Source organism: Pan troglodytes, chromosome 9, assembly GCF_028858775.2.
Source record: "Pan troglodytes isolate AG18354 chromosome 9, NHGRI_mPanTro3-v2.0_pri, whole genome shotgun sequence".
Taxonomy (NCBI): Eukaryota; Metazoa; Chordata; class Mammalia; order Primates; family Hominidae; genus Pan; species Pan troglodytes.
The window spans coordinates 116,344,304-116,485,000 of NC_072407.2; the positions used below are offsets into that span (position 1 = coordinate 116,344,304).

Sequence of the window (140,697 nt, forward strand, 5' to 3'; positions counted from 1 at the left end):
CAATGTATCTGAAGATGGAGCCCAGGAAGAAAGCAATAGCCATGACTGAAAGGTTATGCATCAACAACACTAATAAGGTATTAGTATAAAGAAAAGCATTAATCTAGGAGGTGCCTGGAGACCCTTGGGGGTGGTACTTTTGTTTTCTGGTGGTACTGATGATGGGATGGACTAGGGCTGAGATTGGACACAGCTTTGGGTACGGTTTTATAACCTCATTTAATTTCCTGGGCTCTATTAGCCAAGATTCCTCCTGGAAAAAGAGTAAGTCATGTCAGTGCCCAGGATACACACTGAATTGTGACAAACTAGGGATGGATGGATGCTCCAGGAGAGCCAATTTGCAGAGAGGGCAGGGCACAGAAAATTCATCCGAAGGTGAGAGAACATGTGGAATGAGCATCAGGGCCTAGGGTCAATGCATGGGCAGGTGTAGGCAGCCCTTGGTCCTGGGACTTACCAGGCCTGGTCATCCTAGCAGCACCCACACTCTGGGAAGTGTGTGGAACTCAGTGAGCCATCTCACTGGACTGGCAACCCCTCAGGGCCCAAGCAACCCTGCTGTGGGAGTCCCCTAAGGGCGTGAAACAGTAGAGGAAGTGTTTCTGTGTTCAACCCTTGACAGGTCAGGGAGCTTGGGGCACAGAGGACTATGAGCAATGAGGATTGAGTATCTTTTCCTTGGAAGGAGCAGAGGCCCACAGAGGGAGTGCATGTTAGAGTAGCAGAGGCCTGAGAAGGCGGCCCTGAAACATGAACATGTGTCAGACAGCCCCTTCTCCCATACTCTCAGAAGGGCTTCGGGGCTGGGGTTTTAGAAGGAACTGGAATTACTTTTATGAGTCATCAAAGCCCAGAATTAATAAGATTTTGATTTGAATCTCAAGGAACCCCAAGCTTGAGTCCACAGGCTGCTGATGCTTGGAAATGTCTGAGTCACATCACGTAAAATCACTGGTTTCAGGATGATTTCCTGTAGGAGTCCTGGTAGGAGGGAGGTGGCTGGGATAGTCATTGTCATGCATGCCAATGCAGGAGAGGACAGAGCATAATTGCTTCAATCTGGGTCTCTTTTGCCTACTGAATTCCTACTCTCCGTAGACTGATTATAGTGGAGAAACAGTCAAGAGCCTAAGGAATTCTAAAATAATAGAAGCCGGTGGGAACTGGAATAGTCATAGAAAAACATTTGTGGCAGAGGTAGATGACCTGAGAAGGCTGGTAAAAAGAGTGAGAGAAGGGCTTTTACCAATATCTCTGCTTGATTCTGTATATCTGTATGCAGTCACTCTCCAAAGCCTAGGACCCCAGCAGGCAGTGCAGCCACCAGCTTGGAGTCTTTGTCCTTGGGAGGAGGGAAGGAAGGCAGAAGGAGTGACAATGCTGTCACTCTCCAGCACCCACAACTTTTGACCTCCTGGGTGGGTGTTAATAACACCCCAGCCTTTCCAGGGCAGCTCTAATTTCAAATGATTTGTCCCAACGTCTTGGAAGAATGGTAGCAATAAGAAAAGAACCGAGGAGCCATAACCAATGCCGTTGCTCCAGTGCTGTCTCTTTGCTAGCTGCACTGTGGGTCCTTGATTGAGTCACTTCTCCTCTCTAACCCTGTTTCCTAGTCTGTAGAAAGAAAGACTAATACTGACCTTATGTAAGCGTGACATGCACTGCTGGCTTTCCTTTTTCCCTCCTTCCATAGTAACAGAAATGCAGCCAGGCACAGGGCTGACCAGCTGGGCCACCTTTCCCCATCTTCTGTGAAGAAGATGAGACTAAGTTCTCTCCAGAAGAATATGATGGAAATGGTGCCTTCCTTTTCCAGCCTGGCCTCTTAATACCAGACCAGGAGATATCATAAGCTTTCCTTTTTCCACTGGCTATGACCCAGGTGAGGCACCTACACAAAATTGGACAAAGAAAGAAGATGGTGAAGACTCTGTTCCCTGAATAATTGTAGGGAAGAGAGCTGCTTGCTAAGCTAGTTTATGAAATAAAAAATTTTGCTTGAGCAATTGCATATTTCAAGTCCCTGAAGTTCAGCCTTATCCTAATTGGGTATATCTCACAGAACTGTTGGAAGCCAAGGAGAAAAAAGGAGGAGGCAACCTCTTACAAACTGTAAAGTATTTTACAAATATATTATAGCTGCTATATAATTGAATGAACCACTAATGGAAGCAACAATTGTGAAAAACTAAAATTACCACACTGTCTGGCTGAATTATCCAGCCTAATCTTACTACTCTGAGCAAATTAGGCAAGGATGGTAGACACATTAGACACATTAGGTGTTTGATATCAAGCCTCTGTTCCTATTAAAACCCCTCCTTTCTGGGGAGTCTCACAAGGTAAGGACCATGGAGCCTAAGGGGCCACATCCCCCGCCCCTGCCTTGGCATGCAACCAGCCTAATATGAGGCTAGCAGCAGTTCATGTCCATTACGCTGCAGAGTGGCAGAGGCAACCTGGACCGTGCCTGGGGCTTCCCCTGTGCTCCAGAACAGGAACCTTGACTGATGCCCCAGGCAGTTGTCAGCTCTCCACATCTAAGCTTACTCACAGACACAACCTAAGCAATTAAACAATATCTGTCTTGAAAATCTCCCAATTCCCTTCATTACAGCCTTTCACGAATCCTCTCAACATCCCTCAGAAAGTGGAAAGCAGGTGTAGCTTTCCTAACTTGACAGCAAGCAGATGTTTGGGAAAAGAATTAGGCAGCTCATGAGGGCACACAGGAACAGAGCTGAGCCGAGCGTGGTACAGCTGCCCTGGGCACCTGCATCTGACCAAGGCTGCTAAGCCCAATCTCTACCTAAAAATAGTGTCTTCCCTGCCTGCCAGGAGGCCAAAAATACTAGGCATTACACTGCTGGAGATAACAGAATCATTCCTTTACCTTTCCTAGGAATTATCTTTCTTAAGATGCAAAAAGCTTTGGAGAAGGGGTCTCACACAACCCTTAGGTAAGAATGAGGGGTTGAATGAGACCCCTCATTCTTACCTAAGTTAATGAGTCACAATGGAGGCATGGAGCCCCCGGGAGGAGGGGCACACAAAACACCCATTTATAAATGACAGAGCTGGGATAAGAACCCATTTCTCTCCCACAGTAAAGCCTAGACATGCCCTTTCCATGTTACCACACTTGGTCCCCAGAGCTGAAGAGGACACAAGTCAAGAGCATTAATTGGGTCCTCTTTCTGAAACTCCCTCCATTTATTGCAGTGGAACCTCCTGAGGAACAGATTTTTGCTTGAGGTGCTTTTCTGTTAAGTCAACTTTTGCTGTCTCCTCATCAGGATGTTCTGTCACTGAGCAGTGCAAATTATGAAATCTTCCTTAACAGCTCCGGCAACATGAGGCAGCTGAGGGACCAAAGGAGGCTGGACCCCTGGATGCAGTAAAACAGAAGCACGTTCTCATCTGAGCGCTCTGCTATTGCTATGCCCTCCAAAAAGAGGTATACACAACTTTATCTTTGATTCATGCTCAGGCCACCAACTCACATGCTTAGACAAAACAAGACACAGTCTCCGAGCGCTTTAGACCAGTTTTGAAAACAGAAATCTTTTCCTTTTCCCTCAACTTCCTATTTGACACACTTATGTCAGCTTCTGATCTTTCTTTAAATTCTCTCCACTACCGAGGGCCTTGATTCTCTTAAAGATCAGTCTCTCCTCCCAGCTTACGAAGACTTGATCTTTCTTTGAGATAAGTGTCATTTACTTCTTTAGAGGGGAAAGGAAGATCTAAAAACTTGTTTCTAACTTATACCTTCCCTTTGTTCTATGTCAAGACTGAAATATCTTTATCAAAAGACCACACTAATTACACAGGCTGCTGCTTGCACTGTAGGCAGATGTCTTGAAGGAGTTTTTCTGCAGAGGTAGAACTTGAAATGAGCTCTTGAAACGAGCAGGCAGACCTGGATCTGGAGCTGAGCTTGGCTACTCACTAGCTGTGACAATATGGGTTAGTAACTTAGTGACTCAGTTTCCTGCTCTGAAAAATGGAGATAAAGACCCCTTTCTCACAGGCTTCTTGTAATAATTAAAGTATATCATACATGTTAAATACCTGGAGCTCCATAACTAGTTTCCCTCATTTTCCAACATCCTGTAGATAAAGAATTTGGGGTTGGGTGTGGTGGCTCACGCCTGTAATCCCAACACTTTGGGAGGCTGAGGCGGATGGATCACCTGAGGTCCGGGGTTCAAGACCAGCCTGGCTAACATGGTGAAACCCTGTCTCTACTAAAAATACAAAAATTAGCCAGGCATAGTTGCATGCACCTGTAATCCCAGCTAGTCGGGAGGCTGAAGCAGGAGAATCACTTGAACTTAGGAGGCAGAAGTTGTAGTGAGCTGAGATGGCACCAGTACACTCCAGCCTGAGTGACAGAGCAAGACTCTGTCAAAAAAAAAAAAAGACTTTGGAGGGTGAGGTAGCATTGAGACAACACTGTGGTTTAGCTGCTTGAGATATGGTCCAGGACCGCTTCCATTGTCAAATATAAAGAAGCATTACAGAAGAGATTGCACACTCCCTGTCAGCTCTTGGCTCTCACACAGTGAGATGCTGTAGTCTTAGTGGGATCTCATCAAATAAAACAACAACACAGTGACAGCCTAGTTTAAATTCACTACAACTGATACTCTAACAAGTTACTCCCACAGTTATTCTAAAATCTTAAACTATAAAATGTCAAGCTGGAGAAGAAAATAGAATGTAACTATTTACTTGTTCTTTTTTGAATTTTTTTTAAAAACTTCTGAATAACTACATTTAAACTCTCTTAAATCAAAGCACACTTGAATTTTTATTTGGGGTCTTAAAGATAAACTATGTGTTTCCAAACAGTCCAACATTTGGCACGTTGAGTCACTTAATTTTGTTTGACTAAGGAAGGTATCCATATTAACAGATGGGATGAGGTATAAACAGAATTATGCGTGAAAGCCAGTGTGTGTCTTAGTCTTTATACCTTCAAAATATATAATACGATCATTGAAAGAGTAAGTTTGATTAAGTGATCTGTAGAGCAAAAATGGAAATCTTCATATGTACCGTATGCATAAGGTAATTCCTTTTGTTTTTTATTGCAAAATGGCCTTTGAATTTGATTCTTAGGGAAGGGCCTCTGTTTGGAGCAGGAGCTCTTATATGAACCCCCAGACTCCTTGAAATCATTTGCCAAATTTTGCATGCATACGACTATGTACATTTTCTTTTTTATAGAGAGCTTATGTCTTTCAGTAGATTCTCTTTTTAGAAAAACTTCTATTTTTAGGTTTGGGGGTACATGAGCAGGTTTGTTACATAAGTAAACTTGTGTCACAGGGGTTTATTGTACTGAGTATTTTATTATACAGGTACTAAGCCTAGTACCCAATAGTTATTTTTTCTGCTCCTTTCCCTCTTCCCACCCTCTACCCTCAACTAGGCCCCAGTGTCTATTGTCCCCTTCTTTGTGTTCATGAGTTGTTATCATTTAGCTCCCAGTTATTACCGAGAACATGCCATATTTGGTTTTCTGTTTCTGTGTTAGTTTGCTAAGGATAATAACCTTCAGCTCCATCCATATTCCCACAAAGACATGATCTTATTCTTTTTTATGGCTGCATAGTATTCCATAGTATATATATACCACATTTTCTTGATCCAATTTGTCATTGATGGGCATTTAGCTTGATTCCATGTCTTTGCTAATGTGAATAGTGCTGCAATGAACAGACACATGCATGTGTCTTCATGGTAGAATGGTTTATATTCCTTTGGGTATATACCCAGTAATGGAATTGCTGGGTTAAATGGTATTCCTGTTTCTAGCCCTTGGAGGAATCACCATACTTCTTTCCACAACAGTTGAACTAATTTACACTCCCACCAACAGTGTATAAGTGTTCCCTTTTATTTGCAACCTCACCAACATCTGTTATTTTTTGACTTTTTAATGATAGCCATTCTGCATGGTGTGAGATGGTATCTCATTGTGGTTTTGATTTGCTTTCCTGTAATGATTGGCGACATTGAGCTTTTTTTCATATGCTTGTCAGCTGCAGGTATGTCTTCTTTTGAAAAGTGTCTGTTCATGTTCTTTGCCCACTTTTTAATGGGGCTGTTTGTTTTTCTCTTGTAAATTTGTTTAAGTTCCTTATAGATTCTGGATATTAGATCTTTTTTAGATGCATATTTTGCAAGTATTTCCTCCCATTCTGTAGGTTGTCTGTTTACTCTGTTGATAGTTTCTTTTGCTGCGCAGAAGCTCTTAAGTTTAATTAGATTGCGCTTGTCAATTTTTCAGCAGATTCTCAAAGGGGTTCTTTACTCCAGAAAAGTTTAAAAGCCTGCAGTTTGAAGGAGATTGCATAATGCCAAGAGATTACCCAATCTTAACGTTTCTTATTATCATGTCTAGGCCAAGCCATCAAGTCCACCCTCTCCCTCTTGCTACCTTCTCCTTTCTTCCCTGCTGCAAGCCCAAGGAGATGGCAACTGAGACTCTGACTGTGCTTCTGCTCTATTTTTATCACAGAAGACATAGTTCACTAAACCTCTCCACCCCATCAGGCTAATTACCTCCTCCCAGAAAGACTTCTCCTCCTGATGCCATCAGAGCAAAACAATATGTGTCAACTAGAAGTGACCTGTTCTTCAATAGGCATTGAGCACTGGTTCACTTCTAGGAACTTTTCTACAATTAAATACTTTGCCTAAATTAATATTCACTACAACTCCATGAGTTGCCTTTTTTTTTTTTTGAGATGGAGTCTTGCTCTGTTGCCCAGGCTGGAGTGCAATGATACAACCTCAGCTCACTGCAACCTCCACCTCCCAGGTTCAAGCAATTCTCCTGCCTCAGCCTCCTGAGTAGCTGGGATTACAGGCACGCACCACCATGCCTGGCTAATTTTTTGTATTTTTAGTAGAGACCAGGTTTCACCATGTTGGTCAGGCTGGTCTTGAACTCCTGACCTCATGATCCACCTGCCTCGGCCTCCCAAAGTGCTACGATTACAGGTGTGAGCCACGGTGCCTGGCCGAGTTGGCTTTTTTTATTATTATTTTAAAGAGGAAGTAACTGAGTCTAAAAATGATTAAGTAAATTGTCCAAGTTCACATGTCTGGTATATCCAAAAGGAAACCATTGAAGGATATTTAAGTTGGAGAGTGGTATAGTCAGTTTGCATTCTTAAAAGATTACTGGTGCCTGTGTGGAAAATTAGTTGAAGGAGTATAAGAGTAGGATGAGAGAGAACACTTTACAGGCTATTGCAGGACTATAGACAAGAGATGATGGTGGCTTGGAGCAGAGAGGTAACAGTAGATGGAGTCAGAGTATAGATATGGTAGACTGGATTTGATATTGACTAAATGTCGTAAAGAGAAGGAGTGTAGTGTCAAAATGACTCTCAGGTATCTAGTATGAGCCATTGGCTTGACAGTGGTGGTAACCTGCCTCCAAGATGGCCCAAATGATCCTTATCTCCTGGTCTTTACACTCTTATGACTCACCTTCCACATTAAATTGTGGCTAGCCTGTGTGACTAAAAGAATACTGAGAAAGCGACAGTGTCTGCCTTCTGAGGCTGGGTTATGAAAGATATTGCAGCTTTCTCCTTGCTCTCTCTTGGATTGCCTCTTCTGGAGAGGAAGTCAGCCACCATGTTGTGAGGACAGCCAAGCAGCCCTCTGGAGCCCTATAAAAAGGTCTACATGGGGAAGAACTGAGGTCTCCTACCAACAGACTGCACCAGCTTACCAGATATATGAGTGAGCCATCTTGGAAGGGGATCCTTCATACCCATTTGAGCCATCAGATGGCTGCAGCCCTGGCCAACATCTTACTGCAACCTTGTGAGAGACTTTTAGCCAGACCACCTAGGTAAACTACTCCCAAATTTCTGACCCACAGAAACTGTAAGGTAATAAATGTTCGTTACTTTTTAAACCACCGATTTTTGTAATTTGTTTCACAGCACCAGATAACTAATTCATTAGTACCAGGTTAGGGTTTTTGAATAAGGAGTGATAAGTTTGGCTTGGGCATGTTGAGTTTGAGATGCCATCTAAATGGAGACAGTAAGTAAACAGTTATGCATACAAATTATTATACACAATCTGAAGCTCAGGGAGATCTGGATTAGAGATTTGATCTGGGAGTCCTCAGCATATGGATGACATTTGAAATAAGAATAAATATGAAGAAACAGAAGAAAAGAGAGCATGGAAGGCTTCTGGGAGGAGGTAATAGCTGATCTAAATTTTTATGTATGATTAGGGGTTAGCCTGGAAAAGGAGCTGAAGATATAAACAGGAGAATTCCTAGGAAGTTAGGATATAAATAAACTACTTGTTTTGATTTGATTTGAGGCTATGTGCATTTCTAAGAATCCCCTAGCTAAATGATAAAGTTCTCAGTCCATCATGTACCTCCTCCAAAGGCTATCCCTGATATTGTGTTAAAAGGATAAATGAAATTACTACATAAAAATAAGCATAAATATTTGTGCTTAATAAAGAATATATATGCAGCAAAAAATTTATTTTTGCAGATAGAAAAATTAGAATTAGCAACAACAAAGTAATTGGTAACAATGTTCTATACCTCCTCAAGCCCTCTTTCATAAGCCAAGTGGTTGGAGAAATAGGTATTTTCACTCAGCTGCCTCTTTCATTTCTCTTTATGTGTCCTGGTTGCTACATAGAACCTATATTATAAATAAAACTGTAATATTTATATATTGAATGATGTATTAAAAAGTGGCATCGAGAATACCTGGAAAGATTTCAGAGATGAGTTAGATTCTAAGAGTCAAATAAGAACTACAGAGCTAGCAATCAGGAAAAAACGATAGATATTTAAAATTACTCTGCCATTTGATTAGCCCAAATGGCAAGGGTCTATGTTCACAATTCCTGTGTTCAATGTTCAATAGAAAAAAAGGAATGTGTTTTCTTCTCTGTCACAGTCATGTGAGAAAGGATTAACTCAGCTACCTGACTTCTGAAATTTAATGGATGTATTTATGGAGGGATATTAGAGGTGACTGATCTTGATTCAAAAATGTTAAATTTCCTAAATCTGGACTATGTTTTCAAAAATTCAAGATGCATTTAGCAAAGCAAGGAAAAATAAATTCAGGCTGCTAGCTTGGCAGCTGGTCTGGATACAGTATTTTGCTCTGTTTACTCTGTCAGGAAGCCAGTTCCATTTGATTAAATTCTGAAATTAGAATGCATGCACTCTGGAAGATACTAAGCAGCTTCATGCTTTTACCCGTATGGAAAACGTGATTAAGGAAATGAACTCAATGGCTGTAGCATCAGAAGAGATCAATGCAACAGCTGTATTCAACTGGGCTCAATGGGCTAGACCTTTACTTTATTAAAATGGATGGCTTTAGCATAGAAACTGTGTCCACATCACAAAACTGCCATATTGCTCTGAACTCAGGCCTAGAAAGGAGCCAAGTGGAACTGCCATCAAATATTATGGCAGCAGTGGAAATGCAGATCTGCTCTCACACCACAAAGCTAAAATTTAGCCAAAATGAGAGATAATTAAAGAATTTATATGCAGTATTTCCACACCAACATATTAGATTGTTTCCAAAACTGCTGGAATGTCATCATTTGGCAAGTTTGCCAGAATTCCCCCACAAAAATCTTGAAATTTCCTGTGGCGTGGCAACATCTTTTGCTTTGCCTGAAATGAAGTAGCCTATAAATATTAATTTATATGTAAAATATTGTCAGAGGCCAGCTACACCCAGATAACCCAGCAACAAAGACCTCACTGTGTCCATTTACCCAGTTAACAGCAAGAAAGTTGGGATTTTATTGGAAAATACTTACATTGTTGACCTATGATTGCCAAGTCTTCACTTTGGCCATATAGGCTTGTTAATAAGTTGAAAAATGAAATGGAATTGAGGTATTATTGCATCTGTGAAGTGAAGAGGATGTAAAGGAAGTATGACCTAAGAGATGTTGAACTGGAGGATGGTCGAGAAAGGACTTTCTAGAAACAGAAGTGCATTAATATAGACACTGTGCTCGAGGAGCTGATCCTCAAGCTTCAGATGTTAAGGAGCTCTTTGTAAGGGCCTCCAAATATGATGAGGTTCTTTGGAACTGTCTCATACTAACCAAACTGACAAGAAGTTGGTACATAAAGCAGAATGCCAATAACCATGTGCTATGGTTTGAATGTCCCCTCCAAAACTGAAGTTGAAATTTAATTGCAAATGTGATAATATTAGGAAGTAGGACCTTTAAGAAGTGATTAGGTCATAAGGGCTCTGTAGGAGTTTGGCACGTTTTTCTTTGTCTCAGCTCTTCCTTGCTCTTCTGCCATGGGATAACACATTGCACAGCATGAAGGCCTTCACCAGATGTTGGCACCATGCTCTTGGATTTCCCAGCCTCCATAACTGTTAACCAAATAAATGTATATTCTTTACAAATTACTCAGTCTGTGGCATTCTGTTATAGCAGCAGAAAATGGACTAAGACACCTTGGGGCTTGGAATGCTCAGATGAACTGAGTACACTCTCTCCCTGAAGACATGCTAGATCGATGTTTGCTTTTACAGCTTGGAGCAAGGGCAAAACAACAACAACAACAACAACAACAACCGATGGGTTTCACTTGGCAGTTTTATCTGGCCAGGCATCCATCTCTACCAATGAGATGTTAGTGTTCTCACATTGGGGCACACACTTCCCTACAGGAGAAACCCTGGCAAATACTTGCTTATAAGATTGTCTCTTTATAAATGCCATGTAGACTGCTCTTTTTGCAATAAAATATTTTTGTTTATTTTCCAATTTTATTGAAATATATAATTTATATACAGAGCCAGGTGTGGTGGCTCACACCTGTAACCCCAGCTACTCAGGAGGTTGAGGTGGAAGGATCACCTGAGCCCAGGAGTTTGAGGTTACAGTGAGCTATGATCACACCACTGCACTCCAGCCTGGGCAATAGAGCGAGACCACATCTCTAAGTAAATAAGTAAATAATTTATATACAATAAATGCATCCATTCAATGTACGGCTTGATAAGTTTTGACTGTTATATATACCCATGTAATAATCATTACAATCAAACATAGAATATTTTCATCACCTTCCAAACAATTTCTCTGTGTCCTCTCTTCCCAATCAATTATCATCCTCAAGCAAGCCCCAATAAGCTTTTACCAATATACATTAGATTTGTCTTTTCTAGAGTTTCGTCTACATAGAATCATATGTATATAGTCTTTTGTGTCTGGCTGCTTTCACTCAGCATGCTCTTGAGATTTATTGATGTTTTGTGTATATCAGTAAATAATTCCTTTTTATTGCTGAGTAGTACTTCATGGCATAAATATACTACAACTGTTTACCCACAATAGCCTTAGATAGTACTTTCAGAGTAAGTTTATAAGGTGCACTCCTATTAGAGCCAATTATGAAATGGAACTTAATATAAGATGTAGTTAATTTTTGTTTTTTTTATAGCCAGGGTCTCACTCTCTTGCCCAGGCTAGAGTGCAGGGGTGGGATCATAGCTCACTGTAACCTTGAACTCCTAGGCTCAAGCAAACCTCCTGCCTCAGCCTCCTGAGTAGCTGGGACTACAGGTACACACCACCACATACTAATTTTTTATTTTTTGTAGATACAGGATCTCACTAGGTTGCCTAGGCTGGTCTCAAAGTCCTGGCCTCAAGCGATCCTCCTGCTTCAGCCTCCCAAACCCCTGAGATTATAAGCGTGAGCCTGTGCCTGGCTAGGGTCTATTTTTAGTAGCCACATATAAAGAGGATTTAGTGACATCATCTTAAGACCTCATATATGATTTTGCACATGTATATTTTGCACAATGACCAGAATGATGACCTCCCAAATCACATTATATACAGGCTCACACACATAACTTAGTTTTACAAATATATTTTTAAATGATTTAAAACAAGCATTGAAAAAAGGGCTTCCCAGAATTAAACAACGAAGAAACAAAAACATGATCTGCACATTTTAAATAAGGTTTTATATCTAGGTATTTTATAGATGTAAATAAACACACGTTAAACTAAAGAATGCCACCTTCTCCAGTTAATAAAGAGACTATTTGTGCTCAACAAATTCATTGAGTCCAGGGACCATAATCTAACCCACTATTGTATCAATATGAACCATCTTTGTTTTTTTTTTTTTTTCTTCGAGACGGAGTTTTGCTCTTGTTGCCCAGGCTGGAGTGCAATGGCACGATCTCAGCTCACTGCAACCTCTGCTTCCTGGGTTCAAGTGATTCTCCTGCCTCAGCCTCCTAATAGCTGGGATTATAGGTGCCCGCCACCACACCTGGCTAATTTTTTGTATTTTTAGTAGAGACGGGGTTTCACCATGGTGGCCAGGCTGGTCTTGAATTCCTGACTTCAGGTGATCCACCTGCCTCGGCCTCCCAAAGTGCTGGGATTACAGGCGTGAGCCACCATGCCCCGCCCAGAAAATACTTCTAAAACTTTAAATTATCTGTAAAATATTTAAATAAAGCTATTACTATTTCTCTTTATTTCTTTTTTTTTTAATTAAAAAAAAATTTTTTTTGTAGAGATGGAAGTCTTCCTATGTTAACCAGCTGGTCTCCAACTGCTGGACTCAAGCAATTCTCCTGCCTTGGCCTCCTAAAGCACTGGGATCACCAGTGTGTGCCACAGCACCCAGCCTCTCTTTCTTTTCTTTTCTTTTTTTGAGACAGAGTCTCACTCTGTTGCCCAGGCTGGAGTGCAGTGGCATGATCTTGGTTCATTGCAACCTCCATCTCCTGGGTTCCAGTAATTCTTCTGCCTCAGCTTCCCAAGTAGCTGGGGTTACAGGCATAAGCCACCATGCTTGGCTAATGTTTGTATTTTTAGTAGAGACAGGGTTTCACAATGTTGGCCAGGCTGGTCTCAAACTTCTGACCTCAGGTGATCCACCCACCTTGGCCTCCCAAAGTGCTGGGATTACAGGCATGAGCCACCACACCTGGCCTACAATCTTTGTTTTGATAGAGTTTAACAATCTTTGTTTGACAGTGTTTAAGAAAAATGATTCAGCAGAGCTAATGCATTTGTTCTTTGGCCTAGGCTGTAGCCCCTATACATAATTTATTATTATTTTGAAATGACCTACTGGGAGGACAATGCAAGAATTGATTGATTTATGTTAAGTAGTTAATAATAGTCTAAACTTAATATGATTAAGAGATACAGAGGCCAGGCATGGTGGCTCACGTCTGTAATCCCAGAACTTTGGGAGGCTGAGGTGGATGAACACCTGAGGTCAGGAGTTGGAGACCAGCCTGGCCCACATGGTGAAACCCTGTCTCTACTAAAAATACAAAAATAAACTGGGTGTGGTGGCTCATGCCTGTAATCCCAGCTACTCAGGAAGCTGAGGCAGGAGAATTACTTGAACCCAGGAGGTGGAGGCTGCAATGAACCAAGATTGTGCCACTTGCACTCCAGCCTGGGCAACAGAGCGAGACTCTGTCTCAAAAAAAAAAAAAAAAAAAAAAAAGAGAAAAGAAATAAAGAGAGGCTGGGCACTGTAGCTCATGCCTGTAATCCCAGCGCTTTGGGAGGCCGAGGCAGGAGAATTGCTTGAGGCCAGGAGTTGGAGACCAGCTGGGTAACATAGGAAGACCCCATCTCTACAAAAAAAAATTTTTAATTAAAAAAAATAAAGAGAAACTGTAATAGCTTTATTTAAATATTTTACAGATAATTTAAAGTTTTAAGAGTATTTTCTGGGTGGGGTGCTGTGGCTCACGCCTGTAATCCCAGCACTTTGGGAGGCCGAGGTGGGTGGGCTACCTGAGGTCAGGAGACCAGCCTGGTCCAACATGGTGGAACCCCGTCTCTACTAAAAATACAAAAAAAATTAGCCAGGTGTGGTGGCAGGCGTCTGTAATCCCAGCTACTACAGAGGCTGAGGCAGGAGAATCGCTTGAACCTGGGAGGCAGAGGTTGCAGGGAGCCAAGATCATGCCATTGCACTCCAGCCTGGGCTACAAGTGTGAGACTCTGTCTCAAAAAAATAAAATAAATAAAAGAAATAAAAAATTCTGACTGGGCATGGTAGCTCATACCTGTAATACCAGCGCTTTGCGAGGCTGAGGTCAGAGGATCACTTGTAGTCAGGAGTTCAAGACCAGCCTGGGCAACATAGAAAGACCCCATCTCTACAAAAAGCAAAAATAAAATAAATATGTTTCCTGATTAAAATTTGCAATTATGCATTCGGAAAAATATAATGAGCAAAGTACAAATCACAAAAAAATGCCATCACTTAGAAATAACATTTTGGCAATTCTAGTTTTTTAATGCATATTTCATTCATATAGGTAAGATCATATAATACATACAATTTCATATCCAATTTTATCTTAATATAAATGTAATTATATCACAAATCAGTTCATATTACTAAAATTTCAAAAATATTTGAATGGCTACATGTTGAACACCATCTTAAATCAGGGGTTGCAGACTCAAATAGCTTCAGGGTCCAGGTAGTAACTAAAATACACAAAATGGATGAGTATAAGATGGCAGGGAGTGGTGGTAACCAAAAATGCATGTCCCAGCGAAAGGGATTCAAATTTATTTTATTTCTAAACATGTGCTGACAAAATTCAGTGGGGACAATAAGCAAGTCACAAAAGAATATGTGCAATATAATATATTATGTTGTTTTAAAACATGTAAAACAATTAGATATTACACTTAGGGATACATCAGGGATAGACACATAGTTAAAGCTGTTTTTTTAAAAAAAAATAAAGCATGGGAATGCAAAACACCAAATTCAGCACAACGATTATGTTTGGCAGGAAAAAGTGATGTGGGCAGATTATCAAGCTGAGTTAAACCAAGGGTGTTTAACATGTGGAGCAATATTTTACTTAAATGGTAAGTATACAGGTATTGGTTGCATTTTACTTACACTGTTTTGTACATATTAAATATTGTGGCCAGGCACAGTGGCTCATGCCTGTAATCCCAACACTTTGGGAGGCTGAGACTGGCAGATCACTCGAGCCCAGGAATTCAAGACTAGCCTGGGAAACATGGCGAAACCCCATCTCTACAAAAAAATTAGCTAAGGGCTGGGTGCTGTGGCTTATGCCTGTAATCACAACACTTTGGGAGGCCGAGGCGAGTGGATCACTGGAGGTTAGGACTTCGAGACCAGTCTGGCCAACATGGTGAAATCCCGTCTCTACTAAAAATACGGAAATTAGCCAGGCTTGGTGATGGGCATCTGTAATCCCAGCTACTGAGGAGGCTGAGGCAGGAGAATCACTGAAACCCGGGAGATGGAGGTTGCAGGGAGCTGAGATCATGCCACTACACTCCAGCCTAGGTGATAGAATGAGACAAAAAAAAATAAAAAAAAAAAGAAGAAGAAGAAAAAAGAAAAAACATTAGCTGGGTATGGTGGTGTGCGCCTGTAATCCCAGCTACTGGGGAGGCTGAGGTGGCAGAATTGCCTGAGCCCAAAAAGCCAAGGTTACAGTGAGCCATGATCACTGCACTGCACCCCAGAGCCTGAGCAATAGAGTAAGATCCTGTCTCAAAAAAAAAAAAAAAAAAAAAAAAAAAAAAATTGTACAATGCATCTTTTTCAGGAAAAAAAAAAAAAATCCTGTTAGCCACAGAAAACCCCGTGCCAGATCTGCCCACTGGCCACTCTAGCATGATAAGTGGTATTGCATAGTCAACAAGTGAATACTCCCTCCACCACTACATAGTTCTGTGCCTTTAGGCAGTTACTAAAATTCTCTGCAAACTAAGGCCTGAAGGCTAAATCTAGCCCTCTGCTAGTTTTGTACAGTCCTCCAGCTAAGAATGGTTAGTACATTTAGAAATGGTTGGAAAGTAAAGTGGTACCTTTAACCTGTTACTGAACTGTGAACGGGTTCAGCAATTAGCTATTGCTGCAGACTTATGTTTCTCAAACCTAAAATTATAAGGCAAAACAGCTCTTACATGCCACACTTATAGGGTGGTAAAGTCATTTCAACAACAACTTAACATTGTTTGAACACCAGCATCTCAAGCTGCTTTATGCCTTCCTATCTGTTAAAAGTTAAAACAAGAAGCAAGATCTCCATACCCACACATACTTGCAGTAGATAAATTTTACAAGCTCAAGGTAGAGTTCTAACAGTGTCTTTTAGACCTGGACATAAGTGCAAAGAATATGTTCACAATTCAAAGTCCATTTAACTCTGCAATTGAGGAGCTTCTACTTCAATCGGAAGCAATTAATTTGCAATGTAATGACAGGCTAAAAGGCAAATATCAAGAGAAAAATGTAATAGAATTTTATAAATGCCGTCCCAATGATGAATATGTTCAATTAAAATCATATGCCTGTGGATTCATATCAGTATTTGTCAGTACCTATCTGTATGAAAAGACATTTTGAAGATGAAATACCTAAAATCTCATTAAAAATCAGCATTTATAGATGAGCATTCGCTATTGATTTTGATGATAAAGAACACTTAATTTTGTACTTCAGTTAAGTGAAATGGTATCCCTCCAAAAAAGAATTCCATCTTTTCCTTGAAAGCATTAGCACTACAAAAAATTGTATTCAATTAATATACTTTGAATTTCATTTGAACAAATTTTGTGAAAGTTTGTTTTCTCTATTGTTGCGTAAGTATTTACATAAGAGCTTCGATTTTTACCTGTTGGACCACAAAGTCTAAAATATTTACTACCTAGGTCTTCAGAAAATGTTTGCCAATCCCTGTCATAGCATGATTGTGAGGATTAAATAAAAGAATCCTTGTGAAAGTGGTTAGCAGCAAACTAGAATATAACTTTTTTTCTTTTTGAGACAGAGTCTCGCTCTGTCGCCCAGGTTGGAGTGCAGTGGTGCGATCTAGGCTCCCTGCAAGCTCCGCCTCCCGGGTTCACGCCATTCTCCTGCCTCAGCCTCCGGAGTAGCTGGGACTACAGGCGCCCATCACCACCCCGGCTAATTTTTTTTGTATTTTTGGTAGAGACGGGGTTTCTTTTCTTTTCTTTTCTTTTCTTTTTTGAGACGGAGTCGCACTCTGTTGCCCAGGCTGGAGTGCAGTGGCACGATCTTGGCTCACTGCAACTTCTGCCTCCCAGGTTCAAGAGATTCTCCTGCCTCAGACTCCCAAGTAGCTGGGATTACAGGCACCTGCCACCACGCCTGGCTAATTTTTGTATTTTTAGTAGAGATGGGGTTTCACCATGTTGACCAGGCTGGTCTCAAACTCTTGACCTCAGGTGATCCACCCACGTTGGCCTCCCAAAGTGCTGGGATTACAGGCGTGAGCCACTGCGCCCAGCGAGACGGGATTTCACCGTGTTAGTCAGGATGGTCTCCATCTCCTGACCTTGTGATCCGGCCTCCTTGGCCTCCCAAAGTGCTGGTATTACAAGTGTGAGCCACCACGCCCAGCCAGGTATTGACTTTTTTTAATCCATCATCTATTTTGGGCATAGGTTTCCAGGGGTTTTTAAAATTATAAACAGAAAAATGTTATATGCATTAAATATTTATGTTCATAAATATTTGTCCACATCTTGGATTAGGATCTAACTTTAGGTTGTATTCCTAGCGGCAGGTTGATTTCAAACTGAAGTAATCCTTTAAGAAAAATTTATCTTACCTTGTTACTCTTATTTGCCCAGGCAACTAGATAATTGCAGACAAAAGAGACTACAATTTATGCCCTTGCCTTCCTGACATGTTGTATTTTTGGATTTTGATTCCAAGGAGACATAGCCTATCCGTGAAGGTTATCCATTCATTCAACACGCATTCATTAAATATCTACTCTTTGGGCACAGGATAAATTTAGACATGTTGCCTACCCTCAGGGAGCTTCTACAGAGGAGAGATAAGACATAGATTACACCTCTATCCCTGGAATTAGCTGTGAAGTCTCACCCAAATACTTGAACACAGAGTGAGGAGGTGCCCTCTGCCTTCCCAGCTCTGTCAGTCAATATAGTTCATTTTTTGCTTAACTTGGTTAAAATAAGTGTGTTCTTTGAATGTAAGGAGCCATTTACTAATCTAGATGGATAAAAGTTTAACCAACAGAAAATGAGGACAAGCAATTTAGTTAAGGGCATTGCCACAGATGCAGAGAAGAACAGCAACGACCTGGGGGAATTAAGGAGGAAAGGCTGGCAATGCAGCTTGGTCACATTATGGAAAGTCTGAAATGTTTTTGGAGTGTGCAATGTATGAGAGTTGCACTACTTCAGTGACTCTCAGGTCTTTGGGAGGTTGAAGGCAATATTTTCTTCCTCTGATTTAGAAGTGCATTTTGAAGTAGGGCAGCCTTCAGATATTCTAGTGAAATAAGGAGCCAAGTAAACTGTTACTTTAAAAAGAAAATACATCATTAGCATTGTTAAGAAACACTTGCACTCACCTGTATTCATCAGTGGATGTTCCTAATGTCTGTCATGAGTAATAATGCCAATTTTGATCCTCAGTGCCTAGGGAATCTGCAGCTGCATGCTTGCCTCCCTTCTCCCACCCACTTGCCAAAGACATTGATAGGTATGGGTCATCACGTGCAGTCTAGATAGGGTTGAACCTTATCAAACCAGGAGTGAGAAAACCAGCCCATCTGCCTAATTAGTAACATTGTTTGTTTAGAAAGAGTCTCCCTCTGTTGGCCAGGCTGGAGTGCAGTGGTGTGATCGTAGCTCACTACATTCCTCCAACTCCTGGGCTCAAGGGATTCTCCCACCTTAGCCTACAGCCTGGGACTACAGGCCCGACCAATCGTGCCCCACTCCTAAAATTCTGGAAGCTTACCAAAGTCTGACACACTATATAAAAATCCATTTCTAGTACCTGAAAAATTGGATCCATTAGGGAGCCAGTGGAGCTTTTTAAGTAAGGCATTTCTAATTACGTTTCTGTAGAAGAGAGGCTCCCCAGGAAGGCAGTAGTATGCAAAGATTTTAAATTTATGGACAAATAAATTTGTGAAACACAAGTTGAAACATCATCAAACAGGTGTCTTTTTCTGAACCTTTAACATGCCCTTACACATTATGACTCCCTAAGAAGGCGATAAAGCATGTGCTTGTCAAATTTATTGGCCTCATGCCTTTTTTTCAAAGGTGTATCTTGTATTTCTAGTGAAAGTTCTGTAGAATATACTTTGGGAAACACTAAAGTATTAGTTATGTGATCAGAGATGTGCTTTAGGAATATTAATTTGGAGGCTACACACATTTAGGATGAAGTAGAGAGACAGAGGCAAAGAAAACAGGCTACATGTCCAGGTAAATATAGTCCAGGTGATGAGTGATTACAAAAAGATAACATAAATATATTTTGAATTTCAATTGGGCAGGACTTTGCAACTGAATGGAAATAGGCAATGAGGAAAGGACACAGGTGGTACTGAGTCAAAGGTATTCAAACATACATTTTGTTGGCTAGAAAAATTGGTACACTCTTCATAGAAATTAAGAAAACAAAAGCTGCACCTTAGTGGGATCTGGATAAACTTACCAAGGGAATGAAAGACATACAATTAATTCTGCTGGAAAGAAAGTTGAACCTTACTCTTTCCTCCTATTGGACTTTTCACCCTCCTTTCTTCTTCTTTTCTACCTTCCAAGTCAGCCCTCTTAAAGTTACCTTTATCACCAGATTGGCTACTGAGGGAAGCAATCTCATTGGTCTTTTTTTCCAATCTCCCAAATGGATATTAAAACAACACAAAACAAAAATAACACAACTCTTCTTTTTCAGAGTTCTTAAAACTGCTTTTTAGGAGTTTTAGTGCTGATGAATAGAGGAAGTAAATATCTTATTAGGGCCCCATTTCAACACATGCTAGCCAGTTGCTTAGTATGATGTAAGAAGTAGAGGCAGTAAAAACAAACTGAAAGTTACAATGGCTTTTTAAAAACTTACAGAAGTATAATTGTTTGGGACAATTCTTAGAAATCATCTATTTTAGAATGACAACATGCTATGTTTAATCATTGATACTATATAAAAATTCATTTTGTGCACTAATATATGGATGTTTAATAATATGGTCTGCTCTTGGGAAACTTAGTTGTCCCTGCTTTAGATAATTTAATTAAAAAGGGGTTTATGTTGGTTTGTGCTTCTACAATACAGTCTTTGTGACTCGAGGGTCACATTGTAACTTGAATGCTACTGCAGATGTTAAGAACAAGAATTTAGATATCCATTGACTCAGATTTAAAATAATGGAGCATTTATGTGAACAAGGTTCTCTCTTGCCAAACAAAACACAAACCACACCATTTTCTTGTTTACTGCACATACACTATTATTCAACCAAAGCCCTATTCTTGATGACCCCATTCCAGAACAAACAGAAATGAAGTCACTCCCACTTGGTCCTCCCTTGCTCTTGAGCACTTTTGTGCACTTTTGTGTACTTTTGTTCCTTCATTTGACAAATCTCATCCTCTTTTCCCTCATAAGCTAAAAAATATGCTTCCAACGCATATTTAGTGCTGAATCATTTTGTAGGTGATAATTACATGAGCCAACTGGTCTGCCTGTCACCTTGGCATAATTGATGGCACCCTCTTCCACTCCCAAGTGCCCTCATTTGCTGATATGGTCACCCGATATGTCATACCTAATTTTTCTCTCCTCATCCCCCCAACTCCCCATTTCAACTTTAACCGAGTTTATTTTTTAAAGCATAGGATTATATACTAAATGGGAAAAAATGAAGAAGTCATCTAGTCATATTTCGCACTATGAGAATTCCTTTGACAAAATCCTTCACAAGATTCAGCCTCTCTGAACTTTCTGGCAGCTAATTCATTACCTTTTGAGGTGGTATTTTCCACTACTAGGCATCTCTAAGTTTTAAGAAAGTCTTCTTTATCTTCAGCTTTAATTTTATTCTTCTTCCCCAGTCTAACACTCTGTTTATAGTTTGGAATTCCTTTCTCAACCACGGGTTTTTGTAATGCCCAGATTAAGCCATCCATTGTATATTACAAACTAACTTCTTTTTAGTTATCTGAAAAAAATATTAGTTATATATTATCCTTGGGAAAATTGAGAAAATAGTTACTCAAGTCATTTTTTTTGCATTCAGATGAGGAACCTCATTTGAAAGGCTGCAGGGCTCTATCATTTACTAGCTATATGACCTTGGAAAGTTTATTTTATCTCCTTCACGCTGTTTTTCAGTAACAAAATGAAAGTAGAGTACCCCTCTTATGGGCTGCTGTGAGAATCAAATAACATATAAAGTTCCTTAGCAACATATACTTTTATCATGTTTACCACTTTATTCTAAGTGCTTACCGCAGGCAGTAGCAGGTACAGAGTAAGTTCTCAATAAATATCTCTATAAACAATAAAAGTCCTAGCACACTGACTTGCACATAGCACTCAATAAAAGGTAGCTATTACTATTCTTTCAATCATTCTTCCTATGATCTGGTTTCTAGAATTCTCACTATATTAATCACCCTCTTATGGAAGCTATCTTGTTCACTCAACATTCTTCTTAACATGTAGTTCTAACAATTCAATACTATGTGGTGTATGGAGATTTTGCTTTATTTGAAGATAATTATTTTAAGGAAGTCTAAACAGACAAGCGTCTGCTGGGAAAAAGCTAGTCTACCTGCTTATATAAAGAGCTGGCACTTACAAAACCCATTAACTTTCTCACAATACCACCCTTTAAACATTGGGAAATGTATGGTTAAGAGAACAAAAATATCAGCAAATAAGGAGTGATCAGCCAGGTAAGAGAAGAACCAGGATAGTGCAGTATTATGAAGAAAAAAAAAAAAAAGCCACTGCAACCAGTACTTATGTTTATTACTGTACCTAATAAACAGCCCAGTGTGGTGATTCCTGTTCACTTAGTAGCCTCCCCATCTAGAATATACTCCGTGATCTTTCTTGATGGCCAGACTGTGTAAAATTCATACACAGTGTTTACTACAGGGATCCCCAAATATTGTTAGTTGAATGAATAAACACACATTTCAAGGAGGGCACTACAGTGAGTAGATGAACAGTTTTCTGATAGGAGATTGTACAACTAATGTTTTCACCAGTGTTATTTTAGGACAGCAGATTCAGATTAAGGCGCTGGGACTGAATGCAAATAGTAAAATTACAAATATAAAGTAAAAATTTGGAACCTTTGCCAAAGAAAGGAATAATAAGTTGATTTAATAATTTGAAAGAACTGTAAGGTTTAGGTTTTGTTCTTATTTTTAGTGCGACTGAGATTGGAGTCTGTTTGTAGACATATCTGAAAAAAGTGAAGGGGGAGATGGAAGATGGTAAATGTCAAGGAAAAGATGGAAGGATAAATCAGTGTAATAAAAAGGAGCACTTCTTTTTCGCCAACAGAAGTAAAGGTAAAGGTTAAGTGTCTGAGTTAACGAATGGATTGTTGACCTCTGGGGAGGGTGGTCCCATCAGCTCAGCTTTGTGACGACCTAAGAATATCCTTTCCACACCTTTCCTGATCCAATCATTCTGGCTGCATAAAACCACCTAAATCAATCAACTGTTACACTTCCCTTAGTGCTAGGACATATTCATATAACTCCCACGTATTAAATGAAAATACATCCATCTAAAAATAAAACAACAAGATTGCTGCTACACCAAGAAAGGATTTTAAAAAGGCCTGTTCACAAGCTAAGTGAGGGCCAGAGGAAAGGTGTTCGTTTAAACTGAAATTCGAGCTGCGATAACACCTCCTAATGCAATCAAACGCTGTTGCAGCACACTTCTTAGGAGATCGGGTTCAACGGCAGGGATTGGGTAAGGTGAGAATCTGGCTTGGCGGCTCCGGCCCCGGCCATCTGGTTCCCTCCCATTTATAAAGCGTGTTGGGCTCCGGCCGCCACCATTCACTCGACGGCTCTCGGCCCGAACGCTTGGTCGCACCGCCTGCCGAGGTCCTAGATGAATCGCTTCAGGCCTGGAAACGAGGAAGCCGTCTCCGGAGACCATCGCCAACGCTGACGCCCGCGGTCTGAGGTCGCCGTGGGAAGAGCGGTAGGCCACCCTGCTCCTCTGATCACCGGAGGACAGGGACACATTGTTCAGGGCCATATTCAAACACTGCCCGCAGTACTTGTGTTACGTCCCTTGGTCAAGGCAGGCCCTTCGCGGCTCCCCAGATCAGTCCAGCCTGTGTCGGACCCGATGACTAACCACACCGGAACCCATAACTGAGCCTGCGGAAGAGCCAGAAGCCGCCTTGCCTTTAACGAGGGCTATCCTGGCAAGCATGCGCAGACCGTCCGCGCACGTCGTCGCCCGCTGAGAGCAAGCGCAACGGACGTTTACGTTGGTGACGCCAGGGAGCGTGAGGACGTGGGGCTTCCGTGAATGCGCAGTGGGTGCGTCGGCCACGACCTTTTGGCCAGGTTAGGGAGGGGGCGACGCTGAGATGGGGGCGGCGGCGGCGGAAGCGGATCGCACTCTCTTTGTGGGCAACCTTGAAACGAAAGTGACCGAGGAGCTCCTTTTCGAGCTTTTCCACCAGGTAAGCGGCTGGGTTCGGCCCTTTGCCTTTCGTTTTCCGTCTCGCCTAGGGCCTGGCCAGCGGCCACCCCGTTTTCTTTTCGTGGCCGTCAGGGGACCCGACGGGTGGCTGTTTGGGGGTGAAAGGCGGGTCTGGGTTGCGAAACGCTCGCTGGGTGTCGCTTTCCTGGAAGATCTTGGTTCGTTTAGGCCGAAAGTGACGACTGAAGGTGGTGGAGGGATCCTCGATCAGGTTTCCCGTGGTAGAGATCCAGGGGTCCTTAGGAACGTAGTGTGTGTGTAGGGTCTTCGTTGAGCAGTGCTTTTTCTTATCCTTCCTGTTCTCATCTTCCCCTTAGGATAATTTGTCTTTGGTTTATCTGACTGGGAACTTAATATTTTAATTTATTTGTGTCTGTTTTCCCCTAAAGTTGCTTATCAAATTACAACATTATTAAAATATGTAAAATAAAATGGTTAAGTACTCCGTAGAAAAACAGCATTTTAGTGTTGCTGTATTAAAAAGTGTGAAAAATTCTGAGTATCCTATTCCCCCCATCCCTATCCCCTAATAACTGGTATTGTTTGATTAATCAATACAAAAGTCAGTTTTTAGTTAAAGAAAATCATTCTCTTGTTCTTGATAAATGTTCATTTTCATGGAGTGGCAAAATAATGGCGATTGGTCACTATGTTAAGCCATACAGTGCTGTGAATTGCAAAAGTGATTGTGTTTCCAGTTCCTTATGGGCCCCCTTCCCCAAATAAATCTAATGTTCAGTCATAACTAGGATGTTTACTGTAGCCAAAATGGAAATCCGTGCGTCATTTTTAAAAGAAGTTTCTGATTACGTTTCTGTTGTTTTTAAACTTTGTCATATCTTATTTGTAAAATTTGAGTATTTTCCCTTAGTTGCTTTATTTAAATTCTAAACACCTTTTTGTTTGTAGGCTGGGCCAGTAATAAAGGTGAAAATTCCAAAAGATAAGGATGGTAAACCAAAGCAGTTTGCGTTTGTGAATTTCAAACATGAAGTGTCTGTTCCTTATGCAATGAATCTACTTAATGGAATCAAACTTTATGGAAGGCCTATCAAAATACAATTTAGATCAGGTAACTGCCCAGTGAGGTTCGGGGGGCATTGTTTCCTGCTGTTTTTAAATTTATTATTCAGTTTTAAAGAACCTCTTATTTGTAGATGAAACTTCTTTCTTACGCATTGTGAATAGCAAACTTTATATAGCAAACTTTATATATCCCTGAAAACGGGTGACATTGACACATGGATTTTGAAATTAGAATTTTAAAACTGAGCTTAAAGTTTCATTTTGGGTTAGTGAAAAAACATAAACTGTATCACTAAGAGAGCTGGGCTTGGGTACTCTGAAAAGAGCTAGGTTTATTTTCTGAAAATACTTCTCCTGGCTGCTTTGTAATTACTTTTATATATTTTGGTTCTTGATCATGTGAGGATGAAACTGTCCATGTATCCAGTGTTACAATTTAGGGTGGAGATCAGAAAATTATGGTCAGATTGGATATTTATGGAGTGCTTTGTTTTGCTTATCTGATATTATACACTTATAATTTTCACCCCGATGAAGCCGTAAAGCGGTCTACAGCAGCTTGAGATTTTTTTTTTTTTTTTTTTTTTTTTTTTGAGACGGAGTCTTGCCCTGTTGCCTAGGCTGGAGTGCAGTGGTGCAATTTCAGCTCACTGCAACCTCTGCCTCCCAGGTTCAAGTGATTCTCCTGCCTTAGCCTCCTGAGTAGCTGGGATTACAGGTGCACGCCACCACGCCTGGCTAATTCTTTGTATTTTTAGTAGAGGTGGGGTTTCACCATGTTGGTCAGGCTGGTCTCAAACTCCTGGCCTCGAGAGATGTGCCCACGTCAGCCTCCCAAAGTGCTGGGATTACAGGCGTCAGCCACCGCGCCCGGCCAGTAGTTTGAGATTTTTCTCTTTTAGATTGTGTTTACCTTTTTGGAGTGATTTCAAGTGGGGAAGACAAAATTTCAAATTAGATTTTCTATCAAGAATAATTTTTCAAATTGTTTCATTTTAGGAAGTAGTCATGCCCCGCAAGATGTCAGTTTGTCATATCCCCAACATCATGTTGGAAATTCAAGCCCTACCTCCACATCTCCTAGCAGGTAATATTTCTCACTTATTGTTAAGATCATTTATCAGGAATTCTTATAGGGAATAGCCTCAAAACACATGAGTAAATAGTCTCCTTCATTATTCTCTTATCTCTTCATTCTGCCGTTATTACTTGCCTTTTGGGGTTGTTGTTATGTATCTATTCTAAGGGGTATAGAATGTGTCTATTCTATAGACAAACACATTGTATATAGTCCCCTTAGAATAGATACGTATATAACTATTTGTTCATTTGTAGCGACATAACCATACCCACATATGTGTACAGTACATGTATACACTTGAAACAAAATTTCTCAAAACATTATTTACCCTCACTACTTGGATTACTTACTATTTCATTTAAAACATTTTAAAATTTATTTTACAGTCATTAATTGGTTGTTACTTACAGTTGAAAAATACCAGTTAGTCAACAGTCTATTGGACTAAGAATTCCTAGAATTGGATTCTAGGTCTGCATCTATCAATTGTGTAATCTTGAGCTAGTCTCCTCTCTTTAGTCCCGTCTTCCCATGTGTAAGGAAAATAAGTTGAATTAAATGATTTGTAAAATCTCTTCAGGTACTGAGTATTAGAAAATATCATATTTACTTAAATGATTTTATTTGCTTTGGGGAGGTTCATATTTTACCAGGGACAATTTTTCCCAGTATATCCATAAAGCTATTTAACAGTCATTTAAGAAAGATTTAATAAATACCTGCCATATGTCAGGTTCTTCACCATATCTTTTACATATATGATTTCATTTATTCCTCACAGCAGTTTTATGAGGGTAGGGATTATTTTTATCTCTACCTCTTATATGAAGGGAAATGAAAAATAGAGGTTAACTTGCTCAGGTTCAGTGGGCTGGGATTCAAACCCAGGCAGTGTAGTGTGATTGAGCCCAGCCACTATGATGTATTATCTAGAGGAGCTTAAAGTCTAAATGAAGACACATATTATATATATTTTTGTGAATACCTGTTCAATTACTGTAATAAGTTCTCTAAAGAAAGAGTACAAAGGGCTTTGAGAAAATTTTAAGAGAAAGAGATGATATAGATGAATGTGGAACTGAAAGAAGCCAGTGTACCTAGATCATAATGAATGAAAATGGAGAGCAGTAGGGGATTTTGGTAGATAGGCTGGAAAGGGTCTTTTAAACTATAATCAGGATTTTGAGATTTTACCCTAAAATGGAGTAGGAAGGCAGTGAAATGTTTTAGGTAGGGTACTGATAGGAACAAGTTTATATTTTAAGAGTTGTTTGGTTGCAGTGGGAGAATGGATTGGAGGGGGCAAGAGTGAAAATAGAGCAGTGAGGAAGCTTTTGGTAGCAAGGCATTGATGTTGGAAGCTGTTGATGGATGAGCTTGATAGTTTAGATTAAGGTGGTGCCATGAGCTGGAGAGAAGTGGATGGATATGAAGAGATACTAGAAGGTGGAATAGTGAGCCAGCAATAGTGCAAAAAGTGTACCCTCCCGGTGTTCTTTCTTGCCAGCTGAAATTAATTAACAGTGTTTAAACATTTCTTGGTAAAGTTGGCATTTAAAGCACTTCCAGCCCCTTTAATGGAGTCTTCAAAGGCATCCTAGGTAGAGGAAAATAAAAAGTTTTCCCTCTTAGAATTTCTTGGGGAGAAAAAACCAGGTGCAGTGACCCATTCGTATAGTCCCAGCTACTTGGAAGGCTGTGGTGGGAGGACCACTTGAGGCCTTGAGTTTGGGACTAGCCTAGGCAACATAACAAGGCACTCTCTCTATTTAAAGAATTTCTTTGGAAAAAAAAAAAGTACAAGTAAATACTTTGGTTTTAATCAAAGGCTAGAGAGTTTATAATTTTTATACTATAAACTAAATTGTACTGCCCCCCTCAGCATACAGATAATATAACCTGATTTGAAAAAACCCAAAATTAAAAGATCCAAAGTGTAAGACCAGCCAATTGGTTATTTGATTCTAAAGACATTTAAAAATAATTTAAAACATTTTTAAAGTGAGCTTTTCTGTAGAGCAAGTTATCCCTTTAATAAATAGGGAATAAGGTATAAATCCTCAAAAGTAATATCCTATGTATGTTACAGAACTCTTAATTCCTTACCTCCCAAAACCTCTTTCTCTTTTCTGTCTCGGGAAATATCTACCTAATTGCTCAAGCCAAGTCTAGATTTGATCCTTTGTTTCTTCCCTCATTCCACATATCTAGTCGATCAAATTCTTTTCATTTTAGTTTTCAATCTAGGTCTTTGCATTAGCTCAGGGACTGACAAATTATTTCTAGAAAGGACCATATAGTTAATATTTTAGACTTTGCAGAAGATACTGTTTCTGTCTCTGCCATTGTAGCACTAAAGTAGCCATAGATAATACAAAAACAATGGTGTGGCTATGTTCCAGTAACACTTTGTTTAGGGAAAACTGAATTTGGCAGTTTGGCCCACTGGCTATACTTGCTCACCCCTGCACTAGTCCTTCAGCTGGGAAGTTTTTGCCTCTAGGTAACCTTGGTGTTCAGTTCTAACTACAAATGTCACCTTTTTAGAAAGGCAGTCGCTCACCAGCTAAAAGATAGGGGAGCCTCCTATCTGTTTCACTTCCACTTGATCTTTAATCATACGTTTTATCACTTAAAATCATGAGAAAATATCCTGTTGTCTGTATTCTTATTCTGGCTGCATGAGAGCAGATACCTTTCCTGTCTTGTTCATTCCGACCTTTGAGAAATGTGTTCTGCTCATGGTTGTTAGTTAGTAAATATTTATTGAATGAATGGTTATATGTTAGTTTTCTTTTTAGCAGGTACGAAAGGACTATGGATAACATGACTTCATCAGCACAGATAATTCAGAGATCTTTCTCTTCTCCAGAAAATTTTCAGAGACAAGCAGTGGTAGGTTGACTATTTTTCAACTTGAATTGCCAAAAAAAATTCATCCTTAGTTAAAATGTTCGCATTGTATCAAATAACTGGTTTTTAATTAACTTTGTTAAGTTGGAGGTTTTATTCCTTTAGTCCTCAAGGCGTAAGTGAACTTTTTAGATAACTTTTTCTCAAATTTTTGTTAGACTAGCATGATTTGTAGATTGAGCACTCATTTTAGTTTTCACTGGGCTGAAATATATACTTAAAAGACTGAAGATAAATAGAAGTAAAACTGCTTTTACATTTGTTTTTCTTTTCAACCATCATTTACTCATTGTCTGATGCTCCTGTCCCCTATCCTGAGTGACTTATCATAAACTTGGGTCTTCTAGACCAGTTCCATTTTAAACTTAACCTTTTTTTTTTTGGTGGTGGTAACATCATCATGAGACTAGGCTTAAAATCTTAGCTATCTTTTACTGTTTCATCTTTGTCATCATTTGTTCAAGTAGGAAGCTGTTGGTAACTATTTGGTGCCTAAATCATGATCTTGACTTGTAGTCCCCAGGCTTTTGTATGTCATAGGTCTGCAAAATGAAATATAGAAGTCAAAATAAATTTGAGAGACCAGTATAAAGGATGTTAACTTTTATGTACATATTGCCTATTTTTCTAATTGTACCGTAGACTATTAAAATAAAAATGATCATATACTAATATTTATCCACAGGCAGAATTTGGGAACCACCGGTCTAGTCAATTATGCCCCCATTTTCCCCTCACTAGTTCATCTTGCACACCATTTCAGAATTAATATTACAATTCTGTTTTGCTTATCTTCCTTGCACATTGACTTTCCATTGTTTGTAAGATGAAGTCAGATTCCTGTAGCCCAATTATTAGGGATTCTTATTGTCTGATTCCAGTAAACCCTGTAGCCTTACCTTTAATTGTTTACTGCTTATTAAGATCTGAAGGCCGGGTGCGGTGGCTCACGCCTGTAACCCCAGCACTTTGGGAGGCTGAGGTGGGTGGATCACGAGGTCAGGAGTTCGAGACCAGCCTGGCCAAGATGGTGAAACCCCGTCTCTACTAAAAATACAAAAATTAGCCGGGCATGGTGGCACATGCCTGTAGTCCCAGCTACTTGGGAGGCTGAGGCAGGAGAATCGCTTGAACCCGGGAGGTGGAGCTTGCAGTGAGCCGAGATCTGTAACCTGTCTCACAGAATTACTTGGTATTCTATGAACCTGTTCTGTGTTTCCCTGTTATTTTTGTTTGTGCAATTTCCTTTTCTTGGCATATCTCCCCCTTAAAATATGAAAATATTCCATCCATTGTTTTAATACCCAGATCATATGCCACCTTCATGAAACCTTTCCTAATGATACTGATCTCCTGATTCTTTGTTTTTTACACAGTGATTTTGCATTATAGTCATTTTGTGTGACTTATCTGAGTTGCATTCTTGAGGACAAAGAGTAGTATTTATGTATATATATGTATCTTGTAGGTATACATTGGAATGATTGAAGCTATTGTACTACTTTAGTTGTGGATCCATCTAGGCAAGAGTGACTTTATTTTCTTTCATTATCTGTTAACTGACCAAATACATATTAGCTTTGATATCTAGAAGTATTAACATTTCCACTTTTCCTATTCCTCAGATGAACAGTGCTTTGAGACAAATGTCATATGGTGGAAAATTTGGTTCTTCACCTCTGGATCAATCAGGATTTTCACCATCAGTTCAATCACACAGTCATAGTTTCAATCAGTCTTCAAGCTCCCAGTGGCGCCAAGGTACACCATCATCACAGCGTAAAGTCAGAATGAATTCTTATCCCTACCTAGCAGATAGACATTATAGCCGGGAACAGCGTTACACTGATCATGGGTCTGACCATCATTACAGAGGAAAGAGAGATGATTTCTTCTATGAAGACAGGAATCATGATGGCTGGAGCCATGACTATGATAACAGAAGAGACAGTAGTAGAGATGGAAAATGGCGCTCATCTCGACACTAACACGTGTTAAAAGGACATTGTTTTTATAGGGTCATTTTAGGCCCTTTGACTAAGTTGATACGGAAATATTTTGTTGAAAAACTCTACAGAGCAGCTTTACAAGTTGTCACATTTCTTCATACATTTTTTTAAAGCTACAGTTTAATACAAAATGAATTGCGGTTTTATTACATTAATAACCTTTCACCTCAGGGTTTTATGAAGAGGAAAGGGTTTTATGCAAAAGAAAGTGCTACAATTCCTAATCATTTTAGACACTTTAGGAGGGGGTGAAGTTGTATGACAGAGCAGACATTTTAATTATTTGTTATCTTTTTGTATTGCAAGAAATTTCTTGCTAGTGAATCAAGAAAACATCCAGGTTGACAGTCTAAAATGGCTACTGGTATTTTAGTTAATTCAAAAATGAAACTTCAGTGATTCACTTTACTAACATTCTATTTGAGAAGGCTTATTGGTAAAGTTTGGGGATAAAGGCATTGCTTAACTTCTTATATAATGTAGGTATAAATTCTGTGACATGCTCTTGAGCTTTATCCTAGTTGAACATACATGTGTAGATTTACACATACTGTTTCATTCTAAAATTTAGAAATTGTTCATTAAATCCCATTTGAGGTATAAGTCACTCAGGAAGTTAAAATATCTCTACACGTATATTTTTACGTTAAAAATACAGTGTTAGCATAAATCCCCTTTTCAGGAAGAACAAAAATGTCAGTGCATAGTTAGATAAAATGGTAAAATGTTTTACTGAAAGCATACTTTTTTGGAAAAAAGATTCATGAAGCCTTTAAGTGCTGCTTCTGTCAGTCAAACGTTAAAAACTTTAACATTTTCAAAGTGCCCAGACTGTGTACAAAGACACATGTAATGGAGATTGTACAGGTTGTTTTTTTGTTTGAACCTTTGAAAGAATTTAATCTTAACGTTTTCTAATTTTAAAATTTTAAAATCTTGTTTAACAAAAACTTGTATTAAGATACTGTTTTCATTTCATTACAGAATTGTTTATAAAAGTTCATTTGTTGAAAAATAAGGATCCTTTTTAATACCACAGCATTTGTACTGTTCCTTTTTAATATACTGAAAATATAAAAGGAAGGGTGTGTGTTATTTTTTTTTTTAATGTCACTGACTTCAGAGACATTGTACACAAAGAATTACTAACATACTTTTATTCACTGATTGCCTGCTGTTTAGAATATCAGTTCTTTAATTTTGAGCATCCTGAAATACATCTTTTGTACATATAGAGCATGATGTTTCACAATCAGATTTTCAGTGACCCCTCGATTATAGTTTGGAGTACTTTAGTTACCCTCAGTGGTCTCTAGGAGTTAAAGTACACTTAGATTTCCTGTTTATAAATGAATTCAGTTTTTCTGTATCTAAGTAAATGGAGCTATTCAACTACTCACTATAGAATTAAGATAAACAATTTGTTTGCTTAAGCATTTTCACAGAATTTGTTTCCAATGAGATTATTATTTTTGGGTATCTTATCCATATGAAAACTTAGTAGGTTTGTAGATGTTAACGAAGATTAATACTGCATGTTTGTTTTTGTTTTTTTTTTGAGACAGAGTCTTGCTACGACACCCAGGCTAGAGTGCAATGGCGGGATCTCAGGTCACTGCAACCTCCATATCCCGGGTTCAGGTGATTCTCCTGCCTTAGCCTCCCGAGTAGCTGGGATTACAGGCACCCACCACCACGCCTGGCTAGTTTTTGTATTTTTAGTAGAGATGGGGTTTCACCACATTGGCCAGGCTGGTCTCAAACTCCTGACCTCAAGTGATCCACCTACCTTGGCCTACCGAGGTGCTGGAATTACAGGTGTGAGCCACCGCGCCTGGCCTAATACTGCTTTATTACAATGTTATCTGTGGGTCGGATCCTTTCATATTGGTTAACAGATGACCCTGACTCAGAATAATCTTTTTCAATGGCTTTTTGAGGGAAGCTTGTGAAGTTCTGGTGAATCTTCTTTTTCACTTCACTTTCAGTGAGCTGAAAGTAACCAAACTAAATACATGTATTGTGTAAAGGGACAGGACGAGACAGCCTTAAAAAATTGAATATAGTTGGTGAGACAACTCAGAAGTACAGGTTGAGCATCCCTTATTCAAAATGCTTGAGAAGTGTTTTGGGTTCTGGAATATTTGCATTAATGCTTGCCGGTTGAGCATCCCAGGTCCGGAAATCCAGAGTGCTCCAATGAGCCTTTCCCCTGAGTGTCACATCTGTATTGGCACTCAAAAAGTTTCATATTTTGGAGCATTTCAGATTTCAGATTTGGGATGCTTCATCTATATTGACAGCTGCAAGAACAGAAAGGAAGAAGAGATTATTTTTGTGGGAGAACAGTTTCTCCCATAGTGTTTCCTGTGGAATGCTAGTGTCTCATAAGGTGTTCTAAAAAAAAGAAAAAAAAATCAAATGTTTGGAAGCCATTTTGTGTTACTGTGTGACTTTCTTTTACTCAAAAACAGCACCATAAAATTTCTGACAAGTACTATAGGTAAAGAAATCCCTTTATACTTAACCTAGTATTTTCTACCTTTCCCCATCTAAAATAAAATTTTTATACCACTTTCTAATTATGTTGTGTGTGCCCACTTTCCCCATACCTACTGCTACCATCTTAGAGTAGGCAATTTTCTCAAGAGGATTATTCCAAGAACACCCTAATGTTTTCCTGCTTCCAGTCTTCTTTCCTCAAATTTATTCCACACTCTTAAGAATTGAAGATGTAAATCTGTCACTCGCCTGAATAAAGCTTCAGTGGCCTCTGACTTAAGTACAAAATTCTCAACTTAATATGACCCCTATTTGGCATGTGCTACTTCAGTCTCCTCTGATGACTTCCCCACTTTAGTTCTCATAGTAACTGTCCTTCACTGCTCAATCTATGCATTACTTCCTTTAGAAAGCCTTTCCAGAGCTCTGAAATCCAGATTCAGTGCCAAGTTATGTATTCCCCAAATATCTTTTTCTTCTATCATAGCCTTTAGACTGTATTATAATTTTCTTTTTACTTGTCTGTCTCTGTAGACAGCTCCATGAAGACAGACCTTATCTTATTCATCACTGCATTCCCAGGATCCAGTGCCTGGCATATATTTAACAGTGAAACTTTTTGATGAAAGGAAGAACGTCTGTTAATTGAATAAGGAAAAGGAGGATTCAACACATAAAACTTTGAATAGGCTCTCTAAACCTAAAACATTGCATCCTGAGAATTACATGTCACAGTACATGTATTCTAGAATTCTATTTGTTCATTTTGTCAAACTTCAAAAAGTTTTGGATCTGTATTCATGAATAATGTGTGACTTCGTTTTTATTTTATTTTAATTTATTTATGGCAGAGCCTCACTCTGTCACCCAGGCTGGAGTGGAGTGGCACAATCTCAGCTCACTGCTACCTCCGCCTCCTGGGTTCCAGTGATTCTCTCACCTCAGCCTCCCAAGTTGCTGGAATTACAGGCACCCACCACCACGCCTGGCTAATTTTTGTATTTGTAATAGAGACGGGTTTTCCCCATGTTGGCCATGCTGGTCTTGAACTCCCAACCTCAGGTGATCTGCCCGACTCGGCCTCCCAAAGTGCTGGGATTACAGGCATGAGTCACTGTGCCAGCCTGATTTTGTTTTTTAATTGTATTATCTTAGTTTGGTTTAGGAGTATGGTTCTGCTAGCCTTATAAAATAAATTGGCAAGCTTATCATTTTCTATGCCCCCCCCAAATTTGAATAATAAAGGAATTAGCTGTTTCTGCAAGATGTGTTGAACTCATTTATACAACTATCTGGGTTTGCTTTAGAAATAGCTCTTTGATTGCTTTATCAATTTCCTTTAGAGTTATCTTTTCAGGTTTGCTACTTTCTCAGGAAACAATTTGGATAATTTATACTTTTCAAGAAAATCAACCATTCCCTTTTTCTGAATATATTGCTATAGAGTTGTACATAGTATTTCTTATAATTTTTGTAAAACTCCCAATATTGTCAATAGTGCAGTTTTAGTTTCTGACGATATATTTTACCTTCCCTCTCATCCTCAGATGAGATTGGCTGTGCTGTTTTGGCATACATCTTACATTTATATATGTTATAAGCCCCACACTACCTTGTTTTTGTTAGGCAGATTCTTAAATAATAGAAAATTATATATAATAATTAAGAAAAAATAGGAAAAAAAATCTTACTATTTACCCCCATAGTTACCATTTCTGGAGCTCCTCATTCCTTTGTGTTAGATCCATTTATCTATCTGGTATTATTATTCTGCTTGAAAGACTTCCTGTGGTATTTCCCATAGGGCAGCTTTGCAGGTGATGAAATCTCTTAGCTTTTGTGTATCTAAAAAAGTCTCTTTCAGCGTTTTGAAATATATTTTGAAGAATATTTTGAAATATATATTTAAATAAATTCTAGGTATAGAATTCTAAATTGATGAGGTTCTTTTCTTTCAATTCATAAAAATAGTTGGTCCGTTGTTCTCTTGATTATTTCCCATAAGGAAATCTTATACATAATGTGTCATTTTTCTCTAGCTGGTTTTGAGCAATTGATTACTATGTGCCTTGACATAGTTTTCTTCATGTTTCTTGTGCTTGGGATGCATTGAGCTGCATGAATCTGGAGTTTTCACCTGATTTGAAAACAAATTTAGACATTTGAATTTTTTAATACCAATTTTCCTCTCCTTTGGAAACTCCAATGCATTTATATGAGGCTGCGTGATTTTGTTATATAGCTCTCTGGTAAGTATAAAATGTTATTTTATTTATCTTTTGAAATTTCATTTATTTATAGACAACGTCTCACTCTGTCACCCAGGCTGAGTGCAGTGGTGCGATCACAGCTCACTGCAGCTTCAACTTCCTGGGCTCAAGTGATCCTCCCACCTCAGCCTCCCCAGTAGCTGGGACTACAGGCACATACCACCACGCCTGGCTAATTTTTTATTTTTAGTAGTGTAGAGATGGGGTCTTGCTATGTCACCCAGGCTGGTTTTGAACTCCTGGACTTGCATAAGCAATGTGATCCACCTCAGCCTCCCAGTGTTGGGATTAGAAGCGTAAGCCACCACAACTGGCCTATTTATCTTTTTCTTAGAGACAGGATCTCCCTCTGTTGCTAGGCTGAAGTGCAGTGGCACAATCATAGCTCACTGCGGCCTCAAACACCTGGGCTTAAGTGATCCTGCTGCCTCAGCCTCCCCGGTCGCTAGGACTACAGGAACGCACCATCATTCCTGGCTAATTTTTTCTAAAAAAAATTTGTTGCCTGGCTGGTCACTAACTCCTGGCCTGAAGTGATTCTCTTGCCTCAGCCTCCCAGAGAGCTGGGATTGTGGGCATGAGCCATCTTGCCCAGCCTAGTACAAAGTTTCTAAAATTACTTTTTCTCTTTTTGTTCATTGTGAATAGTTTCTAATGCTATGACTTCATCTTTACTAATCTTTTCTTTTGCAATGTCCAATTAGCGATTTTCAATATAATCTTCATTTTAGACATTGTAGTATTCCTCATAACTTTTTTGGGAGGATCTTTTTAATGTCTTTTTTCTTTTTTTAAATTTCAAGTTATTTACCTGATCATGGATCTTTTTTTATATCTTTGTTGTCTCTACCTACATTTTGAACATTTAAAATATACTTTATAGTAATTTTTAATGTCCTTATCTGCTAATTCTAGTATCTTTGTTGGTTCTGGGTTGGTGTCCCACCCTCCTCATTAGTAGATGTGTTTTTGTGCTCTTTATATGCTTTATAATTTTAATTGTATGCTGGGCATTCTGAATTTTACCAATAAAGTAAAATTATTATAGTATTTGTATTTCTATAAATAATCGTGAGTTTTGTTCTGGGACACAGTTAAGTTACTTATAAACAATTGTATCCCTTCAGGACTTGCTTTTAAGGTTTGTTAGGTGGCATTTGACAAGTATTTAGTCTTGAGTTAATTCACCCCATTAGTGAGGCAAGACTCTTGAATACTGTTAATAGGTAGATGCCTCATGAGTTATGAAATGTCCCATTCTGGCTAGTGGGAACAGACACTGATTGTGGTCATATGTGAGTGCTGAGAAGTATTCCCTCTAGTTCTTTTGGGACATCCTTTCTCCATCTTTAGGTAGTTTCTTCAAACCTGTATACTGATCAGCTGTCTCATGAATACGGGAGAAAACCTGCAGGTGTCCGGGAGTTCTCTCCCTGTGCAACTTATCGCTTTTCAGTGCTGTGTACCGGCCATTCCAGCTGCCTTTGTTTTGCTGGACTCTCAGCCATGTCTTCTGAACTCAGTGAATTTGCCAGGCTCTGCCTGCCCTGTCCCCCAACCCCACACAATGCAGCCTAAACGTTCCCTCAAGGTAGCACACAAGATAATCATGCGACTCACTTCATTTGTTTTCTGTTCCTCTGGGATCACTGTCCTTTGTTCCTGATGTCCGTGGTCTTGTTTTACGTATTTTGCCTTTGTATTGGGTGGTTCAGGCAGGAGGGTAAATCTAATCCCTGTTACTCCATCTTGGCCAGAAGTTGAAGTTAACCTATGGATTTTGATTTGTAATGCACTCACTCTTCTTCATTTTTAATAGTCTGTATTTTTAGTTTTGATTTTTCTCTTTTAACTTTAGATATTCAGAGGAGTCTTTATTTCTAAATGACCTTTTTTCTCCATTCTTCTGTTGTGATTTCTAATTTCATAGCTTTGTAGACAGAGGTTGTAACCTATGTAATAAAAACCCATAAAGAGACAAACCAGATTGCTAACAGGTTGATAACAGGATTTTTCTAGGTTGCCTGGCAATGAGTTAGCTAGGCTGAACCGCTGCTCAAGCACACCTCTCCAGAAGATGCCAAGAGAGTCTAGGCCCACATCCAACCTCCCTGGCTGAGTCTGTCATGCACTGTGTGACTCCGGCATGGCATCACATTAGTTGCATGGTATTTGCTTCATGATTTCTTTTCCCAACTTCTATAATGGTTTCATGGATGTTTGAAAAAGATTTGTTTTCTCTGTGTCAAAATTTTATCTTTACAAAATGCTCTCTTACCTGATAAGATTTGTAAACGCAAAAGTCAGACTGAGGGGTCATTTAAAAAATAAAACATTTCTATGCATTTTATTTTAATGTAATACACAAAAATATACATTCAGTTGTCAGTCTTTTGATGCAGGGCCAGGACCTTTTTTTAGTCTTTTAAAAAAAATCTTGAGTACACTGATTGGAGTTCAGTCTGCTTTCTTGTATAAATCACTACCAGACTGCATTGCCTATGATTTCTAATTTGGGTTTCTTTATGGTGCAAGACAAATGTAGAGAAACTGGTGGAGTATTCAAGTTTTCCAAGATTCTCTCTCAAATCATTTTATAGTTGTCTTATGCATACTTATCTGACAACAAATTTCAAAACGATCCATCTTTATTGAATCTTTACAAAGTATTCAACTAGTTTTCTAGAAAGAACTACTATTTTTTACCTTCATATTTTATTAGTTTGCATAATATTTAAAAATAAATTATTAATAAGATCTGACATTAGAAGGTCTGGAATAACTTGACTGGTGAGAGAAAAAGTGAGTGAATATACGAAAGTGGCTTACTCCTCTAGCCTTCGCATGTCAAGGGCATTGGCATTTGTTATAGAAAGAATACAGAACATCAGTTAATCCAATGAATCAGGTATGTGGCATTAAAAGAGCTTCTAATATGATACATAAGGCTTGTTAATTATATTTTTCAAATTCTTGATATTTTTTCTCTTCTTAGTCTCTTAATTCTGAGAGAGATGATTTTACTTTCTCATTTTTCTCTGAGTATGTCTGTCAGTTTTTGCCTTGTGTAACTCCAAGCTATGCTAGTTGCAAAAAGAATGATAACATTTCTTCATCATGTACTGTAAACTTTATCAACGTAAATACCCTTGGCCCATTTTCATTCTTTTAACTTTTATTTCTATTTTGTTTTATATTTTAATTAATATTTGTCTAATATGTCTTTGTCTATTGGTTAATTTTTAGTACTTCTCTGCCATTTGAATTCAGGAGAGTCTCTTATGTTCTGAAGTATTCCTGCTATGCTTTCTTGTATGTGTATGTTTGTGATATTGATCACCTTTCTTTGTTCTTTTTCTTTCATCTACTGCAGCATTTCATAACTCTGAGTGCAAGCTGTAACCACCTTTCAAAAAGAAAATAGTGCCTAAACTTTACCCCAAAATCTCAGAGGAAGAGAGTGATACCAGTATTTTTTTTAAAGACTAATATTCTGTTAGGGCTGAGAACTCTAGTATCATACTATTTTTATTCCCATGGTGCTTCCCCTTAAATTCTCAGCAATCACAAACTTGTCATTTCCTATCAATGGACAGACTGAAACAGTTGTATCAGTCAAGGTCAAAATCAGAGAAGCAGAACACAGAGTGATCTAGAATAAGAGTCTGATTCTAGGGAGTCAAACATTATGCCACTGGGATTGCTGGTGGAGTAATCTGCTGGCCTGCATGTGGTGCTGGGCCTGAAGTCACCGTGGGTCAGCCAGACCAGCAGTTGGGAAGGAAAGGTGAACAAGAACAAAAGCAGGAACCAAGCAAAAACTTCTAGAAAAAGATGGAGCTTACATCTGTCTTTCATTACTCCACCTTATGTGACTTGGATGGCCTGAGGCCTGCAGGAGTAGCTGGCACCTCTAGCTATAGGGCTGCACATATCTTTGGCCCAGAACACAGAGAAGTTTGAGGAGATGTGTCAGCAGCTGGAGGAGCTGCGGGTTGGGTGCTGCCACATGCCAAGAAGGTGAGCCAACAAGGTGAGCCAGGGGATCAGCAACAATGTGCATGAGGTTCCACAGTGCCTGGCATCCTGCATCAGTCTTCCAGAGGGTAAAAATTATGGCTGCTACTTCCCTGTGACTTCCAAATCTCAAGCAAATTTCTCTTGTGGTCAGCTGCATTGCAATTCTGACACTAACTGCTTGGAGTTAGGCCAAATTTCACAGGCTAAGGGGTCAGTCCTCTATGAGACTGCTCTCAATTCAGACATCAGCCGCATGCTCAGGGATTCCCAGGCCACCCACACTTCTAGCCAATTGGCTACAAATTCAACAGTTTCCACTACTTTCTTAGGTTTAATAACTTGCTAGAAAGACTCACAGAACTTTGGAAAAAGCTATACTTAAGATTACAGATTTATTAAAGCAAAAGAAAACACATCAAAACCAGCCAAAAGGGGAGATGCATAGAGTGAGACCCAGGTGGGTCCTGAAGGTGAAACTTCTGTGTTCACTCTCTGTCACTGTGTATTATCAGCCTGGAACCTTATCCAAGCTTTAATAGCCAGAGTTTTTACTGGAGTTTCATTACATACGCATCATTGAATCCTTGGCCATGTGATTGAACTCAGTCTCTGGTCCCCTCCAATCCCAATCAATATCAGACTGATACCACATGGCATAAAGCCCCAACCCTATAATCATGTGGTTGACTTTTCTAGCATGGCCTGGCCTCATCCTGAAATATCTAGGGACCCTGTAGAGGTCATCTTTGTAGCATAAATGATCAGGGCTCACCAGGAATAATAAAGACACTCCTGTCACTTGGGAAATTCCAAGAATATAGAGGTTCTCTCCCAGGAACCAGGAACAAAGGCCAGTCAAATCCTGGCGTTTGTTGGCACTGGTGTACAACACCAACTCTAAATGGAAACTAGACAGAGAAAGGAATTCTGGGAACCATAGTTCCACCTCAGCTAAGTAGACATAGTACAAAGCCACTACAACAGTATTTATTATATCTGTCTCCCCTGCACTCCACCAAGAAAATACCTTCAGCAAACTCTATTAGTCCATTCTCATGCTGCTATGAAGAGATACCTGAGACCTATGACTGGGTGATTTATAAAGGAAAGAGGTTTAATTGATTCACAGTTTAGCATAGCTGGGGAGGCCTCAGGAAACTTACAATCATGGTAGAAGGGGAAACCAATACATTCTTCTTCACAAGGCAGCAGGAGAGAGAAGAATGAGAGCTGAGCAAAGGGAGAAGCTTATAAAACCATCAGATCATGTGAGAACTCACTATCACAAGAACACCAGCATGGGGATAACCACCCCCATGATTCAGTTACCTCCCACCAGGTCCCTCCCACGACACATGGGAATTATGGGAACTACAATTCAAGGTGAGATTTGGGGGGAGACACAGCTAAGCCATATCACATACCTTCACATTCCTTGCTGCTTCTCTTCTGCCTCTCACATAAAGACCACTTCTACTGCAGTGCTTTAACACAATCACTTAGATTTTAGTTTCACATTGTCATTAATATTTTAAAACATTATCCCATCTCATCTAAAAAAGTTGAACTCATAGAAGTAGAGAGTAGAATGGTGGTTATCAGAGGCTGGTGGGGTAGACAGGGAAAGGGGAGGCATTGATCAAAGGGTACAAAGTTTTAGTTAGACTGGAGGAATACATTCTGGTGTACTATCGCATAGCATGGTGATCACAGTTAATAATAATGTATTATGTATTTCGAAATAGCTAAAAGAGGAATTTTAAATGTTCCAAAGATCAAATTCTAAACTATTATGTTTATTTTAATTATGTGTGGCAGCATTGAACATAGACAAAACTGCTTTTGTGGCTTGATTTATGAAATTCTTATGTTTTATGCTTAAAATAAGAAATTGTTTAGTTTTTATTATTCTGGTAATTTTCTGTCTATCAATGATAATAGCAAAGATGCTAAGGGCATAACTACTTCTGCAACAATTACAGTTATATGTAGTTTATATTCTCAGTAAATGAAAAGCCAAATTGAACAGAATCATTGTTATATTTATCTTAATATTGACTTTTGAAATACAAAGCTCTATTGATATACCATTTTAAAATTATTTGTGTTGCTTTTACAATTTATTTATTAGAATAGATAATACATTTGTGTGGTTCAAAAATCAAAACAATATTAAAAGGTGTATATTGTGAAGTATTCCACTCAATCCTGTTCCTGTCAGCTCATTCCCTACCAGTTCCCAGTAAGGAATCATTTTCTTACTTTGTGTCTTTCTACTGTTTCTTTATCAAATATATTTTCATGTTCTCTATTTTTTTTCACATGGTGCTTTTTGCACTTAATATAACCCAGAGGTCTTGAGTTGTGATTATTTGAATGCAATTTTTATGGATCTGATAAGAACATTTTTCAGGAAATTTGCAGATTACCATTTTATGTGTCTTATTGCTTTCCTTTATTTTGGCATCAGGGTACAATATACTTTCTTTTCTAAAAAAAAATAATAATGTTTCCTTAAATAAACATTAATATTTCTTTGCCTAAGAAATAAGAGAGTGACCCAGTTCCTAGCAGTGAAGGTAAAAATTCATTTGTTCTAATTATCTATTGCTTTTTAACAAGCCACCCTAAATCTCACTGGCTAAAAAAACAATCATTTGGCCAGATTCAACAGGGATGGCTCTTCTCTGCTCCACTTAGCATCACTGAGGTGACTTAATGGGGGCTGAAAGATCCACTTTCAAGGTGGCTTACTCACATGGCTATCAACTTGGGGCTGGCTATTGTCTGGGTGCTCAGAAAGGGCTGTGAGCTGGGTGCTTTGGTTCCTCTCCATGTGGGCCTCCCTGGGCTTCCTCACAGCATGGTGTCTGGGTTCCGAGAGTGGGCATCCCTAGACAGCCAGGTGGAAATACAGGGTATTTTATGATCTAGCCTGAGAAGTCCCTTCTCATGTACTTTATTGGTCAAAGCAGTCACAATCGTCTATTTTCAAGGTGAGCGGGCACAAAGCCTACTATTCAGAGGAATTTCAAAGTCAGATTGTAAGAGAAGAGTGTGAGACAGTAGCTATTGTTTTGATCATCTTTTAAAAATTCAATCTGCTGGCGGGGCGCAGTGGCCCACGCCTGTAATCCCAGCACTTTGGGAGGCCGAGGCGGGTGGTCCACCTGAGCTCAGGAGTTCAAGACCAGCCTGACCAACATGGAGAAACCCCATCTCTACTAAAAATACAAAATTAGCCGGGCATGGTGGTGCATGCCTATAGTTCCAGCTACTCGGGAGGCTGAGGCAGGAGAATTGCTTGAACCCGGGAGGCAGAGGTTGTGGTGAGCCAAGATCATGCCATTGCACTCCAGCCTGGGCAACAAGAGTGAAACTCCGTCTCAAAAAAAAAAAAAAAAAAAAAAAAAAAATTCAATCTGCCACACCATTGTTCCAGGACCTGGATTCTGCAAAAAAGAAAATCACCAAAACTAGTTGCTATTGTTTTCTTCGAGCAATTTTATTTTTAATTTTTCCCATTTAGATGCTTAATCCATTTAGACTTTATTTTGGTATAAATCGTGAAGTCAGGAGCCATTTAAGATTTTTTTCCAAATAACTACCCAATTGCTAATAAAATTTATTATTAATCCATCTCTTCCCCAGGCTACTTTTGGGGAATGTTTGTCCACTCCAAAACTCATGTTAAAATGTAATTGTCAACATAATGGGATTGGGAGGTGGGGTCTTAAGAGGTGATTGGGTCATCAGGGCTCCACTCTCATGGGTGTGTTTAATGCCTTAATAAAAGAGCTTTTAAAAGTGGGCTCTCTCTCTTGGCTCTTTTACCTTCTGCAATGTGAGAATACAGCCTTTTTCTCTTCTGGAGGATGAAGCAAGTAAGGTGCCATCTTGGAAGAAGAAAATGGCGTCACCAGAAACTGAACCCGTAGGCACCTTAATCTCAGACTTCCCAGCCTCCAGAATTGGGAGTCAATATATTTTTGTTTGTTATAAATTACCCAATCTCAAGTATTCTATTATAAATAGGAGCACAAATGGACTAAGACATCCCACTTATATGAAGTGGTGTCATTACCATATTCTAAATTCCCCCATTGTATTAGGTCTATTTCTGGACTTTATGTGTAAATATTTGACTGTTTATTGCCTAGAACCTAATTATTGGAGGACTTACCCCACACCCATGCCATATGCCATCACTCTTCTTTTTCAGAATTTTGCTAATTATTACATGTTTATTTTTCTTTTTCTTTTTTTTTTTTTTTGAGACTGAGTCTTGCTCTATCACCCAGGCTGGAGTGCAGTGGCATGATCTCAGCCCATTGCAACCTCCGCCTCCCGGATTCAAGCAATTCTCCAGCCTCAGCCTCCTGAGTAGCTGGGATTACAGGCATGTGCCACCATGCCCAGCTAATTTTTTTGTATTTTTAGTAGAGGCAGGGTTTCACCATGTTGACCAGGCTAGTCTCGAACTCCTGACCTCAAGTGATCTGCTTGCCTCGGCCTCCCAAACTGCTGGGATTATAGGCGTGATCCACTGTGCCTGGCCCTATTTTTCTATATAAACTTTATAATCAGTTTGTCTAGTTTTTAAAGTCTATTGGTATTTTAATCAAAGTGATAACTATTTTAAAATTTCTTTTATTATTAATGAGATTGGATATTTTTGCTTCTACGTACCAATTATATTCCTTCATGAATTCTGTGTTCCTATCCTTTGTCCATTTCCTTTTTAGAATTTTACGTTCCTCTTATTGATCCTCAAAAGCTCTTCGTATTTAAGAATACCAGAACATTGTTTGAAATGTTTCTTGTAAATATTTTCCCTGGTTAATTTTGTTTCCAATGCTTTTTGAAGTCTTAAAATAAATAGTAAATGTCCATGTTGTGTGTGCATGGAGGTAGAGGGGTGAAAGTTAACCTTGTTTTCTTGTGTGGTTTCATTTGCTCTTTTATTTATTCTTAATTTTTGTGGGTACATAGTAAGAGTATATATTTATGGGTGTATGTATTTATATACATGAGATATTTGGATACAGGTGTGCAATGCATTATAATTACATCAGGGTAAGTATGCATCACATCAAAGATTTATCCTTTGTGTTACGAACAATTCAGTTATACTCTTTTTAGTTATTTTAAAATGTATAATTAAATTATTTTTGACTACAGTCACCCTATTTTGCTAGCAAATACTAAATCTTACTTATTCTTTCTTTTCTGGGAGCCTTTTTGTTGTCATTTTCAGCTCTCTACAAAAGGAGGAAGAGAGAGTTTTTATTACAGCTTTGATCTCATTACTTGGTATTGGTCTGTTCAGCTTTTGGATTTCTTTATGGTTCAATCTTGGCAGATTGTATGTGTCTAGGAATTTAACCATTTCATCTAGATTTTCCAATTTATTGGCTTCTGCTTTCTTATAGTAGCCACTAATGATCCTTTGAGTTTCTGTGGTATCAGTTGCAATGTCCTTTTTCATCTCTGATTTTATCTGTTTGAGTCTTCTCTCCTTTTTTATTAGTTGGTCTTGCTAATGGTTTGTCAATTTGTTTATGGATTGAAAAAACAACCTTTTGTTTCATTGATCTTTTGTTTTTTTTTAATTTCCATTTCATTTATTTCTGCTCTGATTTTTATTATATTCTTCTCTTACTTTGAGGTTTGGTTTGCTCTTGCTTTTCTAGCTCTGTAAAATGCATTGTTAGGCTGTTTATTTGAGTGTTTTTTTTCCTTTTTGATTTAGGCCTGTGTAGCTATAGACTTCCCTGTTGATATTGCTTTCACTGTATTGCATAGGTCTTTGGTTTGTTGTGTTTCTATTATCATTTGTTTCAATAAATTTTTCAATTTCCTTTTTAATGCCTTCTTTGACCCACTGGCTGTTCAAGAGCATATTATTTAATTTCTATGTGTTTGTATAGTTTCCAAAATTCCTCTTTTATTAATTTCTAGTTTTATTCCATTGTGGTCAGAGAAGATGCTTTATATAATTTCATTTTTTTTGAAAGTTCTAAGACTTGTTTTGTGGCCTAACATATGGTCTATGCTTGAGAATGATCCATGTACTAAGGTGAATAATGTGTATTCTGCAGCTGTTAGATGAAATGTTCTGTAAATCTCTATTAGATCCATTTGGACTACAGTGGACATTTAATCCGATGTTTCTTTATTTTCTGTCTAGATGATCTGTGCAATGCTGAAAGTAGGGTGTTGAAGTCTCCAGCTATTATTGTATTGGAGTCTATCTCTTTCTTTTGCCCTAATAATATTTGCTTTATATATCTGGGTGCTCAGTGTTAGGTGTATATATATTTACAATTGTTATATCTTCTTGCTGAATTAACCTCTTTATTATTATATAGTGACCTTCTTTGTTGCTTCTCATTTTTGTCTTGAAATCTATTTTGTCTAAGTATAGCCACTCCTGCTCTTTTTTGGTTTCCATTAGCATTAAATATCATTTTTTCCCCTTTATTTTCAATCTGTGTGTCTTTGTAGGTGAAGTGTGTGTCTTGTAGGCAACAGATCATTGGGTCTTATTTTTTATCCATTCAGCAACTCTGTCTTTTGATTGGTGAGTTTAGTCCCTTTACATTCAATGTTATTATTAATAAGTAAGGACTTACTCCTGCCATTTTGTTATTTGTTTCCTGGCTCTTCTGTGGTCTTCTCTTTATTCTTTTTTTCCTTCCTGCCTGCCTTTTATGAAGGTGTTTTTTTTCTGATGGTATGCTTTCATTTCTTGCTTTTTATTTTTGTGTATCTGTTGTATGTTTTTAAATTTGAGGTTATCATGAGGCTTGCAAATACCATCTTATAACTTATTTTTTATTCTGATAACTTAACACTTTGCATAGACAAACAAGCAGAAAGAAAACTAATAAAAGCTCTACACCATAACTTTGTCCTCGCACTTTTTAACTTTTGGTCATTTTTATTTATATCTTATTGTACTGTCTATGTCTTGGCAAGTTGTTGTAGTTATTACTTTTGATAGGTTCATCTTACAGTCTTTTCACTTAAGAGTAGTTTACACGCCATAGTTACAGTGTTATAATGTTCTGTGCTTTTCTGTGTACTTCCTATTACCAGTGAGTTTTACACCTTCAGATGATTTCTTATCGCTCGTTAACCTCCCTTTCTTTCAGATTGAAGAACTCCATTTAGCATTTCTTCTAGGAAAGGTCTAGTGTTGATGAAATCCATCAGCTTTTGCCTACCTAGAAAAGTATTTATTTCTCCTTCATATTTGAAAGATATTTTTGCTGGATATGCTATTCTAGGGTAAACAACTTTTTTCCATCAGCACTTTAAATATGTCATATCACTCTCTCCTGGACTGTAAGGTTTCCACTGAAAAGTCTGCTGCCAGAAATATTGGAGCTCCATTGTATGTTGTTTCTTTTCTCTTGCTGTGTTTAAAATCCTTTCTTTATCCTTGACCTTTTGGAGTTTGATAATTAAATGTCTTGAGGTAGACTTCTTAGATTAAATCTGCTTGGTGTTCTCTAACCTTTTTGTGCTTGGATATTAATTTCTTTCTCTAGGTTTGGGAACTTCTCTTTTATTATTCCTTTGAATAAATTTTCTATCCCTATCTCTATCTCTATCCTCTCTTTAAGGCCAATAACTCTTATATTTGCCCTTTGAGGCTATTTTTTAGAACCTGTAGGCATTCCTCATTTTTAAGAAATTCTTTTTTTTTGTCTCCTCTATGTATTTTTAAATAGCCTGTTTCAAGCTCAATAATTTTTCTTCTGTTTGATCAATTCTGCTGTTAAGATACTCTGATATATTCTTCAGTATGTCAGTTGCATTTTTCAACTCCAGAATTTCTGTTTGAGTCTTTTGAATTATTTTTAAAATTTATCTGATAGAATTCTTGATTCCTTCTCAGTGTTATCTTGATTTTTTTTTTTTTTTTTTTTTGCATTTCCTCAGCTATTTTGAATTCTCTGTCTGAAAAGTCACATATTTCCGTTTTCCCAGGATTGGTCCCTCATGCTTTATTTAGTTCATTTGGTAAGATCAAGTTTCCTGGATTTTTTTGATGCTTGTGGATGTTTGTCTGTGTCTGTGCATTGAAGAGTTAAGTTCTTATTGCAGTCTTCACAGTCTGGGCTTGTTTGTTCCCATCTCTCTTGGGAAGGCTTTCCAAGTATTTAAAAGGACTTGGGTATTGTGATCTAAGCTATTTCTGCGTTAAGGGTCACCCCAAGCCCAGTAACACTGTAAGTTCTTTCAGACTCATAGAGGTACAACCTTCATGGTCTTAGATAAGATTCAAAACAATTCTCTAGATTACCAGGCAGAGACTCTTGTTCTCTCCCCTTACTTTCTCCCAAACAGGGTCTCTCTCTCTGTGCTGAGCCACCTGGAGCTGGGAATGGGGTGACAGAAGCACCCTTAAGACCACCACCATTGGGACTATGCTTGGTCACACCTGAAGTCAGCACAGCACTGGATCTTGCCCAAGGCCCTCTGTAGCCACTATCAGGCTAATGCCCATGTTTTCTCAAGGCTCTAGGGCTTTACAATCAGCAGATGGCAAAGCCAGCCAGGCTTGTGTCCTTCACTTCAGGGCAGTGAGTTTCCCCAGACTCCAGGCAGGTCCAGAGATGCCATCCAGGCGCTAGGGACTGTTCAAACACCTTAGAAACCTATGTGGTGTTCTGTTGTTCTGTGGCTGGCACTCAAACTATGAGACAGTCCTTCCTACTCTTGCCTCCACTTTCCACAGGCACAGGAGCTTCACCCCACTGCCACCACCACTACAGACCCATGAGGAGTACTGCCAGGCTACCGCCAATATTCACATAAGGCCCAAGGTCTCTTCAGTCAGCTTGTGGTGAATGCTGCAAGTCGTGGGATTCACCCTTCAGGGCAGTGGGCTCCTGTCTGGCCCAGGGTAGGTCCAGAAATGCTGTCCAAGAGCTAAGGCCTAGAATCTGGAACCCCAAGAGCCTGCTTGGTGTTCTATCCCCCTGTGGTTGAGCTGGTATCTGAGGTACAAGACAATGTCTTCTTTACTTTTCCCTCTTCTTTTCTCAAGCAGGAGAAGTCTCTCACCATAGCCGCCACAGCTGGAAATATGCTGGGTTTCACCTGAAGCTAGCATGTCTCAGAGTGTCACCCAAGGCCCGTGGTGTAATGTCCATGTGTCACTGCTGGTTATTTAGGGCCCAAGGGCTCGTTAGTCAATAGGTGATATGTCCTGCCTGAACTGCGTGCTTCCTTTCAATGTAGTAGATTCCCTCTGGGCCTAGAGTGTGTTTAGAAATGTCTTCTGGGAGCTAGGGCCTGGAATGGGGGCCTGAAGACTCTGACTGGTGCCCTACCATACTGTGACTAAGCTGGTATCCAAGATTCAAGGCAAAGTCCTCTTTACTATTCCTCCCTCTTTCCCTTCTCTTCTCAAGAATAAGGAAGGGGTCTCTTTTGGACCTGCGATCTGTGCTGCCTGGGGCTGGGGGAGGGGTGGTGAAAGCACTCCCTTACCTGCCCTGGCTAGTGTCTCAGTAGGTTGCATGCCTCTGAAGGCCACTGGCTCTGAGCCCAGCTCAGCACTAGGACTTGCCTAAGACTTGCAATCCTTGTGGCCTGAACTGCCTTTCTTGTTTAGTAGGGGCCCAGAGCATGTTAGCCTACGTGGCATGGCTTACCAGAACTCAAGTTCTGACCACTGAAATGGGCTGCCGGGATGGGCGATTCCTGGCTAAGGCTTGTCTAAATACTCCCTCCGTGGGCTTGTGTCAGCTAAGCTCAGCCCAGTTTTGCTTTCTGCTGTGACTGGGCATCACTGAGTTAAGTGAAAAGTCTCACAATCTCTGTGCTCTCGCTCTCCCAAGCCATGGATTCTCTCTCTGCACCACATGGTTGTTGGGGATGTGGGAGGCATGCTGTTGGAAATTCAAAACTATCTTTCCTATCATCTTTAGTGCCTCTTGCAGCAATATGAAGTTAAAACCAGGTACTTTGAGTGCTCACCTGATTTTTGGTTCCTATGAAGGTACTCTTTTTCTGTAGATAGTTGTTACATTTGGTTCTCCTACAGGGGGTGAGGATGATGGATAGAGCCTTCTTTTTGGCCATTTTGCTCCACCCCTCTCCTTCTGCTCTTTTGAGATTTATACATTCCTTTCCTACCCCCCCCAAAAAATTCAATCATATGTTTGCACAATTTTTCATAACTTTTTTATATTTAACTGTTTGATCCATCTAAAATTTATTTTAGTAATTTGTATGAATTCTAGTTGAACCAATTCTTCCCCTAGTCAATTTCTCCAACACTATTAAACAAATGCTTTCATTTATCTAATTTTTCAGAGCTCAAAATTGGATTAAAACACTACTTTTCAAGTTTGAAGAAAATTCAATTATGATTTTGACTGTGATTGTGTAAAGCCTCAAAGTAATACAGGAAGAACTGGCAATATAGCTTGAGTGTGAATTTAATGTCCTCTAGTTTATATTTTAAGAAGATGATCCCAAATTTGATGATCTGCAAGTTTTAAATTAAAATTTAGAATTCATTTTCATTATGAAATAATTCTATTACAATTTTTCATTGGGTTAAAATATATGTAACCTAAAATTGGCCATTTTAACCATTTTAGGGTGTACAATTTAGGAACATTTAGTGCATTTACAAAGTTGTGCAACTATCACCCTAAAACTTTTTCATCACCCCAAACTGTGTACACGCTAAGTATGGTAACCTCCAGTCTACTTTCTGTGTCCATAAATTTGCCTATTCCAGTTATTTCATATAAGTGAAATAATGCAATACAGTCATGAACCACATAATAACATTTCAGGCAATGACTGACTGCATATATCATGACAGTCCCATAAGATTATAATACCATATTTTATTGTACCATTTCTGTTTAGATATATTTAAATACACAAATACAATTCTGTTACAATTGCCTGCAGTATTCAGTACAGTCACGTGCTGTACAGGTTTGTAGCCTAGGAGCAATAGGCTATAACATATAGCCCAGGCATGTAGTAGGTTATACCATCTAGGTTTGTTTAAGTATACTCTATGATGTTTGAACAATAATGAAATCGCCTAAGGACACATTTGTCAGAGTGTATCCCCATTGTCAAGTGACAATGATTCTATTTGTCTTTCTATGTCTTGCTTATTTCACTTAGCATAATGTTTTCAAGGGCCATCCATATTGTAACATGTATCAGAGCTTCATTTCATTTTATGACTAAATAACATTCTGCTGCATGTGTGTACCACATTTTGTTTATCCATTCATCTGTTGCTGGACACTTTGGGTTGTTTCCACCTTTTGACTATAGTGAATGGAAATAATTCTATTTTAATCAACCACTTGGTTATCTATCACCAAACTTTCACATTTTCTTTCCTAAAGAAATAAATAGGTGATTAGTTTTTGAGCAGCTTTTAAAAACAACTAACCTAAAAAAAATTAAGCAGGTTAGGAGTGGTCCAGTGCCAAGAGTTCTTGAATATATGTATTGTTCTGTTTCCTGTCTCACTGAACTAACTTTTTCAGAAACATAATTCCAAAAAAAAAAAAAGGAGGGGGAAGCATAGCAGTTTTTGAATTGCCAAATGTCCTGTTCTCTGTTGCTATGCCATTGGAGAATGTTAAGAACCTAAAAAGAAAAAGGAATATCTATTAAAAAATTCTCAGATATCTGCCAAAATGTATTTTCTGAGGGAGAAGCAAATATAATAAAATAGTTTTCATTTATTATTTAATTATAATTATAAATAATTTCATTCATTTATCATAAGATGTGGCTGACGCATGAGCTGATGTAATCTTCACAGTAACTTCAAAAAGTAGGGGATAGTTTTTTTTTTTTAATCATAAATGGAGGAAAAAGCAATTAGATAGGTTTTATTCCTAGTCCAAGGTCACGCAGTGATCAGTAGAGTCAGAATTTGAACGTCGATCTTTCTGACTCCTAAACCCACGGTGAAACACTGAGGTACCACATATTCTCTCTCTCCAACCCCCATGAAATGTTTGGCTTTGGAAACAATTGTTTATATGTGGCAAAAAACATAACATTAATTTGTTTATGTCTGTCATTTTTTATTCCCTATTTTTTCCCCTTGGAATAAAATTATTAATAGACCACTTTGAAGTCAGTGTCAAATTAGAAGACAGGAAATGGGAGATGTCCTCCTGCTTAGAATGTTTAGGATTAGTAATCAAAGTGTTTTCTAAAGTGAAGCACATATTTCTTATTGCTTTAAAAAATGTATTTTTTATGGACACATAATAAACATATTTTGGGTGTAGACGCAATAAATTAATACATTCATATAATTCGTCTTATTGATTTTTATAGGAAGCAAAATAGAGACAATACCTGGAATGAAATAGTATTGAGGAGTTTGTAGAGCCTGCATTTATGGGAATGCCTAAGTTTAGCATTATCACCTTTATAATTTTTGTAAAACAAAATGCAGTTAGATGAAACAAAAAAATATTATTAAAAACTTCAGTTGTGGCACAAAATGGGGACTGAAATTTAGAGGTACATGGTAAGCTCTGAAGAGCATTTGATTTCCTGAACATGCTTCTGCTATATTAATTTACTCTCAGTCTATTCTTTATCAATTACAATTTAAAAAAATAGAAGGCCCATTTAAGCTAATTATGTAGTTTCCCCAACAACTGCGTTTCCATATGAAGACTTTTGTTGTTGTAAAATCTTTTCCTGTTCAATATTAAATACTGAGTGTTGTTATGCTTATTTAAAATGTAATGCAAGTATTTGAAGATGGTACTTAATTTACCAGGTAGAAATAAAATTACTGTTGTCAGCACTTACATTTGAAAAACATTTTGTCAGTGAAACATAATCAGTGAATATAAATCAATAAAAAATAATCAGTGAAAAACAGTTCATTCAAAGGAGAAGATTCCTTTATAAAAATGATAATTCTAAGGCTTGTCCAATAGCTGTGCATCTGTGCCTATGGTTTTGTTCTTTCAGAATCTTTTGCATATATCCCTTTCTAAGTTTTATTCCTCTCTCCGCCTCTTTCATTTCTTAAGCTTTTTCTTTTGGCTGCAATATACTCTTTACTCTTAGCGAAGTTTGTTCCTTTACTACTTTTCTTTCATTCTCTCTAAGATGTCAAAAGAGAACATTTATTTCCTGTGTTTTATCAACTTGCAATTCTCTTGTTTCTCAAGCTGCAGTAGAATTTTGCTTCTAGTGAGAAATACAATGACGTCTTTTGAGACCTCATCCTGAGTCTAATACCAATGCCTTCACATCTTCAGTCAAACTTTCTCTTCCTTTAATTTTGTAAGGCTGCATTTTCTTGAATCTCTCCCTCCCATTCTTACCAACAGCTATTTGTTTCCTTTTCTGAGTTCTTTTCCTTACTCACCATTTAAATATAGGCACTCTCCACAGTGAGTTCTGTATGAGTTAGAAATTGGGTTAGGTGGTAAACATAGTGGCTTAATCTACTAGGGATTTTCTTTTACGTGACTTAAGTTTCCAGTTAGAATGAAAGCTCCCCTGAGCCACCATCAAGAGACTTAGGTGGTTCTTTTCTGCTTCACTGTCTTCCGCTGTCCTCACCACTAGTTTCATTCTCAAAATCACATCATGTTTCAATATAGACACTGGGGCATCATTGCCAAGCCAAAATTCCAGATATCAGGAAGGGTAAAGGAGCACTTACTTTCTCTTTTTCTTAGAGATGGGGTTTTGCTATGTTGCCCAAGCTGGTCTCGAACACCTGAGCTCAAGTGATCCTCTCACCTAGGCCTCCCAAAGTACTGGGATTACAGGCAAAAGAACCCGGCCACGGGAGCATTTTCTCAACTAAATCAACTCCTTTTAAGAAACCTTTTGGAAATCCCATAATTTCATAGGCCAGAACTTAGTCACATGACCATACCCAGCCACAAGGATGTCAAAGTGCCCAGCTAAACACCAAAAATATGTTATTAATGAAGAAAGAGGTGTATTTGATATGTAATTATCAAGTCTCTGTCACAATTTGTTTTCTCAAATGTTGGCTACATGATGAGAAGTGAACGGTGTTTATAATTGTTCAGTGGAGTGGGCTTATTAAATAATAATAAGTGATTTATTTATACTACTTATTAAGAACCTACCATGTGCCAGGCATCATGTTGCTATCACAAATATTATTGCAAACTTTTACAATCATTCTTCAAATGAAGTAGTGCTTTAACTATTTTTAAAAGGAATAAAATGAATCCCAAAAAGATTAGAGTGTTTGTTTCTGGCTGCTTTTTCCTTTAGCTGAGTTTTCTCCCAGGGCACTCCTTTTCCAAGAAACAGACTTTAGGCAGGCTTTTTCACCAGTTTGTTCTATATGTGCCAACATGTACACCTTAAATTGAAGATCTACTTTATATGCTAATTAGTTTGCAAGTGTCAACCTGTTTGAGGAAATACAGATATAAAGTAGCTGAGATAGGGCTTGAATTCAGCTTTGTTTGTCTCCAAAGCCTATTGTCTTTTTTTATTATACATGGCCTGCACTGAATCTTTATTCACACCTATCTCCTTTTGTCCAATAATCATTTAGATTACTCTAGTTTGATGTCATAATTTCTCATGGAATTAAAACTGGACTCTTCAAAATGATAGAGTTGTCTGAATTTGGCTGCAATGCGAACTACTAATCGATTCAAGCTTGTTATCAAGACACCTAGAGATCACCAGGTAAGTTGGTAGTATGGGAGGTGGTTAAATCTCAATAGCATGTGGGTGCAAGTGTGTGATACCACATTGACAGAAATAACTCTCTGATGTCCCCCACCTGAATAACACAGGATAACTGCTCTCTCCAAAGCCTCCTGCCCAAGCATTTCTAGGATTCCTAAAAAGTTCCCCTGTCGGGACACTGTCTTTGCTTTGGTTGGCAAGTATACTAGAATTCTCACAATGCCACTGTTTCAGTGTGGTTCCTGGTGAAGTGAGCAAGGATGTAGTTGGATTTTTCCTTTAGTGAGGAGTGGTTAGAAAAATAAAGATGGCGCTAGATTGCCCATGTCTAATTTGTGTCCCAAATCTTGATGTTTACTTCACCTTTTTACAGGGGAACAAGAGAAGCCAGGTGCAAGGGGCCAGGAATGTTATGCTAGAGGCACTTCCTCCACATGGAAGGAAATATCAAAAGTGAAGAGGAAACATTCCTCTCTGTTCCCCATTCCTGCTACTGCCTTGCGTCAGTTTTATCTGTTTTAAAAATTGTGCTACCAGAGAACTCAGTGTTGTGTGATACATTATTATATGTGCTTTTTATTGAAAAAGCCCTTTTAGAAAACCTGCAGCTCTCTGTCTGTCATTGGCCTTAGACATGAGTCCAGTAAGGACTAGGCTAGGAGACAAATCAACATGACAGTTGCTGTGCTGTCAGAATGATTCTCTCCTTCCCTCCAACTTAGCTATCATGCTGTACAATGCTCTTTGCTTCTGGCTGATTTTTCCTTTAGCTGAGTTTTCTCCCAGGGCACTCCTTATTTTTCCAAGAAATAGACTTTAGGCTGGCTTGCTTCACAAACAATTTGTTCTATATGTGCCGACATGCACAAATTAAATTGAGGATCTGCTTTATGTGCTAATTAGTTTGCAAGAAATAAAATTCTGAAGGTTAAGATGGGTCTATAGCTTCACTTTTTAGACAACTTGCAATTGCTTTACCTCCCATAGCTTCAGGTATCTTCTCTATGTAGTCGCCTTCTAAGCGCAAGTCTCTATCCCTGCCCTCTTTCCAGCTGCCTGCTAGATATCCCCTTGCAGATCTCCCTCTGGAAACACAATTTCAGTCTTTCCAAAACTGAACTCATCAACTCTTACCTGTTCTTCCTGTTCTTGTCTTTCACTTAAAGGCACAATCATCCTAGTTGCTTAGGTCCAAGGTATTCTATCGGTCTGGGATATTGTTACCCACAGCAATTGTTGTCATAGTTCTCTTCTTTCAAGAGCTAACCCAGTTTCATCCTCCTGTATCTCTTCAGTCAAAATGAATCCCCTTTTCCTTTATTCCTATAGCACTCTATAATTCTTTAAAGCATTGGCACCATCTCCTTTATATTGTCTTGTATCTCCTATTTGCTTAAAGAAACAAAGCAAATGAGCACCTATTACGTAATGTATACAGTGTTCTATACGTTTTTATTTAATCATCATATAACCCATTTTACAGATGGGAAAATTAAAGGCGTTTCCTTATCTGTAAAAGAAACAACTCCAAGTTCATAAATACTTAAATACCTATGGTGTCCAGTATAATAAATATCAGTTTAACAGATGTATTTTTTTTATTGTTGTAGTCTAGCATAGTGTTGGATACACACTAAGTACTCAGTAATTCTTTGTTGAACTGAATTGAGAAGAACTTCAATTCAAATTTCATAAAAACTTTTAGAGTATCCATTTTGTACAAGGTGGATTTTTGAAGATTACAAGTTTGGCCACTATTTTTATCCTGCGTTTTTACAGCGACAGAGGGTAAAGCCAAAAGATCTGTCATCCTTTATTCCTTCCCAGACCACTGGAGGGATGTAAACAGCAGTTATCAGTTATCAGCAAAAAACCCTTATATCAACATTTATCAAGATAAAGTTTCACAAAACAGGAAGAGAAGAGATATCATTATTAACCAGTGAGTATTCATTGGGTACCTACTGCATATTTTTAAATGCTTTTAAACCATAGGACAGTTTATAGGCATGAGATAGTTTCAGTACTTTGGTGACCACTAACCAGTACTGTCAACATTACTACATGGCTCTATGCTAGTACTATAAAAGTATAAAATAAATATATTCTGTAAATTAAACTCTAGTTTAATAGAATGGTGATAAAGTATATCAGATAAAGTTCCCAAAGAACGTAATTGTAACAATGTTAGGTTTATGAACTTCCTGTAACAGTTAACATGAGGAACCAGGAGCCTCTCCTAAGAGATAGTAGGGAAGGACTTTTTTCCTTTTCTTCCCCTCCAGAGACAGAATCTCACTCTGTCACTCAGGAGTGCAGTGGGGTGATCGTGACTTATTGCAGCCTTTAACTCCTGGGCTCAAATGATCATCCTGCCTCAGCCTCTTGCGTCCCTGGGACTAAAGGTGTGTGTCGCCATGCCAGGTGTATTAGGCTATTCTTGCATTGCTATAAAGAAATACCTGAAACTGGGTAATTTATAAAGAGGTTTAATTGGCTCATGATTCTAAACGATGTACAGGAAGCATGATGCTGCTATCTGCTTGGCTTCTTGGGAAGCCTCAGGAAAGTTACAATCACAGCGAAAGGTGAAGGAGGAGCAGGCACATCACATGGCCAGAGCAGGAGCAAGGGAGTGGGTAGTGCCACACACTTTTAAACAACCAGATCTTGCAAGAACTCACTCACTGTCACAAGAACAGCATCAAGGGGATGGTGATAAGCCATTCACGAGAAACCCACTCCCATGTTCAAATCACCTCCCACCAGGCCCCACCTCCAACATTGGGAATTACAATTCAACATGAGATTGGGTGGGGACACGTATCCAAACTATATCATTCCACCCCTTAGAGTGGTGGTTGGAGCCCAAGCAGCTGGATGTAAGGAGCAATGTCTCGAGGCTGCTTTTATTTTCTACCACACAGCCAGGCTGCAGGTTTTCCTGACTTTTATGCTGTTTCCCTTTTAAATATAAGTCCCAACTTATTTCTTTGCTCCTGCATCTGAGCATAGGTTGTTAGAAGTAGCCATGTCACCTCTTGAACACTTTGCTGCTTAGAAATTTCTTCCAGCAGATACTCTAGGTTATCATTCTCGCATTCAAACTTCCACATATCCCTAGGGTATGGACACAATCCTGCTAAGCTCTTTGCTGAGGCATAAGATGCATGACCTTTGCTTCAGTTCTCAATAAGTTCCTCATTTCCATCTGAGATCTCCTAAGCCTGGCCTTCACTGTCCATATCACTATCGGCATTTTGGTCATAACAATTTAACCAGTCTCTAGGAAGTTCCAAACTTTCCCTCATCTTCCTGCCTTTTCTGAGCCCTCCATACTCTTCCAACCTCTGCCTGTTATCCAGTTCCAAAGGTGCTTCCACATTTTTAGGTTCCTTTATAGCAATGGTCCACTCTCGGTAGCAATTTTTTATATCAAGCCATTTGTGCACCGCTATAAAGAAATACCTGAGACTGGGTAATTTATAAAGAAAGGAGGTTTCATTGGCTCATGGTTCTGCAGGCTGTACAGGAAACATGATGGCATCTGCTTCTGGGGAGGCCTCAGGAAGCTTACAGTTATGGCAGAAGGCAAAGGGGGTAATGGCATGTCACATGGCCAGGGAAGGAGCAAGAAAGAGATAGCAAAGTGCCACACTTTTAAACAGTCAGATCTTGCGAGAAGTCACTCACTGTCATGAGGACAGCACCAAGGGGATGGTGCTAAACTCTTAATGAGAAAATCCACACCCACGATCCAATCACCTCCTACCAGGTACCACCTCCAATACTGGGGATTACAATTCAACATGAGATTTGGGCAGGGACACAGATCCAAACTATATCACCCGGATAATTCTTTTTTTTTTTTATTTTTAAGTTAATTTATTTATTTTAGAGATGAGATCTTGCTTTGTTGCTCAGGTTGGTCTCAAACTCCTGGTCTCAAGTGATCTTCCCACCTCAGCCTCCCAAAATTCTGGGATTACAGGTGTGAGCCACCATGACTGGCTGAGAAGGACTTTTAAAGATACGATTTGGGATAACTCTAAAGAGGGACCAGGGAAGTGGGTGGTCACTTGTGGATTGATTATCACAGTGATCTTTGTTCAGAAGTTGGGAAGAACAAAACTGGGCTGGGAAAGTCACTGGTAAGAAGGGAGCAATAAAAAATAAAATTAGGGCTGGGAGCAGTGACTGATGCCTGTAATCCCAGAACTTTGGGAGGCTGAGATGGGTGGATTGCTTGAGCCCAGGAATTCGAGACAGCCAGAGCGACGTGGTAAAACCTCATCTCTACAAAAAATACAAAAATTAGCCCAGTGTGGTGGTCTGTGCCTATAGTCTCAGCTACTTGGGAGGCTGAGGTGGGAGCATCACTTGAGCCCAGGAGATGGAGGTTGCAGTGAGCTGTGATCACGCCACTGAACTCCAGCCTGCGTGACAGAGTGAGACCCTGTCTCAAAAATAAAATAAAATATAAAAATAAAAATAAAAATAAAAAAACCATGTAAATATTCACAATAGCCACACGGTGGAAGCAGCAAGAGTGTCCATTAATGGATTAATGTATACAAAATGTGATACATACATACAATGAAATATTATTCAGCTTGAAAAAGGAAGAACATTCTGACACATGCTACAACATGGATGAACTTTGAGGAGATGACAGTTTAAGTGAAATAAGCCAGATATGAAAAGACAAATACTGCATAAGTCTACTTGTAAGAAGTACATAGAGTAGTCAAATTCTTAGAGACAAAAAGTAGAATCGTGGTTGCCAGGGGCTGGGAGTAGTGGTTGGGTGGAGACGGGGAGTTAATGTTTAATGGGATGGAGTTTCAGTTGGGAAGATGAAAAAGTTCTGGAGATAAATGGTGGTGATGGTTGCACAACAATGTGAATGTACTGAATGCCACCATGCTTTATACCAGTGGTCCCCAACCTTTTTGGCACCAGGGACCGGTTTTATGAAAGATAATTACTCCATGGATGGGGGTGGGGGAGTAATGGTTTCAGGATGAAACTGTTCCACCTTAGATCATCAAGCATTAGTTAGATTCTCATAAGGAGCACACAAGCTAGATGCCTCGCATGCACAGTTCACAACACAGGGTTTGTGCTCCTATGAGAATCGAAGGCCACTGCTGATCTTACTGGAGGCGGGGCTCAGGTGCTAATACTTGCTCCCCCGCCCCTCACCTCTGGCAGAGCAGCCCCATTCTTAACATGACACAGACTGGTACCAGTCTGCACCGATCTGCAGCCAAGGAGTTGGGGACCCCTACTTTATGTGGAAAATGGCTAAAATTGTAAATTATTTTATCACAATTTAAAAAATAAAAATTAAAAAATATGTAAAAAAGAAGTAGTTCTCTCTCAAAAGAGGGGTTTGTGTGTCCATAGCCATGTCATGTTAGAAACATTATTCCAGTAGTAAAGTCGAAAAAAACGGTGTTCTTTAAAATTTTAAATACATAATACTTTAAGAAGGTAATAAAAAGCCCAATTGATAAAGTTTTCTGTACTTCAGCTGGCTCTACTTTTTTTTTTTTTTTGAGACAGTCTTGCTCTGTTGCGCAGGCTGGAGTGCAGTGGCGCGATCCAGCTCACTGCAACCTCCGCCTCCTGGGTTCAAGCGATTCTCCTGCCTCAGCCTCCCGAGTAGCTGGGACTACAGGCGTGCGCCACCATGCCCAGCTTGTTTTTGTATTTTTAGTAGAGACGGGGTTTCAGTATGTTGGCCAGGCTGATCTCGAACTCCTGACCTCGTGATGTGCCCGCCTCAGCCTCCCAAAGTTCTGGGATTATAGGTGTGAGTCACCGTGCCTGGCCTCAACTGACTCTACTTTCTATGAATTGAGTTTAAAGCTAAGAAAAAACTAAAGAAGAAATGCAGACCATTTTTCATAAAGTAGGCCACAAATGAGTAAAAAGGTATAGCAAAACAATGCGACATCAGGCAATGCAGGTAAAATATATACGCATTGTGCACAGTAAGTCTTTATGTGTATAATCTGTGCATACCTTTTGATGGCCCTTCAAAGAGTTTCTCTAGGCCCTTGCAGTACACAAAATCAGTAGAAGGTGAAATCCAGTACCCTACACTTTCCTTAAAGCTTCTATTAGGCAACAAAGTTTCTCTCTCATAAAACCAGGTAGGATGGACCACAAGCTCTGTAATGAGTAGCAATATGGCTTTCAGAAAAATACATAGAGGTTATAATTCAAAGCCGAGATTGATATTTGTGACAAAGCGGCACTCTGCCACAAATTTGTTACTGAATAGCCAAGATTTAAGAGACTCACAAAATTTGACACTCCAGGGCCTAAAGGTCCTGATGCTGGCCACCTGGACTCCTAGAAATGATAGACATTATAGCAGTCATTGCAGGAGATTAAAGACACCTGGATCAAAGCCCAAGAAGATGGTAGAGCAGGCAGAACTGTTTTAGTTCATTTTAAGTTAGTTTGCTGCATAGATTTGTTATAGGAGGACAAAATTTAACTTTGAGAACTTTTAAGAACAGAGTAACAAGTTGTCATCATGCAGACACCTAATAGGTGAACTGAAATGCAGGCCGCATTTCATAAGAAATAAGGGATAATCCTTGGCCAAATTGTCAGAGGCATTTGAAGAGTAACCCTATCTTGAATAGGGGCTGGGTAAAATAACACCGAGACCTACTGGGCTGCATTCCTAGGAGGTTAGGTATTCTAAGTGCCGGGAAGGGATAGGAGGTCAGCATAAGATACGGGTCACAATAGACTTTGCTGACAAAACAGGGTGCTGTAAAGAAGCTGGCCAAATCCCACTAAAACCAAGATGACAAAGTGACCTCTAGTCGTTCTCACTACTCATTATACAGTGATTACAATACATTAGCATGCTAAACGACACTCCCACCAGCGCCATGACAGTTCACAGATGCCATGGCAACCTTAGGAAGTTACCCTATATGATCTAAAAGCGGAGAACCCTCAGTTCCCGGTATTGTCCACCCCTTGTTTAGCATATAATCAAGAAATAAGTGTAAGTATACTCGGTCGCCCATGCCCCTGCTCTGCCTATGGAGTAGGCATTCTTTTATTTCTTTACTTTTAATAAACTTGCTTTCACTTTATGGACTCGCCCTGAATTCTTTCTTGCAGGAGGTCCAAGAACCCACTCTTTGGGTCTGGATCTGGACCCCTTTCCCATAAGAAAACGAAGGAAGGTAACTAACTTTGACTGAACACCTGATACGTGCTAAATGATTTCTCAGACAAGATCTTATTTAAATATTTCTAAATGATTTGATGATAATGTTAATGGCCTTCTGGCCCCCAAAAGCACACTGCCTCTTGGTCCCAAATAAATGAGGAAAATATCCAGTTTGTGGAATAGAGGGGCAGGTAAGTAAAAAAAGAAAAAGAAATGCAAAGAAGGAAAGATATACATGAAAAAAATGTCATACAGAGATAATCAGCTCTTTTCCAACCAACCAAAGTAAGAGTTCTTTTTTAACTGCGCGGTTACAACTAACCAAAACTCAGGAAATAACTCCTGGAAGCAAACAAACTTAGCAGTGAAAAACAAGCGCGTCCAGTAACACCAGAAAAACACGTGGCGGGGGCGGGGCATCTGGTCGCAACCGCAGGTGAGACTCTAAGTCCCATCATTCCCTTCGGCAGCCAAGACAGGCTGTTGAGGGCGAGCCGGCGCACCGCACGCTGGGACGTGTGGTTTCAGCTCGTGCGCCTCCCCGTGGGTTTGCGACGTTTAGCGACTATTGCGCCTGCGCCAGCGCCGGCTGCGAGACTGGGGCCGTGGCTGCTGGTCCCGGGTGATGCTAGGCGGCTCCCTGGGCTCCAGGCTGTTGCGGGGTGTAGGTGGGAGTCGCGGACGGTTCGGGGCCCGAGGTGTCCGCGAAGGTGGCGCAGCCATGGCGGCAGGGGAGAGCATGGCTCAGCGGATGGTCTGGGTGGACCTGGAGGTGAGTGAGGTCGGCGGGGGGCTTGGGGAGGCGAGTGAGGTTTCGCTCGTGGAACCGAGGAGCCGAGCCCGTCCTGGGAGAGCGTTGCGGGTCTGGGTCTCAGGTGTGGCAGGTGAGCGCGGCCGGCCACGGGCGGTGCAGAGCAAGTCCGGAGGCAGGAGTCCTGCGGGTGTTGGGCGCCGTGCTGCGCTGTAGGGCTTCTTTCCACAAGGGAGGAGTCCTCCGTGTGGCTTCCTCTCCTCCCTGCCCCTCCGCCCAGATGTGGACTTTTCCTAACGCTCTGGCGTCTCTGGGCTTGGGTCACTGGAGTGGGGGCGGGGGCAGCGGCTCTGTTCCCAGCTTCCCCCAACTAAATCCTTAAAGGACCCTAGGTTGTTAGGGCCAGACGGGACTCCGGAGATGACTCAGCCTTACCCCTCATTCCATAAGTGAGAACATTGAGGCCCACAGAAAGGATTCAACTCATTCAAGGTCGTGCTGTTAGTGAGAGTCTGAGTTGAGACCAGAACCCAGTTCCTATCCCTTCAGGCTTTCCATGCCCGAAACAAGGGCTCCTCCCACCGTTGAGCCTCAGTTTATATGAAGTGAGGATAATAACAGTAGTTTTTCCATTAGGTTGTGAAGATCCAGTGGTGTAATTAATGTGAAAACTTTGTAAACTCTGCAGAGACGTGGCGGTGGTAGTTATCCAACTCTTCCAAAATTGAGTGATGTCAGCACTCAGTTTTACTTACTTTGCATCTGTCCCGGAGTAGAATCTCAGTGCTTGACAAATAGCAGGCCCTTGGTAAATGTTTGTTGAAAAAACGAGGACTCGTGTTTAGTACCTTCAGTAGTTGCCCGAGGAGCATTCTTCTCTTCTGTTTCGGCTATGGATTACAAGCTGACTATGTTTGAGGGAATTCCTGTTAAATAAACTTGGGTAAAAGAGGCCAGAATGATGGCTTTGTGTGTGTTATATATTTATTTTTAATTGCAGATGACAGGATTGGACATTGAGAAGGACCAGATTATTGAGATGGCCTGTCTGATAACTGACTCTGATCTCAACATTTTGGCTGAAGTACGTGATGCCATGTAATACAGTCATACTTTTTAAAGGGCACTGGAAGTATAACCATCATTTTTTCCAGCTTCTTTATTTAAAAAATAAGAAAGTTGAGGTCTATATGAGTTAAGGTAATGTGCTAGGTCATGGTAGGGGTGGTACTAGAACCAAAGTAATCCATCTCACAGCCTAGTGAAAATTAAAAATTAAACATTATTTTTTAATTAACCATGCCAGAAATTTACAGAAACATAAATTCTGTCGTTTACTGAGCGCTTACTGTATGCCAGGTACAGTTTCTGTGTGCTTTATATGTCTTTGTTCTTAGTTCTCACAGCAACTATAAGTTAGTTATTGTTATAATGCTCATTTGATGGATGAGGACACTTGAGCATAGAGATGTTGGGTAATTTGTCTGAGGTCCCAGTGGCTATTTATTGGGGGAGCCAAGAGTTTAACTCAGGCTGTCTCAGTAAGGTGCTCCTAACAAGTAGGACAGCCAGCTGTCCTCCCATCAGATTTGGTGACTCGTGCCAATGTTTGCATCTTTATATCATAACCTTGACTTTAGCTTGACTCCATATTTACAATTCTGCCTTTTCAACTAGCACATGTGATTCTTCTAGATCAGTATTAAGATTTTAGAATTTCTGTTAATGCACACCCGTAAAGTGTTCTGTTGTTGACAGATTGGGCATGATTAAGGTTTTTGCATGCTACTTCCAACTGAAACATTTAGCAAAACAAATAAAACACACCTGCTGCATTTCAGCCACTCATGAAACATTTAATAAGGATGTGACACCATCTGGTAGGGGGTGAAATCCCTGACCCTGAATAATTCTGTTTTATACTGTCAGCAGTATTCAGAGCCAGAAACTCCAGAATAGGAACAAAGTAGGGATGTTTGTGGAAAAGAGAGTCTTGTTAAAATAAGTTCCTAGAGGGTAGCATTGATATGTTACTGGCACTGGATACATTTCGTAAATCTGCAGTGAACACTTTTGTTTGTTTTGCTGTGTAGGTAAAAGAGGTGAGGACGTATTTCTAGATTAATGACTGCGTTTGTGGAGTACCAGGCTTATCCTCCGCACATATCAACTGTAGGAGAATCATGAGACTTTGTACTTCTCATCAACTTTTTTTAACTTTGTATAAATAAAGCCCTGAGTTTTAGATGTGGTTGTTTTTTTCTGTTACTTGGGATTTACTGGAGATGAATAGTGAAGAGAAGTGTCTTTATTTTACCAGTCTAACTTACCCTTGGCTGAAGAAGAGTGTTTCCTTTAGACTGTTGATATAATGTGAAATACTGACAGTTTAATGGACCGGTAGGTTGATATGTACCCTGGAGGAAATTTGGGTATGTATTCACACAGCTGCAGATGAATGCAGCATTTGTAAATGGACTAAGTCAGATGAGGATAAAGATGTTAAAAAAAAAAAAAAAAAAGCTTAGGGGCTATCAGTTCTGCAGTATGTTTTATTCTTTTATAAGAGTCTGAGAAAAATGTTTTATGCTGGTAGAAGAGCAGGCATCCTACTCTGAAAATTTTTCTGTAGGTGTGGTCCCTTGGCTTGCTAAATTGGGATCTAAAATAGTTTGTAGTAGTTTGATTTTTCCATCGTTAGTATTTTTTTTAATAGTATGAGTATTTTTTTTCATTTTCATAGGTGTGGGTTTTCTTTTTCCTTCGTGACTATCATAAAACATCTGTTATCCGAGCAAAATTTTTTGTTTCTTCGCAGAGATTACCAACACCAGTTTTCTTGTTTGGCTAAATCTCCTTTTTAGTAGTAGGATGTCAGGCGTATTTTAATTAAATTCTAGCCATTTCTTTCAGTGATTGTGAACTGTTTTTACCACCTTAGTAGTAATGATACCTTGGATTTATGGAATACTTTTCTACCAGAGAGTTCAAAGAGCTCATATCTATAATTTCTTTTATCCTGTTAACATTTCTATGAGGGAAGGGGTGCAGTTTATTATTATCACTATCTTACAGAGGGAGAAGCTGAGGTGACTTGCTTTAATGCCATAGCTACTGTTAACTGCCAGGACTTATCTGAGAGACTCACACTTGGATGTTCCATGAAATGGAGCTGAGAATTTAAGGGCTACTTTGTGTTTTGGATATCAACAACTACCTCTTTAATTTTTTTTTTAAATATAAAAATACTGTTAAAACAGTGTAACTATCCAAAGTATGTGTGGAGTAAACTATTGGATTTTTGTCCTGTTCTATTGCTCCTTCTTACTCCAAGTTTATGTATTGTCTTGATATTTTGTATGCTTATATAAATGCGTGTTTTTTTTAAACAAGTGTAAATGAAATCATACCTATACATATATGGTTTTGCAATTGTTTTTTTCACCTGCAATATAGATACTTTTTTTTTTTTAAGAGATAGGGTCTCACCCTGTCACCCAGGCTGGAGTGCAGTGGCATGTAGCTCACTGTAACCTCGAACTCCTGGGTTCAAGTGATCTTCCTGCCTCAGCCTCCTGAGAAGCTAGGACTGTAGGGGTGTGCCACCAGGCCCACCTAATTTTTTTTTTTTTTTTTTTTTAATTTTGTAGAAATGAGGTCTTGCTATGTTGCCTGGACTGGTCTTGAACTACTGGCCTCAAGTGATCCTCCCACCTCGGCCTCCCAGAGTGCTGGGATTACCGTGCTTGGCCTAGACACTTTTCAAAATGAACTCATAATCAAGGGTTGACAGACTTTTCTGGAAAGAGCAAGTTATTAAATTGTTTAGGCTTTGAGTGCAGTCATATGTTCTTGTCATATGTTTTTTTTTTTTTAAACAATCTTTTACAAATGTAAAAATCATTCTTAGCTTTCTAGCTATTAATAAATAGCTGAAGTGTGGGGCCATAGTTTGCTGACCCTTGATAGATATCTGTGTCATCTATTTGTAGGATTAGAGTTTTCAGTGGTGTGTGTGTGTTCGTGTGTTCTATTTTGCCTTAATGAACAGTGCTGGAATGAAGGGGGAACACTTTTAAAGTATCCCTATCTCTTCCTTTCTCTGATATGTATATTTAGTCCTTAAAACAGCTTAAGCTTTCCCTCTGAAAGTAAGGTTATTCCTGTTGGTTCTTGGTGACTGATGGCGTTTCCCATCCACAGGGTCCTAACCTGATTATAAAACAACCAGATGAGTTGCTGGACAGCATGTCAGATTGGTGTAAGGAGCACCACGGGAAGGTAACATTACCAAATAACAGGATTGCTGCTTTGGGGATCAGTAACAAGCTTTTTGCTCCCACACCTGAATCCGATACCATTGTTGGATGGTATTTTAAAAAGGCTTAGAGAAGATTGCATGGCAAGCCTGGGAAACTGCTTGCTTGTTTACTTTTCATCTTTGGGACCTCTCGAGATCATCTTCTCCTGAATGTCCTCTTTTTTTTCTCTCCTACATTCAGTCTGTCGCGAACGCATTGTGGATTGTCAAGTATTACTCAAGTCAGTCTTTTGGATAAGGTTAGACATCAACTTTCAGAGAAGGGGGATTGCTGCTCTCCTGTTAATAGTTGTTTCTTCCCAGAGGTTAATATCCTTGGACTTTGAACACCGTCTTTTTTGACTGTGGACATGCTATTAACAGTCAGGATCATAACTAAGTTGGCTTGGATTCTTTAAGAAAAAAAAATGATGCAAAGATGGCAGTTGCAATTAGAACTTGAGCTCTAAAAATGGTCTATTTGTGGTTATATTTGCCCATTTTAAAAGTGAAGTTTCATTTCTGGATGCCTTTGAAAACTGACTTTACATGTGTTTTTGGTGGGGGGCTGGGGATTCTCTCTTGCAGTCTGGCCTTACCAAGGCAGTGAAGGAGAGTACAATTACATTGCAGCAGGCAGAGTATGAATTTCTGTCCTTTGTACGACAGCAGACTCCTCCAGGGCTCTGTCCACTTGCAGGTAAAATCCAATCCTGTGTATATCTTATAGTCTTCCATATGTAGTGGTTCAAGAGACTGCAGTTCCAGAAAAACCAGCCGAGCCCATCCATGTCTTCCACTTAACCCTGCTTTGGGTTACACATCTTAACTTTTCTGTTCAAGTTTCTCTGTGTAGTTTATAGCATGAGTATTGGGAAAATGCCCTGAAACCTGACATGAGATCTGGGAAACACAAACTTACTCAATAAGAATTTCTCCCATATTTTTATGATGGAAAAATTTCACATGCACAGAGGGGTGGATTTAGTAATTGTTAACCTTGTGTCGTATTTGTTTTACCTATTTTTTGTTGGACATTTTAAAGGAAATTGCAGGCATCAGGACACTTCATTCCTAAATACTTCATCAAACATCTCCTAAGAATAAAGACATTTTCTTATGTAATACAATGTCATTGCATTGAAGATAATTAAACATTATTCAGTATCATATGATATCTAGTCCACATTAGATGTTCCCCAAAATATTTGTTTTTGAACCAGGATTCAGTCAAGGCTCGTGCATTTCATTTAGTTATGTTTCTTTAGTCTCTTAATGTAAAACTTTCCACCTATTATTTTTCCCCTGTGTCATTGACTTTCTAAAGAGACCAGGCCTGTTCTACCAGGATTTTTAAAAGGGTGACATTGCCAGAGGGAAGTTAATGTTTCTCTGAAGGTATATGTGCGTTTGTATATGTAAGTCGATGTGGTAGCTAATACTGTTCTTAAACATTTATAAAAATAAGTTTTGGCATTAAGTACTAGAGCATATATTGTGTAAATGTTTCCGCCAGCCAATGTGGCTGATATCTGTTTTAAAGGTCTCATTTAAAATTTAGTGTTTTTAGTATAAGTTACTTTTTGGGGACATAAATATGCATATGATCTGTTTAAAAATTTGGATTGTAAATAAAGGTTTATCTACCTATGTGATTCAGTTAAATTTTTAGTGTTAGTGGTGTGAATTTTGTGACACTGGGAGAAAGTTTGCATATCAGGTCTGACCTTAGAAAGTAACAAATAGATTTGTGCATTACATCAAGCATGTGGAATGATAGATTTGTCCTTCTGTTCATGAGAGGTCATTTACAAATTTATAAGGAGCTAAACTGACTAAGTACTTGGAAATCTGTACTTGTAAGCTAATCACATTTACCCAAACCTGATTTAGAAATATAGAGGTGCTTTTAGGAATTGTTTGAATTTTAAAAAATCATCTCCATTTCAAATACAACTTATGAATTTTGATATCCTGTTGTATAATACTAGAAATATAGAGATGCAGTATGCTTCGTGTCTTTCTAGGAAATTCAGTTCATGAAGATAAGAAGTTTCTTGACAAATACATGCCCCAGTTCATGAAACATCTTCATTATAGAATAATTGATGTGAGCACTGTTAAAGAACTGTGCAGGTAAGGGCTATATTTAGGATCCATTAAATTACCTCATTTAGCATGTTTTAATTGAGAATTTGTGGAAAGTAATTGGATAGAGCTGTAGAACTAAGGCTACCAAGTGGGTTCATATCTTCCTCATCCCATTCTTGCTTGTATAGGACCTTAACTTACCCTGGACTGGTGAGAATTGGGAGAAACAACGTCAGACATGTTCCCAGTAAATAAGCCAGTGCCTGGCACAAAATAAGTGCTCAATACATTTTCTGGATTAACTAATATTATGTGGAAGTCTTGTGACTGGGAACATATAGATGAAAAGCTCTTAAGTACTTTAGAAAATAGTGGATCGACATATGTGTAAAAAAACGCACCCTGAAAATATACTCTATGATGACTCCTATAGTGAAAATGTGCGTATGGACTACTGAGGTCACAAGGGAAGCAGCATCTAACTGTGCTGGAGCAAGAGGAATGGGGAGTCAGAGAAACCTTTACATAGCAAGGAAATAGCTTTGAAATTGAGATGTGAAGAAGAGTGGAAGTCTTGCAGGCATTTTATTGAGGAGAGAGCATTCAGAGAGGGCAGACAGAAGTATAAGAATGTGAGGGAGCAGGAAGCTAAGGCAAAATGTGTTAAATGAATCCCAAAGCATTCATTAATGCTGGAGTGCAAAGCATGAGGTTGGAGAAGGTGGGAGGTGGTTCTAGGGCCTCAAGAGCTTGCACACCATGCCAGTGAAGTTCACTATGATCTTGCAAGGAATGGGGTTCCTTTGAGAAAGTGTAGGTAGAAGAGTGAGTGATAACGATTGTTCTGATTCGAAGGTGGCAAGAAAAGTGGCAGAAAGATAGAAAGGAGGCTTTTCTGCCATCTTGGGGAGAAGAATGAACTGGAGAAAGGGCAGGGCATGGAAATGAGGGGCTTGTATGATAAAAATGTGAGAGGGTCAGTTGACAGACACTCAGTGTTCGAATGAGGTGGTGTGAAAAGGAAGAGGTATAATGTTATTCTGATGTTTGTAGTTTGAGCAGCTTTGGTGGATGATGGCAGTGTTCAAATAAAAAGGAGAAGAAGAAGAGTAGATATGGTGGATGGGGCAGGGGAGGTGTTGACAATGGTGGGTGTGTTTTGATGTATGTTGAATTAGAAGTGTCTGGTAGATTTTTAGATGGAGATATCTAGTGGGCAGTTGCATATCCATGACAGAAACTCTAGGGAGGGCTTGGTTGGATTTCCAGATTTAGCAATCTTACACACTGATGAGCTTGCTCATAGAAAATATATAGAAGAAAGAGAGGAGAGGGTAGAAGATAGAGGCCCTGGCAAAGAAGCAACTTGAGAATCATGACTCAAATGCCATTTTCAATGTTAATGGATTACTTGAAGGAGGTAATGGTTCAGTATATTTGAGACAGCTTCCTTTGAGAGTTCCATTTCTGCTGTGTATAGACGCTGGTATCCTGAAGAATATGAATTTGCACCAAAGAAGGCTGCTTCTCATAGGTAAGTTTGAGTTCTACCAAGCGTTTTCCAGTCTGACACACACTTAACTCCCAAATTTCTGACTGCTTGAAATAATGTCCCTTAACTCTTTTTTCTCGGGGAAAAGATAAAGTTCAACTAGCATAAACATAACATTCTTTTACTGTTAGGAATTCTGGTCAGGATTCCAGTGTTCCATTCTGAGAGGGTTATATAGCCTTTATTGCTGTTTCAAAACTCTTAGATAGCTTGGTTTATAGGTATGATGAAACAATCTGTAATCTTTCTAGTAATGAACCGTGTTAACTTTCTTCCCACAGAAGATATGGACTTGCAGCCTTTTGAAATTAGAACACTTTTTGTGTGCAATTCTATAATACAGTTGCCTACTTTGACACTTGTTATAGTTTTTCTGATTGTTTCTCTTATGTCTGTAGCCTTAGGTACAAGTAGACAAGGAATTTAAAGATCTTGTATATTCATGTGTCCTGTACTGGTTCTTTTCTTTTTGATTTTGTAGTCTTTCAGGAGAAACATGAAACCTGATAGGAGGTTTAGCAGCTGGCTTCTAAGGGTAGCATTTATTAAACCATTTACTGAACCCCTATGATGTACCTTGCACAGTTATAGGCAAATAGAGAAAGACCAATCCCTAAAGAGTCTGGCATTCTTACGTTATTTTATTGAGTGTATGTAGACTGTAGCACAGGCATACAGGCCTAGACTACCTTATCTGAAACAACTGGGGTATGTTTTGGATTTCAGAATTTTTCAGATTTTAGAAAGGTGATACTACATCTGTATTGTTTATTATCTTGTAGCATCCCTAACAAGGTTTGAGAAGCAGCCCATAATGAAACACATAGGTATTCTGCAGTGAAACATGTGTATATTCACACCAAATGGCATAAGTAATGATGACTGTCAATAGCCTCACATTAAGATTGCTCAGGTTTTGCTACATAATAGGTTCTGTAAATACTGTGGGTTTTCAGGTATGTTTTGGATTTCAGTTTTGTGGATAAGATACTGTGTGCCTTTATTTAGCCAGAGGCTATAATTTTGGCAGCTTCAGCTCTGACATATATCCAAGTCCTGGGAAGAAAGCAGATGGTTGCCTTAGCCACACAAATAATTGTCATAAAACTCTTGCACTAAAATTTGTGCAGGGAATTCTCTAGAAGTGGCCCTTGGCCCATGATTCAGAGTTTATTGATTTACTTGCACACTGTTCTAATAATCTTGGTTACCTGATTTCTCAGACTACAACAGATGAGAAACAACATATTGGAAGAAAAGAAAGGCTCTTAGATGGAGGCAGGCTGCCACTGATTATAGCACAAATCACCATGAGAGAGGAGGTAGATCCTCTGGTATGGTTAGGTACTGTTTGATAATTGATGTTTATTATGATGACTGAGTCATGACTTATGTTCAAGTGTGTCAGTCTGTTTTGTTCAGGGACATCATCAAGTATTGGGCAATGTTTCTCAAACTGTGTTCCATGAACTGTTGATAAGTATTCTACAAATGTGGTTGATTAAGTTTTAGAAATACTAAAATTTATTAATTTTAGAAAATTAATAAATATATTAGAAATATAGGACAGCTTCCTTTTGGGAATTCATAATACACATTAGTATATTAAATGCTTTGCAACTTTTTATTTCAGTAAAAAGTTTACTCTAGTTTTTCTAAACTTATTTGACCGTGGAATTATTTTTTCTCCCTGTGGAACATGTCACCATCTTATGGAACAATTTGGGAAACTTTAATCTTTTATATCTTACAGATTTTTTTGTCAAAAGTTTTTAAAAAACAAAGCATTTAAAGAAAATTGCTTTTCTGAAATGTTCTACTTTTGATGATGCTAGACAGTGACACTTACAGTAACATCCATTGTTCTTAAGTCGTTTTTTAAAAGTTGTACTTTTAAAATGATTTTCATCTCCTGGTTTTGGACAGTTCATTCATTGTGGTATGTTTGCTTATAGGGCACTTGATGACATTAGTGAAAGCATCAAAGAGCTTCAGTTTTACCGAAATAACATCTTCAAGAAAAAAATAGATGAAAAGAAGAGGAAAATTATAGAAAATGGGGAAAATGAGAAGACCGTGAGTTGATGCCAGTTATCATGCTGCCACTACATAGTTATCTGGAGGCAACTTCTGGTGGTTTTTTTTTCTCACGCTGATGGCTTGGCAGAGCACCTTCGGTTAACTTGCATCTCCAGATTGATTACTCAAGCAGACAGCACACGAAATACTATTTTTCTGCTAATATGCTGTTTCCATTATGACACAGCAGCTCCTTTGTAAGTACCAGGTCATGTCCATCCCTTGGTACATATATGCATTTGCTTTTAAACCATTTCTTTTGTTTAAATAAATAAATAAGTAAATAAAGCTAGTTCTATTGAAATGCAAACCTTTTTGTACCATCTGTTCTTTAGTAGTTTAATTATTGGGAAAAGATGGCTTTTTCTTTTTTAAGTGGTATGGCTAATGTTTAAACTCTTGTAATGCAATTAGGAATCAGTTAATAAGTTCATGTCAAACAGGAAGTGAATATGTTTTGCTTTAGAATAACCGCAGATAAGTTTAAAGAAGCAGATTTGGGCTTGTTGTTAGAGTTATTGAATTAACAGCACTGGACTAGGCTACTCTGCTACATTCAGGAAATTCAATTCAGACGGATTCTGTAACTAAGGTTTATTGCAAGTAATAATTAGGGCTTATTTATATGCACAGCAGTGACTGCTTGGTTTACAGAATGTAAATAGCTTGCTGCCCTAGTTCTAATGGTCAGTAAGTAGCTGAGAAAGGATTTCAATTCGAACATACTAATTCCTAAGTTTACGTATTCTAGACCACAGTACTAAGGTGATTTCCTAGCCAGAGTGTGCAATAGAATCATCTGTAGAACACATCTCATTGCTTTGTGCACCTCATTCTGACAAATTCCCCTTGAAGACAAATCAGAATTGGGAAAGGCCCACAGGTTACTTTCCTTTCCTTGAGAACCACTAGGTGAGAAGACTTCTGTGGTGATGTCAAATTACATTTCATATTACAGATATGAACATAGTAGCGTGATCCTGATGTGTGATAGTTACAGATAGATCACTAGCTAGTAGATCAGAATAACCCCATAATATTTTCATTTGAGTAACATTTTAACATGTACTAAGTTGTGTTACCTACACTACAGCTGTATCAGTGGAGAGAGGGATTGTAGTGTAACTTTTTCCAAATGAGTGAATTAAGACTGAAATTCATGAGTCTACTAAGAATGAATTTATGAAAACATAAGTCTGCTGATCTTTTTGACCACTTCTTTCTGGAATGGCATGGGTTTTAGCTTATGCATCAACTTCAGTGGCTTGGAAGGCAGGATTGGGTAGTACAGTTGACCGTTGGACAACACAGGTTTGAACTGCAGAGGTCTACTTACATGCAGATTTTCTTCTGCTTCTGCCACTCCCGGGACAGCAAGACCAACCCCTCCCCTTTCTCCTTCTCAGTCCACTAATGTAAAGATCATGAGGATGAAAACCTTTATGATGATCCACTTCCACTTAATGAACAGTAAATTTATTTTCTCTTCCTTAAGATTTTCTTAACGTTTTCTTTTCTGAGAGCTTACTTTATTGTAAGAATATAACATATATATTGTTCCTGATGTTTGTATAAAAAATATATTATCTATTACATATAACATACAAAATCTATGTTAATTGACTGTTTATATTATCAGTAAGACTTCTGGTCAGTAGTAGGCTATTAGTAGTTAAGTTTTGCGGGAGTCAAAAATTATACACAGATTTTTGGCTGCACAAGGGTTTGGCACCCCTAACCCCCGTGTTGTTCAAGGGTCAACTGTAGTTAAGAACAGGGCTCTTGAATCAAACTCTTAATTCAAGTTCAGGCTCCTGACATACTGAGTGACTTTGGCAAGTTGCTTTTCTAAGTCTCAGTTTCCATATCTGTAAAATGAGGTTAATAACGTTACTTAATGAATTGTTAGAATTAATTTAAATGCTATTCATACAGTTCTGAGCTCAGCACAGTGAGCGTCGTGTAATGATAGCTAATGAATATTGATAATAAAGGGTACTATGATTAGTTATGAGGCTGGAGGCATTATCTTAAATCAGCGTTCACTTAATGCCTATGACTGCCTACATTGTGCTGAGGACTGTAGTAAACTTCACTAATAGTGTGACCTTGACTTGGTTTAGTGTTTCCAACTAAATTTGGCAAAAGGGTCTTTGCCCTTACTTGGCTTTCAGGAATGTTAAATTCTAATGTGATGATAGATAAGAAAACTCTGGGCTTAAGAAGGGTTCGTAGGAACCAGATACTGCTATTAATGCCTCAAGGTTTCTTCCACACAACTGGCTGGTTTATTCACCTGTTTAACTGTTCAAGCCAGTTAAAAAATTTTTAACTCCTGGTGTTACTGCTTTAATGCTGTCTTCTGTATCTTAATTGTGTAGCTAATTCTATTGTCCTTTAGTGGAGCTTGTGTTGAATTTTAATAAAATAACTGGCAGCCTGTGAGTTAAGCAAAACCAGTCTAGTGCAGGTATATATGAAGACATGCTGGTTCAGTGATGAGTTCATTATTTTTAAGTTAAGTTTAAATTTGTAGTGCTGGTATTTAGGATTTCACAGGGGATTCCTGAAGCTATGAAGTAATTTCTGTGAAATGAACTGCAGTGCAAATTGGTTTAAATAGAACTACAGCTTGAAAAATGATCAGTATATTTGCTTAGTAGAGCTTGCCATTCTAGTGCTCTTGGGGGGCCTCTCATTTGCTGGTTCGTTCGGTGCAGTAATTGTCCTGCAAGCTATGTTCTTAGGATCGTCCAGGTGTATTTCCCCCCTATTAAACTCAAGGTGAATGAATCAGTACAGATGCATTTTGACTTATAGTGGGGTTACATCCCAACAAACCCATTGTAAGTTGAAACTATTAAGTAAAAAATGCATTTAACAAATTTAGCCTACCAAACATGTTAGCCTAGCCTACCTTAAATGTGCTCAGATCACTTACATTAGCCTATAGTTGGGCAAAATCATCTTAACAGAAAGCCTATTTTATAATAAAGTGTTGAATATACCATGTAACAATACTGTAGAGAAGGTGAAAAGCAGAACGGTTGTATGGGTAGTCGAAGTACGATTGAAATAGTATGAGCAGACTCTTGTGCTCTCGCCAAGACACTGAACAGCAGTGCTGCCTCCTGCACCCAGAGTGTTTGCTGTTACCTGACCTAGAACATCTGGAGCCCATAGATCCTAAAGAGCAGCTTTTTGAGGAATGCAGGGCTGTCTTGGATACTTAACTTCCCTGGTTCCAGAGAGATTTTGTGGATCTGAGGACAGACTCCAGTAACTACCTACCTATTAGAGTCATGCAGTGGAACAACTTCGTCCAAGCTCTTGGAAAGACAAAGACAACTTTGTACAATGCCCTGTTGAAACACTCAAGTGAGAAGAAAGGAAGCTTCTCACGCTAGAAGAAATCCTATTCTACCAGCCTGATATATTGTGCCTCCAAGAGGTAGAACAGTATTTTGAAACCTTCCAACCACTCCTCAGGAGGCTGGGCTATCAAGGCACATTTTTTTTCCCCCAAGCCCTGGTCATCTTGTCTAGGTATAGAATACAACAGTGGACCAGACAGCTGTGCTTAATTTTTCCTCCAAAACCAAATCAAGCTAGTGAACAGTGCCAATATTAGGCTGATGGCCATGACATTGAAAACTAATCAGGTGGCCATTGCACAGTTCCTAGAGTGCAAGGAGTCAGACCAACAGTTCTGCATCGGTGTCACCCACGTAAAAGCACACACTGGCTGGGCGTGATTTTGATCAGCTTAAGGCTGTGACCTTCTTCAGAACCTGCAAAATGTCACTCAAGGGCCAAGATTCCCCTTGTTGTTTGAGGGGACTTCAATGCAGAACCAACACAAGAGGCCTAGAAACACTTTGCTTCCTCCAGCCTCAACCTGAACAGTGCCTACAAGCCCCTGAGTGCTGGTGGGCAGTCAGAACCCCCATATACTACCAGGAAGATCTGGACCCCAGGGGAGGGCAGGCACACCCTGGATTACATCTGGTATTCTAAGCATTCTCTAAATGTAAGGTCAGCTCTTGATCTGCTCACCAAAGAGCAGACTGGATCCAACTGGCTACCATCTTTCAGACCACTGGTCTCTGGTGTGTGACTTCAGCTTTAATGAGGAATCTGATGGACTTATATAAACACTTGTTTTTGTCTTTTTAATCACAAGAGTCTTAAACTATGGATGTTTCAGGAAACTGAAATAGGATAAGAAGTTGCCTAACGAAGGATAGAAACATGGGAAGTTTTTGTCATTTCATTTTTTATATTTCTAGCATGCCCTTGGGAAAGGATCCCATTAGTTTACAAATCTATAGCAAAAAGGTTTTTGCTTTTGCACTCCAGTTTTGGCTTGTATTGTTTTATTTTCCTTAGCATTACATTTTGATTGTTTAAGGGCATTAAATTGGCTTGTTTTAGCTGGGCACGGTGGCTCATGCCTGTAATTCCAGCACTGTGAGAGGCTGAGGCGGGAGGACTGCTTGAGGCCAGGAGTTTTAGACCAACCTGGGCAACATAGCAAGAGCTTGTCTCTGTTTCTTAAATACATAAATAATTAAGAAAAAATGGCTAATTTTGAAGGTTTTTCAGTTTGAGGATGCTATAAAAACTCAGAATTGCTTGAATCCTCCATAATTAATCAGTATATAGGAGCAGTTTCTCTAGACAGCATGTCAAGGTATTTGTGAGTTAAAGAAAGGTCAACAAGGCCAGGCGTGGTGGCTCACGCCTGTAATCTCAGCACTTTGGGAGGCCAAGGCAGGAGGATCACGAGGTCAAGAGATTGAGACCATCCTGGCCAACACGGTGAAACCCCGTCTGTACTAAAAATATAAAAAATTAGCTGGACGTGGTGGTGCAGGCCTGTAGTCCCAGCTACTCGGGAGACTGAGGCAGGAGAATCACTTGAACCTGGGAGGTGGAGGTTGCAGTGAGCCAAGATGGAGCCACTGCACTCCAGCCTGGTGACAGAGCAAGACTCCATCTCAAAAAAAAAAAAAAAAAAAAGGTCAACAAGATACGCATGGAGATATTTTTTTTTAAAATTCACATAAAATTAAGTAACAAATTATAGCATTATGAACATTTTAGAACCATGCAAGACACAGATTATGGAGAAAGTAGTTTACGGTAATTTTCTTAAAGCTTTAAAATATTTTCATTTGGGCTTTAATAAAATGTGTACAAAAGAACTATTTAGCCTGGAGGGGGTTTTGTTTGTTATTTAGGTGTAAGTAAGTATCAGGTCTCCTTCATACATTATAAATAATCTTTGCTGTGCCTCCATGTTCCCCATTATTGTATTTCTGGAAGAGATTCCAATTAGTTTTCAATTATTTAAATGCTAGTAGTATCTAAGCTTTTTCACTGGAATAATATTGGTATACACTTGAGGTCACTCAGCGTCATCATTATTGGAATGTGCTTCTCACAATAGGTTATTTACGAGCTGAATGTGGTAGTGGCTAAGAAAGTCAGTAGGACTACTTTTCAGTGATGGGAAACTTTCTGGAAAGCCTGTTAATGGACTGTCATTGACATTTCCTAAGATAGCCAGATACTGTGGTTCAAAACATCTACAAAAGAGAATGTAAAAATTAGAAAGGTAACGTCGAATTCTTTCCCATTGGTAATAAAAGTAGTAAAGATAACAGTTGAAGCCTCTTTCAAACAAAATTACCTGTTGGTATTAAATTGATAAATATTTTAACCCATGAGTCATAAATACTTAAAATTAATAAATGGCCTTTTAAAGCTAAAAAAAAAAAAAAAACAGAAAAGTTGTAAGTCAAACTGTTTGTAAGTTGGGGACCATATATCCTTTCCTGATAGTCTCAAGTCAGTGTTCTTTGAGTGCTCTTAGCCATGGTACTGAGTATGTGGGCAAGAAAGATCTCCATTTTTTAGCAGTTTAGCCATAGGAGAGGAGAATGAATCCTGAGACACCTGTGTTTTCTCATTTACAAAACAATATATCTCTGTTAAGAAACCAGCTTACAAATTTAGAGGGAAATTGATAGTTTGCTTTGCGTGAAGTGCTGTTCTTGTATGTGTATGCCTTGAAGAACAAAGAATAGTCGTAATGTTCAAGTGCAGTTTTGTCATATTGATTGCTTTGTGGTAGTGCATCAATGTCCCAGGTTCACTCAAACGCTATAACATTTTGAAAAATTAATAAGTAGCAGGGACAATGGAAAATTGGTTGTTGCAAGGATAAGCCTTATGTAGCAGATTGATGAGGGCAAAAACTGTTATGTTTCATATCTGCTTATGAGGACAAAGGCTATTATGTTCTATATTTGCTGATGAGGACAAAAGCTATTATGCTAGATATCTATTGATAAATACAGTCGTCCCTTGGTATCCCTGGGGGATTGGTTCCAGGACCTCCTGCAGATACTCAAATCCATGGATGCTTAATTCCTTGATATAAAATGGTATAGTATTTACATAAAACCTAAGCACATAGTCCTGGATACTTTAAATCATTTCTAGATTAGTTATTGTATAATAACGAATACAATGTAAATGCTATGTAAATAGTTGTGTTAGTGCATTGTTAGGGAATAATGACAAGGAGAAAAGTCTGTACATGTTCAGTACAGACACAATTTTTTAGAAAAATATTTTCGATCCACAAATGGTTGAAGCCACGGATGTGGAACCTGCAGGTATAGAGGGCCAGCTCTATGCTATATGTCTATTGTGAAAATTAGTTGAGTTTTAATTATTTGAACAAAGCATTTAATTTTATGTGGCTCATAGTGAAGTATAGATAGCCATGGTGGTAACATAAATGAAGAATTCTTCTCTGGTCAAGCATTTTCTATTGTGTAAAGGACGGCTGTGGCTTCAAGATTTCTTCATCTCTATAAAAGCAACCCCCAAAATTAACTGGGCATAGTGCGCTTGTAGTTCCAGCTATCAGGAGGCTGAGGTGAGAGGATCACTTGAGCCTGGGAGGCTGTGGCGAGAAGATTTCCCGAGCCCAGGAGGTCAAGGCTTCAGTGAGACATGATTGCACTGCTGCACTCCAGCTTGGGTAATAGAGTGAGACATTGTTCCCAAGAAAAAAAAAATCGTGGGAGGATTTTAAGTTTTCATTCCACTAGAACACAAGCATTTCACAGTTGACATGTCAAGTTGAATGCACAGGACCTAAGACAACTTGGTCTTCAGGGTAATTTAATCAGTTTAGCAATTTAATCACCCAGGTTATACCACTGGCTAGGCTACAGCAAACAAGTCTGTGGAGCAGGTGCTCCAAGAGTGTGGAGCAAAATATGTTATTGTACAAATGAAAGCATACCATGAGCAGCCTGCAGAATCCTTGGGGATCCAGGATAAGAAACATGATTTTGGTTATATAACAGTGTAACTGTACTTAATGTGACTGCACTGTACCCTTAAAAATGACAAAAGGGTAAATTTATGTGATGTGTATTTTGTCACACACACACCCATACATGTGCACACACAAAGATGCATAATTTTCCATGATCCATTTTCAGAATGATTCTGTTTTAGGACCAATATGTAATGGGACCAGGTTGGAGGAACTGATCTCTGGGACCCTTGCTTGTGCCCTTAGGAAGAGTAAATTCCTTTTGTTTCTCAACGTGGAGTAACAGGAAGTGGACAATTTAGGGAGGTGCTTTCTTTTATGTCATTGTCAAAGTGGTATAAGGAATTGCAGTTTTGGTTTACAGGTAAAGGAAATTTAACAAATTAATACCTTTTAGGAGCATCTTGCCTTCTTACCTCCATATTTAGTCATGAAATGGGGAAAGAGATGCTGCTGAATTCTGAGTTAGGTGTACTCCTTGGATAATCTAAATTAATAGGCCCACGTAGGTTGCCTTGGAACCTAGCCCTGTTTTGTTTCTGTGGAAAAACTTCCATTTTGAATTTCACTTAAACAGCTTACAATTCATACTGAGCAATAGAATTGTTAAATTAGAGACTGCATGCAGTTTTATACTTTCAGTCATCTTGGTTACACATCTTTCTCCAAATCATTTGTTTTTCATATGCATTTTCTTATCTTTACCATCCTATGGGCTCTAAGATACCTTGTTACATCATTCTACCTTATTCTGTCATCAAATTTTTTTGTGAAAATAGATTGACATGATAGCCCAATAATTTTGTTTATAAGTAACAGCTAGCAGACAATTTCAGAATTGAAGGATAGCATAGATCTGAAGGACACTATGAAGAAAAATCTTAGCCTCACTAAAGTGGAATAGGAGCAAAGGTTGCCACTGTTCAGCTATTTTTGTTGAAATATAAGCTTCCAGAAATGTGGGACTGGCATTACATGCCTCAGGGCCAGCTCTTCCTAGAAAACCTTGTTCCTTCTTTAGGCCATCAATATTTGTTTTACACAGCTTTGGGTTTTATGAATAGTACTTTTTTAAAACATTATTTGGGTACTCTCTAGAAGTTGCCAACTTTTATTTTGCCAAATAAGGATGTTAAAAACACCACCTGCTATCCCCATCATTTCATAAAAGAAAAGACATTTTAAAACACACAAAGGACAGAACTTCATAATAAAGGACAGGCACTTTAAATTGAATACATTTAGTGTGAAATATTCAGCTATGTCTGTATTTTCTACATAAAAATCCAATAATGTTCTTTAAATTGATTTTAAAACACTCAGATTTCATCTGGGGCATATATCAGTCCCTCTGTTGGAGTTTGGGACTCAGTGGTGTATTTATGCCTGGGACTTTTGTCTGAAACCCTCTCTTAACAGCAGCAGAAGAGAGAGAGAAATGACATGCTATACTACTAAAATTATTCTTGTTTTGCAAGTTGTTAAATGAAAGCACTTCAGAAATATTGAAAAAAGCCTTGTAGAATCTAGTTTAATAAGATGATACAGTTTGTTAATGATCAGAGCATAAATGAAGATGTCTTGTTCATGTGTTTCACACTACTGCTGACTTTATACAGTCTTTATAGGAATGCTGCAGATTCTTTGGTTATTTGACCTTTGGTTTTCCACTTTTGATGTTCTGAAGTGGTTAATTGTGACCTTTAGCCATGAAGCCTGATGTTCAAACATTGCTTTTCTGAGGATGGATGGGGAGAAGGGACAGGTATGAGTTTTAAAATTATTTTAGAGTTTCAGATATTATCTGAAAATTTTATAAATAATTTTATTTGAATTAAATCCTAAATCTAGTTTAGGTTTGAATAATATAGGTATGTGTTTCCTGTGGTTAATATCAGTTTTTGAGAAAAGCATGACATATGCTTTTATACACTGAGTTACTGAAAGACCCTTGGAGATGGGATGTTGTAGACAATGGATTTTTAAAAAGTTCTAAAGTTATATGGGAGAATGGTCCATGCTTTGGAAATTTCTTCTTTGAAAATATATAGCTTAAACTACTTAAATAGGATAGCACACACCCAAATTTCTGCAGAATTAAATTAGATATTATTTGATAGAAAATTTATGATTAGGAATTCATTGTTTTACTTAATTCATATTTATTGAGGATTCTAGTTAGTGTTGAGTATTGTTGTAAAACTTAGGGATCTAGCAAGGACTTAGACATATCCCTGCCCTCACAGAGTTTATGTTCTAATGAGCAAGCTAGACAATACAAAAGTAAATAAAGAATTGTGATATTAAACAGAAAGATGTTGTAAAGACAAATGATGGAGGGTGCTGAGGAGGAGAAAGGCTACTTTAAAATGGATGGTTAGTGCAGGTGCCTTGATTAGGTGACAGTGTAGTCCAGGAACATGGGAAGAAGGCTGTAGGAGGCACAGAGAACAATGGCCTTGTGGTAGCAAATAACTTAGTGTATTCTTGGAACTGTCAGAAAATCAACTTGGATGAAGCATGGTGAACTAAGAAAGGGGACACGCTAGGCTCTAATAGGGCCCTAGTAAGTGTTTGCTTAGTGAATGAGTAAATAGATGAGTGAAAGATTTTTATGGTCTTAATTCTGGCCAATCCTTATTGCAGATAAGAGTAATGATGAATCAGGGATAGATATCATTGAGGGTGATGGGCCAACTGGTCAACTCAGAGACTGTAAAGCAGCATCTCAGTTGGTGCCTAAATTTTAGGCTTCATGCTACAGGCCCAGAAGTTTGATTTCAGTATATCAACAGTGGTCTAATCCCTTGAGGAGGAACTTATTCCAACCAAGCACACAGGGACTGATGTGTTAATTCAGAATGCTGATCAATTTACATTGAGATCTTCTTTTCTAACGACCAAAATACCATATTAATGTATGCTGTAGGGAGCATTCCTTTTTCCAGCGTGAGGGCACTGGCAAATTGAATTAGTAACCAGAAGCTCACTCAGTAAATTTAGAAGAGGATCAAGATCTTTGGGAGTATTTTGTGTGGGTCAAGTTGATGCTGGATGAAATATCCTTGCTCCACAGTGAAGAATAATATTACAAGTGCATGTATTTTTTTTGTAGGTCACTTTTTTCTGATCATAAAATAACAGGTGAATACCTTAGAAAATAACAATTCTGTACAGAGAAGATCATTGTTAATATTTGTAGTTCTCTACATCAAGATCATGAAGATAATCTATGTAAACTTTTATTTGCTTTTTATTTTACTTTTGCTTTTCATGTTTCGGTTTTAATATATCTGAAGTCCACATTCGGAGATTATGTGAGGTAAGGATCCAATTTAATATTTTCCAGGGAGTATACCAATTTTCCTATCACCATTTCCAAAATATTTATCCTTTCTCCACTGGATTGTGATATGACCTGTATCATACACCAGGTTTTCATATGGGTCTCTTTCTCAGCTTTTAAATTCTATTCCATTAGTCTTTGATCATATGCAATTGTTTTTCTTATTGTGATTTTTGTACTGTGCCTTAATTTTTTAATAATGCCTTTTAGTTGGATGGTAATTATCCTGGGTTTTCTATGTGGATTATCAGGTCAGCTTCAAATAATGAACACCCTCTCTTCTCTTCCAATTGTTTTACTTGTTTCTTCTTCTTGTCTTATATTAGCCAGAATGTCATGTAGTATATTGAACAGTAGCTATGGTGGTGGCGTTTTTATCTTATTGGACTTAAAAAGAAATACATCAAAAGTTTCTCCATTAATTATGATGTTTGCTATAGGGCATTGATAGATAGCCTTCAAAAAGTTAAGAAAGTTCTTTTCTTTCTAGTCTTCAAGGTTAAAAAGTTTTTAAAAATCTTAATTGAATGTGAACTTTATCAAATGCCTTTCTTATGTCTATTGAGATAATCATGTATTTTCTTCTTTAATACATTCCTGTGATGAAATATGTTAATAAGTTTTCTGATATTAAATTATCTTTGCATTTCTAGAATAAAACCTAATAAGTATTATTAGGGTTATTTTTCTCAAACACCTGATTGGATTCTGTTAGCTCATATTTTATTGAGTGGATTTCCTTCTATGTTTGTTAGTGAAATTGGCCTATAATTTTCTTTGCTGTCCTCATCTGATAGTTTTAAAGATTGTACCAAACTGAAAAATGAATTGGGTAGTTTCCACAATTTTTCTAATTTTGGCTAAATTTATATAACATAGAAATGCTCTGTTTCAGTTCAGTGGGACACCCTGTAAGATCACTGGGTAACACTATTTCAGTTTTTCATGGTTGTCTGTTCAAGTTTCCTATTTTATGTTATGCTAATTTTATTGGTAATATAATTTTTCATTCTATTGTAGGTTTTCAAAAATATTTGGCTATAGGTGTTTTATAATAAAACTACTTTTAAAGTCTTTATTATAGCTATAATTTGTTCCCTTATTTATTTTGTTTGCTTGCATTCTATTGTTATTTTGTTAAACTGTTATTTCCTGAGGTTATCAACAATAGTCTTTTTCTAGAAGAAGCTTCTGATAGTATTAACCTTTTTTTTTTTCTATACCGTTCCATTATTTTTTCTTGGGTTCTACCTTTTATTATTTTCTTTCTTTCTGTTTCTTTGGGTGTACTCTGTCTCTTGCTTATGTCTTCAGTTGTGCTTATTTTTCAGCTTTTCCTATTTTCTAATACATGTATTGAGAACCAATAATTTTCCTCTAACAAACTTGTCTTAATGAGTGTACACATAGAGCACTGTCTCCACCAAGTTGAAGATAAACCTTCTTTTCAGGCACATGATAAAGAATTATAACAAATATTAGTAAATTGGAATCATTCAATGTTATGAGAACAATGCAATTAAGCTATGACTCAACAATTAAAGAGTAACTTGAAAAATTTTATATGGTTTCAAATAAAATTCAGGTCACAAAACAATTTAGAAATTAGAAAATATTTCAAACTGAAAGATCATGGAAACGCTACAGATAAAAACTTTTAGGGTGCAGCTAAACAGGACTTTGAGGGAAAATTATAGCTATAAATCCTGTATTAGGAAGGAATAAAAGTGAAGAGAATGTTAAAGTCATAGCAAAAATTAATGAAATAGAAAATGAATATTCAGTAGAGGGTGTTCTGTAGAGAATAGCAAGTAAGCTAAAAGGAATAATAAAACTGAAACTTTTGGCAAGATGGCTGAAGGAAAAAGAAGACGTATAACCAGTATCAGGAATGAAAAAGACTCAAGTGCTGCAAACAGGGAAAAGATAAGAAAATAATGTGAACAACACATAACATCAGGCTACAGTATGACAACCATTTCATACCTATCCCAATGTCAAAAATCAAAGGTCTGACAGTACCAAGAGTTGGAGAGGATGTGAATCAGCCGTATCAGACAGTTAGTTGGTGGGAATGTACATTGGTGCCGCCATTTTATGAGACAGTTTGGCATGATCTTAATAGTTAACCATTTGTATGTTCATCTGCCAAGCACGTCCACCTCTAGGTTCAGGAGAAACTTGAAAATATATGTACAAAAAGTTCATAGCAGCATTATTTGATAAAGCAGAAACCTGGAAATGATTCAGATGCCCATGGACAAGGGAATGGATAAAGCACATTCTCAAGTGAATATTATATGGCTACAAAATGATTGAACAACATCTATATTCAAAAATTCTGCTACATAAAATTGAGTGAAATAATTAAGTTCCAAAAGGTCAAATATGCTTAATATTCAAAGAGCAACTTAAACTAAGCTACATACTCTTCAGGAATATATCTATATCTGTGTGCATATCTATTATTTATAGAGAGACATAGATATACGATGAGTGATTGCAAGATTCAGGAAATATTTTGAATGTGGGAGGTGGAGGATGGGATGGAGGGAAGATCACATAGCTGTATAAAAATGTCAGTTTTCTAGTTCCTATATTGGGTTCACAGTGTTTGTTATTAAAAGAAAAAAGATGGCTTGTATGAACCAATGATCAGAGTGTTACAAAGCAAGGATTTTGAGGCTGGGCATAGTGGCTCACGCCTGTAATCTCAGCACTTTGGGAGGCCGAGGCAGGCAGATCACCTGAGTTCAGGAGTTTGAGACCAGCCTGGCCAACATGGCGAAAGCCCATCTCTACTAAAAATACAAAAATTAGCTGGGTGTGGTGGTGCGTGCCTGTAATCCCAGCTACTCAGGAGGCTGAGGTAGGAGAATTTTTGAACCTAGGAGGTGGAGGTTGCAGTGAGCCGTGATTGGGCCACTGCATTCCAGCCTGGGAGACAGAGCAAGACTCCATCTCAAAAAAGAAAAAAAAAAAAAAAGGATTTTGACTCAATAAATATTAAAACATCAAATTAACATATTAACATTCTAAGGGAGAAAAATCGTATGATCATCTTCATAGATGCAGGAAATCATTTGTTAGACGTCACCATCCATTCGTGACTAAAGGAAAAAGCAAACAAATTAGGAATACAAGGCAATTTACTTAAACCTGGCAAGGGGTATCTACAGACAACAATACTGCAGACATCAAACATCATTCTTAATGATGCAAGTTCATAGCATTCCCAAGACTGAGGAACTTGTCAAGGATGGCTACTACCAATTCTGTTGGTCATCATACTGGAGTTAGCCCACATAGTCAATAAAGAAATTAAAGATATTAGGACTGGGGCAAGTAATAAAACTCCTCCATAGATGATTTGATTATCTACATGGAACATCCAAAAGAACTGTATACATATTTACGTTTTTTTTTTTTTTTTTCTCAGACAGGGTCTTGCTCTGTTGCCCAGGCTGGAGTGGAGTGGCACAAACATGGCCTCACTACAGCCTCCATCTCTTGGGCTCAAGCGATCCTCCTGCCTCAGCCTCCAGAGTACCTGGGACCACAGGCACACCACTATGCTTGACAAATTTTTAAATTTTTTGTAGAGATGGGGTCTTGGCGTGTTTCCCAGACTGAAAATATTTTTTAGAAATAAGAATTTGGCAAGTTAGTTGGATATGAAAATCACTACTGACCATCCTCAACCTACAATGGTTTGACTTAGTTTTTTGACATTATAATGGGTTTATTGTGGTATTAAATGCATTTTTGACTCATGATATTTTCACATTACTTTAGGTTTATCAGGACATAACCCCATTGTAATTCAATAGTATGTAATCTGCATACAAAAATCAGTTGCATTTTAATATACCAGCAGATATCAGTTAAAAATGAAAATTTAAAAATATACCATTTACAATAGCATAGAAAAATATGAAATACATAGATAGGAATGAATTTAAAAAGCTATACACACATGTACGCATGAGCACATAGCATAATGGAAATGACTAATAAATTCAGTTGCATTAATATGAAGAATTTCTTTTCTCTAAATCTACCATAAAGACACAAGTCACAAACTAGGTGAAGATAATTGCAAATTATATAATTGACAAAAACTCATACCTAATATACAAAAATATTTCCTACAAAAAAAAAAAAAAACGAAAAAAGAAATCCAATAGACAAATGAAGAAAGCATGAGAACAAGTACTTCATAAAAGAGAAACTTGAATGTCCAATAAACAGGAAAAAAATGTTCACCTCATTATTAATCAGGAAATTCATATTAAACTACAATAAGAAATTTATATTCCCACCACATTGGCAAATATAAAGTGTGATCATACCTGGGGTTAAGAATGTGAGTCTTAAGCACTTACTGGTGAGAATGTAAATTGGTTCAACTACTTCGGAGACTCACGTGACATTACTTAGTAAATTTAAATGTGTGTTCATCCTAAGAGCCAGTGGTTCTACTTCTAGATATTTAAAGTAGAGAAAATCTTACACATATGCACAAGAAGACAAGTGTGAGGATATTCATAACAGTCCTACATGAAAATAACTCCAGTATTTTTCATCAGTAGAATTCATAATTAATTGTGTTTATATGATACTGCAATAAAAAGATCTGCAGCTACATGCAGCAACATGGATGACTTTTACAGACAATTGTGCAAAATAAGCAGGCTACAAAAGAATAATACCATATGATTTCATTTAAATAAAATTAAAAGACCTGACAAAGCTAAGCAATGTGTTTTTAGGGTGTACATAAGTGGAATGATTATGAAGGAAGGGCATCAAAATCAGGATAGTGGCTTACCTTCGTGAGGGAGGAAGGGTATGTGATTGGAAGAGGGCTATGCAGGAAGTTTCTAAGGTTTTGGCAATATTTCCTTCACACTAAAAATGTGTTTACCCATGTGTTTGCTTTATTATCTTTATCCTTTAAAATATACATGTGTTTTTTTCCATAGTTATGTATTTTACAATAAAAATACAATAACGTAGTCCCAGCTACTTGGGAAGCTGAGGCAGGAGGATCATTTGAACACTGGAATTCAAGGTCAGCCTGGACAGTATAGCAAGACCCTGTCTCTAAAAAATAAATAATAAATTTAAAAGTTTCAATGTGATAATGTATGAAGAACTTAACAACGGCATGGCGCATAGAACATACTCAATAAATGTTTATTATTGTTTTGTTATTAATATCAAAATGTTTCCCTCTACATCTAGTTATAGCTGCAGCCCATACATTTTTCAGGTACTGCTTTTATTTAGTTTGAAGTCTTTAACAAATTTCCCTCCTACTCTAAAACAAGTATTATTTAGTAGACTATTTTAGTTTTCAGGCATGTAGGATTGTTCAATCGATCTCTCTCTTTGTCTTATAATACTGCTGCATTAGACTCAGAAGATGTAGTCTGTATGAAGGTAATTTTTCTGACAGTTATTGAATAAATTTATTTGTAGCTTGAAAAAATAAAATGTACTTAGATGAATAAAAAATACCTTTGTTGAAATTCCTGCAGTGAAAATAATTTTGGTACTGCAGTTCTGTAACTCTCTACTCTTCCTTTCTCTATTACAGTCTTGATTTTAATATCTCGATTTTTGAAAATCCAAGCCTTCTTAGTATTGTAACCATAATGATATTACAGAATAGATTATGATTTTGTGTTTATATGTATTGTTTAGTATTAATTTATACTACCACCAGCAGTGTAAGAGAGTGCCTGTTTCCTTGTCCCCTGGTGAGCAGCATTGGATAATATTTAAAAATAATTTTTGGCAATTGGATTTTTTTTCTGTTACATTTATTCCTTTACTTGTTAGTAAACTTTAATTTCTTGAATATATATATATAGTCCAATTTTCATTCTATGTGAATATTTATGTCCTTTACTAATTTTCTATTGTGAGAGTAGTGTTTTTGGTTTATTTATTCAAAAATTAATTTGTAAAACCAGTTTATATATTTAGGATGGTATCATTCCTTGTTGCAATTTTCTTCTTCCCAGTTTGGAACTGGCTTTAAAATTTCAACTTATTCTTTTTTACCTATCGTCTTTTCTTCCTCTTCTTCAGGAGCAAATATTCCCAGCCTTTTCTTCTTATTTCATGTAGAGCAGTTTAGTCTTCTTTTATTGCAGGGGGAAGATGGTCATTTGGCAGTGATGATGTGGCCCCGATTGCAGAATTGAGTTGGAGGCTGAAGCATGTGAGCTCTGATCCTTGCCAGTTCCGTAAGTCCACAAATAACACATCTATTTAGACAGCTTCCAGACAACAGATAGCTGTGAAATATAATCTCCTTTATGATACAGTAGTGATCCTAAATTTAAGTATGTCAAGCATTTATAACCTTCTGACTCCTTGCAAAATTTTATCTCAAGTGATTTCAATATACTGTGCATACTTTATCAGGCAATCCAAAGGGAAACATCTATCTGTAGTGAAAGCATAACACTGACGTTTGTCAAAGGTCAAAGATTCAGAGATTTAACTTATTAATAAATCTATAAGCTGTTAGTATTTTTATACTGTGGTGGCAAAAAAATTTGCAGGATTTTTAAAAACATGTTTTAGTTCCTACCAGGAGTTCCTAATTACATTGTTTTTCCAGTAAAATCCAGTTCCACATTTTTGACTGAGAAAAGCCAAATCTTTACTTTTTGGGAAGAAAAGGTCAGTTTTTAAGGAGATCTGGTCCTAAAAATATCAAGGATAGAGGCCTAGGAAATATGTAAGCCTCCACAGACTTCCGCACATTCCCAAAACTACTTAAGATGATCCCCAAATAGGACCAGCCCTAAATGAGCCCTGGAAATAGGGAAGAAGGCTATCTGTATGCCTCAGTACTAGGGACCATCTACTTACTGTCACCAGAAGGAGTTACACTGAAAGGGGACATTAGAACTGGCCTGCAATGTCGCTTTTTCAAAACTATCGGCGGGTGCAGTGGCTCATGCCTGTAATCCCAGCCCTTTGGGAGGCGGAGGTAGGCAGATGGCTTGAGTCCAGGAGGTGGAGGCCAGCCTGGGAAACATGGTGAAACCCATCTCTACAAAAAATAAAAAAATTTTGCCAGGTGTGGTGGTGTGCACCTGTAGTCCCAGCTACTTGGGAGGCTGAGGTTGGAGGATCACTTGAACTTGGGAGGCAGAGGTTGCAGTGAGCCGAGATCGTGTCACTGCATTCCAGCCTGGGTGAGAGAGACACCCTATCTCAAAAAACAAAACGAAACAAAAAAAACAAAAAAACAGATCCCTAAGAAATAAGTAGAAGAAATTATGGGAGAACCTGATGATACCCTTCATTTAGAGCAAGGGTGTCCAATCTTTTGGCTTTCCTGGGCCACATTGGAAGAAGAATTGTCTTGGGCCACACATAAAATACACTAATACTAATGTTAGCTGATGAGCTAAAAAAAAAAAAAAAAAAATTGCAAAAAAGTCTCATTATATTTTAAGAAACTTTATGAATTTGTATTGGGCTGCATTCAACACCATTCTGGGCCACAAGTTGGACACATTTGATTTAGAGGGATGAGAGCTAGAGGTGGGGTGGGCTTGGGACAGAAAGTGAGCTCTCTGTGCTGTGAATCAACAGCATCTGAAGCAGTGGGCTGGGAGACCCCAGGGTAAGTATGGCCACATCAAGTAGTAGTCTGTGGCAATGGGGCTTCTGACATACCACTGGGCTTTTGCATGGTGCAGTGGCTAGTGGCCCAGAAAGGAGAAGGGGTCACATAATAATTGCCACAGAACACTTATTTAACAAATGCTTAGGTAGCCTTTATTACCTCCCAGGTATTGTTTTAAATTATTGGTTCTTAACTGGAGGTGGTTTTGCCCCCCAGGGGACATTTGGAAATGTCTGGAGATATTTTTGTTGGCACAACTGGGAGGAGACTGCTACTGGCATCTAGTACATTAGAGACCAAGGATTCTACTGAACATTCTAAAATGCACAGGTTAGTCCCCACAACAGATTATCAGTCCCCAAATACAGTGCCAAGATGACAAAGCCCTGCTTCAAATATTTAATAAATATTAACTTATTTAATCTTCATAGCAACCCTGTGAAAGCTGCTCATTTTTCAGGTAAGGAAATGGAGGCAGATAAGTAACTTGCCCAGTTCATATATCTGATGGAGACTCCAGGCCAAAGGGAAATATGCATGTCTGAAAAATGCAAACATTCTAGAGAAGAGTGGTGACATTACTACTAGCCTGAATAAAATTTAAGGTGAAATGATTTACAGACAGGGTAATTTTTTTAACAAAAAGGCAAAATTCACAATGAAAATAGTTATAAAACTTTGGATACTAAATAGTATAACCCTGAAATATATAAACAAAATCTGTTACAATGTAAGGAGTAATTTAAATACAGTGCTAGCTTTCTTTTTTCTTTTTTTTTTTTTTTTTTTTTTGAGTTGGAGTCTTGCTGTGTCGCCCAGGCTGGAGTGCTGTGGTGCGATGACTCACTGCAAGCTCCGCCTCCTGAGTTCATGTCATTCTCCTGCCTCAGCCTCCCGAGTAGCTGGGACTACAGGTGCTTGCCACCATGCCTGGCTAATTTTTTGTGTATTTTTAGTAGAGACGGGGTTTCACCGTGTTAGCCAGGATGGTCTCGATCTCTTGACCTTGCGATCCGCCTGCCTCAGCCTCCCAAAGTGCTAGGATTACAGGTGTGAGCCACTGCGCCTTGCCACGGTGCTAGCTTTTTAAGAATAGCTTTATTGAAGTATAATCAACATACAATAAACTGCACAAATTTGAAGTATAAAATTTCATACTTTTCTTTTTTTTTTTGAGACGGAGTCTCGCACTGTCGCCTGGGCTGGAGTGCAGCGGTGCAATCTTGGATCACTGCAACCTCTGCCTCCCGGGTTCAAGCAATTCTCTTGCCTCAACCTCCTGAGTAGCTGGGATTACATGCACCCCCCCACCACACCCAGCTAATTTTTTGTATTTTTAGTAGAGACGGGATTTCACCATGTTGGCCAGGCTGGTCTCGAACTCCTGACCTCGTGATTCGCCCACCTCAATATATGTCTGTGCCTGTGAAATAATGCCACAGTTAACGTAATGAACATTTCCACCATTCCAAAAGTTTCCTCGTGCCTGTTTATAATCCCTCCTTCCACCCACTTCGTGCCCTTTCTCCAATTCTGTCAACCAGTGATCTTCTTTCTGTCTTTATAGATGAGTTTGCATCTTCTAGAGTTTTATATAAGTGAAATTATGCAGCATATACTCTTGTTTTGTATGTATTCTTTCACTCAGCATATTTATTTTGTGATATCCATGTTTTTGCAAATATCAACAGTTCATTCCTTTTTATTGCTAAGGAGAATTTCATTGTATGGATATACCACAATTTGTATATTGATTTACCTTTTGATGGACATTTGGGTTGTTTCTATTTTTGGCTATTATAAATAAAGATGCTGTGAACATTCATGAACAAGCCTTTGTATGGACATATGTTTTTTTTTCTCTTGGAAGAATACCTACGAATGGAATGGCTGGGTTATATGGTGAGTATGAGTTTAACATTTCAGGAAACTGCTAAACTGTTTACTAAAGTTATTGTTCCATTTTATATTCTCACCAGCTATGTGAGAGAATTCCAGTTACTCCATATCCTTGCCAACATTTAATATGCTTACTCATTAGGATTTTAGACATTTAAATAGGTGTATAGTGGTGTCTCATTGTAGTTTTAATTTGCATTTCCCTAATGCAAATGACTGATGATGTTGAGTATCTTTTCGTGTATTTATTTGTCATCTGTATGTCTTCTTTGGTGATATGTCTGTTCAGATCTTTTGCTCATTTAAAAAATTGGGTGTGTAATAGGGTTCTCCAGAGAAAAAGAATTGATGTGTGTGTTGTGTGTGTGTGTGTGTGTGTACAGAGAGGTACTTGTTTAAGGAATTGGCTCACATTATTGTGGGGGCTGGCAAGTCCAAAATCTGTAGGGCAGGCTGGCCACTGGAGTCCTTGGGAAGAGATGATGCAGTCTCAAGTCCAAAGGCTGGAGGCATAATTTCTTTTTCTTTGGGCAACCTCACTGTTTCCTCTTGAGACCAACACCTGATTGGAGGAGGTCTATCTATGTTATGGAGAGTCATCTGCTTTACTCAGAGTCTACTGATTTAAATGTTATGTACATCTAAAAAATACCTTTACAGCAACATCTAGACTACTGTTTGATCAAAAACTGAGTACAATGGCCTAGCCAAATTAACACTCGAAAATTAACCATGACAGGTTGTTTGTTTTCTTACTGAATTTTGGAAGTTTTTATATTCTGGATTCTAGTCCTCTCTAAGATTTGTGATTGGCAAATCTTTTCTCCCAGCCTGGGTTGTATTTTCATTCTCTTAACAGTGCCTATCTAAGAGAATGTCTTAATTTTCATGAAGTCCAATTTATCATTTTTGTCTTTAATAGATCAGGCTTTTGGTGTCATATCCAAGAAATCATTGCCCAGCCAAAGGCATAAAGATTTCGTCCTTTTATTGCTCTACAAGTTTTACAGATTGAGGTTTTACTCTGGGTCTATAATCTATTTTGAGTTAATTTTTGTATATGGTGTGAGGTATGAATTGAAGTTCACTTTTTGCATATGGGTATTTAGTTCTTCCAGCACCATTTGTTGAAAAACAATAGTAGTTTTTTACAGATCAAGTATGCAAAAACACATATAAGGGTATAAATAACAGAATTAATAATATACCCTCATTTTAAGGCTAAGGATTCTTGAAAGATTTATGGAGCATTTATAAAAATTGACCTTATTAGCCATATATAAACTCTTGATTTGAGCCACATAACACAATAAAACTGGAAATTAATAATTAAGTGTAAACAAGAAGAAGCATAGAAAACCTCCATGTCCTCATCTCATTCTAATATAGTCAAGAAAACCCGTTTAATCAAGGCAGCAGAACAGCCGCTGCCAATGGTCATTTCCCATTGGTTGGTATTGAGCCTTGGGTTATCTCCTCCAAAGTCTTGTCAGTAATTAATGCTAGCCTTGGTAAATGACATATATGATAATCAGCCTGTACAAAATCTTAGCTAAATTACTTGGCATGATGCCTTTGAGGAAATGTAATGTTTCCTAGGGACTGAATAGAATAAAAAATAGAATAAAAGCAAAAACAAGCAACCAACCCCCCTAAAATATCAGAAGCAGTGTATACTTTATCTTACAGGTTTGCCAAAATTAGGGGTAACTCCCACTTTCTGGTCTTAGCATTACTTTGATCCCTTTAATCCCCTAGTATTTAGAGAATTCAGGGCACCAAGATAAATCAAAGAGTTTAATAAGTTTGATTCCCAATAAAAGGTGATGCTACATAACATTTGGCCTCTAGCCCCATGGCTACCTCTAGCATATACAGAGTCTGTGTGCAAATTGCAAGGAGGCACACGTTCCTCTGGGCTGAAGCAACCTCACATTAGGCTTGGAAGACAGGATACATGAAACACATACCGAGCACAAACTGCAGAGTTGTATTTGTTGGCTTGGTCTAGCCCTCTCCCACTGTTTTAATTGTCCTAAAGCAGGGGTGTTTAATCTTTTGGCTTCCCTGGGCCACTTTCAAAGAAGAAGAATTGTCTTGGGCCACACATAAAATACACTAACACTAATGATAGCTGAGGAGCTAAAAAAAAATCACAAAAAAATCTTATAATGTTTTAAGAAAGTTTACAAATTTGTGTTGGGTCCCATTCAAAGCCATCCTGGGTCACATGTGGCCCACGGGCTGTGGATTGGACAAACTTGTTCTAAAGAATGATGAGACTATGTCTTAGTCTGTGCAGGCTGCTATAACAAAATAGCATAGACTGGGTGGGTTATAAACAACAGAGATTTATTTCTCACAGTTCTAGAGGCTGGGAAGTCCAAGATCAAGGTGCTGTCAGACTTGGTGTCTGGCAGGGGCCCACTTCTTGCTGGTCCTCACATAGTGGAAGGAAGAACTAGCTCTCTGTGGTCTCTTATAAAAGCACTAATCCCCATCATGAATGTTCTACGTAATGGCAGGCAACTGTTTCAAATGAAGCAAGTGAAGACTTTTCTTGTCTTCTCATGGCAAACATATGGGTTCATGATGTCATCCTATCATAACTGGCTTTCCTTGTTTGGGAAATGAAGGTGGGGGGGTTGTTTTGTTTTAAATGTGTTTCTAATAAAAATGCCAGTACAGTGTTCAAAGAGGTTTTTGAGCAAGTGATTTTCAAGTGCAATTTTTTTTATCCTTCAGTGTTGAACATCTGGAAAAGAGACACATAGGCATTGCTATAACCGAATAATAACAGACAACAATTGTAATCTGCTTATTTAATCTCTTTCTCTGAGAAAAGAAATATTAGATGATGAAGGTTGTCAGGATTTTTCTGAGGGTCTCCCCAAATACCGCTTTCCCCAAGTCAGTCTTGGGATAGTGATTAAATCAGATTAGATTAGATCAAGCTTATCCAGTTTTCTTGCCTCCTTGCTGAGAAAATTGCTTTTGATTTTCTCAATATTTCCTTTTTGAGAATAAGTTCTTTGCCTCATCTTTGCAACATGAAAGAGTGTTTTTGCCACAACAATCAGTGTGTTAAGGTGATTTCAATCATCTATTTCTAGAGAAGAATAAAAACTACATGTAGTTTCTAAATAACAAATTTCCTTACTTCTAGTTCTCAAGATTTCCAAAAAATTGGAATTTACTTTTTGCTAGGGCATTCCTTTATAATGGATAAAACGTTGTGATACACTGTGAGTTTTTAAAAAACAAGAAACAGAAAAATATCTCAATTTTCAAGAATAATATATACAAACACAGAGGTTATAAAACTGATAAACTTCATTACAGACTATGTTTTGGTTTACAAAGCTATGTTTTGTATTAGGTATACATTTACTTACTGAATTGTTTCATTGGAAGAAATGTTAGAAATTGTTTAGTTTTGTCTTTATCAAAAGCATTTTTGAAATTAGACCTCAATATTTTGGAATCCTTGAGGACTAGAACTGAGGAAATTGCCATTTAAAAACTCTAAAGCAAGCCTACCTGGTTTTCAATTTCAGTCCTGCTGCAAATTAATTCTGTGACCTTGGACCAGTAAGTAACTTTTTCATGGCTCGGTTTCTTTACCTCTAAAACGAGAATAGCTCAGAGGTTGACAGAATATGCTGATGACTTAAATGTGTGTTTGAGAGTGTTGGGATGGAAGAGAAGGCTGGTGTGGGATGGAGGGCAGGAAGGATGGGGGCGAGAGAGAGAGAGTTAAAGATATATTCAAGGTTTCCAGTAAATGAAAGTATCCTTTATGAAGTAGAGAAAAATAAAAATGAAGAGGTCTGGGAAGGAACATCAATTTGCTTTTGCACAGTTAAGTTTCAGTTGTCTAGTAGCCACCATAAGGAGAGATATAGAATAGATAGTTGAAGCCACAAGTTTGGATTTCAGGAGAAAGGTCAGACCTGGAGGTAAAGATTTGGGTCCATCCGTATATGAATGGCATTTGACATCATGAGAATGGATGAGGTCAACAAGGGAGTAATTGTAGTTAGAGAGGAGATCCAAAGGTTGAGCCCCAGGGCACTCTGACATTTAGATGTCAGGCATTTAGGTGTCAGAGAGAGTAGTGACTAGCAAGCAAATGGAACCTTTTCCCATAGGATCCTACAGGAAACCTGATCCTGTAGGATTAGCCTATAAGGTAGGAGGAAACCAGGGGAGGGTGGTGTTTAGAAGTCAGTCTTTCCTGATTAATTGAATTAAATGCTGTTGTCAAGTGTATCAAGTAAGACTTACAGTTATCATTGGATTTAGCCATTCAGCAGTGATTGATGACTTTGATGAGAGCAGTTCTGGTGGAGGGATGCGGACAAAGCCTGATTGAAATGATTTCAGGAGACAATGGAAGGAGCAAAATAGGAGCAGCAAGTATAGATATAAAAAAAAGAAGCTTTGCAATAAAGGTGAAAAACGGTATGTAATATCTTTGAAACGATAGGTGACATATATTGAGTACTTACTGTGTGACAGACACCGTTTCAGGTACTTGTATTTTGTTTAATGAGGAATAAAGAATTGAGGCAGTCCTTGCTTTGCATGATAGCAAGGACCATGCAAGCGAAAACTATGCAAAGCAATCTTCATAATCAGTGGGAAGGATTATGATTGTCGTGTGACCTTTAAAAATTTTTGTCAAAACATTCAAAACTCTATAACTGGTGATTATTCATGTATTTGGAAGTGAAAAAGTAAAACTAATATTTATAGTACACTGTAATTTATGACATTAGAAACATTAAAAATTAAAATATTGCATTTTATTCTAAAAAACTTAGGAGAAATGTGAACATCGCTTGCCTTCTCATCATACAGCTTACTGTATGAAGGAAGCATCATTTCTACGTTTGGGTCAGTTTCCAACATTTTATCCTTTCGTCTTTCGATGTTGTGAAATGTCTCTGAGAATACATTTAATGTGAACTGTTTTTTTTTTTTTTTTTGAGATGGAGTCTCGCTCTGTCACCCAGGCTAGAGTGCAGTGGTGCGATCTCCACTCACTACAAGCTCCGCCTCCTGGGTTCAAGTGATTCTCCTGCCTCAGCCTCTCCAGTAGCTGGGATCACAGGTGTGTGTCACCATGCCCGCCTAATTTTTGTATTTTTAGTGGAGATGGGGTTTCGCCATGTTGGCCAGGCTGGTCTCAAACTCCTGACCTCTTGATCACCTCGGCCTCCCAAAGTGCTGGGATTACAGGCATGAGCCATCACACCTGGCCTTAATGTGAACTTTTTGCTGGCATCAGTTCCTCTAGGGCATCTTCATCCTTTTTGCCACAACCACTTCGCTCATTTATGTCCTTAAGTTTGCCTTCATGATGTCCCTCAGGCTGCATATCTAGAGTCTTTCCAACAGTGGCAGTGTCAACATTTCCATGGTTAGCTCTCTCTTCTGTAACCCCATTTATGTTCAATTTGAATGTCATTTCCAGTGACATCACTTTTTGTTTCCTTGCTGCACTTTCATCTTTTTGGTCAATTCCCTCTTTCAATTATCCAGTTTTGTAAAATGTCACTTGGATTTGTTACTGGGAGAGAAGGAGGTAACACAACTACACACTTGGCCATCTCTGCCTGAACTGAATAACACACACACACAGTAGCCAATCACCAACAGACTTGGGAAGAAATGATGTGACTGGTCACTGATCGTGATGCCCATCTGTTACTTACATGGTGATTTGTGGACTGAAGAGCTAGCAGTGAACTTTATATTGTATGCAATTACTCACATTTAATTCACATGGTGACTGAAATTTGAACCATGTTGTTGAGGGATTGGTGTTAATTAAACTATGGGAACTGAAATTTCTGCATATTAGAATGGTGTACAGAACCTGTGCACAGTGAGGACCACCTGTAGTAATAGCTTTAAAGTAAAATATTGATAAAAAGTAAAGTCTTTTTATGTGTAAAGACTTTACTTAAAGTCACATTTAAGTAAAACCTGACTTGAAGTTGTATACATATCTCTCTATAATGCTACAAATTAATTACACATAAACATGTACAAATTAGCTCTTCAGGAGACCCATTGCAACATTTCTTCTTCTTTCTACCTTTGTTCCTCTCTCCACAAATATATCCTCTTCTTCCAGTTATAAAATTAAGACTCTTATGTATTTAAATTGAAACAAAGCATAATAGTTGTATTAGTCCATTCTCACACTGCTATAAAGAATACCTGAGACTGGGTAACTTATAAAGGAAAGAGGTTTGTTTAATTGGCTCACAGTTCCTCATGGCTGGATTAAGCCTCAGGAAACTTACAGTCATGGTGGAAGGTGAAGGGGAAGCAAGCACCTTCTTCACAAGGTGGCAGGAGAGAGAGAGAGTGAAAGCAAAAGGGGAAGAGCCCCTTATAAAACCATCAGATCTCTTGAGAACTCACTATCATGAGAACAGCATGGAGGAAACTGCCCCATGATCCAATCACCTCCCACCAGGTTCCTTGCCCAACACCTGGAGATTACAATTTGAGATGAGATTTGGGTGGGGACACAAAGCTAAACCATATCAATAGTGTGTGTGGAGGTAGGGGGTATTGAAGGGAGGACGAGCTGGTTGTGGAAGAGGTAATTGCTTATAACCAAAAGAAGCCCCCTAAAGCTATTAAGTTATATTATTAAATTAAATGTACATCTACCATATGACTCTATCATTCCACTTCTAGGACAAAGACTTGCACATGAGTGTTTATGATAGCTTTATTTGTGATAGCCCTAAACTAGAAACAACCAAAATGTCCTTCCACAGGTGATTAGATAAATATATTGTGGTATATTTATACAATGGAGTGCTGTTTAGCAATGAAAAGGAATGGACTTATATGTGGAATCCAAAAAGTCAAACTAATAGAAGCAGAGAGTAGAATGGTGGTTGTCAAGGACTTGGGGCAAAACAAATGGGGAGATGCTGGTGAAAGGGTACAAATTTCAGTTAGACAAGATGAGAAAGTTCTGGAGACCTATTGTACAGATGGTGACTATAGTTAATAATGTTTTGTATACTGGTAAATTGTTAAGATATTAGATATTTAATGCCCTCACTACAAAACAATAAGTATGTGAGGCGATGGATATATTAAATAGCTTAATTTAATCATTTCACAATGTATACATATATCAAAACATTACATGTACACTGTAAATATGCATATTTTAAATTTGTCAGGTATACCTTAATAAAATGGTGGGGGTACAAAGAAAGACACCACCCTCCACAAAAAAAGGAAAGAATACTCAATAGTAAACCTGAAATTTTGGAGTTCTGTGGGAGGAAAAGTGTATGAATAGTATAATAATGATTGCAAGAAAAACGAATGGCTACTGACATGCGCAGCAATATGGGTGAAACTTCAAATACTATGCTGAGTGAATGAACCCAGACCAGGAGTAAATACTCTATGATTCTACTTATATAAAATTCTAGAACATGAAAATATTGGGTAACCCAATTCAATACTTGAACAATTCAAGTATTGTTATCTGCTTATGTATAAAAGAAAAAGAATCCCTTTCTTTTTCTTAGAGCATGGTAAGTTGGTTTGGCTAAAAAGGACGAAGTTCTTGATAAGTAAAGTATTGCTTTGCCTTTGGTGATCGGAGTGATTTTAACAAAGAGTGGTACCTAGTAAAACAGTTTCACATCCCTCAGTGTTGCATGGAAACCTTTAACATACCTAAATATCTATGGACTAGAGTTCCTGCTGTATCTGCTGGCCATTGTTTGACACTGCCCCCTCCCCCACCCCAAGTACGAAAGAGGTTGTAGTAACACCATTTGTCACACACACATAGTTCATCCTAGATTCACCAGGTAATGAGGGTGGACATTTGTGTTTGGTAATTGCTTTTACCCAAAGGAATAATAGTACTTCTCATATCTCTGTGACGGGGAGGTAGTTACGATTTGGAGCCAGATACTTAAATTAACTCTCATGGAGTCTGGGAGATAGGGGCACTCTCTTCCTTGATGTTTACATTTCGAAGAGATGGCGTCCAGGTCCTTGAGAAAGACATTCCTTGGTTGTAAAGCTGGCAAGAAGGTTTGTTTAGCTTTTGAAAAGATTTACAGACATCTCAAAGAATTTACAATTGCAAATTTTCCAAAGGAAATGCTCCAGGATAAGGGAGAGGAGGTGTCTTTCCCTTTCTCTCCCTTTTTACACCAGGATTTTTATATTTTTATTTTTTTGGATTTGGGTTTACCCTTACAGTACTTATAATCTGAAATTCCTTGAATGTGGTCCAAAGTATATTTCTGTTCATTTGATCTCACTGGAGACTAGAGAAGAGTCTACAAATATAATTTAACTGTGAAAAGTAAACTTTCTCCTTCAGGCCACTAATTAACTTACTCCAATTATTGTTATCCAAGCCCTTTCTTGGTTTGTTCACTATCTCAACAAAGGAAGGCATTTTTAGGTAAGTTTAACCAACCCTGCTTTGGAGAAAGCCCTTCAAATTCAGTTCTCTTTTATTCTGGCAATGCCAATGAATATTAAATGTCAGATGTTGTGCCTATTGTCCTGGGCGCCAGGGACAAATGGTAAAAAAGACAGGCATGCTTCTGTTCCCTTTGGAGTTTATGTTCTTGCAGGGAATGAGACATTTAACCAGTGGTATTACCAGCAGGAGCCAGTGCCATGAGTGTGACTCATGGAAAAGCACAAAGTGCCATCTATAGGACAATATTGTGAAATGTCCTAACCTGGAACTGCAAGAGGTCAAATTATGGAGGGCCTGCAAACCTTAATAAAGATTTAGGATTAAAAATTCAGTGCCTTGAGCCTGTTCCTAGAGCTTTTGATTCTTTCGGTTTGGTGCAGCTCAAGAGCCCATACTTTAACAAGCTCCTCTATAGGATTCTGATGCAATTAGTCCCAATACTTTCCTTTGGACACTCTGGGCTATAAACCCTTTGAATGTTTTAAAGCCAGAGATTGGTATAATTGGATTTGATTCGATTGATGGAAGGATGGGGCAAGAATGGTTGTAAGGGATTTAGGGAGCTACTGTAGTAGTTAGGCAAAGAATAAGGGTAGCTTGGACTAGTGGGCATATAGAGAAGGGACATCTATGTCACTAAGCATTTGAGAAATATTTAGGAGTGGAATAGGATCTTGTGATTGCTTAAATGTGAAAGGAGTTGCTGAGGGAGAAGAAGGAATCAAGGATGACTCCCAGGTTTCAGACTTGAGTAATGGGCTGGGTGGTGATGTCATTTCCTGAGATGGTGAACACTGGGAGGAACAGCAGTTGGAATTGAGATATAGGAAGGAGGAGTTAATATTTTGGACACTGAGTCAGCCATGCAGAGATGTTTAGTAGGCAGTTAGATCCAGCAGTTTGAAGCTTAGGAGACAGGGCTGGAGTTTGCATGTAGATTTGAGAGTGGACAGCTGAGAGATGGCAATTGGAGGGCAATGGATGAGACCCCACGGTGTTAGTTCATTTTGCATAGCTATAAAGGAATACCCAAGCCTGAGTAATTTATAAAGAAAAGAGGTTTATTTGGCTCACAGTTCTGCAGGCTGTACAAGAAGCATAGGAGGACATCCGCTTCTGACGAGGGGGTCAGGAAGCTTATAATCATGGTGGAAGGTGAAGAGGGAGCAGATGTGTCATGGAGAGAGAAGGAGCAAGAGAGACATCAGGCTTTTTAAAATAACCAGCTCTCCTATGAACTAATAGATAACTCACTCATTACTGTGGGGAGCACACCAAGCCATTTGTGAGGAGTCCAACCCCATGACCCAAACATTTCCCACTAGGCCTCATCTCCAACACTGGGGATCACCTTTCAACATGAAATTTGGAGGGGGACACACATCCAAACCATACCACTGCCCAAAGAAAGCCTCTAGATGGAGAAGGAAAGAAGATCCAGAAGGAAGCCAGAGCAATGTCAGACTATGTTTTGGTCAAGGAAGAGGAAGAAGAGCCAGCAGTAGATACTAAAAAGGAACAGCTAGGAAGATGGAAGGAAAACTATAATCCCTTGGCCAAGTGATTGGCTCAGGGGTGGCCACATGGCCCATACAGATTTCTTTCTAGGATAGATAAATGAATGTTGGGGAGAAAATTCTTTCTTTCCTATTGTGGTTGCTAAGCTAAAAAGACGTTAATCTGGTCCATGAGCAGCCACCTTTCCTGCTGCATGTGAGAGCTTTTCTGAAGAAGGAAGCTGGTGCACAACCAGAAGCAAAGTTGAAAAATGGAGAGCAATGAGCTCTGATGACACTGTGTGAGAGGTGATTCTAGCTGTTATGTTGAATCCCTTATTTACCAGTTACGTGATAATGACCTTTCTTACCTAACCTAATTGACTTAAGCTTTTGTCATTAGCAACTGAAAGTATCCTAATTAATACAGCGACCGTTGGTTAAAGTATTCACTTTATTGTTGTGGGAGACCCTTATTAAATACCTTTATGGGCCTGAAGCCCACTATTCCTATCCTTCTGCAATTACCGTAACAAAAAATAGGATAATTAATTTGTGACTTTTTAATTTTAAGTTACTTCAGAACAGTATGCTCCTTTTCAGGAAAATAAATTATATTACAACAAGGGAAGGCAGTATTTGCTAGATTCCTTTGAGAAATCTCTAGAGATTATACTTGCTTGCTGTTTTAATGCTTCAGCTAGGGGATGGAGAGGGACCTGCCTCAAACAAGATACCAGAGTTATGATTGGATTTGTCGAGGTCCCGTCATTTCTATCCCAGGGGATAAATAAAAGGAGGCAGAACCCTTGTGCTGTTGTGTCCACAAAACTTGGGTGTTTAACCCTCAGGACCAGGTCAGTTCCTAGCTTAGTGTGGGGCAGTGGGGTGAAGGTTTCCCACTTTTGACAGAAGGCTTAAAACTGTGATGTAATATTTGAATAATACTTAGTGTTGCCTGAGGAGAATGATCAGAGAGCTTTGATTGGTCTTTTGTGTCTTGCTGTCCTGAAATTTCTATCTCGTTTCTTAACAGGTTTCAAAGTAAGCCTAGCACAGAGAAGGAACTCATCTCAGATTTTGGTAAGGTTTTAAAACACATACGATAATTTAATTTAGAGTATTGTTGCCTAAAAAGAGCAGTACACTATCTCAGATAAATTAAAATGGCAACAATAGCGCTTTCCTTAGAACATGTGAAGAGGGCAGATACTTTTAATTTTGTGTGTGTGTGTGAAAAAGGAAGTGAAATTTTAAAAATAAAAAATACAAATCTAAAAGGTGAATGACACCTGGTAAGAACAACAACACAGATCATATTTAAGGAAATTCATAAAATTAAACTTGAATTTTAAAGTTAAGTTAGAAGACATGTAATTTAAAAACCTTTGGGAAGTAGTAAATCTACTGGTGCAGTGTAGAAATCTCCCATGTAGTAATTCAGTTTTCTTTTCAAATGATCATTGATGGCATTGAATTCTGTCTGTTGGCAAATTTTTGAAATCTATCTCCCTTCTAAAGGGAACTGAGGACTTCATCTCAGTTGTGTACTTTTCATTCACCTTTTCACTCTCCAGTAAAACAAATACCCCTCATAAGCAATATTCAACACCACTATGTTTATACACCACCCTTCCTATACACTTGCAAGTAACTGTAGCGAAAGATTCAACCATCTTTTCCTCCTACCTCGGCATTGAAGGAACATAGCACAGGTACCACTAAGAATAGCCATACACAAATTGAGAGAGGCTTTAATCCATCTTTCAACTGAAATGTATGAAAGATGGATTAAAGCCTCTCTCGTTTTGTGCTCCTGGGCAAGTGGTGGCTGGCACGCACACATTTATTGAGTGCCTGTACCGTGTCAGTAGCTATGCAAGGTTGAGAGGATACAGAGATGAAAAAAATATATTTCCTGCTCTTAAGTAGTTCACAGCTTATTGCAAATCCAAATACAAAACACAGCAGTGTATAGGCTCCTCAGCATTGAGGCTGAGGTTAGGAATGCAGCTGTTAGCTCCAAAACAAGGCAGTTGGCTGACCTGGGATCCACATTCAAGACACTGGCCTTGTCAAAACTGCAGTTTAACAAACTGAGTTAAGCAACTAGAACTATCTGTTCAGTCTCAGTGTTACCCTGAGTACTCATGAAAGAATTTCAGAAAAAATTCCTAGGCAATTTCCTCTTTACAGACAAAGCAATGCTAACATGATTTTTTATTTGGGATTTAGAGCATATTTTTCATTAGTTTTAACTATATTTTCAACATTTACATATCCTCTTTCTCCCTTCCTCCCTGCATAACAGTCAATTATGTTTCTTCAGTTATTCATCCCTGTTTGAAAGCAGGTGCAAGGTGCCTTAGTTAATACAGCTGCAACTACTAAGGTCTTGTATGGCCACCTTAGCCCCATAATGCCATCAACTACTATCACATTTGTCTAATCTGTCAATCCCATGCCTTCCACCACTGTATTTTGAATCTGAGTGCACTAAGACTTTCTCCAACACTTCTCTACTCTGTATGTGTGTCATTTCATAAGAAGCTTTGTTCCCATAGGAGGTGTGGTTGCCTTGAGAGATCTGCGAATGTACAATCAATCCACAGAGTTTTTTTTCAGCCAATTGTTAGTTGTAATTTCTCATCATTGGATTACAACAATTAGGTTCCTCCCACTGCTCCCAGCATCCAGCTACTAATAATTCTACTCCTCCTTCACTTCCTAGAGTTTGTCATTCACAAAGTTTCTACTTAGGAAACCTTGCCAAACTTACTTTATATTCTCTTTGCTTTTCATTTTTCATTTACTACTACCCTAATCTATAGTCTGTATATTCCTTATAAACATAAGTTATGAAAGCAACAGTAAGATTTTACAATTTCAATATATAGATTTGTTAAAATACTTAAATTGTTTAAGAAATAGCAGCTGACATATTTGAGCCAGACTGCTTTGGTTTAAACCCCAGCTCTGCCACTCGCTGGTTGGGCTACTCATTTGGACTCTTTAAGCATCTGAAAAATGAGTATAATAATAACATATAGGTAGTATTACATAGTGGTTAGAGTGAGAGGATTCTGGCGTTGTGTTCAAATCTTAGCTCTGTCACTTATTTGCTGTCTAATCTTGATCAAATTTACGTAAGTTTTCTAAAGCACAGTTTGCTCTTTTATCCAAGGATAATGATAGCACCTGCCTTAGGAGATTGTTGTGTAAATGCAAGGCCTTAAGCCCAGTGCCTGGCACATCTTAGTACTAAACACATGGTCGCTGTTCTTAGGAAAAACACATAACAGAGTTAAAATTGATCAACTAAAACTCAGATATATAGCTTTCTAACTTTTCTGTGTCTGGCTTAATATTGTTCCTGTTGTTGATGGCGTAGGGGAAAAAGTAAAAGTTCCCATCCCAGGCTATAGTCTATTACAGTTTAAGCGGGTATCTTTCAGATGACTCCCACATTTCTTTTGTTGTAGAATGGAAAGTCTTAGAGGATTCCTCTCCCTGCCATACCCCTGTGATCACACTCCCTTCCTTCTTCTCTTTCCCTGATTGGTCTCTGGGCAGAGAAAGAAGCTTGCATCACCTCGTGGTGGTAGGAGTTCCATCCCAAGAGGACTGTTCCTCTGCTGCTTCCCACTGACCCCTGGCTGATGTGCAACTCATGCTACCTCACCTTTGAGTGTCTGATGCTATTCTTTCTGCATCTACCACTGATGCTTTTATGGGTTGTGTAGCTTGTGGCCTGTTTTCCAGTCAAGGGAAAGGAAAGATGGTTGCTCTTCCATGGAGAACTTGGGAAAGTTCTCCGTCATGTCTTCCTGATGACTGAGCCCCCACTGGGCTCCTACTGATGCCGATGACCTAATGTGACTCAGCAGCTCTCCTCTTCCATACCCCTCCCCTATCCCTTTGTATTGTTCAACTCTGCCGTCCTTTCCAATTGACTAATGGAATTATATATCCTGCAAGTTATTCAGTTATCAAAATTCCAAGTGGAAAGTGAAATTCAAGTCCCCTCTTTGCTTTTGGCATAGCCTCAAACTATCTGGGGTATTTTTATTGCACTTTCCCTAAGTTTGGGATGTGGGGGGGTAGAATTGAGGACGTCCTTGATGACTGCATGTGCTCTCTCCCTCTCTCTTTTTCTTTCTCCTCTCTGGGCTTGTTTTCCCAGTGCCCAAAGGGCTTTCCACCTTTCCTCTCTAGGTAGCGGGAATGCCATATCTTTTTTGTTGTCTACTCCGTGGCTTTTTGTAAGATTCTCATCAAGTTGGCCAGACTTGACTCTCTTGATTTATGATCTGCAATATATGAAGGGATATTAGAAATCCCCGTTATTCTCCTTAAAAAACAAACCAAGTTAGCTTTCATGTCTTTTCTGTTTCTGCGGGCTAGAATTCTGGTTTGAACATGTAAACTGAGCAACACTTCTCTTTCCACCTGAAATGATGAACATTGTTGATTAGGTAGGTGGGACTTGCAGGATAACATGACATATGGGAAATGAAATTTATATCACTTTAGTCTTTCAAAAATGTTCTTATTTCTATTTGTTTATAGAATGATAAAAAAGCAGAAAAATAATCATTCATAATTCCATCTCCAAGACATAGTCACTGTTAATAGTATTTCCTAGCTGGGTGCTAACTGGGTGACTTAGAGCAAGTCAATTTATCACTTTGATCCTTAGTGTCCTTTTCTGCTAAATGGGAATAACTCTTCCTCCTCCTCCCAGAGCGGGTTGTTTTGATTCCAAATGATATTTTTTTAAATTTCAAATTTTTGTGGTAACATAAGAGGTGTATGTATTTATGGGGTATATGAGATATTTTGATATAGGCATACAATGTGTATTAAACACATCAGGGTAAAAGGGGTATCCATCACCTCAAACATTTATACTTCCCTTGTGTTATAAACAATTCAATTATATATTTCTAGTTATTTTTATTTTTTGAGACAGTCTCTTACTCTGTTGCCCAGGCTGGAGTGTAGTGGCACGATCTTGGCTCACTGCATCCTCCACCTCCCAGGTGGAAGCAATTCTCCTGCCTCAGCTTCCTGAGTAGCTGGGATTGCAGGTGCCTACCATCACGCCTGGCTAATTTTTGTCTTTTTTTTTTTTTTTTTTTTTTTAAGTAGAGATGGGGTTTCACCATGTTGGCCAGGCTGGTCTCGAACTCCTGACCTCAAGTGATCCTCCCACCTCGGCCTCCCAAAGTGTTGGGATTACAGGCGTGAACCACCACGCCTGGCCATTCTAGTTTTTAAATGTACAATACATTATTGTTGACTGTAGTCACCCTGATGTGCTATCAAATAATAAATCTTATTTATCCACTGTATTTTTGTACCCATTAATCATCCCCACTCCCCAAACACACTACCCTTCCCAGTGTCTGGTAACCATCCTTCTATCTCCATGAGTTCAATTGTTTTAAGTTTTTAGCTCCCACAAGTAAGTGAGAACATGTGAAGTTTTTCTTTCCGTGCCTGGCTTATTTCACTTAACATAATGACCTCTAGTTCCATCCCTGATGTTGCAAATGACAGGACCTCATTCTTTTTTACGGCTAAATAGTACTCCATTGTGTATATGTACTGCATTTTCTTTATTCATTCATCTGTTGATGGACACTTAGGTTGATCCTAACTTTTGGCTATTGTGCTGCAATAAACATGAGAGTGCAGATATTTCTTTAATATACTGATTTCCATTTTTGGGGGTATATACTTAGCAGTGGAATTGCTGGATTGTATGATAGTTCTATTTTTGTTTTTTTGAGGAACTACCAAACTTTTCTTCATAGTGGTTGTACTAATTTACATTCCCACCAACAGCGTACAAGGGTTCCTTTTTCTCCACATTCTCACCAGCATTTGTTATTGCCTGTGTTTTGGATAAAAGCCATTTTATTATAACTGGGGTAAGGTGATAGCTCACTGTAGTTTTGATTTGCATTTCTCTGATGATCAATAAGGTTGAGCATGTTTTCATATACCTGTTTGCCATTCGTATGTCTTCTTTGTAGAAATGTCTGTTCATATCTTTTGCCCATTTTTAAATTGGATTATTAGATATTTTCCTATAGAGACATTTGAGCTCCTTATATATTCTGGTTATTAATGCCTTGTCAGGTGAGTAGGTTGCAAATATTTTCTTCCATTCTGTGGGTTGTCTCTTCACTTTGTGGATTGTTTCCTTTGCTGTACAGAGGCTTTATAATTTGATATGATCCCATTTGTCCATTTTTGCTTGGTTGCCTGTGATTATGTATTATAGTCAAGAAATCCTTGACTACTCCAGTGTCCTGGAGAGTTTCCCCATTGTTTTCTTCTAGTAGTTTCATAGTTTGAGGTCTTAGATTTAAATGTTTAATCCATTTTGATTTGATGCTTGTTTATGGTGAGAGATAGGGGTTGTTTCATTTTTCTGCATATGGATATCCAGTTTTCCCAGCATCATTTATTGAAGAGACTGTCCTTTCCCCAATGTATATTCTTGGTACCTTTGTCAAAAATGACTTCATTGTAGATGTATGGATTTGTTTCTGGGTTCTCTATTCTGTTCTATTGGTCTGTGTGTTTCTTGTTATGCCAGTACTATGCTGTCTTGTTTACAATACGTCTGTAGTATAGCTTGAAGTCAGGCAATGTGATTTCTCCAGTTCTGTTCTTTTTGCTCATGATAGCTTTGCTATTCTGGGTCTTCTTTGTGGTTCTATGTACATTTTAGGATTTTTTTTTCTATTTCTGTGAAGAATATTACTGGTATTTTGATAGAAATTGCATTGAATCTGAAGATTGCTTTGGGCAGTATGGACATTTTAACAATATTGATTCTACCAGTCAATGAATATGGAATATCTTTCATTTTTGTATGAAAAAAGTTTCTTGCATCAGTGTTTTATAGTTTTCATTATAGAGAGCTTTCACTTCTTTGGTTAAATTTATTCCTAGGTATTTAATTTTATTTATAACTATTGTAAATTGAATTACTTCCTTGATTTCTTTTTCAGATTGTTTACTATTGGTATACAGAGATGCTACTGATTTTTGTATGTTGATTTTGTATCCTGCAAGTTTACTGAATTTTCGTATCAGTTCTAATAGTTATTTGGTGGAGTCTTTAGGTTTTTCCAAATACAAGCTCACATCATCTGCAAACAAGGATAATTTGACTTCTTCCTTTCTAATTTCTATAAAATTTCCTTTCCAGTTTGGATGCCTTTTATTTGTTTCTCTTGTCTGATTGCTCTAGCTAGGACTTCCCATCCTATGTTGGACAACAGTTGTAAAACTGGGCATACTTGTCTTGTTCCAGATCTTAGAGAAAAGGCTTTAAGATTTTCTCCATTCAGTATGATACTAGCTATGGGTCTGTGGCACATTACTTTTATTGTGTTGAGGTCTGTTCCTTCTATACCCAGTTTTTTTAAGGGTTTTTATCATGAAGGGATGTTGAATTTTATCAAATGCTTTTTCAGCATTAATTGAAGTGATCGTATGGTTTTTGTATGTGATATGATATATCATATTGATTTGCATATGTTGAGCCATCCTTGCGTCCCTGGGATAAATCCCACTTGGTTATGATGAATGATCATTTTAATGTGTTGTTGAATTCGGTTTGCTAGTATTTTGTTGAGGATTTTTGCATCAATGTTTATCAGTGATATTGACCTTTAGCTTTCCTTTTTTGATATATTATGATCTGGTTTTGGTGTCAGAGTAAAACAGCCTTCATAGAATGAGTTTGGAAGTATTCTAACCTCCTTTATTTTTTGGAATAGTATGAGTAAGATTGCTATTCATTCTTTAAACACTTGGGAGAATTCAGCAATGAAGCCATCAGGTCCTGGGCTTTTCTTTGCTGGGAGACTTTTTATTATGGCTTCAATATTATTACTTGTGATTGGCCTGTTTAGGTTTTGGATTTATTCATGACTTAATATTGGGAGGTTTTAAGTGCCTAGGAATCTATCAGTTACTTCTAGGTTTTCCAATTTATTGGCATGTGGTTGCTCATAGTAGCCTCTAATGATCCTTTGCATTTGTGTAGTTTTGGTTTTAATGTCTCCTTTTTCTTCTTTATTTATTTAGGTCTTCTCTCTTTTTTTCTTAGTTGAGCTAAACGTTTGTCAATTTTGTTTATGTTTTGAAAACATCAACTTTCCTAGTTGGAAGTAAAGCACTCCTCAGCAAATGTACAAGAACAGAAATTATAACTAACTGTCTCTCAGACCACAGTGCAATCAAACTAGAACTCAGGATTAAGAAACTCACTCAAAACTGCTCAACTACATGGAAACTGAACAGCCTGCTCCTGAATGACTACTGGATACATAACGAAATGAAGGCAGAAATAAAGATGTTCTTTGAAACCAACGAGGACAAAGACACAACATACCAGAATCTCTGGGACACATTCAAAGCAATGTGTAGAGGGAAATTTATAGCACTAAATGCCCACAAGAGAAAGCAGGAAAGATAAAAAACTGACAGCCTAACATCACAATTAAAAGAACTAGAGAAGCAAGAGCAAACACATTCAAAAGCTAGCAGAAGGCAAGAAATAACTAAGATCAGAGCAGAACTGAAGGAGATAGAGACACAAAAAACCCTTCAAAAGATCAATGAATCCAGGAGCTGGTTTTTTGAAAAGATCAACAAAATTGATAGACCACTAGCAAGACTAATAAAGAAGAAAAGAGAGAAGAATCAAATAGACACAATAAAAAATGACAAAGGGGATATGACCACTGATCCTCCAGAAATACAAATTACCATCAGAGAATACTATAAACACCTCTATGCAAACAAACTAGAAAATCTAGAAGAAATGGATAAATTCCTCGACACATACACCCTCCCAAGACTAAACCAGGAAGAAGTTGAATCTCTGAATAGACCAATAACAGGCTCTGAAATTGAGGCAATAATTAATAGCTTACCAACCAAAAAAAGTCCAGGACCAGATGGATTCACAGCCGAATTCTACCAGAGGTACAAAGAGGAGCTGGTACCATTCCTTCTGAAGCTATTCCAATCAATAGAAAAAGAGGGAAGGGAATCCTCCCTAACTCATTTTATGAGGCCAGCATCATCCTGATACCAAAGCCTGGCAGAGACACAACAAAAAAAGAGAATTTTAGACCAATATCCTTGACGAACATTGATGCAAAAATCTTCAATAAAATACTGGCAAACCAAATCCAGCAGCACATCAAAAAGCTTATCCACCATGATCAAGTGGGCTTCATCCCTGGGATGCAAGGCTGGTTCAACATATGCAAATCAATAAACGTAATCCAGCATATAAACAGAACCAAAGACAAAAACCACATGATTGTCTCAACAGATGCAGAAAAGGCCTTTGACAAAATTCAACAACCCTTCATGCTAGAAACTCTCACTAAATTAGGTATTGATGGGACGTATCTCAAAATAATAAGAGCTATCTATGACAAACCCACAGCCAGTATCACACTGAATGGACAAAAACTGGGAGCATTCCCTTTGAAAACTGGCACAAGACACGGATGCCCTCTCTCACCACTCCTATTCAACATAGGGTTGGAAGTTCTGGCCAGGGCAATCAGGCAGGAGAAGGGAAGAAAGGGCATTCAATTAGGAAAAGAGGAAGTCACATTGTCCCTGTTTGCAGATGACATGATTGTATATCTAGAAAACCCCATCGTCTCAGCCCAAAATCTCCTCAAGCTGATAAGCAACTTCAGCAAAGTCTCAGGATACAAAATCAATGTGCAAAAATCACAAGCATTCTTATACACCAATAACAGACAAACAGAGAGCCAAATCATGAGTGAACTCCCATTCACAATTGCTTCAAAGAGAATAAAATACCTAGGAATCCAACTTACAAGGGACGTGAAGGACCTCTTCAAGGAGAACTACAAACCACTGCTCAATGAAATAAAAGAGGATACAATCAAATGGAAGAACATTCCATGCTCATGGGTAGGAAGAATCAATATCGTGAAAATGGCCATACTGCCCAAGGTGATTTATAGATTCATTGGCATCCCCATCAAGCTACCAATGACTTTCTTCACAGAATTGGAAAAAACTAAAGTTCATATGGAACCAAAAAAGAGCTCACATTGTCAAGTCAATCCTAAGCCAAAAGAACAAAGCTGGAGGCATCACGCTACCTGACTTCAAACTATACTACAAGGCTACAGTAACCAAAACAGCATGGTACTGATACCAAAACAGAGATATAGACCAATGGAACAGAACAGAGGCCTCAGAAATAATGCCGCATATCTACAACTATCTGATCTTTGACAAACCTGACAAAAACAAGCGATGGGGAAAGGATTCCCTATTTAATAAATGGTGCTGGGAAAACTGGCTAGCCATATGCAGAAAGCTGAAACTGGATGCCTTCCTTACACCTTATACAAAAATTAATTCAAGATGGATTAAAGACTTAAATGTTAGACCTAAAACCATAAAAACCCTAGAAGAAAACCTAGGCAGTACCATTCAGGCCATAGGCATGGGCAAGGACTTCATGTCTAAAACACCAAAAGCAATGGCAACAAAAGCCAAAATGTACAAATGGGATCTAATTAAACTAAAGAGTTTCTGCACAGCCAAAGAAACTACCATCAGAGTGAACAGGCAGCCTACAGAATGGGAGAAAATTTTTGCAACCTACTCATCTGACGAAGGGCTAATATCCAGAATCTACAATGAACTCAAACAAATTTACAAGAAAAAAACAACCCCATGAAAAAGTGGGCGAAGGATATGAACAGACACTTCTCAAACGAAGACATTTATGCAGCCAAAAAACACGTGAAAAAATGCTCATCATCACTGGCCATCAGAGAAATGCAAATCAAAACCACAATGAGATACCATCTCACACCGGTTAGAATGGCGATCATTAAAAAGTCAGGAAACAACAGGTGCTGGAGAGGATGTGGAGAAATAGGAACACTTTTACACTGTTGGTGGGACTGTAAACTTGTGGAAGTCAGTGTGGCAATTCCTCAGGGATCTAGAACTAGAAATACCATTTGACCCAGCCATCCCATTACTGGGTATATACCCAAAGGATTATAAATCATGCTGCTATAAAGACACATGCACACATGTGTTTATTGAGGCACTAATCACAATAGCAAAGACTTGGAACCAACCCAAATGTCCAACAATGATAGACTGGATTAAGAAAATGTGGCACATCTACACCATGGAATACTACGCAGCCATAAAAAATGAAGAGTTCATGTCCTTTGTAGGGACATGGATGAAGCTGGAAACCATCATTCTGAGCAAACTATTGCAAGGACAAAAAACCAAACACCACATGTTCTCACTCATAGGTGGGAATTGAACAATGAGAACACGTGGACACAGGAAGGGGAACATCCCGCTCTGGGGACTGTTGTGGGGTGGGGGGAGGGGGGAGGGATAGCATTAGGAGATATACCTAATGCTAAATGATGAGTTAATGGGTGCAGCACACCAACATGGCACATGTATACATATGTAACAAACCTGCACATTGTGCACATGTACCCTAAAACTTAAAGTATAATAATAATAAAATAAATAAAATAAAAACATCAACTTTCCATTTTGTTGATATTTTGTATTTTTTGTTTGAATTTTATTTCTGCTCTGATCTTTATTATTTAAGAGCATATTGTTTAATTTTCGTGTATTTGTATAGTTTCCAAAAATCCCTCTTGTTATCGATTTGTAGTTTTATTCCATTGTTTTCAGAAAGATACTTGATCTAATTTCAGTTTTAAAAAGTCTTTAAAGGCTTTTTTGTGGCCTAACATATGGTCCATCCTTGAGAATTATCCAGGTGCTGAGAAGAATGTGTTTTCTGTAGGCATTGGATGAAATGTTCTCTAAATATCTGTTAGGTCAACTTGATCTGTAGTGCAGATTAAGTCCAATGTTTCTTTTTCTTTTTTTTTTTTTTTGACACGAAGTCTTGCTCCATCGCCCAGGCTGGAGTGCAGTGGCACGATCTCGGCTCACCGCAAGCTCCGCGTCCTGGGTTCACGCCATTCTCCTGACTCAGCCTCCCAAGTAGCTGGGACTACAGGCACCCGCCAGCATGCCTGGCTAATTTTTTTGTATTTTTAGTAGAGACGGGGTTTCACAGTGTTAGCCAGGATGGTCTCAATTTCTTGACCTCGTGATCCGCCTGCCTTGGCCTCCCAAAGTGCTGGGATTACAGGCATGAGCCACTGCACCCAGCCTAAGTCCAATGTTTCTTTGTTGATTTTCTGTCTGGATGATCTGTCCAATGCTGAAATTGGGGTGTTAAATTTTCCAATTATTATTGTATTGGGATTTTTGTTCTCTTTAGCTCTAATAATATTTGTTTTACATATCTGGGTGCTCCAATGTTGAGTACATATATATTCACAATTGTTATATCCTCTTTCTGAATTGACCATTTTATTATTATATAATGCCCTTTTTTGTCTCTTTTTATAGTTTTTGTCTTGAAATCTATTTTATTTGATATAAGTATAGCTACTCCTGCTATACTTAAAAACTTTTTTGGTTTCCATTAGCATGAAATGTCCTTTTCCGTCCCTTTATTTTCAGTCTATGTATGTCTTATGGTGAAGTATGTTTCTTGTAGGCAACAGATTATTTTGTCTTTTTGTTTTTATCCTTTCAGCCACTCTGTTACTTTTGATTGAAGAGTTTAGTTCATTTACATTCAATGTTATTATTGATAAGCAAGGGCTTACTCCTGCCATTTTGTTATTTGTTTTCTGGTTACTTTCTGGTCTTCTCTTCCTTCTTTCCCGTCTTCATGTCTTCCTTTTAGTGAAGGTGATTTTCTCAGGTGGTATGTTTTAACTTCTTGCTTTTTATTTTGTGTAACTGTTGTATGTTTTTTGATTTGTTACTGTGAGGTTTTCAAATAATATCTTATAACCCATCATTTTGAACCGATGACAACTTAACACTGATTGTGCAAACAACAAAATAACAAGCCAAGAGTAAACTAATGTGAACACTACACTTTATCTTCTTGCTTTTTAACTTTTTATTGTTTTTATTTATACTGTATACTATGTCTTGAAAAGTTGTAGTTATTATTTTTTATTTGTTCATCATTTAGTCTTTCTACTCATGATATAGTTTATACACTACAATTACAGTGTTATAATATTCTGTATTTTTCTGTGTTTTTACTATTAATAATGAATACCTTCACATGATTTTATATTGCTCATTTACCCCCTTTTTTTTTCCAGACTGAAGAACTCCCTTTATCATTTCTTATAGAAAAGGTCTGGTATTGATGAAATCCTTCAGCTTTTGTTTGGGAAAGTCTTAGTTTCTCCTTCATATTTGAAGGATTTTTTTGCTGGATATACTATTCTATGGTAAAAGTTTTTTCCTTCAGCACTGTATATGTTATGCCACTCACTCTTGGCCTGTAAGGTTTCCACTGAGAAGTCTGCTGCCAGACATATTAGAGCTCCATAATATGTTACTTGTTTCTTTTCTCTTGCTGCTTTTAGGATCATTTTTAAATCCTTGACCTTTGGGGGTTTGATTATTAAATGCCTTGAGGTCGTCGTCTTTGGATTAAATCTGCGTGATATCTTATATCCTTTTTGTACTTGAATATTGATATATTCCCTAGGTTTGGGAAGTTCTTTGTTGTTATCCCTTTGAATAAACTTTCTACCCCTATCTCTTTATCCACCTCCTCTTTAAGGCTAATACCTCTTAGATTTGCTCTTTTGAGACTCTAGATGTTGTAGGCATACTTTCTTCTTTTTTATTCTTTTTTTTCTTTTGTCTCCCTGGCTGTGTATTTTCAAATAGCCTGTATTCAAACTCACTAATTCTTTCTTCTGCTTGATCATTTTGCTACTAAGAGACTATGATGCATTCTTCAATGACCAATTGCCTTTTTCAGCTTCAGAATTTCTGCTAGATTCTTTTTAATTATTTCAATCTCTTTGTTCAATGTATCTGATATGATTCTGACTTTCTTCTCTGTTATCCTGGATTTTGTTGAGCTTCCTTAAAACAGCTGTTTTGAATTCTCTGTCTGAAAGGTCGCGTATCTCTTCCTCTCTGGGATTTGTCACTGGTGTATTTAGTTTATTTAGTAAGTTAATGTTTTCCTGAATGTTCTTGACGCATGTGGATGTTCTTCAGTGTCTGGGCATTGAAGAGTTAGGTATTTATTGTAGTCTTCATGGTCTGGGCTTGTGTGCACCTGTCCTTCTTGGGAAGGCTTTCCAGGTGCTCGGAGGGACTTGTGTGTTGTGATGTAAGTCTTTGGTCACTGCAACCATACTGGCTTTAGGGCACACCCTAAACCCAGTAATACTGTGGCTCTTGCAGACTCAGAGGTACTACCTTGGTGGTTTTGGGTGAGATCTGGGAGAATTCTCTGGATTGCCAGGCAGACATTTTTGTTCTCTTCCTTTACTTTCACCCAAGCGAACAAAAGTCTCTGTCTTTATGCTGAGTTGCCTGGAGCTGGGGGAGGAGTGACACAAGCACCTCTGTGGCCACCACCAGTGGGACGGTGCTGGATCAGACCTGAAACCAGCACAGCACTGGGTCTCACCCAAGGCCTGCAGTGACCACTGCCTGGCTACTGCCTATGTTCACTCAAGGTTCAAGAGCTTCTACAGTCAGCAGGTGGGAAATCCAGCCAGGCTTACATCCTTCCTCACAGGGCAGTGAGTTCTCTCTGGCTGCTGGTGGGTCGAGAGATGCCATTCAGGGGCCCGGGCCTATAGTTGAGAACCTTAGTGCTCTGTTCTACTGTGGCTGAACAGGACCCAAACCACAAGACAAAAGTTTTCTCCACTCTTTGCTCAAGCAGAAGGGTCTCTCCTCATGGCCGCCCCTACCCCAGGAGCCCACTTGGTGCTCTGCCCCACTGTAACCAAGTTGGTACCCAAGCTGCAAAACAAAGTCCCCTTTACTCTTCCTTCTTTCCTCAAGCAGAAGCAGTATCTTCCTATAGCCACCACAGCTGAGAATGTGCTGGGTCACACCTGCAGCCAGCATGGCTCTGAGTCTCACCCAAGGCCTGAAGTGAGTACTGCCTGACTACTATTAGCTTATTCAGGGCCTAAGGGCTCTTTAGTTAGTAGACGATGAATTTCACCAGGACTAGGTCTTTCACTTTAACGCAAGGGGTTCCCTTATTCCCCAGGGTGTGTTTAGAAATGTCTGGGAGCTGGGATCTGGAATGGGGGCTGTAGGATTCTGCCTGGTGCCCTATCCTACTGTGGCTCATCTGGTTTCCAAGTTGCAAGACAAAGTCCTCTTTACTCGTCTCTGTCCTCTCCTTGAGCGCAGGAAATAAGTCTCTCCTGGAGCTGCAAGCTGCACTGCTTGGGGTTGGGAGACAGATGACACAAGCACTCTCCTGGCCACAGCAGCTGGTATCTCACTTGGTCATGTGCACCCCAAGTCAGCTGACTCCAAGCCCAGCATAGCACCAGGACTTGCCCAGGAGTTGCAATCCCTTTGGCCTAGATTGCCTTTCTAATTAATTTAGGACCCTACCCCAGAGCTTTTTAGCCCATGGTGGTGGGTCTTGCTGGAACTCAGGTCCTTATTTCTGGGATGGACAACTTGCCTCTCATTAGGGCTGGTCTAAATGCTCCCTCTGTGGGTGCCAGCTGAGTTCTGTCCCATGTTGCTTTCCAGGGCAGGACTTAGTTTCAATGCCATGTCCCACAATCACTGTGCTCTCCCTTCCCAAGTGCACAGATTTTCCCTCTATGCCATGCCACTGCTGCTGGGGAAGGGGTGGCATAGGCAATTCCAGACTGTCTTTCCTACCCTCTTCAGTTTCTCTTTCCTTAATATGATGTTAAAACCAGGTACTGTGATATCCCTCATCTGATTTTTGGTTCTTTAGGTTCTTTATTGTATGGATAGTTGTTCAATTTGTTGTTTCTGCAGTGGGGAGGATCACAGGAGGCTTCCATTTGGCCATTTGGTTCCACCTCCTCAACATTTTGTTTTGTTTTGTTTTTTAATCATAGAAGTAGTTGTTATATATAATTGGTTCTGATTCTTGATTTTCTATCCCTATTACAATACCCAATTACTCTAATATGCGTGTCTTTATAGTACATTTTGATAGTCACCTGCTGTGTAATGTTTTGATGAACAACAGACCACATATGTGATGGTGGTCTCTTAAGATTATAATGGAGCTGAAAAATTCCTATTGCCTAGTGATGTAGTAGCTGTCATAACATTGTAGTGTAATGTTACTTATGTCTTTGTGCTGATGCTGGTGTAAACAAACCTGTGCTACCAGTCATATAAAAGTATAACATACACAATTATGTATGGTACATTATTGATAATGATAATAAACGATTATGTTACTGGTTTATGTATTTACTATATGATACTTTTTATTGTTATTTCAGAGTATACTTTTTCTACTTATTAAAACAGCCTCAGGCAGGTCCTGCAGGAGGTATTCCAGAAGAGGGCATTGTTATTATAGGAGATGACCCCCCCCGCCCATGTTACTGCTGCTGTGCACCTCACTGTCAGACAGGATGTGAAGGTGGAAGACAGTGATATTGATGATCCTGACCCTGTGTAGGCCTAGAGTAATGTGTGTGTTTGCGTCTTAATTTTTAGCAAAATTTAAAAAGAAAAATAATTTAAAATTAGAAGAAAGCTTATAAAGATATAAAGAAAAAAGTGTTTTCGTACAGCAAGTGCAAATGTTTATAAACTTTATAATAGTGTGTATAATGTCCTAGGCCTTCGCATTTACTCACCACTCACTGACTCAGTCAGAGCAACTTCCAGTCCTGCAAGCTCCATTTATGGTAAGTACCCTATACAGGTGTACCATTGTTTATCTTTTATACTATATTTTTACCGTACTTTTTCTATATTTAGATATGTTTAAATACACAAATATTTATCATTGTGTTACAGTTGCCTACAGTATTCAATACGATAAATGCTGTACAGGTTTGTAGCCTAGGAGCAATAGGCAATATCATATAGCCTAGGTGTGTGGTAGGCTATGCCATCTAGGTTTGTGTAAGTACACTCTTGTACAACAACATTGCTTGATGCATTTCTCAGAATATATCCTTGTTATTAAGCAATGCATAACTGTATTTGGTAAAACACAGAGATATTCCACATATTTTATTATGCTATTAAGCATTGTTTAAAATAATTTATGTCAGTTATAACTTGTTTATTCTTTCACATGAACATTGAAATCACTGAGTTTACTTCTTAAGCATTTCATTGGTATCTTCATTTAAATTGCCTTATGTTTATGTTATTAAACATACTAATAAACATGTTTTCTTTTCTGGGCCTCAGTGAAATTTGGTAGTTTTCATTATATAAGACGTTTTGCATTTCTTGTTAGGATGTTTCTTATGTATTGCATGTTCCTGATTATTGTTAAAGATGGAACTTTTTTCCTGTTAAATTTCTTAAGTGATTACTGTTGAGATCTATGTCTATCTATTTTCTGTATCGATGTCAATATCTATATCTATATTGCTGATTTTTGTATCTTTTTAAACTAGTTATCTTACTGACTTCTACTAGTACATTTTCATTTTATTTACTCTGGTTTTTCCGTATAGAGAAGAATCACTTGAAAATAGAGACACATTTGTCCCCATTTAACAATAATTTATTGTATATTTTAAAATAACTGAACAAATGGAATTGGAATGTTTCTAACACAAAAAAATGATAAATACTTGAGGTGATAGAGATCCCAATTATCCTGATTTGATCATTAGACATTGTATGCTTGTATCAGTATATCACATGTACTACATAAATGTGTGTAACTATTATGTATCTGTAATAATTAATAAAAAACCATCAATTAAAAAATTATTGTCCTTCATTACATTGGCTATAACTTACAGAAAAATGCAAAAGAGTAATGAGCACACTGCTCTTCTTCCTGAATTTAGTGAGAGTGCACTCTGCATTTTATCATTAACCATAATATTGGCTGTCAATATGCAATAACTATTCTCTATTAGATTAAGGAAGTTTTCCTCTATTTTCAGGCAGCTTTTGTATTTATTTTAATATTGCTTTCATTTTAATTATTTTTAATCTTTGCAATTATTGAAATAATTATTTTTAATCTTCAGAGGTATTGATGTGACTAATTAATTGACTGGTGTTTTTAACATGCTAGTGGATTAGCATGTTATTTATATTAATAGTGAGATTAGTTTGTGATTTCCTTTTTTGTGCTGTATTTATGTGTGGGCTTTGGTATTAGAGTATTGGTGGTTTGGGAAAATGAATTGGAAGTGTGCCATCTTTTTCTCTGCTCTGGAACAATTTAAATCGCATGTTAATTATCTTTCCTTGAAGCTTCAATAGGACTCACTTGTAAAATTGTCTGGACATGATACAGCTTTTGGAGTTATTTCTTAGGCAAAAATTTCAACTTCTCCCATGGTTATTGATACCCAGATGAACTATTTTCTCAAGTCATTTAAGTTTATGTGTTTTTAGAAAATCCGTGTCTCATCCTTATTTTCAGGATTTTTAGCTTAGATTACTGTGTTTAAATTTCTTACACCATTATAACATACTTCTATATCTGTGAATAAAGCCTAATTCTTGCTTTTAATGTTTTGAATGTGTTTTCTGTTGTTTAAATCTGCAAGAGGCTTGTCCATTTTATTGATGTTTGCAAAGACATTAGCTCTTGGATGTATTTATCAAATCTATTTTTATTTTCTAATAATTTCTCTTGATCTCTTAGGTTTTTCTCATCTTGTTTTTTGCCATTTTTCAGATTCATTTCCATTTTCTATTTTTAAAAATGAATATATTTAAGGCTATAAAATTTCTTCTGACTATGTTTGTCCCCATATCAATTTTGATTTGTAGATTTTGCTGCATTTATAGATTTAATAGCCTGTAACTGCATTTTTAAGCTTTTGTAACAAATAAGTATAATTTACAAGCAAGAAAATACATATCTTAAGGGTACAATTAGATGAATTTTTTAATGAAGTAAAATTTATACAGAGTGAAATGCACATATGTTAATTGTGCAGTTTGGTGAGTTTTGACAAATACATATGTCTGTGTAACCAACACACCACCCAAGACACAGAACGCTTTCACTACCCCAAATGTTCTCTCATGTCACCTTCCAGTCAGTTCCAACTCCTCATGGACAATTGCTGCTGATTTCTGTCCCTACTGATTCATTTCATTGATTGTTGGGCTTTGTGTATATGAAATCTTACAGTATGTGCTCTTTTGTGTCTGGCTTCTTTCCCTCAGCAAAGTGATTTTGAGGTTAATCCATTGTGTTGCTTATATCAGCAGTTCATTCTTTTTTTTTTTTTTTTTTAATTGCTGAGTAGCATTCCATGGTATGACTATACCACAATTTGTTATCCTGTCTCTAGATGAACTTTTGGGTTGTTTCCAGTTTTTTGGCTATTATGCATAAAGTTGCTATAGGAATTCCTTTAAAAATCTTTCTGTGGACATGTTTTTATTTTTTGGGGGTGCATGTTTAGTGGAATTTCTGGGCCAAGGGGTATGGTTAATTTTATCAGAAACTGACAAACTGTTTTCTAGTGTTTGTACCATATATATATTCCATACAGAAATGCATGAGACTTCCAGTTATTCCACATCAGTATTAATAATTGGTATTGTCAGTCTTTTAAGTTTTAGCAACTTTATTGGGTACAAAGTAGCATATCATGTGTTTTTAATTTGTATTTGCTTGATGGATAATGATATTGAACATCTTTTTGTGTACTTATTGGCCATTCATATACTTTTGTATGGTGAAAGGTTAGTTCAGTCCTTTTGTTCAGACAACCCATTAAAAAAATGAAATGGGTTGTCTGTTTTCTTTGTTATTTGAGTTGTAAGTGTTCTCCACATATTCTGGATATAAGTTGTCAGATTTACATATTGTAATATTTTCTTCTAGTCTGTGATTTATCTTTTTTACAGTGTCTTTTGAGGAATAGAAGATCTTAGTTTTAATGCAGTTCATTTTTATCACTTTTTCTTCTATGGTTATTGCTTTTTGTGTTTTACTTAAGAAATCCTTACTTACCTAAATATTGTAAATTTGTTTTGTTCTTGCAGCTTTATAGTTTTGTGCTTGATCCCATCATTCATCCCAAATTAATTTTTATATTTGGTATGAAGTGGTATGAATTGGTATGAAGGAGAGGTCAGGGTTCATTATTTTTTCTCCCATTTGGATATCCAGTTGTTCCAACACCATTTGTAGAAAAGACTGTCCATTCCTTATGGAATTATTTTGGTGACTTTGTTGAAAATCAGTTGAGTGTGTTTTGTGGGTCTTTTTCTGGACTTTCTATTCTGTTTCTATACTTGCAGTTTGAAGTTTCTGTATTTGATACTCTCTTTGACCCATGAATTATTTAGGAATATGCTGACATCTTTAACGACAACTCTAACTTATGACACAGAAAACCATTATTTTAGGGCCATGTCAGCAATGACCCCGAATAGTTATTCACCTGGGTAGGAATATCCATCCTTTAAAGTAGTTCTGAAACCTAGCAGTATACATGGGGAGTTTTTTAAAACAATGCAGATTTTGGAACGCCACCCCAGACCTAATTTTCACTGTAGAAACTGGATAGTTTCTGTTTTTAGAAAGCTCTTCCAGGTGATTCTGAGACATCCAGTCAATTTGGAAGCCATTGCTCTAAGCACTACCCCTTACAGCAAAAAGCTGTTACTCTCTAAGCCCTCAGTGGATTCAAAGCTTTTCATTATTTCAGTGTACAGAATCAACCCTCAAGAAAGGGGAAGAGATAATTAGCCTGTTTTTCTCTCAAGCATTGAAATCACCACAAATCTCAGGTTATCTTTGAATGACCTTTTGACTTGAGAGAATATAATATTTATGGTTATTGTAGTATATTTAAGGTATTTTACAAGTTACAAAAACAATTGAATTCTGAATGACTGTTCTGCTGTTCAGATATAGTGACTTAAAAATTCATGGAGGAATCTTTGGGACTATGAAAGTCAGTGTCTTACTTATTTCAGGGCTAGTGGATCAGAAAAGCTCCAAGAAGGCCAAGAGAGCTGTCAGATGACGTGCACTGTAGCTCAAGATCAGAGAGAAGGGCTTTGGAGGTAAGAAGAGCTTTGGAAGAGACTTAGTATCTCAATGTATCAGTGAGAACATTAAAAAAAAAAACCTGTAGCTTCTCAGTAGATATTATATACACCAAATCACCATCTTCTCTTAGACCAGTGGTTCTCAACTAGAGGTGATTTTATATTCTAGAGGATATCTAGTTTTTGTTTTTCACAGTTAGGAGGAGTGCTAACTGGCATTTAGTGGGTAGAAACCAGAGATGCTGCTAAACATGTTACAATGCACAAGACAGCTTCCCACAACAAAGAGTTTTTCAGCCCAAAATGTCAATAGTGCAATGGTTAGGAAACCCTGTCTTAGACAAATAATGTGAAAGAAGATTTTTCACAAGGGACTACTTGGCACCTACTTTTGACAGCACAGAGATTTCCCAAAGCAAAATGTCCCATATCAAGTTCATGTTCTTTCCAGCCAAATCCTGGACTTCTTTTATTGTTCTCTGTCTCAGGACAAAGGACCAGCATTCATTCTACTGTGAATACAAGAAATATGTGACTCATTTTATATCTCTTGGGTGTTCTGTACTGTGCCTAGGTGTAGACTTACTTCTCTTTATGCTGCCTGGGACTCATTGGGAATCTTAATCTAAGTAGTCACATATTTCTTCTAGAAAATTCTTAATTATCTTTTCAAATTCTTCACTCCCCCCAAAAAAGGCTCATTCTAGACTTTCTCATTATATACTTCATGTCTCTAGCCTTATTTTTATATTTCCATCCTCTTTGCACTATATTCTGAGTAATTTATTCAGGTCTATCTTCAGTTTCACTGTTTCTATCTTCATCTTTGTCTAATGTGCTGTTTGACCCATCCACAGAATTTATAAGATTAGGGACTTTCTAAGATTATGAGACTTTATAATATTACTGTTATTTGCTATTTTAATGACTATATTTTTCATATCTGGAAGTATACTTTTGCCAACCTGTGTGATGTTTTTTCTAGTTTCTTCTTTCACATATATTTGATTCTATTTTATAATTTTAAATGCTTATAGCTTTCCATGATGACTCTCATATGAATTCCTTGGAGATCTAATTCCATGAAATCCTTCTATTTTTGCTTATGGCAGATGGTTTTCTTGTGTAATTCTAGATTGTGATCTTATGATTGGTAGGACATTACCTATGAAAAACCTATGTGGTTTGGCTTTTGTGTGAGAATTCAGAAAGAGTTTGATTTGTTTCTTTTAAGTTTCCCTGGGCTTACTTATTTATTTACTCTTTTAGCCACTGGGAGTGGCTAGGAGTGGAAAAGCAGTGAATACTGAGTCACAGTGGAGAAATGTGTCTTCAAGTCTCCCAGATAAAGTGGTCTTGGCACCTATGATTGGGCCTGAAAGATCACACATAGGATTTTGGCTAGGAGCTGCACTCCTCAGAGGTTAGATACCTTTTTTTTTTTTTCATAAGAAATTGAGCAGGCCAAGAAAAAAGCTTCAGATGCTGCTATTTGGGGGTGTAAGTCCTGATGAATAGACCTGTTTGCCACCTTATCACTGCACAGTGAGATTGCCCTATTAATCAGTCCCATCCATATACATAGAGCATCCAGGTGGCTTTTTAAGTGAATATCATAATGGTATGAGGAGATGGCTAAGGATTTCAGGTATTTGATGAACATTTCCTGTGTGAAAGAGAAACCGAATAGTCACACAGATAAAAGGAACCTAGAAGAGACAGAGACAATTTCAAGAATAAAATAAAACTTCAAATAAAATGTGTATTAGTAATAAAATGAATATATTCATAGAAATCAGGGAAAATGTTGTATCCAGGAAACAACTGAATTCTGTGAAAAAGAACATTCAGAGAACAAGTAGGATCTTTTTAAGATGAAAAAAGTTGATGACTAAAAAAAAACCATCAATAGAAGTGCCAAAAGATATGTCAAGATAATTTTGCAGAAAATATAGCAAAAATATAAAGAGGTATAAAGTTTAAAAATTAAGAAGCTTAGAAGATAAATCCAAGAGATATGATATTGAAGTATCAGGAATTATGGAAGAAGAGAACAGAGAAATTGGCAGGGAGGCTGTTATCAAGGAAATAATAATACAATATCTCTGAAATTAAGAACACTGGTCTCTAGTTTGAAAAGGTCCATAGTGTATCCAATACAATAAATGAGAAAGTCCCTACTGTCAGACCTGATCTCTGCAGGGTAGTCTTGCACATCAGACAGGGCTGGTCTAACCTGAGCACTCCTTGGTCTACTGGCCTCTCCCAGGGCCCCAGCCTGGCCTTGCCTGCTTACAGGGCAGTCTTGGGGGGCTCTGGAGGCCCACACCATAGCTTCTGTGCCTGTGGACTGTGCCTGACCAGTGGAAAGCTCCAGAGAGGTGGCCTCTATGGCCACACATCAGCCTGCAAGTTTCCCCCCTATACTGCAGCTTCCCCTGAACCCATGGCAACTCCCCACATCACTTCATTGATGTGTGTCTGCAGGGGTGGGTTTTGCTTCATTTGCCCTGCCAGTAGCAGTGCAGTATGCATCCCCCCAACCCCCAGTGAGGGCTGTTGCAGACAAATCTTTGGCCGGCACAGAGCCAGGAAGCCCCACCTAGCCAGTGCCCCACCCTTGCACAAATCCTGTACTGAAAACAGGGGATCCTCTTACACCCTAAGTGATCACTCCTGCTTATGGGGCACAGAGAAGGCATCCAGACCTGTGCCACCCCAAGCCAATGCCACCTCCAGTGCAACAGCACACACAGTCTCCAGCAGGGCCCCCCCACACCTTCACCAACTGCCTTGCCTCTATCGCTGTGGTGAATGCGCACCAGGGAGGCAGGTACCCCCACATTCTCTAGCACTATGCTGTTGCTGCCACACCCTGGCACCCCCAGCACAGTGGACTCCAAACCTTGAGGAGCTAGAGAACAAAGTCAGGCCCAATACAAGTCCCCTACATTAAAACATGCCCTCCAGGAGTTGGGAGCTGAGTGTTGGCCTCCTAAAATCTCCCAGAAATGAAGCCAGCTGGCTTAATATGCCTTATACCACAATCAGACCCTCAAAATCATCAAATAGGACAAAGGAAAAAAATTCAAAAATTGAAGGTAGATAAGCCCACAAAGATGAGAAATAATCATCGCAAGGAATGCTGAAAACTCCACAAGCTCGAGTGCCTTCTTTCCTCCAAAGGGTAGCATCATCTCTCTAGCAAGAGTTTGAAACCCAGCTGAGGCTGAGATGGCTGAAATGACAGGAGTAGAATTTAGTATATGGATAGGTATGAAGTTCAATGAATTACAGGAGTATGTTGTAACCCAATACAAGGAAGCTAAAAATTATGATAAAGCATTGCAGGAACTGACACACAAAATAGCCAGTATACAGAAGAATGTAGCTGTCCTGATAGAATTGAAAAACACACTATAAGAATTTCATAATGCAAGTATTAATAGCAGAATAGACCAAGCAGAGGAAACACTCAGAGCTTGAAGACTGGCTTTCTGAAATAAGACAGGCAGACAAGAATAGAGAGAAAAAAAAAGGAATGAACAAAACCTCTGATAAATGTGGGATTATGTAAAGAGACTGAATCTACAACTGATTGGTGTACCTGAAAGAAATGGGGAGAATGGAACCCACTTGGAAAACGTATTTCAGGATATCAGCCATGAGAACTTCCCCAACCTAGCTAGAGAGGCCAACATTCAAATTCGGGAAATGCAGAGAACCCCAGTAAAATACTTCACAAAAAGATTATCCCCAAGACACATGATCATCAGATTCTCCAAGGTCAAAATGAAAGAAAAAATGTTAAAGGCAGCCAGAGAGAAAGGCCAGGTCATATACAAAGGGAAGCCCATCAGATGAACAGCAGACCTCTCAGCTGAAACCCTACAAGCCAGAGGAGATTGAGGGTCAATATTCAAAATTTCTTAAATAAAAGAAATTCCGACCTAGAATTTCATATCTAGCCAAACTAAGCTTCATAAGTAAAGGAGAAATGAGATCCTTTTCAGACAAGCAAACACTGAGGGAATTTCTTACCACCAGATCTGCCTTACAAGAGCTCCTGAAGGAAGCAATATGGAAAGGAAAGACTGTTACCAGCCACTACAAAAACACACTGAAGTACACAGAGCAGTGACACTATAAAGCTACCATATAAACAAGTCTGTGAAATAACCAGCCAACATCATGATGACAGAATTACATCCCCATATACCAATAATAACCTTGAATGTAAATGGGCTAAATGCCCCATTTAAAAGACACAAAATGGCAAGCCGGATAAAGAACAAAGATTTATTGGTATGCTGTCTTCAAGAGATCCATCTCACATATGATGACACACATAGGCTCAAAATAAAGAAACGGAGAAAAATCTACCAAGCAAATGGAAAACAGAAAAAAAGCAGGGGTTGCAATCCTAGTTTCTAACAAAACAGACTTTAAACCAAGAAATATTAAAAAAACAAAAAAAACAAAAAAGACAAGTTAAAAAGTTCAAATGGTAAAGAGTTCAATTCAACAAGAAGTTCTAGCCAACTTAAATACATATACACCCAACACAGGAGCACCCAGATTCATAAAGCAAGTTTTTAGAGACCTTCAAAGAGACTTAGACTCTCATGCAATAACTGTCGGAGACTTTAATGCCCCACTGACAGTATTAGACAGATCATTAAGACAGAAAATTAACAAAGGTATTCAGGAACTGAACTCAGCACTGGCTCAAATAGACCTGATAGATATTTATGTAACTCTCCACCCAGAAACAACAGAATATATATTATTTTCATTGCCACATGGCACATACTTTTAAATCGATCACATAATTGGAAGTAAAACGCTCCTCAGCAAATGCAAAAGAACTGAAATCATGAAAGACAGACTCTTGGACCACATCACAATCAAATTAGAAATCAAGACTAAGAAATTCACCCAAAACTATACAATTACATGGAAATTGAATAACCTGCTACTGAATGACTTTTGGGTAAATAATGAAATTAAGGCAGAAATCAGGAAGTTCTTTGAAACTAATGAGGACAAAGATATCACATACCAGAATCTCTGGGACACAGCTAAGGCAGTGTCGAGGGAAATTAATAACACTAAACACCCATATCAAAAAGTTAGATAGGTCTCAAATTAACAACCTAACATCACAACTAAAAGAATTAGAGAACCAGGAGCAAACAAATCCCAAAGCTAGCAGAAGGCAAGAAATAACCAAAATCAGAGCTGAACTGAAGGAGATTGAGACACAAAAAAACCCTGCAAAAGATCAACAAATCCAGGAGCTGGTATTTTTAAAAAATTAATAAAATAGACCACTAGCTAGACTAAGAAAAAAGAAAAGATTCAAATAAACACAATCAGAAATGACAAGGGGAATATTACCACTGACCCATAAGAAATACAAACGATCACCACAGAATATTATAAACACCTCTATGCACATAAACTAGAAAATCTAAAAGAAATGGATAAATTCCTGGACACATACACACTCCCAAGACTGAACCAGGAAAAAACTGAATCCCTGAACAGACCAGTAACAAGCTCTGAAATTCAGGCAGTGATAATAGCCTGCCAACCAACCAAAAAAAAAAAAAAAAAAAAAAAAAAAAAAAAAAAAAAAAAAGCAGCTCAGGACCAGACAGATTCATCGGTGAATTCTACCAGATGTACAAACAAGAGCTGGTACCATTCCTACTGAAACTACTCCAACAAATTGAGGAGGAGGGACTCCTCCCTCATTCTATGAGGCCAGCTTCATACTGATACCAAAACCTGGTAGAGAGACAACAACAATAAAAAAATAAAACTTCAGGCTGATATTCTTGATGAACATCGATGCAAAAATCTTGAACAAAATACTTGCAAATCAAATACAGCAGCACATCAAAAAGCTTATCCACCATGATTAAGTAGGCTTTATCCCTGGGATGCAAGTTTAGTTCAACATACACAAATCAATAAATGTGATTCATCACATAAAAGAGATAAAGACAAAAACCACATGATTATCTCAATAAATGTGGAAAAGGCTTTTCGTAAAATTCAACATCCATTCATGTTAAAAACTCTCAGCAAACTAGATATTGAAGGAACATACCTCAAAATAAAAGCCATATATGACAAACCCACAGCCAACATCATACTGAATGGGCAAAAGCTGGAAGCATTCCCCTTGAAAACCAACACAAGACAAGGATGCCCTCTCTCGCCACTCCTATTCAACAAAGTATTGGAAGTCCTGGCCAGGGCAATCAGGCAAGAGAAATAAATAAAGGCATCCAAATAGAAAGGGAGGAAGTCATACTATCCCTGTTTGCAGACAATATGATCCTATATCTAGAAAACCCCATAGCCTCAGCCCAAAAGCTTCTTAAGCTGTTAAAGAACTTCGACAAAGTCTCAGGTTACAAAATCAATGTGCAAAAAATCACTAGCATTCCTACACAGCAACAACAGTCAAGCCAAGAGCCAAAACAGGTACAAACTCTCTATTCACAACTGCCACAAAAAGAATAAAATACCTACGAATACACCTAACTAGGGAGTTGAAAGATCTCTATAAGGAGAACTACAAAACACTGCTCAAAGAAATCAGAGCTGACACAAACAAATGGGAAAACATTTCATGCTCATGTATAGGAAGAGTCAATATTGTTAAATGGCCATACTGCCCAAAGCAATTTATAGATTCAATACTATTCCTATTCAACTACCATTGAGATTCTTCACAGAACTAGAAAAAACTATTTTAAAATTTGTATGAAACCAAAAGTGAGCCTGAATAGCCAAGGCAATCCTAAGCAAAAAGAACAAACTGGAGGCATCATGCTACCTGACTGCAAACTATACTACAGAGCTACAGTAACCAAAACAGCAAGGTATTGGTATAAGAACATACACACAGACCAATGCCACAGAATAGAGAACTCAGAAATAAGACCGCATACCTACAACCATCTGATCTTTGACAAGTCTTACAGAAACAAGTAATGGAGAAAGGATTCCCTATTCAATAAATGGTGCTGGGATAGCTGGCTAGCCATATGCAGAAGATTGAAACTGGACTCCTTCCTTACACCTTATATGAAAATTGTCTCAAGATGGATTAAAAACCATCTTTAAATGTAAAACCCCAAACTATAAAAACATTAGAAGAAAATCTAGGCAATACCATTCACGACATAGGCACAGGCAAAGATTTCATGATGAAGATTCCAAAAGCAATTGCAACAAAAGCAAAAATTGACAAATGGGATCTAACTAAACTAAATAGCACAGCAAAAAACAAAAACAGAAACAAACCCTATCAACACAGTACGCAGACAACCTACAGAATGAGAGAAAATTTTTGCAAACGATGCATCTGACAAAGGTTTAATATCCAGCATTTATAAGGAACTTAAACAAATTACAAGAAAAAATCAACCCCATTAAAAAGTGAGCAAAGGACATGAAGAGACGCTTTTCAAAAGAAGACACACATGTGGCCAACAAACATGAAAACAAAGCTCAACATCACTACTTATTAGAGAAATGCAAATCAAAACCACAATGAGATACCATCTCACCCCAGTCAGAATGGCTATTACAAAAAGTCAAAACAAACAAACAAATAAAAAACAACAACAGATGCCAGCAAGATTGTGGAGAAAAAGGAATGCTTTTACACTGTTAATGGGAGTGTAAATTAGTTCAGCCATTGTGGAAGACAGTGTGACAATTCCTTAAAGACCTAAACATAGAAATACCAATCGACCCAGCAGTGCCATTACTGGGTGTATACCCAAAGGAATATAAATCATTCTGTTATAAAGACACATGCATGCATATGCTCGTTGTGACACTACTCACAATAGCAAAGACATGGAATCAACCCAAATGCCCATCAGTGATAGACTGGCTAAATAAAATGTGGTACATATACACCAGGGAATACTATGCAGCCATAAAAAAATGAGATCATGTCCTTTGCAGGGACTTGGATAGAGCTGGAGGCCATTATCCTTAGCAAACTAACACAGAAACAGAAAACCAGATACCACATGTTCTCACTTATAAGTGGAAGCTAAATGACGAAGACACATGGACACATAGAGGGGGACAACACACACAGGGGCCTATTGGAGGGTGGAGGGTGGGAGGAGGGAAAGAGGATGAGTAAAAATAACTATTGGGTACTAGGTTTAATACCTGGATGATTAAATAATCTGTACAACAAACTCCCATGACACAAGCTTACCTATGTAACAAACCTGCACATGTACCCCGAACTTAAAATGAAAGTTAAAAAAGAGTAAGAATCCCTAATCCTACCTACCCAAAGTCATAACACCATTATAAAGGGATGATTTTAAGAAGAAAGAAGAGAGAAAAACAGATAACATAACATGTATTATGAATTATAATGGCACTGAACTCTGTAGTTACAAAAAACCAGCAAGTAATAGACTTTAAAGTTCTGGTGGAAAATTATTATAAATCTAAAATTCTAAACCCATCCAAATAATCCAACAAATGTAAAGATAGAATGAATACATTTTTAGATATGCAAGAAGTAAAAATAAAATTTTCTTTTCCATTTTATGTATTTATTTGAGACAGGGTCTTGCTCTGTCACCTAGGCTGGAGTGCAGTGGTGTGATCATAGTCATAGCTCACTGCAGCCTCGAACTCCTAGGCTTATGTGATCCTCCCACTTGAACTTCCCAAGTAGCTGGGACTACAGGTGCACACCACCATGCCCAGCTAATTTTTAATTTTTTTTCTTAGAGATGGGTCTCCCTTTGTTGCCCAAGCTGGTCTCAAAGTGATTCTCCTGCCTTAGGCTCCCAAATGCTAGGATTACAGGTGTGAGCCACCACACCCAGCCTTTCTTCCCTTTCTTAGAAAGTTTTTAGAAGATATGCTTGGGCCAAGTGGGCAGTGAAAACAATAGATGTTTCCTAGGGTAGTGGTGAAGGAGTCCCATGTTGATAGCTGATCCACGGTTAGAAAGCAATCATTGCCAACAGGAATACATGAATAAAGGATTCTGGGAAAGATTTCTGCAGGCATAAAGAGAGACTTGGCACATTATCTGATAGTGCTGGTATTTTGGAAAATAAAATTTGGAGAAATTTGGCAGATATGATAGAGGATGCCAACAAATTAAAGATAAATACATAGAAAACCAAGCAAATAAGACAATTATTAATTTTAGTAAAACAAAAAATTTATACATTTTTTGGGCAGAGAAAAGAAGGTGTACTACTTGGCTCAACAGATATTAAAATTTAATTAGTAATGCAAACACTAACTTGATTTAAAAACTGTACATAATTATAATGAGAAAATGTAGTAAAGGAAAATGAACTGTGTGAAGAGAATGAAATCTTCTACTACCAACCTAGGAAATTAATAGAAAATACCAAGATGGATAAACCAAGAAATAACAGTGTTGTAAACATTGTTGGCGACCTACTCAGAATCCTTCCTACTAACAATGTAGGGTGGCAATATGCTTACTGGAAAAAATATATGAATTTTCCTGCTTTTACTGCCACTAAGAGTGGTTGTGTTACACATTCTGGCCGGTGCTGCATGATCAGAAGTCACTGGGTGGGGCTTCCCGGAAGCCTTGTTAGAAGTGGGCAGATGTGCCTAGAACATGACTTCGCCTCTCTCTCTTTGCCCTTCGTCTTCTTGCCTGGAACACAGTTGCATAGCCGGAGGGAGCACATCTCTCTTGAGACTCCGAGGCCATAAGCATGAGAAAGAAAGTCACAGTGAAGGAGGCTGAGCAGAAAGAGGGGTCTCAGAGAGGTCCTTGATGGCGTAATGGGGAGCTAGCTGCTGTCTCAGCCCTGGATTGCCTTTGGGCCTCTTTCACCTAAAAAATATCAACTCATCATTTGTTCAGAAAACTGAGATTCATGTAGCTGAAGAAGATACATAAGCATGATATTTAGAAAGTGTGGTGGTAAATAGTTGGTATGGTTTGGATATTTATCCCCTCCAAATCTCATGTTGAAATGTGATCCCCAATGTTGGAGGTGGGGCCTGGTGAAAGGTGTTTTGGCTCATGGGGGCTGATCCCTCACGAATGGCTTGGTGCCCTCCCTGTGGCTTTGAGTGGTACTGAGTTCAGGTGAGAGCAGGTTGTTTAAGGGAGCCTGGCACCTCCTCTCTCTCCTGCTCCCTCTCCTGCCATGTGACATGCGGGGTCTTCCTTTGCTTTCCATGAGTGGAAGTTTCCTGAGGCCTCGTCAGAAGCAGATGCTGGTGCCATGTTTATACAGCCTGTGAGACCATGAGCCAAATGAACCTCTTTCCTTTACAAATTACCCACTCTTGGGTATTCCTTCGTAGCAATGCAAAACAGACTTATATCATAGTTTAAAACAGTTAAAATAATTCAAAGTGGTTCCATCTGGGGGAGGGGAGAGCATGGTAGAAAGTGCCGGGATTTTTTTGGTATAGTTGATGCTATAGTTAGCTCAATTTGATGTTTTGGATACTGTGTATGTATACGTTCAATAAAATACAAGTTAATAAGAAAAAAGAAAAATGTTTCGAATGGGATGCTTGGATAGCTTCCTGTTTTACTTGAAATAAATTCCAAACTCCTTTAATAGATTTTCCATGATCCAGCTGGCCCTGGACACCTTCCTGCTTCATCTTTTGTCACTTTCCCCCCGTCTAATTCCCAGCCATGTTGTCTTCTGTCAGTTTTGTGAACTCTTTCAGTACATGTCACATGAAACGTCCTCTGGGTCAGTCAGGGTCCAGCAGGAAATGGATGTTAGTGTCAAACTTGGCGGCCACGTAAGTTTAATAAAGGGTGGAGTTGAAGGACACCAACAAGAGGCGATGCTGCACTCTGGGGCTCGCGACAGTCGGGAGCCATCCATCCTCAGGCTTAAAGGACTAAAGAGAGCAGCTGTGTGGGGAAGGTCACCTGATAGGACTGTGGCCTTCGGGAGAACAAGGCTGTGACCCAATGTGTATTTGGACACAAAGATTGCCAAGTTCACTGTTAATTAAAGTGATTGGGGCAGTTGTTAATAGGAAAACATCCTGTTTACTTGAACGTTGTGTTGGAAGGATGGTTTAATCTTGTGTGAAAGGCTCTGCCTTTCTGTGCTGTGTCTCTGGTAGTCACATGGGCCAGGGCCTCTCAGGGAACACGTTGAGGCCTCATGCAGTAGAAGCCTTCTTGGGTATGCAGGTACTGGCACAATTCAGCACTTGAGTTTGAAACCAGAGCACAATCAGTATTGACCTGAGAGATGCCGCTGGAAAACTGGCCCGTGAAGATGATCCTGTCACAGTCTTGGTGTCTCGCCCTCCAGAGAGTCAATGCTCCTTCACTGGGGTGGGTGAGCAGCAGAGACAGGGGTATCTGACCCCCCCCAGAACAAAGTGAATCTGACCAGTTAGGTGCCATTGTTGAAGTTGATCACCTTTCCTGAAGCACCTGCCATCAGGGCTGGAGAGGACATCCTGGCCCTCAGGAAATCCCTGCCATATTGCTTCCTATGTCCCAAGTGGTCTCTCACCTCCAGCAGGATGTCCAGCTGGTGCCTCCTGTAGTGCGTGTCTCGAGGGTTGAGGATGGTGGCTGTGCTGTGTGCAGCACTGGTGGTCGTGTTCATGTGGGTGAAAGGTCTGGGTGGGATCAGCTGGTCTAGTTTTTCCATGATTTCCTTTATTCTTAGCTTAGTCTCTGCTGCTGAAACTTCTGGACACAGTGGTGCTTCATGGTAGGAGAGAATATTAGGAAGGTATCCCTGTGATGAAGAAAGATAGGCATCTCTTGTCCTCACCAAAACTGAAATGGCAAAGAATGTGACCTATTATGTGTATGAAGCTGAACCTGTCCTTATTTCATTAACCTTAATAATGCATTTATATCTTTATTCATATATAACTACTGAAGTGTTCAATCTAAAAATTGGCCATAATTAAAATGCTGAAAGTTTTGAGTAAATCACATGAGTCAGTTGTTCCATTTGTACTTTAACCACTTATTCCATAGGATGTTAAAAACCCATTTAAAAAACCCATTGAACCTAAAAATATATGGCTAAGAAAAAATTGTTTGATTAAAAAATGGTTACAATAGCAAATTGAAAGAAGTAATTATTAAGAAATATTACAGCACTTCTGAGTCTTAATAGAATGAAAGGAAAAATCATAATGAAAAATTAACACTTTCAACGGTGAAATGCAAAGACTTTTTTTGTAAAAATTCATTAAATTTTGAATCGGTATCATGTGAACATGGTACAAAACTCAAAAGACACAAAAGAATGAAGTGTGGAAATAAATTTCTCTTTCATTCCTGTCTCTTGCCACATAGTTTTACTTCCCAAATTACTCACTCTTATCCTCCTTATAAATACCTTTCTAGAGTCTATGTGTACATATGTATGTGTACATGCATATATAACATGTTTTCTTTTTTACATAAAATGCATTGTTCTGTGCCTTGCTTTTTTATGTAATGATGTATTTTGAATGTCTTTTCATTTCACTACATACTGAACTCTCTCAGTCATCCATTAAGATGGATGCACTGCATTCTACTGTATGGATTATTTAAGCAGTCTCTCATTGCTGGACGTATAGATTTTCTTAATCTTTTGCTATTACAGTATTGAAAGTATAATCTTGTATTTGCATCCTGGAAATGGAAGCTTAAAAGCATGCCCTGTTCTGAAAAATAGAAAGGTTTGTGTTTTTGTTCTAGTGATTATCTTTCTTTCTTTCTTTTTTGAGACAGGACCACTCTATCGCCCAGGCTGGAGTGCAGTGACACAATCATGTCTCACTGCAGCCTCCATCTCCTGGGCTCAAGTGATCCTCCTGCCTTAGCCTCCCAGGTAGCTGGGACCATCAGCATGCACCACCACACCCAGCTAATTTTTTGATATTTTGTAGGAATGAGGTCTCACTATGTTGCCCAGGCTGGTCTCAAACTCCTGGGCTGAAGTGATCCTCCCACCTCAGTCTCCTGAAGTACAGGGATTAGAGGCCTGAACCACCATGTCCAGCTGTGATTTTCTTTACATAACACACAAATTTATATATATATTTACATAAAATACTTCATCTTTTCTTTATTCAGCAGTGTTTATTGACTCCGTAGCATAAACAGTGACTAAAATATTTATTTATACTTCCTTGCTCCAACTTTTTCCTCTCTGACTGTATTTTTTGCTTATTTATCTTTGTGTTCACATCTATTTTCTTAAAAGCAAGTTTTAATAAACTATATATTTATATGTATCTTGTTAATATATTAAGTAATATCTTTTAAAATGAGGCTAAAAATGTTAAGGAAGTATCTTCACCTGTCCTTCACCAACTTTTTTTATTTACAACATTTCTGTATTGTCATAGTATATAATATTTACATTGTTTTCCCTTTATAATATCCATAGTTTTGTTTTATTTTGTTCTTTGGTTAGTACTATAATTAAGTGGATTCAGTAGTTGTCATTTTTCTGTTTCTAAGAGTCTTTATCATTTATCTCTTGTTTAGCTGAAGCTAGTCTTTTATTTTATTTTTTTTTAAAGAAGAGCTTATGAGAACTATATCCCCTGAGTTTGTTGTAATAGTTGGATTTTTTAAAAAGTTGAATCTATAAATAACCTGGGATCTATTTGATATGTGGTATGAGGTGAGAATACAAATTAACTTGTAACCTCCAGTAATGTACAAGATCTAGAGAAACAATTTTGCTTATTACTTCTTTAACCTTCAGAAAGATGAAACTATCCAAGAAACAAATTAAGAATTAATATATGCTTTCCTTTGAGGAAACTGAGAGGAAACTGAGACTTCAAACAGAAAAACATGTGTTCAGAGAATTTGAGGGTGTAGCAGAGAAAATAGTTCAAATAATTAACTGTAGGGCCCTGGTTGGGAAGAAAAGGAAATTGGAACCAGAAGGGATCTGATAAGATGAAAGAAAAGGGAAGAAACAAGGAAAGAGTGCCTAGCATTCGATCTATTTTTGTTTACTGAATCTGTGACTGAATTCAGAGTTTCTGGGAGGTGCAATGAGAATGAGCTTATAGGAAATAAAGAAGATTAAGAGGCTGTGGTTAGAAAGCAAGTATGAAAGGGCAGTCTTTCTGAAGTAGAGCAATTCAGGTGATAACAAGGTTCAAGGTGTGGCCCTCAAAGTGGGTTGTCAAAACACATTAGATTTGCAGGTACTGGTATTTCAAAAGAAAAATCACCATAAAGCTTCAATTTTGAATTGATTTAGAGGGGACCTAATGGAAGGGTTTTGGGAAAAGATGAAGATTTAGCCAGATACCTAGATACCTGATCATTCAGTGAATATGAGGCAAACAGTAGATGCTATGAGGTTAGTCCTATCTTATGTTCCTTTTACAGATTAGGCAATTAAGCAAGAAGATGTTAAGTAGTTTGCCTATAGCCACACAATTAATAACTACCAGAGTCAAAATTCAAATGCAGACAGTCTGTTGCTAAGCCTGTGATCTAACATTTCTGCTACCAGTTGTGTTTGGGGTGGGGGTGTGCTGTTGCTATTAATTTTACTTGAATGCAATCCTAGGGTTGGTGGAGAGACTGAGGAGCACACAAAAGCTCCTGGACCAGATCTGTCTTATACTAGGTGTGGTAGGGACATTCAGGCAAGGGTAGGACACTCAAGAGCCTAATCAAGAGCAATTCAAAATTTAGTAGGAGTCGCGAGTTAAGAGAAAACAGATTTAACTCTATCCATCTTGCTTACCTTGGTCTCTCAGATTACAAAATTATAGATACAGTGACAGAGTATCAAATCTTTCCCAATTAATAAAACCTACATGTCCATAATTCATCACCAGATAATTTAATGCTATACTCTTGGTCTGACCTGGGATAGATTGAATTCTGAGATAGATTTTATTCCATAAGTGGAGAAAGTAAGCCTTATTATTATTATTATTATTATTATTATTATTATTGAAAAACTTTTTTGGAATTCAGATAGTTGTAAAAATGATCTATATAATGAGCCTTAACAGAAGTGCCACATTATTTTACAAATCATCTTATCTGAAAATAAGAGCACACGCAAGGAGAGGAACGGACACAAAGCCACATGAAAAGATGGTCCCTTTTGTACATGCTGTTCCTTCTGGAATGCTTTCCCACCTTTTCCTCTGGGTTACTTTCTCTGTCCCTTCTCTTCTGCCTCTCTGAGCCCTACTTCTTCTTCTAGTTTTGGCTTAGATATCACTTCCTCTGGGACGCTTTCCCCAAGCCCCCATCCCTGGGGTGGGTGACCCATGTGTTCACCCTGGCACCCTTCCATAGTGGGCATCATGCAGTATTGCAATAGCCTGATACTTACTGGTATTCTCTCTATATCATCGTTAATGAGGACAGGGACCACACCTGTCCTGTTCAGCGCTGTGTCCTCATCTCAAGGCCTACCATATAATAGTTGATGAGTAAATCCGTGTTTATTGAATAAATGATTCTCAGACCAGAACCTTGTTCTTCCTTACAGCTGCTTCAATGTCTTCTCTGTTGGGATCTTTCAGGTTCTCAGTATATATCATTAGCATAATCAAAAAGGAGGGAACTTGAAGACAAGGCAATTAGTGGCTGTATGTAAATTTTTTGGAAGACCTAGGTTTCCTGCTCCTTAGATTATTTGTCCCTTCCCTACACAATAATGTCAGCTCCACATCCCTCTTCCCTTACCCAGAAATCAGGAGGTGGAAAGAAGTTCCATGATTATTCTCACTATAAACACAGCATTTTGGTCCCTTGTTCATAGATGATCATGGTGCTACTCTGTTTTATTTTGATTCTTCCTTCTCTCAGTTCACAGAAGATTTATTTTTGATTAATTTCTGAAATGTGCTGTGTCCCTTTTTTATGTACACTACCATTTATTTTCTGTTTTATGTCATGTTCTAGATACACAGAGATACAGCATCACTTATTTGACAAATATTTATTGCTTGCTACTATGTGCTGGGCCCAGTGCTAAGGACTAAAGATGAATAAAATGGTTCCAATCATGGAGCTGGGATCACAGCTGTGCATCTCCATGAAGGATGCTTCCTCCACTCTGGTGAGTTGGAAGAGAATAGAGAAACCAGAGATTGGGGGTCAGGAAGTAAGGGGAGAAGGAGGCTTGGTGGGAAACTGACATCAAGGTGGCACACAGACCATTTAGGGGCCTTCATAAACCATGCCCTGATGGAGGTCCCAGCTGCACCCCTGGTGGCTCTGCTCCCACAGCTTTGCATCTGCTAGTCCTCCTCTTTGTTATAGCCACACAAGTACCAGGGGGAGGCACATGCCATGGATTACAAAGTGACCCTTAGGAATGCTGGGAACAGGTTCACAAGGTGCATAGGTGCCTGGATGTCTTGGCTTCCTGTGAGGTTGGAGCAGGCTCTGTAGTATGCGATGATGGGACTTAAGTGTTCCCACCCTCTGGGTATAAATTTTGGGTTGAATGTGGCTGTCTGCTATTTGGTGCTTATCTTCACACCAGCACTCCTTTTTCCTTACCAAGAGCTGCAATTAACACAATTCAGGCTTTGAGACCAGAAACAGTGGCGGGAATCACTGTGCTCAGCAACATCTGCCTTGCCTCTCGGAGATCTGCTGAGAGGTACAGAAAACTTTAGGATTAGCTCAGCACATTCAGCCCCACAGCCATTGCTCTGTGCTCTAAGTGTTACACCTTTAGGCTGTAAAACATGCCTAGATAGCCAAAGGGCCACATGGAATATTTCAATGAAGGAAAATCCTATCTTTAAAGAAGATGCTGCCAGCTACCAGCCTCAGGTGAAGACTGGAAAAATAAACCTTGACAAAAAGGGAATGTTTTTACTGTATGTAAGAGCACCTTGTTTTTGTGAATGGGGTTCTTGTCTGGATGTCTGAAGATCTTTTGGATATATTTGGAAATTGAAATCTTAATTGTTGGAAATTGAATAGATAGAAGGGGGAATTGAGAAATGGGGAGACCATCACTTTGCTCTGAGGTATCCTTTGCTCTGTGGTGACACCTCAAGAGTGTCAAAAATCTTGACTCATCCAGGGAAGGGCTGTGAATTAACAGAAGTGTTTTTGG

The 140,697-nt window shown here is 38.4% G+C and overlaps 3 protein-coding genes, 2 long non-coding RNA genes and 2 pseudogenes across 7 annotated transcripts in view; 4 read left to right on the top strand and 3 right to left on the bottom strand.

Moving 5' to 3' along the window:
• The window catches only part of LOC107967222 (uncharacterized), a 16,756-nt gene extending 13,778 nt beyond the window's left edge, over positions 1-2,978 (bottom strand). Inside the window, exons 1-2 of the long non-coding RNA XR_001707557.3 lie at positions 2,900-2,978; positions 1,647-1,897 (exon numbers count right to left, since the gene is read on the bottom strand). This is a non-coding gene — a long non-coding RNA (uncharacterized LOC107967222). The remainder of the gene's footprint in view (positions 1-1,646; positions 1,898-2,899) is intronic.
• A 19,589-nt stretch (positions 2,979-22,567) lies between these two features.
• RBM7 (RNA binding motif protein 7) lies at positions 22,568-31,722 on the top strand. 2 transcript variants are annotated; one of them, XM_009424214.5, is made up of 5 exons: positions 22,568-23,594; positions 24,524-24,686; positions 25,640-25,727; positions 28,523-28,616; positions 30,260-31,722. In XM_009424214.5, the coding sequence occupies exons 1-5, from the start codon at positions 23,499-23,501 to the stop codon at positions 30,620-30,622; spliced, it is 804 nt and encodes a 267-aa protein (XP_009422489.1). In that variant the 5' UTR covers positions 22,568-23,498; the 3' UTR covers positions 30,623-31,722. The 2 variants fall into 2 exon arrangements, with proteins under 2 accessions (XP_009422489.1, XP_009422490.1); XM_009424215.5 differs by having other exon boundaries at positions 23,169-23,594; positions 28,526-28,616.
• Positions 22,694-23,158, bottom strand: C11H11orf71 (chromosome 11 C11orf71 homolog). The gene has a single exon (XM_054662720.1). The coding sequence runs from the start codon at positions 23,156-23,158 to the stop codon at positions 22,769-22,771; it is 390 nt and encodes a 129-aa protein (XP_054518695.1). The 3' UTR covers positions 22,694-22,768.
• Positions 31,723-61,837: 30,115 nt separating the features above from the next.
• Positions 61,838-72,452, top strand: REXO2 (RNA exonuclease 2). Of its 2 annotated transcripts, XM_508768.8 has the most exons (7): positions 61,838-62,141; positions 63,121-63,204; positions 66,324-66,401; positions 67,009-67,120; positions 68,448-68,556; positions 69,992-70,045; positions 72,019-72,452. In XM_508768.8, exons 1-7 carry the CDS (start codon positions 61,995-61,997, stop codon positions 72,146-72,148), a joined length of 714 nt encoding a protein of 237 aa, XP_508768.2. In that variant the 5' UTR covers positions 61,838-61,994; the 3' UTR covers positions 72,149-72,452. The 2 variants fall into 2 exon arrangements, with proteins under 2 accessions (XP_508768.2, XP_009422493.2); XM_009424218.4 differs by lacking the exon at positions 69,992-70,045 and having other exon boundaries at positions 61,842-62,141.
• A 2,672-nt stretch (positions 72,453-75,124) lies between these two features.
• On the top strand, positions 75,125-76,103 carry LOC134807382 (nocturnin-like; annotated as a pseudogene).
• A 12,909-nt stretch (positions 76,104-89,012) lies between these two features.
• LOC134807383 (uncharacterized) lies at positions 89,013-119,268 on the top strand. Its single transcript, XR_010147678.1, has 4 exons — positions 89,013-89,105; positions 90,722-90,835; positions 103,434-103,480; positions 119,194-119,268. It is a non-coding gene; the product is annotated as an uncharacterized LOC134807383 (long non-coding RNA).
• Positions 119,269-134,595: 15,327 nt separating this feature from the next.
• The window catches only part of LOC100614678 (NXPE family member 2-like), an 8,563-nt pseudogene continuing 2,461 nt past the window's right edge, over positions 134,596-140,697 (bottom strand).

Bases quoted from the DNA above. Each gene is read 5' to 3' on its own strand.
- REXO2 (XM_508768.8), top strand. From the start codon at position 61,995: ATGCTAGGCGGCTCCCTGGGCTCCAGGCTGTTGCGGGGTGTAGGTGGG. The intron at 66,402-67,008 runs GTAACATTACCA...TCTCTCTTGCAG, and splicing joins GTAAGGAGCACCACGGGAAG to TCTGGCCTTACCAAGGCAGT. The intron at 70,046-72,018 runs GTAAGTTTGAGT...GTTTGCTTATAG, and splicing joins AAGAAGGCTGCTTCTCATAG to GGCACTTGATGACATTAGTG.
- RBM7 (XM_009424214.5), top strand. From the start codon at position 23,499: ATGGGGGCGGCGGCGGCGGAAGCGGATCGCACTCTCTTTGTGGGCAAC. The intron at 25,728-28,522 runs GTAATATTTCTC...TTTTCTTTTTAG, and splicing joins ACCTCCACATCTCCTAGCAG to CAGGTACGAAAGGACTATGG. The intron at 28,617-30,259 runs GTAGGTTGACTA...CCTATTCCTCAG, and splicing joins ATTTTCAGAGACAAGCAGTG to ATGAACAGTGCTTTGAGACA.
- C11H11orf71 (XM_054662720.1), bottom strand. From the start codon at position 23,158: ATGGCCCTGAACAATGTGTCCCTGTCCTCCGGTGATCAGAGGAGCAGG.